Here is a 118,077-nt window from a genome sequence, read left to right on the forward strand (position 1 = left end):
CAGATCATCATTATTAATAGTAGGAGTAATAATAGTATGTTCTGCATTTTTAAGTGCAAAATCTGTTTCCACTCATGAATGTGATGGGATTCTTGCATATATTACTGATGCATTCAAATTCTACTTTAAGGAATTCCTAAGAGACCAGAATGGGTTTTGAAAGGGAAAGTAAATCTACAAAATAAAGAAGGCTAACAGAAAGTAGTCCTGCTCTATGAGCAGAAGTTTTCTGATATGGACTATTCATTTTATATAAACAATGCTAGTTTTAAGTATCCCAAAATTTTATTAGTTCATAATCATGAGCAAATGATTAAATGATTGCTAGAAATAAAAGGATTCAAATAAATTTTCTTCAAAATAAGATCCACTCACTAAAGAAACACTCAGTATTATGACCTCTCATTATTAAGTCTAGATCAAATCTTTGGGACGTCCTAGAAATCATAGCCTTAAAGCAGGGGTGTCAAACTCAATTTCATTGAGGGCCGCATCAGCATTGCGGTTGCCCTCAAGGGGCCGGGTGGGTATGGCCAGGGTGGGTGTGGCCTACTGGGTGGGCGTGGCTAGAGTGTGTATGGCCTATTGGGTGGGCGTGGCCAGCTCTACATCGTTCACATCAAGGATGCCTATGGGGGCCTGGGCAGGAGTGGGACAGATCTGAGGGTCTCTGGGCCAGGGCCAAGGCAGTGGGGGCCGTTCCCTCACTGTTTCCAGGATGACTTCGCGGGCCACATGAAACCACTTCGCGGGCCAGATCCGGCCCCCGGGCCTTGCGTTTGACATGTCTGCCTTAAAGCCACTAGAGCCAAAACTTCTTGGTAGCATTGTCTTAGCTTGTTTCTTGGGGGAAATGTCTTTGATTATTTGTGGGCATGTCTTTTTTCTCTTATGGCTATATGGCTTTGAACTTTGAGACTCACAATTCTTGAGAACATACTTCACACAGAGCTGGATGATACAAGTTACCTGTCTTTAATCAGGTGTTCTCCATAAAAGTGGGGATTGTATTTTAAGTCTGCATGTACAGAGGGGTAAGTTGGAGAAGAATGCTGTAGCATTTCCAAGCAATCTCTCTGTCTCTGTCTCCATCCACAACCCATTGCCTGTAACTAATGTCACGAGTTCCATTTCCGTTTCCACTTCTGACTGCCTCCAGCATATTACACAAGATGTTCTGCAGGGATAGAGTGAAATGAGTTAGGAGAAGCCTAATGAAATATTATTTGCACATATGGGCTTTCAGCCCAGCATCAAATAAAGGATGACTTTCTTCTCCCCAATTCAGATAAGCACAGCAAGGCTAATGGGTTTATGTACACCAATAGGATGGACAGGGGAAATTCTCCCAAACAAAATTCAAAGATGTATTCAAATGGTATTTGGGTAAGATCCAATAAAGAGGGTTCAAAAACATGGTAGTAGTAAAGATGCCAGCACAAAAGTGAAGGCTAGAGAAGTTTAAGTAAAGAATATAGGAAGCAGACACATTGAGCATGTTTTTATGTGTGAAATAATGGAAGAACAAAGTGGGAATGTTGTCAACTTGTGAGAGAGGCAGGAAACAGCCAACCAACAAAAGCTTACATGAAACAGAAATTAAAAGAGGCAGATGAGGGGGTGCAGTAGAAACCCAGGAATGCTCAGAATAAATTGCAACAGCAGCAGGGAAGCAGCACTATTCTCTATGTTTTGATTTAGGGAGTCCTCAGTGGAGTGTTTTAGGACAGTTGAAGTTAGATTAACTGACTTTGGTGTGTCCAAATTTGCTGTGTTCCCAAATTGCAGCCATCTTATAAATCAGATTTTCCAAATCTGGCTAACCAGTATTTGCCAGGTTGAGGAAGGTCAGCAGCTCACTATAAAAAGGTTTGATTATGAGGGTCAAGGGCTTTTTTTTTTGGAGGAAACCAACAGAATGGCTACACTGCTAGTTAGGGAAAGTAACTAGGCAGTTTAGCCATTTTATACTCAAGAAGACCAAATCCAGTTGTCCAATTTGGGAAATAGCTTTCCAATAGCAGAAAATGAGGACTGGTGCAAAGGGCAAAAACCCCTAGTAAACTGGAAGTGTTATCTCCAGCCTGGCCTCTTCCTCTCTTTTCCCGTAAAAAGCAAATGAGAAAGGAGTAGCCAGCCCAAACACTCATTTCCTATTTAAAATATTTCTATAGCTACACGAATGGGAATACTTTATTTTGTGGGTATTCTAAGAGAAAGTTTGCTATGTTTTTTTTTTTATTCTGAGGAGGAAAGTTAGAGGCTGGAACAAGTAAAGCCAAAGCTTTGCATAGTGATGAGGAAGAGACGTGCTCCCCCTGGTGGAGGGAAGTATGGGAGCAAGCATTCAATTCCAAAAGCAAACCACTTTTCCTCTGGTATACCTAAGTTATGGGAGACATTTAGGATGAATCATATGGGGCCCAAAATCATTGAGAATATATGGTGTTAAATCTGATTGTACAAAACTGCCTTCTATGTTGGGTATTCAACCATCATATAGCCACAGAGTCCTCTGTGTCTCCATGGGGGTTTCTCTAGAAAGGAAACCCCTTGCCCGAGTTTCTGGTTGGTGGCTAGGCTAATGATTAGAACTGAGACTTTCAACATGCAAAGCATTGGCTACATTACAAAACTGCAGCTATTCATGAATTGCACGTTGGCTTCATGATTTACCATATAGTTGGGACAGTCCACTGTGGAAGCCTGAAAGAGCCCCCATTAAATGACAGGGCTTATCTTGGCTACAGGAAATATGCCATCCCTTACCACTCATATACTTCATTACTCCCAGCCCTTCTGATCAAAATGACTGCACTCTGTGAAATTCTCTCCCCCGAGTTGTTCAGGTTGTTAAAACAACCGTCAGGTCCTCACTCCAGGAGCAGCTGCATCTTGGCAACTATTGTCACCATGTGCTTGCAGCTGAAAGGGATTTTCTCCAGCCTGGCTGACTGTGATGACTTCGTGGATGGCTTAGGATTGCAGACAACCCATTTCCTCTTGGAGTTCCCTCTTAGTGGATGAGGTCCTGGCTTAAATTCCCTGTGAGATGGTCTCACGAGGTCGATGGATCGTTAAGGTGCTTCCAAGTGAAAGGCAGGACGCAGAGATGCAATCATATGATCTTTATTTAACGATAGATTAGAGTGAAAGAATTACTTGGCATGGAGGCATCCATGCCTGCATGTGAGAGAGAACAAAAGAACAGAAGTAGACTAGAAGAGAGCAGAACTAGAAGAAGGAGCAGCCCCTTGAGCAGAGGTATTTATGGGGGGTCTCAGCCCCTCCCTAACCATAAAACTCTCTCGCCAATGGGGATGCAGGGGCCGGGGACCCCTGACTCACCAGTGGAAGCAAAGAAGCCTCTTTGCTCCCATCTGATGACCTTTTTGGGTAACTGCCATGGCTGGCACAAAACATCTAACATTCCCACTTTGAGCAGATATAGGAGTAACTCCCTGAGAAGGACTGATTGGATGGATGCAATCAGTTTTGGTTCCTCTCTGCTGCAGTGTAATCTGTGTGGCTTGCAGATCTTCCCCGTGGAATAGGCCCAGCGCAGCTATAATTCACCGGATGTGGATACCAAACCGTTACCTAGTTATGCATGCGTGCGTGTCTCTCTTCTTCTCTCCCCTGGGACTAAGCGTGATCCTCTCCATTCCTCTCTTCTCTCTCTCTCTCTCTCCATTAGAAATGGAAACATTACTGAAAATGAGCAGATGTCCACAAGATCCAGACCGATATTTCCTGAGTACAAATGAGGTAGGGGCCATGCCTAGCATTCCTTAAACCAGTTTTATTTTCAAATGTTCCCACCCACCTGAAACCAGGGCCAGTGACCTGTAAACTTGAAGTGGAAGAGATCAGTCCTCAGAGGCCAACAGAAGAGGTGTCTGTTTCAGAATGATGAACGTTGGTCCTCCTGGTAGGGAGAAATTCAGCTGTGGGGTACCAGATGGATGGAAACCCCTGGCAGGCAGGCAGTGTGTGTTGTGTGTGTGTCCTTTTCACTGGCTGCTTTGCATAGAGGTTGATGGGGCAAATAGACATTGAAGGACCAGGATGGGGGGATGAGCTCTCTTGATTACAGTGGAGAAACGATCCACAGGGAAGCCAAAGAGAGTAATGGATGTTAGTTTTCTGAAAGCCATGGGCAGTATCCCTCATAAACAGGCTGCTCAGTGTTGCATAGCAAGGTGGGAGGGAGTAAAAAAGCGGTGAGATACACCTCTAATGAGACTTTCTAGAAGCAGGGAAGGGATAGAGAACACCTGAAAACAAAATGTCTCCAGAGAACTGAGGGATTGTTGCTGGTGGAATAGGACTCCCAGGTTCTGATCTCAGTTTTGGTATTAGGTGTGCTTGTGTGAGAAAATGCAAAGCGTTTGGACCCAGTGATAGGAAAGGATTGTTCTGAGCTTGGAGGAAGATATGATAGAGGAAATTGTTTGTTCATGGGCTTCTTCCATTATTATAAGGACTGCCAAGAAAGAACAAATGCCCTTTGCTGCTGCTGCTGTATTCAGCCTTCAATCCCAATTCAACAATCTCTTGGTGAGATTAAACTAAATAAGCTTAAAGAATACAGTATGAATTAGTGTGTTACAGAAGTTATATGGATAACTCTTGATGGAAAACCTCATTTTAAATCATAATTCAGCTGCTGAATCATGTGCTGGGCCTCTGCAGATCTCTCTTTTCAGCTCCAGTTATTCTGTCTGTAAAGGGGAAACAGAAATATTCATTGCCTTATAGAATATGGAAAAATGGAGATGATGACTGCAAAAAGTGCTTAAGAACTGCTATATAAATGATAGCCAGTCACTAAGTGAGGCATTCAGCTAAAAAATGTATTCACTACTATCAGGAGCTGGAGAAAAATCTTGTTGCATGGAGTACTTCTGTGGAAGAATTCCAGATATATCTTAGAAGTAGCAGACTGGGGGATGGGTCATTTGATTGGTGCTTCAGATTTAGCAATGGACTATTTTTTTCCTGTAAAATAATGCTCAGATTAGTCCTATTCCTAATATTTGGGGGAATGTGCGACAAGTCAGAAGTGCCATCCTTTGAATCAAAGTAGGCCTATTCTTCTGTGGAGCAATTTTTATTCTCCACAGAATAAAACTGAAGTAGGCAAAACTTCAGTTCCAGGTCAGGAAAAAAGAGAAAGTTTAAGTGACAATATAAGATCAAAACCAAAATGGCTATTATTCACTCCATTCCCACCAACCTCTATGGATTTAGGTGGTGGGTTTCTATTTTTCAGCCCAAACAGTTCAATTTGGTCTGGTGATCATGGAAGCATCTTTTGAATACACTTGGAACCAGGCTAAATTATGGAAGAGAGATTAATAATATTCAAAGATCTATAAGGAAATAGATTTCAGAAGATAAATAATTCAAGAAGAGCTTCCAATATATAAATGTATCCTACATACTACAAATGTATCACCAAGGACAAAAAAACAACAAAAACTGAAGCCAATAAGGGCATGACTTCAGATAATATCCTAGTATCTTGTTGACCTTGATTAATTTTGAAAAACAAATCAAATTTAGACCTGATTTGTCCTTGAAGAGGACACCACCAGGAAGACCTAGGGCTGTTTGGTAGACTAGAAAAAAAATATCCTGGAAGAAGTCTGCCTATAGTAAACCAATACTGTTGCCATGAAAAGAGCACGAATATGTTGCCAAAATTAAATCAAACAACTCTATTTTAGAATCTACAAGAAATCTGCTCCAGCTTGTTCCATAAAGAAATGGAGATCTTACTATAAAGATATTGCCCAAATTCTCAAGTTCTTTGTGTTGTGTTGGTATATAGCATTGTATGAGTCATAACCAGAATAGCTGTTTTATAAAGAAGAAAAGGATAAGAGATGGAAGGAAGGACAAATCTGAAGCTACTCTACAATCCTAGACTTATCTAGAAGCAAATTTGATTGAACACAATATGACTTTAAATATTCAAAGGATTACACTAAGTAAAAACTGTGGCCAGCTTGAGATGTTATTGTTAACTATGCCTCAACAAGTCTAACTTTTTAATTCTCCAATTATTCTTATGCCTGGCTCATTGACTTCAGTTGCAAGAAGCAATGTATTTGGAACACACAGGCCCTGAAATGAAGTCTACCAGCAGGTTTCAGAGACACCAGGTGTCTATGTATACTATGTTTAACTAGAGTACCGTTCTGAGATAACCTTTAAAGCCAAATGAAAAGGGGACAATATTGTAAAAAAAATCCAACACTTTCTTGTTGCCAGAGTAAAATAAGTCTGCAACTTTCAGTTTTTGTAACTTTAAATTCTATGTGTTTTATGTGAGTTAACAGGGATATTTCACATTATCAAACACCTTAGCGCACTCTCCAGCTAAGCAGAAACCACATGGCTCTTTTCTGTATGCATTTTTCCAGAAAAGAGCAGAATGGGACCTTGCATGAAAAAAAAAACTCCTTTGGTTCAATCCCCAAACCTCCAAGAGGGGCAAGAAAAATTCCTGCAGGCAAGTAAACCTCAATGGGAATTATAATGCCACAAGGTAGCAGAAGGGTTGGGCCAGTGCTAAAGCAGCAATGCCTTGAAACAAAATGCAAGAATGTGATACACGACTAGTTTTGCCGTGCTACTCAATATGGGAACCTGTCTTAAAAACTGTTGAGATTCAATTCAGTCAGAAGGGTACCTGAGGTTCGTGCTCATCCCTGGAGTGGATGTAGCATTTGCTCACAACTGAATCGCTTGCTTCTCAGTTCTCTTAAATGAAAGAAGAAGAAAAAGAGAACGAGGAAATCACGTGAGGTCCATCTTGGGGCAACTGAGCGAGCCTCTCCGCGAGGGCGGCCTTTGTGTCTCCCCGAGAACCCCAGGACGCCAGGGGAAGAACAGGGGCGTCTCTGAAAACGCACCTTGAACTCGCTCTCCGTCCGCTTTCCAGGCAGGCCCGGCCCCGGGCATTTTGCAGCCCCGCTTGCCGTGCCGAGCATCCTTGCCGCTCTTGCAATGGACGCCGAAGGGCAATTCATGGCCGCACTTGCTGCCTCTGAATGTGGCGTTCCAGCTTCCCCGTCAGGCTTGCCAGGGCCCTATTGGAATCCGTCTCCCCGCATTCGTTCCCCCACCCAACCCCGCTTTCCGGGGCGACCAGTATGATCCTTCCCAGCCCCCCCTTGTCTCCCCCTAAATGGCGTCTTGCTCAGTTTTATCTCCTCCCCGCGACGCTAGTGGTTTGAACGCCCACCCGAAGACTCTTCTCTGAAGACACTCGGAGCATCTGAAGATAAGGGAAAGAAGGGCAATGGTGGGGCGGGGGGGGGGGGGGGGGAAAGACTCTTTCTCCCGAGCATTAGGCTCCCACTAACATTAATCCTCCCCTGTCGGCTTCTCCTCGTCGAAGTGGAGGGTTCTAAAGACGCGGGGAGGGGTGCGGCTACGCGACGGGTTGTATCCACCAACCAATGAGTGGGGGCCCTGGCAGTGCGGGGTTCATAAAACCTTCTGGCCCGGTAGGCGGAGTGGGGGGGCATAAAAAGGCTGAGGGGGTCGAAGAGACGAACCCAGCTGCCGCGCCCCCCATGGACTAGCGCCTTGTCTGAGCCTAAGATAGGCCTCGAGGGGGGCCTGGAAGGAAGAGCGCCCGCCCATCCCCCTCCTCCCCCCTCGTCAATATCTCCGGGTGTAAATAGTCAAGGGCGTTTAAAGGAGCATTGTGTGCTCCTTCGCGGGTCGGTCGCCTGCGTCTGTCCTTCCTCCGTTTTTTTTAACTCTTATTCCTTTTCCTTTAAATCTTTTTCCTTTAAATATCCACCCTAACCTGCTTCTTTTCTTCTCCCTCCCACCCGCGTTTTTTCTTTTTCGTTTTTGGTTTGTTTCTTTCCAGAGATTTGGCACGCTTTCCTAAATCCCAGTTTGACGCCTGCGATTTCCCCTTCGCTTAGGTTCCTTCCCTTCCTCTACCCCAAGAAGGGAATTGGTTTGGTCAAGAGCGGGTTTCTTTCCATTACCGCGCAACCATTTTTATTCTCTTTCTTCCCCTCCGCACGGGCGGACCCCCCTTTTGTATGCGCCACTGCAGTTGGGGGGGTCCAGATCGCCATCGATCGGGAAGACAGAGCGACCCCTCCCGCACGCGGGACCAATCCGTTCCGACCCGCCCCACCCGGGGAGGACGAAGAAGCCCGATTGTACGGCAGTCCGCGTCCTCCGAGGAGCCGCCGCCGCCCGGCTGGACCCCGGCGCTCCCCCAGCATGGTCACTGTAGGTATTTCGCGTTTCCGTCATTCCTGTGTATGCCTTTGGTGAGGAGTAGATGGGGATCTCACCCCACTATGGGGCTCTTTGGCCTGGAAGGGCGAGGGAAACCGAAATCTTGGGGGCGGCGGAGAGGGCGAGCAGATTCGCATCCCCCCCCTGCGTTTAGGCGAGGTGGGCTTCGAGGGGTACAGCATAAAATCCCCCCCGGGGTCCCCTACCCGCGATGAAAGGCGCAAATGTGCATGGGGAATTCACACCCACACCTGAGCCAGGCTGCGTCGTGTGGGTTGGAAAGGGCGAGCGCGGATCTTGGGAATTGTGGTCGGTGGCGAGGTGGAACTGATGGCGTGTGAACGAGAGCCAGGACCGTCGCTTCCATTCTAACGCGACGGGGTCGGCTAGTTGTAGGCTTTTCTTTCCGCGCTGGGGTGGGGAAGGGCGAATGGTTATGCGGATAAAATAATCACCCATTCACTTCTCTACCCGTCGTGGTCGAGGTCATTCCGGAAGGAAAGATAAAGGACATCTTATCACCGCCGCCCTCCCACGCCGCGAGCAGTAGGGCCCCCATTGACGCCTAATCGGGCGGCGTGAAATTCGGACTAGGGTGTGTCTCTCCTCCAGTCTCTGCGTGTTTTCAGGGGGAGGGGGAGAAAGACAGCCGAGATCTTTGGGGAGGGTCTCTTTGGGAGGGGTGCCCAAGGAGACCTTGCCCCAGCCGGCTGCGCATTTCCGCAGAGCTTCGAAGGGTCATTTTGTGCACCTCCTTCGCCTTGGGCTGTCCGCACATCCCCGGCGGGTAACCGCTTGTGCCTTGCGCACGTCGGGATCCTGCAGGTGAGGCGCTGTCTCTGCGGGGTTGGAGCGCCTCGGGTTGCCTTGACAGAGAGGCGGCCGCCCGCGGAAATGGGGGCTACAGGGGGCCTTTTCCAGTCTCACTCTCCGACACGCATCTCCAGGCGTCAAAGCCCAGTTAACGGCCGACACCTTCGGCTCATTGGAGCAGGGGTCGGACGGGAAAGAGGCTTGGAGATGAGATACAGGGAAAGGGGAAAGAAGCTGCTAGAACCGATCCCGTTGCAACGTGCCTCGGTCTAGATCCTGCATTTCTAGGGTGCCGCCGCCCTACTCTCCCGTAGAAGAGACGCGAGTGGAGAAGGGACGCGGTGCTCCCTCCCGGCCGCGTTGCATGTCGCGGCTTACTTGTAAATGCCAGCTCTTTTCCTTCGCGAAGACGCCTCTCCCCACCCCACCACCACCACACACCCCGCCACCGTTTCTGCTTAGCGTAGACGGTCCCATTTCGTCAGCCCCACCCCACAAGCTAGAGAGAGTCTGCCGAAGGCAGCATTGCAACTGAACAATAGGAGCTGGGAGCAGCCTAGGGGAGAGGTCGAAGTACCTCCTCCGCGCCCATTCGGCTTGCACTAAACTGTTGCAAATGCTCATCCCCTGGCTGTGAAGAGGAGGAATGAGGCGGGAGGAGGGGGTGGAAAGGTGAAAGAAGGAATGGGAAGGAAGAAATGTGTAGATCTGAGATGGAGGAAAACCTGGTGCATGAGATGGTGATGTTGGGAGCCATGGAGGGCAGGCAGCAAGATCCGAATGGCTTTGGAGGTGCAAGAGGGACGCCTGGCAGACAGGGTGGATGCAAAATGACCACATTTCTCCCTTTGCAAGAGGCAAGATGAACACTTTCAAGAAATCCTTGAGGCAAGAGAAACAGACCCTTTGGACACAAAGCCACATTGACCTTGTCATAATTGCTCTGGGTTCCCCCCACCCCCCTTTCCTTGCCGCAATGCATACCTCACCCTTTGGAAATATGGCTTGCTGAGAAAGGGGGGGGTGTATGGTGGGGTGGTTAACATGGATGTGGCTTCTGTATTCTGCAAGAGCCACCTGCCTTGTGCCAGAGAGGGAAGTAGTGAGAAAAGCCACAGGGTCAGCAATGCAGCAGAGAGCTGGTGAGCCAGAGATGGAGAGGAAAGTGGATTCTTCAAATTGCAAGCAGAAGGATGGGGTGTGTGCTGGAGTGAGAAGGACTGGGGGGGGGGGCTTTTGCAGCCAACGTGTGGGAGTGCCTTTTCTGTACAGTTGCTGTGATTTAGCAGAAGGGGGCAGGTAGGTTATTCCATTCATTATTTTAGGTCCCCACCTCTCTCACTGGCAGGGAAAACCCAGATTTTTTCTCTTTTACTACCCTCCCTTAAGTTGTAAAGGGGTGAGAAACAGTGACTGAGTGATGCTGCATCAACACAGGTGTAAAGAAAGAGGCTATTTTCTTCCAAAATGGGGCAGCTAGAATTACTGGTGTGGCCTGAAATTGAACTTCTTGGATTTATGTTAGATCAGGAGTCTTCAAACTTGGCCCTTTTATGACTTGTGGACTTCAACTCCCAGAATTCCTCAGTCAGCGTGCCTGGCTGAGGAATTCTGGGAGTTGAAGTCCACAAGTCATAAAAGGGCCAAGTTTGAAGACCCTGTGTTAGATGAAGTTGTGCAGGTCACAGATAACACATGAAGTAGAAAAATTACAGAATAACATTCAGTTTAGTCTGTAAGATGCTGTTTCTTTCTTTACCGTTGTAACAGCAATAAAATCACTTATCTGAAATTTAACTTAGACATCCTTACAGTAGTGGGCTGATCCTCCTAACAAGCTGTGAAAGTCACTATTTCTCTTTTGCAAAAAGGTGAATTGAGGTTGGGTTGAATTTGTGGCAATATATAGTCCATCAGAACAAAATAGTTCTGTTTGTATTCTAACAGTGGCTTTGTTACTGGGATTGAATGAAGCTGAGCTGACAGGTTTTATTCCCTGAGCTTGCTAGTACTGTGATAGGAAACATGGATGTCAGAGAGCAGGTCATCCATACTGAACAACACTAAAATGTTTTAAATGGACCCCAATACATTTTATGGGAAGAAGGCCTTGTTAATCTATGGTATCCAAAAGATAGGAGACTGGCAGCACCTATTCAGGCTAACAAATTTTATTGAAAAGCATCCATTTTTATGACTCCATTTGATCTGAAGAAGAGAGCAGCAGCTCACAAAAGCTTATGCCTCTTTAATATAATTTATAAGTTTGAAAAGGTATTACCTGTCTCCTTTTAATACATGGTTCTTCAAATGGGAATGAAGGTTAGTGTGTCTTTCTGTCAATACATGTTTTCCTTCTCACAATTATCATATTTTTTTCCAATCCATCCTTTTAATTCTAGGTTTTCCCCCCCTTCTACATCTCTCTCTTCCCATACCTCACCTAAAAACCATTTTTTGATAAATACCACTCCATTTTACAATGAAACTGTAAGACAAGTTTTGCATCATTCAGGGTGAGAAACAGGAGCATGAAAATGAGGACAAACATGTTTGTGGAAAGAAACTGAGATACAAAAGGCCGCTAGGATCTTCCAGTCAAAATACTGGGTTAAACAGTGTCCTCTTTTAGCTTCCAGGATGTGTGTGCATTAGTTACAGGAAGGATATCTTTACTGGGTTTGAGCGGGAAGTACAAGCTTAGCCCCCAGCTTTAAAATGAGCTTGGTGACAGGAAATTGGGGTTCTATCCCAATTGGGGTTTTATCCTTCAAGCTAAAAGGGTTGGGAAGCAGGACTCCTGGGTCCCATTAGTTAATATACACAGCTTGGGTGGTGGTGGGGGGGGACCAAACAGCTGTCAGTCTTTACCAATAGGTGTGGCTGCCTCCCCCCTCTTTCCTGGGGGGGGGGAAAGGATGCTATTCTTACTCTGAATTTCTAGCAGCATGCTGTTTTTCCCCCTAGAATGATCTAAAAAGAACAAAAAAAAAAGGTCAATAACTTAGTATTGCTAAAAATGCCTCTGTCAACAAGGTCTTAAAAGGGGGTGTGACTCCTATTGTTTAAAGAGTCTGATTTCTTTTTCTGGTGCAATACCTTGAATCTTTTTAAAGAGGACATTTTCAAAAGATTCTTAGTCTTGGAAATTAATGACAACCCCTAGCAAACTTTCATTTGAGCATCCAGAACTTATTTGTGTTAATTACTCTATCTCCCAATTTTTATTCCAATGGAACACTTCATTCAAAATAGTTCATTAAAAATGTTTGTGGCTTCAGTGCCAGCTGCTGAGTTCTTCTCCCCTTATTTTTCTTTCTTTCTGCACTATCTAGCTTTACAAAAAACTCTGCAGGAGCAGAAAGCTTCCACACTCTCCGCTATTTGGAAAACGTATTGCTTGGATTCTCATCATATTCTACTTCCTCCTGATGTTTCTCATATCTTTGGATAGCATGATGGGTGGTATATAAATTTAATAAATAAAGAAAATAATGCTTTCCAACTCTCCCTCCCCCCAAGCATATGTTGTATACACAACCCTGCACCCAGATCAGTGAGCAGCATTCTGTAGAAAATCTTGAGTGCAAAATAATGAATGAATGATAATCCTGCAAGTAAAATACCAAACAGTGCTGCATGGGGCAAAAAAAGACTTCGCTTATTGTGAGCAAAGTGGGACTGGACTGCAATCCTTGTAAGTCCTTAGTTGAAGGTGTAATTAAGTTAGCAGGACTAGTGAAAGTGCACAGGCATAGGATTGCATTGTGAATTCCGTGAGTACTTGGCCTCTCAGCATTCTGAAAAGTGCTGGGCAAAAATGACTGCTTTTATTTGTTCTGGTATAAATCAGTCTCCAGCTTCAGACATACTCTCTTGGGAGGTGGGGCAGCCTCTGAGGAGCAGAAAAGACCTAACAGAACCACATGGTATTTATTGAGGTCAGCTCCAGGGTTCATTTGGCTGTCTCACAGATAAAACTTAAGAATGCTCCGTGAGGCACATTATGATCAGCTCTGCTTCTAGTCCGCTTAATTTAGAATGGTAGTTGTGCATCTTTGAGTTTTCCCCATTAAAGCATATGCTATTTTCCACCATTACTTTCTTAAGGACATATATTTCTGCCTATTGATTGTACTCCTTAAGTCTTCTGAGAAGTTTCCCACCCTAAATTGATGTTTCCACATTTCAAATCATTCCTGTACTTTGTCAATCTCAGCTTTTAGCATCTATACTTTAATAAATGGAGCAATTTATTTTGAATTGATATGCTGATTTGCAACTCATAAATTATATAGTTTTGGTGGTTTTCCACATCCATTCAGAAATATCCACTCACAGCAGTGGATACATTACACTGGGAAAAAGGTAACCTTTATGCTATCTTGAATCTGATTGGAAATTTTGAAGATATCAGAAAAAACTTTCATTGAGAAGGGAGTGTTACTCCTTGAAAATAGAAACTAAATTTCCAGAAAATCAATGACCTGACTTGGAAGTTAGTTCTTTCTAGTTGTTTTTTGTTGCTCCATGGTGTGATTGTACATCTTTCACATTGTTTCCAGTTGACCTTTAGGGCAGGATGAACAGCCTGCACTTCCTTTGGAACCCTTCTGGCTGCAATTGCTGAAAACTGTGATGGCCCAGTTTCTTGCTGTTATCAGAGAAGCAGATGAAAACTGTAGTCTAGGCCTTAAAACAAATATGTCACCATTAAAAAAGAAAGAAAACCCGACTCCTACCCACAGGTATGGTATGAATCCACCCACTCAACTTTCTCCAAAATAATAAGGGCAGCAACTGGCTACAAAAATAATGTGCATCCCTTATTTAGAAGAATGAGTTTTCTAGATGATTTGGGGGTGATTGATTGCTCAGATGATGAATTTTGGCAGCAGCAGTTTTTGATGATTGCTTGTTATTCCAGAACTTAGACCATGGCTGCAAGGAAGCTAGTAGGGTCTACTATACACTGCTCTATAACAAAAGGAAAGATGCAGACATTTTTTTTAGGCTGAAAACTAATATTTATAAGTGGCATAGCTGAAACTGCATTTGAAAAAAAAGAGATTTGATCAAAACTAAATGTTCTTTCATTCATATTTTAATTTTACATTATATCTTGATCTAATTATATTCTCATAAAGTTGATATGTGATTATTTCCTATGTATGTAATAATATTTCCTTTTTGATATGTTAACATCATAGTTGGTAGTAAATTTGGGAGAGGTTTAGAAGCTGTGCCAAGGGTGGCTTAGCTGTGTATCTTGGATGAAAACAGACCCAAGAAACAGCTATCCTGACTCTCCTTTAGTCCTTCCAAAGACATCAGTCCCACAATTTCTGTAGCAATATGGGGGCCTTGGCTTATTTTACTGAAGGGTAATGCTTCATTTGTAATATCCTTTCTATGCAAAGGATCATTACCTGTAATGATTTCTGTCCTGAATCAGGCAGCCTTCTAATTGCGTGGTGTTCTAAAGTATTTTAGTAAATGCTCTGTGAAGGACTATATTTTGCTGTATTCAGTCTTTGCCAGCATATTGCTTTATAATCTCTTAAACTTGCTGAGCTCCACTTTTTTGCTTTAATGGGAGCCTATAATGCTCTTGCTTCTTCTGGCATTTAATTGCTCTCCTGGATTGGTCTGTTGTTCCTGGGACTTTGTGGTGCTCTCTTGCTTGCTGCTTAATGTGGTGTATCCAGACTTCATATTGAGTAACTGGAATGAAATGAAGGTTTAATAAGAGCAGTCTGTCTACAGAGCCTGCTCCCAAAGAAGGAGGATGTTTGGATTTTTACTCAAAGCTGCCTGGTGGTGATGGTGGGCTAGAAGTGGCTGTGGGCAAGATCACACTCAAAAATCTTCTTTCTCTTTGTGAGGGGATCTTGCTGGCATTGATGATGTTTCCTAGTTTGGGTAATGTAATCTCTGACAGGAAACCATCAGGTTCAGAGAGCACCAAGGACCCCTCATTTCTCCTTTATATCTTTCTCTTTTCCTCTGGCCAAATGTCTGAATTACTTGCTTGTGAAAGTTTTCAAAGATAGGGGAAGAGGAATGTTTAGTCCTGGGGCCACAGGTTGACCTTAATTTTCAATCATAAGTGTTTATATTGTATACATACATTCCAATTTGGGGTATGCCAAGTACAAAGGGCAGAAAGAGAGCAAGACATAGCATAATAAACAAAAGCATTTTTCAAATTGAAGATAGGAAAAGTGGGGTGAAGAATCAAGTTTACATGAACATCATTTGATGCTCTTCTCCTTTTTTATATATATTTGTAGACCATCTACTTCTTCCTGTTATGGAATATTTAAATTATGTAATATTTAAAGAAATCCAGCTTCTATGAATCCAATATATTATGTTGATCAAGTCAACCTAGCTTATTTTAAATCTGTATCTAGGGCTTTGATTTTTTTGAATGGGTGTCTTTTGATACATTTCTGGAAGACTGAAGCAATGGAACCTAGAAAATTATTGTGATGCATGTAGTCACTTCAGGCCACTGAAAGAGTTGCTCAGTCCTTTGGATTCCTGATGTTTATTTTACTTGATTCTGTCTGTGTAATTGCAAGCAACAGTGTTGAATCATAAGCTGAAAAAGACAACAAAATCTTGTGCTACCTTTAAATATGAATAGATTGAATGAGACATGTGCTTTCCTCGATCAGACAAGGATTGTATAATTCAGATGGAAAGTGTATTGTATTGTTCCATGAAAGCTAATGCCACAATAAGCTGATTAAACTTAAAAGTGTGAAAGGTGAAACTTTAAATGACACAAAACTTTATGTTTCTATTTGCAATAAAAGGAGCTAGAACACAATTTTAAGTGAAGATGGGATTTCTACTGCAAAAGACATGAAGCTACAAGCCCATGCTTAAATACCTTTTTTAAAAAATACCTTTTCTTCACTCTCTTGCTTTTAGGAAAATTACTAGAGTTGACATTCAAACCTTCTACTTTTAGGCATATGGCTTATTTTGCTGTCAGAGAGTGTTGAAGCTCTGAATTAGATTTAAGGAATCTAATTGACAGAATTAGACCTAAGAGACCATGCTATTTGCCCCTGCAATTAGTTCCAGAGATACAACCCTGACTCTGATTGCTGTTCTGTGGTTATATGTATTCACATGGCCATTGCTTTGGATTTTTGCAGCAACCCAGCCCTCAACCACTAGGCATACAGCTGATGCAAGGCATCTTTGTCTGTTTGTCTCCCATAATAGCTGTCTAGCTGATCAATCTTGTATGGTTGGCATGCTCTGGGCCCCTTTGATTAAACAGTATTATCTATCAAGACGCAGGAAGCCCGCTATCTCTGCAATAGCACTTGCCTCCTGGAATGAGGTTCCCCCCTCTGAGATATGGATGTCTCCCACTCTGCCATGCTTTAGAAAGACAGTGAGACCTTTGGTGAGGAACTTATTCATTCCATCTAGTCAGCTGCATTTGCCATCTTTTATAGATTTTATTGTAATTTCTATGTTTAATTGTAATGATCTGCCCAGAATCATTGGAAGTTGAGTGGCATAAAAGTTTAATAAATTATTGTTGCTCCTGGCACATCTCTTCCACTTTCACTTACTAAAGGTGCACTTTCTTCAAGTGCAGAAGGGTAGCTTGGACCAGAGCATGGCACAACAAGGACTATTGGTCTCCTTGGGTGCTCAATTTCATATTGTGCATGCACTATTCAGTGCTAGCTGCTGTTTTTGTAAAAGAGAAACCATTTTTATCTGCGAGGTCTCCAAACCTATACATTATTTCATTACCTTCCTCAGCTCACCAGAAGATCATCTGGAACAGGGCTTTTCAACCAGTGGTACGGGTACCACCTGTGGTACATTGGCAGGTGGTACGCGACCATCCTAGAAAAGTGGTAGCGGTGGAGGGGAATGAGCTGAACCGGTGGCAGCAGTGCACAACCCTGAGCGAGAGACGGCTGTAGCTGCAGGGTTGTCAGGGCTCAGCAGAAGCACCAGGATCAGCGCTAGGAGTTCGGCGCTAATCCCGGTGCTTCTGCTGATCCCTGAAGAAGCACTGATTGCAGCATCTCCCGGGTCTTGTGATTTACATTCAGATGCTTGGCAACTGATTCATATTTATGATGGTCACAGTGTCCCAGGGTCATGTGAAGTGACCAAAACCTGCTGCAACCACCCAGCAGAGGGGGGCGGGGAATAAAAACCTTGGACAGGAGGAAGAGCGCCACCGGGCGGACAGGCAGGTGTCTTGCTCGGCTGTGGCTTGGTGGCCCTTTTTTCAGTGCCATTGTAACTTCGAACAGTCACTAAGCGAACTGTTGTAAGTTGAGGACTACCTGTACTTCATCACTTGTTTCCTTTTTTTTTTTTGGTCATCAAGTTTTTGACACCTTGCTAGGCGACTGGTGGTACTCGAATGTTGCCATATCCTAAAAGTGGTACAGTGGGTGAAAAGGTTGAAAGGCCCTGATCTAGAAGATGAGAATGAATGTCCTTCCTCTCCTTGCTTTCCAATCTCTCGCTTTATTTTCTCTCTCCCACTAGCCATTTTATCAGTGTGACTAGGCAAAACAAACACCTTCTCTTCTATGTAGCCTCCCCTGGTAATAAAATTGCAGGATTTCCATCTTGAGATGTAAGGAAGAAAGTGAGCTCCTCCACTGGCAGAGCCAGAAGAAAAAGGGCTGGGAGCCATGACTTGAAATTCTATTTCCAGCAATAGGAGGAAGGGAATGCATGTTCTTTGTTATATAATAGCTCCAAAGCTCTTCTGGACAAATTGAAATGACTCAGCAACTTGTCTTCCCCATTCTTAAAAGGAGCTTTATAGCACCATAACCATGTCAATATTGACATACATGCATTGCAGGTGCCCAAGATGATGAAGTGCCAATTCTACACTCAACACATTTTGTATATGTATGTGTTTGGAGGGAGAGTGCCTTCATCTGGAGACATGACTGTATTTTTTTCCTGGCAGATTCTGTTTGCATTTTTATACTGCTCTTTCCCCAAAGTTCTCGGGGAATTGGCACATGCATTTATGATAAGCTTACCAAAAAAAAGTAGACAGAAGGAATATGAGCTCCAGGGTCACTCAGCAAACATTGAAACCTGTGCAAATATTTTTAAAAATGCATTGTCCAATTAGTTCTTAAAAATGCATTGGCTTTCAGTCAGTTCATTTTATTCCTTAATAGCAGGATTACTGAAAAGGTCACAAGCCTTCGGAAAAGAGGTTTTGAAATAATAATGTTTGGCTTCGTAGAAATTGCTAACTAAACCCACGATGCAGTCCCTTTAAAAAGCCCTCTGTCCAGCTGCTGAAATGCTAGCATAGCCTTCTTCCTATTGATGGTCAAACTTCAAGGTCCATTGTCACATTATAATTTCATAATGCAAGTCCCCTATAGGTATTAAGGTACCATATAATGTAATATGACAGAGAATGAGGTGGCTGGATGGAGTCACTAAAGCAGTAGGCGTGAACCTAAATTGACTCCAGAAGATGGTAGAGGACAGGAAGGCCTGGAGGAACGTTGTCCATGGGGTCACGATGGGTCGGACACAACTTTGCAAGTAACAACATAATGTAATAATGAGTGTGAGCTTTGATCATACACATTTAATGTGGTTTGATTTCAAACCAGCACATATCATTTGATACATTGCTTCTCAAGAAATTTTTAAAAAGTCTTCCTATATAAAATGGGGTTGATATGTTAAGGCTTTTTTGTTTCTTTCAAGGTTATATCTCTGTGTGTGCACATGGATGTGAGAGAGGTAGGGATATTGAAAGTATATCTCTGCTGCTACTTTCTTTTATATAAGGCTGTAATTCAGAGGTAATTTATGTAAACATACTGCTGTATATTAGTACATTAATATGAAGTTTTTATACCCAAATATAAACTGTCAAACAGGTCCTGGTTGGCTCTCTCATGTGTATTAGCATTTAGTTAGCACATACTGGGAAGCATTATAGTGCTTGTGTCTTCAGTATTGATAAATGTAGGCCTAATGCTCCTCCACTCAAAAATGCATCATTTCATTCAGTAGGGTTTGCACCCAAATAAGAGCCCTTGGGGTAGCAGTCAAAGCTGGAAATTGGCCTTAGAGATAACTGGAGAGTGTTCATTCTCTGTTTCATTTCCATTTTCACCCAATTAATAGTCTGCTGTTGTGTTTGTGGCAGAAAGTAATGTCCAAAAATTCTTCTAGATTGGTGTTTGAATATAAAAACCAATAAAAATTCCAAACTTGAAAATTGTTCCAAACTGGATCATTAAGTAACACGGATCTGTATTTCCACTTAAAAGGCATTGTGCAGCTTTTTTTTCCTTTTACCAGAGTTCGTGTGTGTGTGTGTGAAAAGAAAAATTAATGAAAGCAGCAGCATAAGTTAGAAATGGAGCATTGTCTTAACATGGGAAGAACATGATGAAGTCCTCATAGTTTGCAGTGCTCTGTGGTTGAAGAGCTAAAATACAAGCGGACAGAGTTCATGAAGTACACCAACCTAATTTATATTTGAAATTTAATTGATGAGCCATTTTTTACTGGAGTTGTGGGATCACATTAGACAAATTACTGTACATAATATGCTTTGGCTATATGTTTGAAGTTTTGGATTGAAGTTGTATGACTCTTGACAGATTTGAGAGATTACATTTCAGGGAGACAATTTACCTTTCCAAGTAGTAGCAGGCTGGACTGCTAGATCTGAGGAACATGTGAAAGCCACTGTTTTCTCTCCCTTCTTCATCATCTCAACTATCACAAGAATATTGTGCTTCAAACTCTAATAATGAAATTGCTGCATCTATCTTCTGATTTTTACAAGAACAAAAGTTAATTTCAAAAGTGCTGTTGTGTGGGAATGCAGATGAAGGAGCAACATCTATCAGCCTACAAAGGTGTGCACATATATTAATTATTCTCCAAAAACAAAAAAATACAGGATTGGATTTGGTCTGGTGGCAGAAGTTGGCAAAGGAAAGATTGAGTTTGAAGACAGTATAGCTGTAAACTGCCTATGAGATGGGCAGCTGTATAAACTGGAATAATAAAATATATGCGTAAGGAAATAGGGCTTGTAAAGAAAACAAATCCAGAAACAAACAAATCCAGAAAACAGTGGCTTTCACATGTTCCTCAGATCTAGCAGTCCAGCCTGCTACTACTTGGAAAGGTAAATTGTCTCCCTGAAATGGGAAAGGCAGCAACTCTGAAGATTACTGACTCCTTCATTCCAAGTCCCTTCTAGGTCATATGACCCAGAGCAGTACTTTATTAAGGGTTTGGGAAGATTCGTAGAAGCCACACTTTCCTTTGTTTTGAAAAGAAGGGCATTCTTTGTGGAGAAGTAGATGTTGCATAAACATTGCGTGTTATGATTACAAGGGATATATTTTTCTCTCCTTTTTAAATATTCATATGTGATAACGAGATTATAAAATCATTGTCTGTTGATTTCATCCTCTCAGAAAATAGGGATAGTGAATTGTATGCTTGCAGTTGAGGCAAGAGGATGAATGATTGTCACAGGTAAGACCCAAAAGTGATAGAAAATCTTGGAGTCCCCCAGGGAGCTTTCTTGACTGATTTGGTCTGGGACTGAAAGAATCTGGCAATCGCCCTCTCAGAATGTTGTTTGCTTGTTTGAGGAACAAAGACAGTCCAGCCAAGATTTCTCCAATATGCCTTTGAGCATTCTAAGACGCAAAACCCCTGGACACATTCTTTGTAAGTTAGGATCAAGAGTGGCTCGCTCTTACTCTTTTCTTGATTGCTATTTGATCTATCAGAAGAAATCTTGCATTGGTGTTGCTCCAGGACAAACAGGTAAATTTGGTATAAATGGTAAATTTCACCATTCAGGTTCCTCACTACTGCTTATTGATGCCCCAAAAATGTTATGTTTCTGTGCAAGTAATATACTGCAATTGAATCTGCACAAGGAAAGAGCAGGATGAGCCAGAAATAGGGTTTTCCTACCTTGCCAGAACAGCTGTTAGTCCCTGTGAGTATCAATGTTTTTGGAATGCCAACTAAAAATCTGCCACTTTGCATGGGTCAAAATGATAAAATGTTTTCCAGGTAAAAAATGATTTCCCTACTACCCAACTGATTAAACAGGAACATTTGTATCTCTTCCAGAAATATAGATCATGCCCTCGGAAATTAAGCATTCATTTGAAAGTTTTAAAATTTAAAACAAGTCTATTCTGTAGATGGGTGTTTTTTGTACAGTAACTTTAAAAGTAAATAGGATTAACCTCAGTTAATATTCTTCCTAGTTTTACAGAAAAGCTAGACAGAAGCTCTTGATTCATAGTGTGCTCCTCATTTGATTAGGTGTTGTGCATTATTATTCTGAAAATCACAATTATCTAAGCTGTTTTTTGTCCCTACAAATGCCAGGTGTGAGGGACAATTCTCAGTATGAAACTGCCATGGATCCCTATCCTGGGTTAAGATCACATTCCAAATCTTAATCCCCGCACTTATTTACTCTTCAGAATGAAAGTGACTAATTTTAAACTGTCTTGCGGGGGAAAAAGGCAGTCTGAAGAGAGAGTTCGACTTTCAGTGCTCTAAAGCAAAATGCATACATAGTTCTTTTTACTGTGGATTTATTAAATGAGAACTGGTTAGCAACACTTCTTTGTAAATTGTGGATCACAGGATCTGGATTCCCAATTGCAAAATTACAATTAGGCAGATAGAGTTAAAGAATCTTCCTAGTTAACACGAGGAAATTCATACTGAGAAGATGAAATGAAATTTACTTCTGTAAATATGGAGTTCAGCAAACTGTAAATGAAGGCAGCGATATACCGCAATTTCTTTTTATTTAAAAAGAATTCAAGAACATAAGTATTTGGAAGTTGGAGATGAATCCCTTCTGCAAAAAGTTGAAAGGTGGTAGTGGAGGGAGCAGTTTATCGTTTCCCCTCCCAGGGATACGTTTTTGATCTCATGCCGATGGTGGATGGGTATCCTGGGACCAAAAGCATTAGGCAGCTTTTACCTAGGCAAATAACTCTTGATGGAGGGAGATTTGAAAGTTGTCCTTCTAAGGGAATTTTTGAAATTTGATTAAGAGCTATATGAGAATAAGTCAAGGACTGTATGTAACTTTGATTGCCATCCTTGCATGAGAAACCTTGTACTCAGTTTGTCATTTCCAAAGCTGTGATTCAGTTTCTTTCTTGGAACCCTTCTGTTTAATTGGGTGATGAGTTTTTCCAAAATTCAACCTTATAGGTCTTTGCCCCTCCCATTGGTTTAATGATTAACTGTATCTGGACCTCTTAATGATCGGATCAGTCAGAATAGTTAGCTCCTTTTACAACTTAGGCTGGGTCAAGGGCAATTCCTGAAGCAGCTTGACGATTTTAAGGGGATACCAGTTTATTGGCAGCTGCATCCATTGAAACAGGATGATATAAGTTTGATGCTACAAGTTCAGGTAACATTTCAGTGCTTCAAAGAAATACAGGTAGTCCTCAACTTAGAACAGTTCATTTAGTGACTATGCAAAGTTACAATGGCACCGAAAACAGTAACTTATGACTGTTTTTCACACTTATGACCATTGCACATCCTCATGGTCATGTGATCAAAATTCAGATGCTTGACAACTGACTCATATTTATGATAGCTGCAGTGTCCTGGGATCATGTGATCACCTTTTGCAAACTTATGACAAGCAAAGTCACTGGGAAAACCAGATTCACTTAACAATGATGTTACTTTGGTGGAGCAGTGGGCTAATGCCTCCTTAAGTAACACCAGCTGCCTGCAATTAGTGCAGGTTCGCATCCCACCAGGCTCAAGGTTGACTCAGCCTTCCATCCTTCCGAGGTAGGTAAAATGAGGACCCAGATTGTTGGGGGCAATAAGCTGACTTTGTAATAATGCCGCTTGGGGTGTGTGTGTGAAAGCCCTAATAAGAAGGCATATACTTAGAATGAAGGATACTGCTAAGCTTGTAAGCCGCCCTGAGTCTTCGGAGAAGGGCGGGATATAAATGGAAATAAAATAAGTAAAAAATAAAATACTAAATTAACAATTGTAGCAATCCACTTAACAACTGTGGCAAGAAAGATCATAAAATGGGGCAAAATTCACTTAACAGCTGTCTTGCTTAGCAACAGAACTCTTGGGCTCAGTTGTGGTTGTAAGTCAAGGACTACCTGTATGTTGTGGAACTGAGTATGGGAAGATCATTTCTTTTTTCCATGTTTGCTGCTTTTGGTCTCTGAAATGTTTGATGTGGACTTCCAAGTGTGTGGTAAATCTCATGTATTCAGGGTGTTGTGGTCTGCAGCAGCTTTTTCTAACTCCTCCATGTTATCATCAAGTCCTGCCTTCACCTCCCGCACTGTGCTGTGGTGGGGATGGTGGGGTTGTGGGTGTGTCAGAAGAGGAGTCTCCTTTCAGATTTTCCTCTCTCTCTCAAAAACAAAGGGTGAGAAATGTAGGATGTTCTTTTAGAAATGAGGTGAGAGTTTTCACATAATCACAAGACCCCAGGAATGGAGCTGTGAAGTATGTTCATTTTAAAAGTTGCTACTTTAGGACTTGTAATAAGGCAGAGGGTATGTTGGGTGGAAACTTGATTGAACTGAAGGTAGAAATCTTTCTGCATTAAGAAGCTGGGATTTTGCCCCGGGACTAGGTAACACAAATGAAATCTGTAAAGAAAGGTGGGGTTTTTTTTGCAATGATCCTTGTGTGACACTGTTACTGTAAGTGTGTAAATGAAGGTGGTGTGACCAGGGATTTGGAACAGAGAAGTATCCAGTGCTTTATTTTTCCATGAAACATTTTCCACCCCACATCAGAAAAATTCTATTTCAAAGGTTTTTTGAATAGAACCATCAGATTTCTGCAGGTTTTCTTTTCTAAAGACTGGATTAAAATAGTTAACACCAATCAAAAGTTCCTGAAGTTTTGTTCTCTTTAGTCAGACTAGAAAAGGAAGACTGGAATTTTCTTAAAAGAAGGCTAAAAAAAATAGAACATGTTTTATTGGTTGGAAAAATAAAATAGGTGGTTCTTTATGAGACTGTATTAGAGTCCCCCTCCCCAAACACTCAAAAATGCAGAAAACTCAATAGTTAAGAGATGTCAGTGACTCCCCTATGTGTACAAATGCAGGGATAAATAGTCACAACTCTTTTACACTCATTGCCCCTCACACATATTTTATATATATAATGCATGTATGTATGTTTGTGTCTGTGTGTATCAATATATATAAATCAATTCCCTAGAAGAGTTTTGTCTTGTTTGAAAAGAGGCTTTGCACACACAAACACACACACACACATAACACACACAATGCTTTTTTCACACAAGACAAAACACTTATACAGTAGAGAATTGATTTTGGAAACCTGTGCTCATGGATACTACTGATGGAAGATTAATGCTTCATTTTTCTTATCTGACCACGGATCTACTGCAATTTCAGGGAGAGCTTGTGGCTTTTCATGATAGTCACAAGATTTCAGCAGAGGCTTTTGTCACAGCTTGGAATGTCACAGTGACAAGGGCCATGGACTGAATCACATTGTGTACTCTCTGTGTGTGTGAACCTGATAGAGCCCCATGATTTACTGGGTGGCTCAGAGAGATGAAGAAAACATAACAGTCTCTTAAAGCATCAAGTGATATAAGAGACATTTAAAGTCTTCAGTGGAACTATATCTACATGGAGGGAAGCATGCAGTGGGGTACCTTAAGGTTCTGTCCTAGACCTAGTACTCTTCAGCATCTTCATCAATGGTTTAGTTGAGGTGAAAGGAAGGGACCTCATTAAATTTTCAGACAACACCAATCTGGGAGGAATAAGTAGAACTTTGGAAGATAGGTTCAAAATTCAGAAAGATCTCGACAGACTTGAGTACTGAGCCCTATTGAACAAAATTCAATTCAGTGGTGAGAAAAGTAAGGTCTTAAACATATCTAAGAAAAACCAAATGTACAGATATAGGTAGTACCTGGCTGAGCAGCAGTAACTGTGAAAGGGATCTAGATGTCCTAGTATAAGCTAGCAGTATGTGGCAGTTGCCAAAAAAGCCAATTCAGACTTAGGCTGCATCAACAGAGGGATAGTATCAAGATCTTGAGAAGCGACAGTACCACTTTATAATGCACTAGTAGGACCACATTTGGAATACTCCATTCAGTTGGACTCTTTCAGGGCAGATGCTTTGGAAGTGACATGTCTGAGCTTTGTTGTCTAGGAGGAGCTCAAGCTAGTTGCTGTTGAGGAAGTGGACAAGGTCCTTTGGGCTGTGAGTTCAGCCTTCTCTGTTCTGGACCCATGCCCCTTCTTGGTTAAGATCTCCTGGGAGATGGCATGTGGTTGGGTCCAATAGTAATTAATGCCCTTTGTGGAAGGGGGTGTTGCTGCCTGCTCTGAAGGAGGCAGGGGTACGCCCCCTTCCGAAGAGCCATCCTTGGACCCAGCAATATTAGACATCTTTTAGGGAAGGTTATTGAGAGGGTAGTTGGTTTTACAGAAGATAGCTGAGATGGTGGTTGAAAAGAGCACAGAAGCAGATCATATTGGTCCTTTTCAGTCTGAGTTCAGACTGGGACACAATACTGAAACAGCATTATTTGCACGTTGATGATCTTTGGAGGGCTTGGGATGATTGTTAATGCAATCATTCTTGCCCTCTTGCCTCTCTCAGCAATTTTTAATACTATCATAGAATCATAGGGGTGGAAGGGAGCTTGGAGGTCTTTGAGTCCAACCTCCAGCTCAAGGCAGGAGACCTTATATTTTCCTAGACAAATGGCTGATTTTTGAAAATTTCCAGCAATGAAGCACCCACAACTCCAGGAAGCAAACTGTTTCCACTGATTAATTGTTCTCACTGTCAGGAAATTTCTTCTTATAGTAGTTCTAGGTTGGATCAATCTTTAAGAGGTTTCCATGCATTGCTTCTTGTCCAAATGTTTTGGAGAATAAGTGAACCTCCTCTTCTCTGTCGCCTGGGCATTCAATACTGGAAGACATGTTTCCCCTAATCTTTCTCTTCAATAGGCTAGACATATCTAGTTCCTTTAGACATTCATTGTATGGTTTAGCCTCCAGACCCTTTATCATCAGATCTGTGTTTCTCTTCTCTGCACCATCAAACATGTATCCGTCTGGACCAGCTTGAGCGGTTGGGAATGGGAGGCGCTGTGTTAGGGTGGTTCTCCTCTTTCCTCTGTGGCTGGGTCCAGTTGGTTTTGGAGGAAGAGGAGAGTGAGCCTGAAGCTCCTGCCATGTGAGTGCCCCAGGAGCTCAAGCCTTTCGCTTCTCCTGTTCAACATCTACATGAAACCACGGGGGGAGGTCATCTGTAGGTATGAGGTGTGGTATCACCAGTATAGGTTGACTCAGCCTTCCATCCTTCCGAGGTAGGTAAAATGAGGACCCAGATTGTTGGGGACAATTAAGCTGACTTTGTAATAATGCCGCTCGGGGGTGTGTGTGAAAGCCCTAATAAGCAGGCATATACATAGAATGAAGGCTACTGCTAAAAGTTTGTAAGCCGCCCTGAGTCTTCGGAGAAGGGCGGGATATAAATGGAATTAAAATAAAAAAAATCAGTACACTAGTGATACCCGTTAATATATCCACCCGTAGTTGGACAAGTGATGCTATGGCAGTGTTGGCTGTAAGGTGTGTATGGGGAGGAATCAACTAACATAACCCTGGCAAGATGGAATGGCTCTGCATTTTTCTCCCCACCCTTCTCATTGAGGCTAGATTAATAAATATTTCATCTCTGGATGGGGTGGCATTCTCCAGACTGAATTGGTGCACCATTTAGGAATCCTCCTAGGCTCATGGCTCCTGCTCAAGAATCAGGTATCGGCATGGTTGGGAGGGGGGCTTTGCATAGATGTATTTGGTATTCCAAATGTGCACTTTCCTGAGCCAGGAGGATTTGCTCATGGTCATTCATGCTTTGATCACCTTCCATTTGGATTGCTGCAATACGCTTTACATAGATCTCCCTTTGAAGACCACTGGGAGGTTACAAATGGTTTAGAATGTGGCAACGTGTACAGTGATTGATGCCCCTAAATTTATCCACACAGCATCTTTGTTGTGCAAGCTACATTGGCTCCAGGTTTTCTTCCAGATGCAATTCAAGCTGCTGGTCATCATCTTTAAAGTCCTCTATAACAGGTTATCTGTGGGACTGCCTCTCTCTAAGGACATTTACCCATCCTACCAGAACAGAGAAGGTGGGCATGCTCCTAGTCCCTTCCCTTAAACATTGCCATCTTAGGGAATCTTAGGGAAGTGTGCCTTTTCCGTGGCAGCCCTTGTGTCAGAACCTCAATTATTAATCATGGCTATTCCCTGGAGTTAGGTTATTCATATTCTGCCATTCTCCTATGGGGGGAGGCGGGTAGCCAGGGGCTTGTAGTGCACATAGATAGTTTTCTCTATCTGCTTTGATGCATCCTTGATGGGGTGTGAAAGTAATGCCTCTGGGCCATCTGCCTTATCTCAGCACTCAGGGAGGAACTGGAGAAGACCTAACAACCTTGAGAGAGGCATCATCATCATCATCATCATCATCATCATTATCATCATCATCATAATTCTATGACCTTTTGAGCTTGTAAGAGGGATCTTGGAGTCCTAGCGCAGGGCTCTTCAACCTTTTCACCCATTGTACCACTTTTAGGATATGGCAACATCCGAGTACCACCAGTCACCTAGGAAGGTGTCAAAAACTTGATGACCAAAAAAAAAAAAGGAAAAAAGTGATGAAGTACAGGTGGTCCTCAATTTACAACAGTTCTCTTAGTGACTATTCGAAGTTACAAAGGCACTGAAAAACGTGCCCCCAAGCCACAGCCGAGCAAGACACCTGCCTGCCCTCCCAGCAGCGCTCTTCCTCCTGTCCGAGTATTTCTGTTGAGGATTGGCAGTGGGGGAGGGGTGGGGGGTGTTTGGTTTTTATTCCCCCCGTCTGCTGGGTGGTTGCAGCAGGTTTTGGTCACTTCAAATGACCCTGGGACACTGTGACCATCATAAATATGAATCAGTTGCCAAGCATCTGAATATAATCACAAGACCCTGGACATACTGCAACTTTCCAGCTGATTGGTGCTTCTTCTGGGCTCAGAAGCGCCAGGATCAGTGCTGAGCTCCATCTGGAGCCTGGTGCTAATCCTGGTGCTTCCATTGAGCCCTGACAGCCGTGAAGAAGCGCTGATCCTGGCACTTCCGCTGAGCCCTGACAGCCCTGCAGCTCCAGCCATCTCTCGCTCAGGTTTGTGCAGTGCTGCCACCGGTTCAGCTCATTCCCCTCCCCCACTACCACTTGGCCGCATACCAACTGCCAGGTGCCAATGTACCACAGGTGGTACCCGTACCACTGGTTGAAAAGCCCTGATCTAGTCCAACCCCCGTGCTCAGGCAGGAAACCCTATACCATTTCAGACAAATGGCTGTCCAGTCTCTTCTTAAAAACTTCCAGTGTTGGAACATTCACCACTTTTGGAGGCAGGTTGTTCCACTGATTAATTATTCTAACTGTCAGGAAGCTTCTCCTTAGTTCTAGGTTGCTTCTCTCCTTGACCAGTTTCCATCCGTTGCTTCTTGTCCTGCCTTCAGGCGCTTTGGAGAATAGCTTGACTCCCTCTTCTTTGTGGCAGCCCCTAAGATATTGGAACACTGCTATCATGTCACCACTCACCCTTCTCTTCATTAAACTAGACATACCCAATTCCAGCAACCATTCCTTATATGGTTTAGCCTCCAGCCCCCTAATCATCTTTGTTGCTCTTCTCTGTACTCTAGTCTCAACATCTTTTTATATCACGGTGACCAAAACTGGATGCAATATTCCAAGTGTGGCCTTACCAAGACATTGTAAAGTGGTATTAACACTTCACATGATCTTGATTCTATCCCTCTGTTAATGCAGCCTAACACTGTGTTGGCTTTTTTGGCATCTGCAGCACACTGCTGGCTCATATTTAAGTGATTGTCCACTAGGACTACAAGATCCCTCTCACAGTTACTACTATTGAGCAAGGTACCACCTCTATAATAGCTGTGCATTTGGTTTTTCCTGCCTAAATGTAAAACCTTACTTTTTTCACTATTGAATTTCATTTTGTTAGATCAGGGGTGTCAAACTCAATTTCATGGAGGGCCGCATCAGCAATGCGGTTGCCCTCAGGGGCCGGGTGGGTATGGCCTGGGTGGGTGTGGCCTACTGGGTGGGCGTGGCTAGAGTGCATATGGCCTACTGGGTAGGCGTGGCCAGCTCTACATTGTTCGCATCAAGGGTGCCTATGGGGGCCTGGGCTGGAGTGGACAGATCTGAGGGTCTCTGGCAGAAGGAGGGTCTCTGGGCCAGGGCCAAGGCAGTGGGGGCCGTTCCCTCATTGTTTCCAGGATGGCTTCGCGGGCCACATGAAACCACTTCGTGGCCAGATCTGGCCCCCGGGCCTTGTGTTTGACACGTCTGTGTTAGATAGTGGCCAGTGTTCAGGTCTTTCCAGAACTTCCTGTATCTTAAGCCTATCTTCTGGAGTATTGGCTATTCCTGCTGGTGTCGTCAGCAAATTTGATGAGTTCCCCATCTATATCCTCATCCAAATCATTGATGAAGATGTTGAAGAGCACTAGGCCCAGAACAGAGCCCTGGGGCACCCCACTGCACACTTCCCTCCATGTAGATGCAATTCCATTGAGGACCACACACTGAGTATGGCCAGTCAGCCAGCTACGAATCCATCTGGTAGTGATGCTGTCTAACCCACATTTTTCTATCTTATCAAGTAGTAGGTTGTGATCTACTTTATCAAATGCCTTACTGAAGCCCAAGTAAATTGTATACACAGCATTCCTCTGGTCCACTAATTTTGTCACTTGGTCAAAGAATGCAATGAGATTTGTCTGGCATGATCTGTTTTTGACAAACCCATGTTGGCTTTTAGTAATGACTTTGTTTGCATCTAGGTGTTCACTGATTTGTTGTTTGATTATCTTTTCCAGAATCTTCCCAGGTATTGAGGTCAGGCTGATAGGTCTGTAGTTTTCTGGATCTATTTTTTTTTTCCTTTTTTGAAGATGGGAACTATATCAGCTCATTTCCGTCCTCTGGTAGTTCCCCAGTGGTAGTTCCCCAGTGCTCTAGGATCTTTGAAAAATATAGTTTAGTGGTTCTGAGATCACATCTGCCAGGTTCCTTGAGAACCTTGGGGTGTAATCCATTTGGTCGTGGTGATTTGAACTCATCTAGGCTGGACAGGTGCTCACTTTTCTTGCTTATCTTAATTTGTGTTTCTATTCTGTTTTTTATGGCACTGTTTTTGATAGGTTGGACTGTTTTTTTCCCTTTGTGTAAAGACAGATGCAAAAAACGAGTTAAATAGTTCTGCTTTCTCCCTGTTGCTTGTCACCTTCTTGCCACTTTTCCCCACTAATGGACCAATAATTTCCTTAACTTTTTTTGTTTTTTACATGTTGAATGTAGCTTTTTTGTTATTTTTGACTTTGGTTGCAAGCCTTGGTTCATTTTGAGACTTAGCTTTCCTCACTTCATCTTTGCAGGCATGGGCTGTTTGCTGATATTCTGCCTTATCGGTTGTTTTCCCACAGCTTGATGTCACCTGTGGATTTGCCTCTTTGAACTGACTGGATGGACAGTTGGGGTGGGATTATTGTTTTGCGGGTTTAACCTATTGATTTGGGTGGGAAGTCCTCAGATCCTGCCTAGCTTTCCTACTTTCTGTACCTGCCAATAAAAGTTCCTTTTGAAATGATGCCAGTTTCAAGAGTTCTGCTTTCTTGGTAGAGAAACATAGGCAGGTCCTTATATTAGGCAGGATCTGCAAAGTGGTCAACCTGGAGGACTAACCCTACCATGGGGACCATGCAAAATAATGTCTAATCACAGAGGTGAGAAGAGAGAATCCGAGCACTCAGAGGGGGCCTCGCTGAAGGCTTGCCCAAATAGCAGTGGCTTGGACTCTGCCAGCTCGTCTGATGAGGTGGACACTTGCAAGAAACCAAGGTGGTCAATCAGAGTGGGGAAGAAGGATGACTGGGACACAAAAGCCAGGGAAGTCACCCTCAAACATGGCAGCCATCACCCCAGTTGGAAGCACAAGATGGAGAGATCGCTAAATGTCAGCAAAGATCAGGGTGAGACACCAGCGAGCTCTGACCACTTTGTCAAGCATGCCATCGGCATTCAAAAACCTCCAGGAAGAAGAAGCTGATCCCTGCCTGGGTTTGATAGCCATGGGTCGGGATGAAGAAGAAGAAGTCCGGGATAAGGATAAGGGAAGAGGATGAGTGGAAAAGGATGTTTAATTGCCCCTTGGGGTGCTTCCAGTTCTGAGTTCTGCCTTTTGGATTGCAAGGGGTGTCTGCAGTATTCATGCAGCTGATAAATGAGGTTCTCCAGTAGCACTTGTACAAGGGGGTTCTGGTGTGTTTGGATGACATCCCAATATTCACTGAGATGAAGGAAGAGCATATCAAATTGGTCAGAACAGTTTTAAACAAGCTACATGCAGCATGCCTCTATGCCAAGCTATCAAAGTGCAAATTCCTCAAGGAAAAAATTGATTACATGAGTTACTGGATTTCCCACCAGGAGATAGAAATGGACCCAGAGAAGGTACGGGCAGTGTTGGAGTGGGCGCTGCCTCACACGTGGAAGCAATTGCAAAGCTTCCTTGGGTTTGTGAATTTCTACAGACAGTTTATTCCCTCTTTTGCCCAAATTGCCCTCTCCATCACAAACTACTAAAAAAAGGGGGGGGGGAGATTGAAATCCAGTCAGCTGTTGAAATGGACTACGGAGTGCCAAGCAACTTTTGAGAAGTTAAAAAGACATTTTTTTGGCTGAGTCGATACTAAAACACCCAGACCCAGAGGGGAAATTGCAACCTTGCGCATGCACATCCAAAAAGCTCACTGAAATGAAACAGAGGTGGGCAGTGTGGGAAAAGGAGGCATATGCAGTACAATGTGCTCTGCTCATATGGAGACATTTTCTGGAGGGGAGTAAAATCCCCTTTCAGGTGTGGACCGATCACAAGAACCTTGAAGCACTAAAAAAAACTGCAAGGAAATTGTCCCTAAAATAAGCTCGGTGGTCCCAACATTTCCATTGGTTTGATTTCTCAATTAAGTACATCCTGGGGGGGGGGGGAGAACTTTTTAGTTAATGCCTTGTTGCAGATGCCATAATAAAATAGGATAAAGTCTGATATAATCAAATCCCTGATGACATAGAGGCTCTGACCACCACAAATGAAAACCTTAGGAAAAACCCACCTTTGAACAGCGAATCAGGGGTTGAGTTTAGTTGAGCATTAGAAACCGATGAATGGTTCCTTAACCATAAGAACCTTTGCTTGGTGAGGGACAAACTGCCCTGGGTAGCAGAAAAGTTGTATGTGCCAAAAACCCAGAGAGTAAAAATCATGCAACTCTGCCACGACTCAAAAATGGCGGGGCATTTTGGGTTTGTGAAAACTCTCCATTTGACCAAAGGCAGTTCTGGTGGCCATCTATAAAAAAGGACATTGAAAGCTATATGGCAAGCTGTCCCATCTGCATAGCGGCAAAATGGAGACAGTAAAATGCCAGGATTATTACAAGCGGTGGCCAGCCCTTCAGCACTCTGGAGAGAGATCTCTATGGATTTTATAGTAGAATTGCCAGAAAGCACAGGGAACACTGTCATTTGGGTTGTGACAGACCTATTCTCCAAACAAGTCCACTTCATATCCTGCCAGAAGATTCTCACTGCTAAAGCCTTGGCCAGATTATTTGTACTACATATATATCGGCTGCTTGGGCCCCCACAATGCATTATATCAGATGGGGGTCCAGTTCACCTCAGAGTTCTGGAGAGCTTTTCTGGACCTACTTGGTACCAGTCAAGGACTGTCATCTAGTCATCATCCACAAACAAATGGTGGGACAGAACATTCAAACTCAATATTAGAACAATATGATGCTTCATGAATTACCAACAAGACAACTGGACTAAGCTGTTCCCTTTTGCAGAAGTTGCTTACAACAATGCAGTGCATTCTAGTACCAGCTACACAGCTTTTCAAGTGGCAACAGGACAAAAAGTTTCAACCTGATGCCTGAATTACCTGTTAACAAGCCCACCATCCCATCTTTGAAAGAGTGGATTAAACAGCTACAAAATATCTGGTCTGTGGTTAGAAAAACTTTATATGAAGTGAGGGAAGTTTATAAAATTCAGGCAGATAAGAAATGAATGGAACCTAAACCATTCAAAATAGGGGGAAAAGTATATCAACCAAAATCCTAAAATCCTTGCAACCATCGAAAAAGCTAGGACCAAAATTTGTAGGACCCTTTCCCATAAAATGCATAATTAACCCAGTAACTGTGGAATTGGAACTCCCAAAACCATTGAGACAGGTCCATCCTGTATTTCACTGCAGCCTGCTTAAACGGGAACTAACCTCCCCTTTAAGGCCAGTAGAAGCTCCCCACACACAACCTATTAATGTGGAAGGGGAGCAACATTTTGAAATTAAAGAGATATTAGACTCCAGGAAGCATCATGGGTCGACCCAATACTTGGTGTCATGGAAAGACTTCCAACCGTCACAAAATGAGTGGGTGCATAAAGAGCATGTCAGGGCTCCCCAACTGCTAAAAAAGTTCCATGCCTGTTACCCAGATAAGCCTGACTAATGTTGTTTCAACTCTCTCCCTCTTTGTTATTTTCTCTATCTCCAGGTGGATCTCTCATTTTTCTAGGGGGGTGACATGTTAGAACCCTCAATTATTAATCATAAATATTCTCTAGGGTTAGGTTATTTGGGTTCTGCCATTCTCCTATGGGGGAGGGGGGTAGCTGGGGGCTTGTAGTACACGTAGATTGTTTCCTCTGTCTGCTTTGATGTATCCTTTATGGGGTGTGAAAGGAATGCCTCGAGTCCATCTGCCTTATCTCAGTGCACAGGGAGGAACTGGAAAAGACCTAACAACCTTGAGAGAGGGACCTTATCGTTTGCTTTCCCACAGCTCGATGTCACCTGTGGATTGGCCTCTCTGAACCAACTGGATGCACAGTTGGGATGGGGTTGCTGTTTCGCAGATTTAACCTATTGATTTGGGCAGGAAGTCCTCAGATCCTGCCTAGCTTTCCTACTTTCTGTACCTGCCAATAAAAGTTCCTTTTGAAATGATGCCAGTTTCAAGAACACTCTTCCCTTTATAAAGTTCTGCAGGCATCCAACTTGCTAGTCTTGCAAAAAGCACTGAAGACATGGCTTCTCCTCCAAGCAGTGGGACAGGTGATGAGAAAATTTAATGAGGATGTTGGAAATTTAATTTTGGCACCAAGTTTTTAATGTTTATGGTTTTAACAGATGAACATATTATTTGTTTTATGTATGTTTTATTGTATTAATAAAGTATGTTTTATTATTGATGTTGTTTTAATTGTTGGTTTGGAGCTGCCTGGAGTTTAAATGCTTTAAATAAAATAAAATAAAATTTAAAGCTATAAATGCTTTAAATAAAATAAAAATAAATAAATGATGGAGACCCATGTAAGGGATAATATGACCTACCAAAGTTAATCAAAAGTTGTGGGTGATACTGAGAATTATATAGAGATAGATAGATGCAAGGGATAGATGCAAGGATTTAGTACATTGAATCTTGTCTTGCATTGTAAGTGTAATTATTTGCAATCATTATGTTTTGATTATGAAGAAACATTCCATTTCAATTTCTTTAGCAAGTTTGATGCTCTGCAAAAGATATTGTTTAGCTGGGAGTAAGAGATGAATGAAATAGGAAATGTGGTATAGGGCATAATGGGAACATCAAAACATTTAAGTCACTCTCAAGATTGTACCATCTGGATATCCAGAATTTGGCTGTCCTTAGGAGTCTTGGATATTATACTGTATTATTTATTGTAGCTATATCATGCATGAGGAATAACAGATTTTTATGAATGTGCTTTATGCTACATTATAAAACGTTTAATTTTACAAAGCAGCACAGCTGCACATGCCTGTGCATCGGTATACCCAAATAACACCTCTACCCTGGCAGCAGCACTACTGACCATTGTGCTTTTAAGTGTAATTCAGGGGGATGATTTTTACCCATAAATGGTGCAAAGGTAAGTTACTTGTGAGATTGTCTGTCTTCTATCCCATTTGCCCGACCAGCAAGATCTGACATCATTGGCATTTGGGTCCTGATGCTTAGTCTCAGGTAGGCAGGATTCGGGAGGACTGTTGTTTGACCCCTTTGTGACAGCATCCACCTGAGATTTGATTAGCCTAATTCTTGCCGGTCTTTTAGAAGGCATTAAAGACTCATCCCCCACCCTCCACTTAGGCATTGGGTCTGGGAGTGATATGACCTATTGGATGAATTTTCTTCCAGCACTTGTTTATTATGCTTTTCTATTTCCTGTTTATTATGTTTTCCCTGGTGGCACAGTGGTTAAAGTACAGTATTGTAGGCAAACTCTGACCGCAGCCTGGAGTTTGATCCTGATGGATCAAACTTGACTCAGCCTTCCATCCTTCCGAGATTGGCAAAGTGAGGACCCAGATTGTTGGGGGCAATCTTCTGACATTGTAAATAGCCCAGAGAGTGCTGTAAAGCACTATGTGAGCCTAAGTGCTATTGCTATTTCTATTTTTTTATTATGTGGTTTTTATTGATTCATTGTTATTGATCATGTACACAGTAGGGTGTGATCAGTAGGGTGGCTATAGAAATAGACTCAATAAATATATAATACATAAATGCAATAAGAAAGAAAACCTTGCATTCCTTCCCAGTCTAGCCTAATGGCACAGTCCTCCAGGATCTGAAATAGTGCACATTTCCTCCTGCTCCTCCTCCTTCCCTCTGCCTCCTCTGCAGTTGCCCCTTCTGAAGAGGAAGAAACTGTGTGTGTCATTGTTGGCGTGGGCGTGTCGGATACATGTAAGAATAGCAACTTTCGGTGGCTGGCAGTCCTTGGGCCTCCTGTCGCCTGGGCACTCAATGCTTCATTGTCCTGAAGGGTTGGCTAGGCAGGCATTGTTTAGCGTGCCGTGCTTGTCTCCATTTGGGGAGAGGGAAGGAAATGAAGGTGACATTAGGAATGATGGTTGCCGCTTTGTAGCTTTGTGCATGTTGTTAAAACCTTTATATTTTAAATCTCACAAAATATTATATTTGTTATTTATTATATTCTCATTTCTGCTCCAGAGGTGAAATCACACTCAAGATTTCAGGAGTTTTACAACAGGATAGGCAAGGCAGGGAATACTGATGCTTGGGCTCTAGGGCACCTTTCTGCTTTCCTGGAAGGAGAATGCTATCCAGTCCTTGATTGTATGGAGTGGGGGAGGGATATGCAGGTGACTGCTTGGAACTGGATTTCTCCTCTTTCTAAAATTGCATAAGATGGGTTCTGCTGCCATAACTAATAGAGAATGTTATCAATAACCTCAAATTCAGGGACTGATAAAGATGAGATATGATAAATCCATTCTTTTCTTTTCCTTTTTCGGTGACTGAACAAGTAGGGCACATGCCAGAGTCACATTTAGCAAGTGGCTGTGTACATCTGTCTGTGCATGACACAGCAGGAGGAGGGGAGAATGCAGCGCCTAAGCCTCGGCGCTCTCTCTGCCTTGCAGGCATGTGACCTTGGCTTTGCAGAGCCTTCTGAGGATGGCAGAGCTGTTATGCACAGCGAATAAGCTGGATGAACCTGTAGAAGCACAAGTTCTTGTGATCCAGAATGAGGGTGGATAAAGTGACTTTTTGCCATAGTCATGGCTCTTCCTCAACACTTGCTTAGTATAAGGACCCTCACCTTGCCATTGTGATCTCATTTTGTGGAAATCCCATCTCATCCCTTTTTTCTTTTATTATCATTTTATTATTTATTATTCATTTAGTTCCTCACACAGTCATCCTGATGTTCAGACTGGATTTGGCATTTTTGTCTACCTAAGGACCTGGGATAGGCAGATGTGGATATTTGATGGTATTAGAGGTATCGTCTCAGGATTTAAGCTGTTCTGAGTAAAGCCACCTTTTGCAATTGGCTGGCGGTGAATTTGTCAGTGCCAATGGTGTTCAAGGGGTGCTCCATTTATTTTATAATTTCTTCTTCTTCTTCTTCTTCTTCTTCTTCTTCTTCTTCTTCTTCTTATTATTATTATTATTATTATTATTATTATTATTATTATTATTATTATTATTATTTTAACACTTACTATTTATTGTTGGAACCAAATGTTTGGAGATTTGCACTTCCAAGGGTGTCCTTCCAGTAACCCAACTCCTGTCTCATAGATAAAAGGATTTTCATACGCAGTTGGAAAGATCTTGTGGGCCTTTTGTCTTTCAGGAATTGGCAGTGCATGGGATTTCCAGTACTACAGCTCCAATTTCAGATTCTGATGATGATAATGTCATGTTGTGGCTAAATTAGTGAACTAGAAAGTCCTCAATTTAGATCTCACTTCCGCCAAAAACTCAATGAGAATCAAGAGACCCTATGTGCATATTTATATCCCTTCACATCACAGACCCTCACTCGACACACCCACACCTGAAGCCCTTATAAACAGAAGAGCACTGATGCAGACACCCCCTAAACTCCACTGAAGATGTTACCTAGCCTGGTAACAAAATGTTCGGAAACCAGCCCACAAGCTCATAGAATGAACCTTCATCCTCACACCCTTTCTGTTTAACAATATAACCTTTTGGGGTCCATTCATTGATCATGCTAGAATATGATGAGAATTTAAATTAGTGAAGGCATCAAAATGCCTAAAGGGCCTCTTAGTAATACACCTGCTGACCATGTTCCCCAGCTAAAGTGTTATTGATTTGAAGGTGTATGTGTGTGGTATTGGATTTGTGTACATAATTGACTATATATTATCAACACTCTGCTATCAGACATGATGGCTAAGTGCTGTGGGCTCTATAACCTCAGCATTCCTAGAAGGTGCCAGACTGGGGAAGCTGGTATAAAATTACCAATTTTGGGACTAGATTGACAACAAAATCTTGCAGCTATTTTTTTCTGAGCTCCAGCTATCCTAGAATAGGAATCTTGCAGAAATTGCAGGTTTGGAAGATATTTGAGCACATAATAGAAACCTCCAAATGTGGCGTTGGAAAACAGTTTTTAACCCACAGTTTTTAACCCACCAACCCTCATTTCTAATCTCACTACTCAAGTATTTGGAATAGTGCAATCCTATACTTTAACCCACAGCCTGTACTTGATCCCTGATGTTATGCGTGACACATTCAATTAACCTTAAGAGTTCATAGGTCTTGGAAGCCACTGAATATTAGATGTCTTTTTTTAAGAACAACTCTTCTTTTTATTTTTATGAAAGATACCTTTTAATATAATTCAGACACCAACAAAATAAGGACCAAATAAACTGAACACAAACAAGTGGATACTCTTTTTCTTTTAGTTTACAAACTAAACAGTTTTGAATTTCTGATGATTTTGCTAAATAACTATGCTTTTATAAACTACTTTAAACACAGCTTTTTCTGGAACTTTGTACATTAGTAATAATAATAGGAGATTGCAACATTTTAGATATATTTTCCCCAAATGTATATTTCTATCATGTTTATGGATGCCAAAGCAATATATTCTCTTAAAAGCAGAGACAAAATCAATGTTGAGAAAAGTATATTTAAAAATTGGTACATAGAGGTAACATGCTTGCTTACTCTAGCACAGTGATGGTGAACCTTTTAGAGACCGAGTGCCCCAAAACTGCCCCACCCCCCTGCCCCACCTACCCGCAGGGCCACCCACTGCCTCCACGGGCCATGCAGCAGATTGTCCAGCAGCAGGTGGCCCAGCAGCGCCATTGTTGGTGACGCCCTCCCCCCGCACCCCACAGCATCATCTGCATGTGATGGGATGTGAGGGTGGAGTCTTGTCCCCACTGCCCAGCTGCCATGTCCTTGGCTGTGCTGCTCTGCGCGGGCCACGCCCAAGGGCAAGTCTCCTCCAGGAGGGCTGCTGGTGAGGAGAGGGCTGCAGAGGGAGGCAGGACTGGGGCAACAGCATGCATGCCCACAGATAGGGCTCTGAGTGCCTCTCTGGCACACGTGCCATAGGTTCACCACCACTGATAACCCTTTTAATCTGTTCAACAGCTGCAGTGTGTGCTTTCTGTAGATAAAATGAAGGATGATCCAACTGGACACATTGTAGAGCCTCTTTTAAAGTCTATCCCATGGCAATAAAAGCAGCAAATGACACGCACTATTTCTCTGCTCTTATTGCATCCATAGAGTGTCCCCTATTGACCCTATTCCCAATCCCCCAATCCCTTCTAGTCCCTTTCCAGCCATTTTTAGAGAATGAATTGTCTGTTTTAATAGACATTACAGAAGTAATGTATCAGCAGTAAAACATCTTATGACTGTTAGAAAAAACAGTACAACATTTGGCATGACTTGTAATCCATTTAAATTCCCATTATTGCATATACAGTATTTTATCTGAATTCTTTGTTTAATCATAATAGACTTTAATTTGTTCCATTTCTAAATCATATTTCATCAATGCTTTATAAATAATGACTAGCAAAACCTCCAAATTTTGTGTGTAAAGATTTCCAAATTCAGTCATTTCTCCAAGTATTTCTTTTGTTTTCGATACAATACTTTCAATACCTTTCGATTTGAAGATACTGAAACTGATCGGGTAGTTCTGGGTATTCCAAAGAAAAAGTTTCAAAAGATTGTATCTTGTCTTGATAATAATAAATCTCTCAACCAATGCAATTGATTGTCTTTAACTGAGTACATTTCTTTGTGCTTTCCTCTTCATAAAAATAATTGTTTAATAATGAGATGAGGCATGATAAATATGGACTGATTATTTCCTTGTGTTTATTCCACACTTCTAATATGATGTTTATTACTGCATAAGATGATTCTGCTTACTGTACATCATACAAAGATATTTGTGCAGTCCATCTGTGAGTGCAGCTCCTCAGTGAAAAAGACCAAATCATACAGTGATATATTCCAACTTGGATGACTAGTTTACTAGTACAATTTATAATTTGGGCTCTAGTCCACTTCATTTTTCAAATCTTGCAGTATCTTAAATTTAATTTTTTTATTGCATCATATAAAATTGGTGTGGTTATTTTCCTGTACCAATCATTTAATTTCTTATTTTCAGTTTTTATTGGAATCATTTGGACAGAAAATTAACTCTTCATAGAATCTTTATTTTAATAGTGGCAATTGTGAAGAAGATTCCCAAATAGCTAACATATCTAGTATTAGACCCTGTTATTTGATATAAATATTTCTCATCTTCCTCAGTTGAGTTCCATATGAACATTTAAGTTTTGTCCTTGTTGATTTGATATCCAGACACTAAACCATACTGTTGTATATATTCTCTTAGCAGTTTTAAAGAGTCCTTTGGTTGGGTAACTGTAAGTATAACATCATTATTGTATATTTTTAGTTTATGTTCTTGGGTTGCTAATTTAATTCCCAAAATTTTCTGGCATATCTTCTTTACAAAAAACTTTAATATCAATAAAAATAAAAAGGAGATAGCTTCAAAAATCCATTTATTGGCTTTGGCTTCTTATTCTTTGCAATTATTCTGTATCCATGTAAAAAAGTGAGACATATTTCATTTTTCTGAAAGTTATAAGTATAAAACAGGGCTTTTCAACCTTTCCCCCCATTGTACCACTTTTAGGATATGGCAATATCCAAGTACCACCAGTCTCCCAGCAAGGTGTCAAAAACTTGATGACCAAAAAAAAGAGAGGACTGTTCGAAGTTACAATGGCACTGAAAAAAGTGGCCCCCAAGCCACAGCAGAGCAAGACAGCTGCCTGCCCACCCGGCAGTGCTCTTCTTCCTGTCCGAGGTTTTCATTGTTGTGAGCATTTCTGTTGAGGATTGGCAGTGGGGGTGGAGTGGGGTGTTTAGTTTTTATTCCCCGGCCCCCTCTGCTGGTTGGTTGCAGCAGGTTTTGGTCACTTCACATGACCCTGGGACACTGTGACCATCATAAATATGAATCAGTTGCCAAACATCTGAATGTAAATCACAAGACCCTGGAGATGCTGCAACATTCCAGCTGATTGGCGCTTCTTCTGGGCTCAGCAGACGTGCCGGGATCAGCGCTGAGCTCCAGCTGGAGCCTGGCGCTGATCCTGGCGTTTCCACTGAGCCTTGACAGCCTCGAAGAAGTGCTGATGCTGGCGCTTCCGCTGAGCCCTGACAGCCCTGAAGCTCCAGCCATCTCTCGCTCAGGCTTGTGCCGTGCTGTCACCGGGTCAGCTCATTCCCCTCCCCCACTACCATTTTTTTAGGATGGTCACGTACCACCTGCCAGGTGCCAATGTACCACATGTGGTACCTGTACTACTGGTTGAAAAGCCCTGGAATAAAAGACCAATCTGTCGTTTGTTCACATATTTTCTCCTAGTTTCTCCTATTTAAGTTTTCTTGGTATATTCCGCCTTTGAAAGTATTTTGTTCTTTCCATTTCCATCTTTTGAAATCCAGAATCTTGTTTTTGCCTCATTAGTCTCTGCTTTCACTTATCTTTTGAATCTGCTGTCAACTATTTCCCCCATTGAATAATTCTATTCCATTCAATCAAGCATTATATTATTTACTATATAGTATGAACATTCTTTTCTTATTTTTTCCCTTCCCTTCTCTCCTCCCCCCCCCCCGGTTTATATTTTGGCCTTATCCAGCTTTATTTTTTCAATTATGTGGGGTGTTTTCCTGTCATTATAGCCTTTTAAACAGCAATTTGATTTTTATGCTTGCTGCATACCGGTATTTATATTATATATTAATACAAACATACATGAATGTGAACTGCCATTCTCTTTTATGCAACTATGGTTATATTAAGCACAGAAAAGAAGTAAGAAATATTAATCCAAAAAAGTAAAGCCCTGAGAAAATAAATATAACTAACTCTAATTTATACCAATACGATTCACTCTACTTATTCATACATTTTTATGTTTGCAAATGATCCTTTCTTCCACCATGTCCATAAACTGCTTCATGATTTGCCTTTTATTCCTTAAGCATATTTTCTTTTCAAGTATAAACTCCATGCTTTCTCAGCCTTCCCCTTTCTCTCAACCCATTTTGTCTTCCTCATATATTTGGGGTTCAGTTCAGTCCTTAATCATTCTTTCTATGTATTCAATATAATTCATTATCGTTGGTCTTTGTTTCAAAGACCACATTCAAGCTCATTCAATCAACATCCCTTCAGCACTTTATGCTTTCCTCCTCTTTTCTTCTTATTTGACCACACAGATTTTGTAAGTACCCCATTATCACTATAAACAACTTAATATATTTCTTAGTTGGAAGTTGCGTAGACAGAATCTATTTTTATAAAGGGATATATACCATCTATGTCCCTAACCTTACAATTTTTCAATAGGATTTTAATTTTTTTCTTGGGCACTAATAGTATTTAAATGCTACTCTCCATTATCATTCCCATACAAATCTCTAAAATATTTCTTCCAGGTTCCCTTCATCTCAGTTTCACTCCACATAATTTCACCTCTTTTCTTTTTAATTTGATTTAGTCTGCTGGAGGTTCCTTGTTTAACTCTCACTTTTTCTAAAACAAATCATGCTTCATAAAAATCTTTCCGCATTTTCTGTTTTTTGTAAATCTTGCTTTCATTAATAACAGTTTTAAAAACTATATTATAGAGTATCTTCCTTTTAACCCCTCTTTTTTGCAATAAGCATTTTCTTATATAGAGGCTATGAATGTTCCATCACTGGAAGCTTTCAAAAAGAGTCTCGACAACCATTTGTCTGGAATGGTATAGGGCAGCGATGGCAAACCTTTTAGAGACCGAGTGCTCAAACTGCAACCCAAAACCCACTTATGTACTGTCAGGTGCTGGGTGGGCGTGGCCCATTGGGTGGGCGTGGCCCATTGGGTGGATGTGGCTGCGGTGGTAACGGCAAACTGGGTGGGACTAAAAAGTTCAATCAATTCCAACTTTGCGAGATCTTTTTTTTTCCCTTGAGAAGTTGAAATTGATTAATTGAACCTTTTTTTCCCACACAGCAGCAGAGGCCTAAAGTGAAAATGTTTTATAAAACCCAGCTGAAGGCCTAGGACTGGGGCGAGGGCGCACATGCTCACAGAGAGGGCTCTGCATGCCACCTGTGGCATGCGTGCCATAGGTTCACCACCACGGAACTATGCAAAAGAAACACTCAACCAGCCAAAAAGGAACAAAAGGACCCAAGTACCTCCCCACCAGCAGTCAGTCCCCAGATCAGCATAGATTAACTCCAAGGTCAACTTTGACAATCAAGTAAACAATACCACAACCAAGAAACTGCCAAAGAAGCCATTAGTAAACAGCCCAACCAAAGAATCCCTAAGACTGCCCCCCCCCAGACAAGCAAGACACCAAAAAATAACCTGACAGCAAACAGCACTCCTTACTAGCACTGATGATCTTACCTAGTCAGGGTAATGAAACATTTGCAAAAAACAAAAAACAAAAAAAAAACCAAGCAAGCTCAGAGAGCACCAAGGACCCCTCATGTCAACCCTGTTGTATAAATATATTCTCCTTTATTGAAAGCATAAGTTTTAACATTTTTTCCCATGGGGGCCCTATGAGAAAGGGAAAGTTTAACTCTCCGTTTCTAATCACTGCTTCAGTTGCACCTGTGGTCCTTATAGTCCCTTCCCTCTTTTACCAGATTAGGGGTAGCAGCTTAAGCTGCCTAAGCATCATCCTGTGAATGGCTGCCATAGCAACCAAGCCTGCAGACTCCTGGGCCCTACAACCTAGGACAGATGGTCCCCATGGATGAGGGTAGAGCATAAATCCTAGGAGTGTGCATATCACAATCCAATTCTCAGCCCCATGTTTTCCCCATCAACATATGTTTGTTGGCAAGAATGGGGAAGGAGGAAAGGCAAATCTCATTCAGTTGCTCTAAAGAGGATAGAAAGTGAGGATCAACCCAATTAAGGGCTTAGCAAAGCTAAGCTGAGCCAGAGCTTGAAACTGATATCAGATTAGGCTGTGTGATACCAGCCTGTGGGTAGCTAAGGAGAATAATAAGCTGTTTAGAGGAACAATGGGTGGTAGCTATTCCTAAGTTGAGAAGTAACAAAAAAAGAAGATGTGAAACTATATTCAGACTCTTCTACAAAGTGTTCTCCTTTCTCCCTAACATTTTAGTTTAGTTTTCTTTCAGTATATACACGGTTTAATTTCTGTTTTTTTAATTATATACAGATATTATTTTGCTGTGTGCCTACCCATTTTGGCGAAAGAAGAAAAAAAAAACTCTACTTACATGATCTATGCTGTACATGCTTTACATATTTTTATCTTATCTCCCTTTAACCTCTGTTCGAAGCTAAAGAATCCCAATTGCTTCTTAAGCATGTACTTCATTCCCTTAATAATTGTGTTATTCTTTCCTGCACTTACTAGCTCTATATGCTTTTTCAGGTGTTGTGATCAGAATTATACACAATAATCTCAAAATATGATTTCACTCTAGGCTTGCTTAAGGGCATTATTGTGTCAGGAGTTCTGTTTTCAGCTTCTTTCCAAGTGATTCCAAGCATACAATGTGCCTGGTTTTTTTTTTACAGTAGCTGCATTCTGGGCTGAATTTTTTACAGTGCTATCCCCTGTGATCCCAGGACTTTTTTGTGGCCAGTCACTACTGGCTTAAATCCCATTCATGAAGAGGGGACATTTAATTTTTTGTGCCAACATGCATAGCTTTACACTTGTTTATTTTGAATTCTGCTTCCCATTTTGAATGATATTCACCTAGCTTGAATCTCCTTTTGCAGATCTTCACAATAAGTTTCATTTCATTACTGTGAATAGTTTGGGATAATCAATAAAAAGCCACTTGAGTCGGACTTCCGGGTGGCAAGGCTCCGTCAATGGCGGTCATCTTGACTGTCAGCCCCGTTGACTCCATTTAAATTGTGGAAACAGCGACAAACAGCTGCTTTGCAGTTTGGGAACCCTCCCCCCGGGAGAAGAGGGGAGGGTGAGTATTCAGGTAGAGGTAGAGCTCCCCTAGACCCCCAGAATGATCAATCTGGGGAGCGAAGGGCGAGAGCTCCCTCGGAGCCTGAATTAAACTCCAGACTTGGGGACTCCTCTGTTTTAAGGCTTTAGAACAGAGCAGGACGCTGCAACCATCCCTGCATTCAATGTTGAACTTTGGACTACTTGGACACAGGCAGAGCTGAGCAGGAGAATTTTGAAATTGCAAGTACATGATCTTTAACTCTGGAGTGCTATTTTTTTTTCCTTCTCCAAAGCTTAATCTAAAAGAAAGGGGAGGAAGATGGCGCCGGAATGAACTTTTAGGGAAAATGGGGGGAAAAAAATCAAGGAGGAAGAGAGAAAGTGGGTCTTTAAAAGCTGTAAAAGATTCTTTTAAAAACATTTGAAGCTGGTATAAAAGAGATCTAAAAGATCTGGAGATTTAAAAGGAAAGTAACAAAGTTGTAACCTGGGTCTCTAAGTTAAATTATGACTTTTATATAAGGATTGGGTGACACGTTGCATCCTCACAACCACACCTCCAACATTTAGGCTGATAATTTGGATACATACATGCTAATTTTTTAGGATCTAAATGCCATCTATAAAACATTTTATAAAAATTCTCTCTTAAATTTTGTGCCTGAGTAAATTTTACATTCCTGACCCAAATTTTTTCCCAGGTATCCATCGTTATTGGCTCCTGAATATTCTGGGCCCATTTTATCATACAATCTTTAACAAGTTCCGTTTCTGAATCTATTTCTACAGTATAAATGCATTATATATCCTTCTTATATGTGCTTGACTTTGATCTCATTTTTTTTACCAGATTTTCATCTGTTGTCGATATACCAATTTTCTGATCTTCTTTCCATCTAGCTTGTATCTGGCCATACTGAAACCAAGTTTGTACTATTTTCCCTTCTTTTAAAATATTAAATGGCTTTAATTGCCATACATTCCTTTCCAATCTAAGAATATCTTTATATGTAGTCACATCATGTTTAAATCCCAAACTTATATTTTCTATCACATGTTTAGGTATTGCCCAAAGTGGTATTTTATAATTTAACTTATATCGATATTTTTTCCAAACTTGCAACAGGGCGTACCTTAATATATGTGTCTTAAAAACATTGTCCACCTTTTTATCATACAATAAATATGCATGCCAGCCATATAATAAGTCACATCCCTCAATATTCAATAATCTTCCTTCTGTTAAATTAAACCAGTTGCTAATTGGCGATAAAGCCGCAGCCTCATAATATAATTTAAAATTGGGCCTTTTAAGACCACCTCTTTCACGTATACCTTGCATTATCTTACGTTTTACTCTTGGTCTTTCTATAGTAACTGCCTACTATAGAAGAGTGGACTTTAAAAGTTTCAAACTTGGCAGAAATGGCAAAAATTTCAACATATTTGAAAGAACAATCGCAACAGAGATATATTTTGGAATGGAGAAGATGGATCGATTATATTCAGAATAAATATGGGACTAAAAATTTCATTTAGCATATGAATGAGTATTAGAATTATAAGATGTATTATTATTTAGTTATGTTTAAGTGGAGTTAAAGTGTAATAGGATTTAAAGTGTAAGATAGATGGTTAGCATATTTTAGCTCAAGCTTGTTAGAGGCAATACCCTGTATTCAGCTCTGGGAAGTCGGGGGGAGGGGGAGGGGAAGTTTGGGGGGAGGGGAAGGGAGGGGAAGCTGGGGGAGAGGGGGAGGGAAGGAGTTTATGCTTAAAATGTATTGTAAAACTTTTCAATTAAAAAAAAGGATTGGGTGGAAAAGTGAAAGTGAGAAATGAAAGTTAATGGGTGTTAAAATGGCTTCTAATGCCTAGAGCTCCCATCTCTAGAAGTGAGGGGGCATCACCAGTTCAACAACAATTTGCACTTCAGAACTTGATGCCATCCCCCGCAGTATCCTCATCAACATTGACATTGAAAGATTTACAAGAGGCCTTAAAACTTCAATCTGAGCAAATGGCGGAGCTTATTAATGAGAAAAATAAGGAAATAAGAAAGGATATTTTACTGGCATTTCAGGGGCTGGCACTTCATATTGAGCGTTTGGATGAACGGAAGAAGTTAACCAAAGTAATTTGATACTGGAAGCTAAAATGTGTGAAGCTGAGAATAAAATGGATAAGATCGATGATGAGGTGGTAATGATACAATATAGAGACATGGAGTTTGCTTTGAGGGTAAGAGGTCTGAAAGAAAATCCACAAGAAAATTTGGAAGAGATATTTGCAAATGCTGTAGCACCTATACTGGGATGGCGAGCTGAAGACTTTATAATGGAAATAGATAAAATATTTCGTGTCAACTCCTGGACTGCTAGGCAAAGAAAACTACCAAGAGATGTGGTTGTTTATTTTACAAAGAGAATGATTAGAAACGTAACTATTCAAGCTTTTTATAATAATAGATTTAAAGTGGCGGATCAAGAGGTCCTGATTCCACCAAGAAATTCCACCAAGAATTCTAAGAAAAAGGAAAGAGTTTGTCTTCTTGGCAGATGAATTAAAAAAACGACAGCTCCAGTTCAGATGGGAGATACCAACTGGGATGGTGGTGAATTATGCAGGTACAAGATATCGTCTTAATACAGTTTTGGATGCAAGAGATTTTTACTGTAATGTACTGAAAGCAGGTTCACCGCCATCCCCAGAATTCAAAAGAGGAAAGGAAGGAAGAGCGCGACAGGCACAAATGGAAGGAATACAGCAAGATGAAGAGGTGACCCCGCTGACTGTAAAAGAAGTACAGCAAATTCTGGAAACTGTGCAGCCCCTGGTATCATTAGAAGAACCAAAGGTTCAAAGAATGACACGGGCTGCAACCAGACGAAAGGAACAACAACAAGAACAACAGAAACAGTACCCTAAAATCACTGCTCAAGAATCTATTAATACTGAAGCAGTGGGAGGAGTGAGACCAAAGAGACAGGTGCTTATGGATCTGCAAGATACGCTCCAAAAGCTTCAAGTCGCAATACATGGCGACAAAGTTTCTAACATGGAATGTTAATGGTCTAAAATCTCCGCAAAAGAGAAAGAAAATATTTCAGTATTTGAAACAATTTAAAAATGATGTTATATGTTTGCAGGAAACACACATTCGTGTATCAGATCAAAAATATTTGATAAACTTTAGATTGGGTAAACAATTTATTGCATCAGCCCCGAACAAGAAAAACAGAGTAGTTATTTGCAGTATGTGAAGAAGGACCTAACAGTTAACTTAATTGAAGTAGATAAACAAGGAAGATATATTATAATTGAACTTTTAATAGAAGAGAAGAAAATACTTTTAATGGGAATATATGTGCCCAATCAACATTGATAGAATAGACTCAGAAACGGAACTTGTTAAAGACTGTATGATAAAATGGGCCCAGAATATTCAGGAGCCAATAATGATAGATACCTGGGAAAAAATCTGGGTCAGAAATGTAAAATTTACACAGGCACAAAATTTAAGAGAGAACTTTTACAAAATGTTTTATAGATGGCATTTAGATCTTTAAAAATTAGCATGTATGTACTCAAATTATCAACCTAAATGTTGGAGGTCCGGTTGTGACGATGCAACGTACTATCATATATGGTGGACTTGTAAAAAAGTTAAAGCTTTTTGGATTAAAATTTGGTGGAATATCCAGAGGATATTTAAGAAAAAGATAAGGTTTTCTCCGCAGTTATTTCTGTTGGGTATTATTACAGATTGTACTGTTATAGAAATTAAATTGATGTTGAATTTAATAATGGCAGCAAGACTTTTGGTATCGCAATATTGGAAGAAGGAGGATCTGCCTACTATAGAAGAGTGGACTCTAAAAGTTTCGAACCTAGCAGAAATGGCAAAAATCTCAGCATATTTGAAAGATCAATCGCAACAAGGATACATTTCAGAATGGAGAAGATGGATTGATTACATTCAGAATAAATATGGGACTAAAAAGTTTCATTTAGCTTATGAATGAGTATTAGAATTTAATAACATGTATTATTTAGTTATGTTTAATGGGAGTTAAAGTGTGATAGGATTTAAAATGTATTCATAGTTAGTTAGCGTATTCTAGCTTAAGCTTGTTAGATGCAATACCCTGTATTCAGCTCTGGGAAGTCAGGGGGGAGGGAGGGGACGGGTGGGCTTTATGGGGAGGTCGGGTCAATTTATGTTTAAAATGTACTGTAAAACTTTTCAATAAATAAAAATAAAAATAAAAAGCCACTTGAGTGCTTTGGTCTAATTTCAGATAGTTCATTTACAAGTTTTAAAATACCAATTGCAATACTAATCCCTGGGGGACTCCAGTCTGTACAACCATGCAGTTTTTTTGACCAGTTGCTTGTCCATGAGAGCACCTTTCTTCTTATTCCATGGCAGCTGAGTTTGCACAACTCATGGAACATAGAATAATAGAATTGGAAGGGACCTCAGAAGTCTACTAGTCCAATCCCCTGCTCAAGCAAGAGACCTTATACCCGTGGTGGCAAACCTATGGCACACAGAGCCCTCTCTGTGGGCACGTGCGCCCTCGCCCCAGTCCTAGGCCTTCAGCTGGGTTTTATAAACCCTTTTCGCTTTAGGCCTCTGCTGCCATGTGCAAAAAAAGAAAAAAAGGTTCAATCAATCAATCAATCACTTCTCGTGAAAAAAAAAGAGTTCACAAAGTTGGAATTGATTGATTGAACTTTTTAGTCCCACCCAAGTCTGCCATTACCACCGCAGCCACACCCACCCAATTGGCCATACCCACTCAATGGGCCACACCCACCCGGCACCCAACAATACATAAGTGGGTTTTGGGCTGCAGTTTGGGCACTCGGTTTCTAAAAGGTTTGCCATCACTGCCCTATACCATTCCAGACAAATGGTTGTCCAGACTCTTTTTGAAAGCTTCCAGTGATGGAACATTCATAACCTCTGAAGGCAAGCTATTCCATTGGTTGATTGCTCTAACTGTTACAAATTTTCTAGGTTGCTTCTCTCCTTAATTAGGTTTCATCCATTATTTCCTGTCTTGCCTTTTGATGCTTTGGAAAATAATTTGCCCTCCTCATCTTTGTAGGAGCCCCTAAAATATTGGAATACTGCTATCATGTCTCTCTTAGTCCTTCTTTTCATTAGAGTAGACCACGGGTCGGCAACCCAGGGCTCAGGAGCCGTATGCAGCTCTTTCAGCCTTCTCCTGTGGCTCCCAGTCATCCTCCACCATTTGCACAGAGAGAGAGAGAGAGAGGGGGGGGGGCACTTGCATTTCCCTTCTCTCTCTCTCTCTCTCTCTCTCTCTCTCTCTGTGTGTGTGTGTGTGTGTGTGTGTAAAAATGAGTGGCCTCACACTGTTCTCTGACAAGATGACAAGCTTATTGGGCGAGGCTCCTGCCTTTGCTGCATCTCCACAGAAAGTAGGAAGCAGCAGAAAGCAGCAGCTCTCTCTCTCTCGCTCTTGCTCTCTTTCTCTGTCTCTCTCTCTTTCACACACACACACACAAACACACACACACAAACAAACACACAAACCCAGCCCAATAAGAATGTGTGTCAGCTTGTCGGAGAACAGCGTGAAGCCAGCTTGCCAGGTGAGCAGAAGATCGGAGAGAGGGAGAGAAGGGGTGTGGGGAGAGAGGGAGAGGGAGGGAGAGAGAGAGGGAGAGGGAGGGAGAGAGAGAAAGAGAGAGAGAGAGAGAGAGAACTCATGCACAGCAGCCTCTATTTCTTTTTAATTAAACTCTTTGATCAAGCTCCCCGCTCGTTTACCCGCTCACGCGCGGGTTTTGCAGCTCCCAGTGTTTTTTTTCCTCTGGGAAATGGGTCCAAGTGGCTCTTTGAGTGTTTAAGGTTGCCAGCCCCTGGACTAGACATATCCAGTTCCTGTAACTGTTCTTCATATGTTTTTTTCTTCAGCCTCCTAATCATTCTTGTTACTCTTCTTTGCACCCTTTCCAGAGTCTCAACATCTTTTTTATATTGTGGTGACCAGAACTGAATGCAGTATTCAAAATTTGGTCTTACTAAAGCAGTACTAGGACTTCATGTGATCTTGATTCTATCCCTTTATTAATGCAGTCTAGGATTGCATTGGCTTTTTTGACTGCTGCTGCATACCGTTGGCTCATATTTAAGTGACTGTCCACTAGGACAGGGCTTTTCAACCAGTGGTACACGTACCACTGATGGTACGTTGGCATCTGGCAGGTGGTATGGATACAACAGGTTGAAAAGCACTGTAAAAAAAAGTGTAAAAATGGATGAGGTGAAGTGGCGGCAGCACCGTGCAGGCCTGTGGGAGAGTCAGCTGGAGCTGCATGAAGTATTGCCTGGATTCTGCTGAGAGCTCAGGATCGGCACGCACAGCTCTAGCTGATTGGCGGTGGCCTTGGGGGTGGCAGGCAGCCACATGCAGTCTTAGGGCGGAGATTCAGCTGGAGCTATGTGATGTTTGCCTGGGTTCTGCTGAGAACCGAGGATCGGCGCATGCAACTCCAGCTGATCGGCAATGGGTCTAGGATCTTTTGCCTCCCACCCTTGGCCATGTCTCCTTCTCCTTGGGCCTCCCACCTCCACCCATTTGGCTCCAGCCTTCCTCCTTGCACCAGCATGCAATAACTGATAGGTAATTGCAGGGGCTTTGGGGAGGTGCGGCTTCTGCAGTTGAAGTAGGGGCATGGGGGGAGTGTAGGGGTGCTAGTTGGCTATTCCCCCAAAGATTCCCTAACCTTAAAACAGCTCTTGGGTGGCAACAGTTACCCAGCACGAGGGGCTCAGGAGAGAGAGATGCTGGCAATGCTAACTCCCAAGAATGAGGGGCCCAGAGGCAGCTACAAGCAGGGGAGGGAGGGAGAGGGAGGGAGGGGCAAAGAAAGGAAATCAAACCTGATTGACAGGGAACATAATAACCCTGTCCCTACTCCACAGAGGGCAGATTCCCATCATCCCCAGCCTAGCAGGTCTCTCCCTGCCACACCATTGCAGACAAAGTGGGGCTCCGGTGAGGAGGAAGAGTTGGAGGAAGAGGGTTTAAGCAAGCTTAGCAACTGGAGTTGAGATACCCCCCAAAACAAACGTGATTTGTGGGTAACCTCCCAGCACAACAGAAGTGACCAAAACCTGCTACATCCACCCAGCAGCCCCCCCTGCCAATTCTCAACAGAAATGCTCACAACAATGAAAACCTTGGACAGGAGGAAGAGCCTGGCCGGGCAGACAGGTGTCTTTCTCAGCTGTGGCTTGGGGAGGGAAAGGGGGCAGCTTCACACACACACCCAAACAATGCGGTCTCTCGAAAGCAGGATGAAAACTCTGAAAAATGACAAAGAAAAAAAGTTAAAACAGAAGAGTGTCTTGCGATAATTTGCTTCCCCAGTTCCTTCTAGCAGTTTAAATGTGTAAAGATCACAAAAGAAAAAACTTGGCTTTCTTTTGTTGTAATTCAGAAGGGAGGATTGGGGGGGTTTGTTTGTTTCAAAGGAAGGGAAAGAGAGGCTTTGGATCACGCGGCTTCTGGTATTGGAGGGTCACGGTCTTTTTAAAAGAGCAAAACGAGGCAAAAAATAAAAATCCCGCACTCCACCACCATGAGTTGGATGTGGATGTGATTTTTTTTTCTTGTTCAGAAGAGACACTCTTCTGTTTTAACCTTTTTTTCCTTGTTGTTTTTTGGAGTTTTCATCCTGCTTTCATGAGAGGGCAGCATTTGGGGGGGTGTGAAGCTGCCCCCTTCCCCCCCCAAGCCACAGCCGAGCAAGACACCCGCCTGCCCACCTGGCTGCATCCAGCTGCAGTGAGAGACATCTGGAGCTGCAGGGCTGTCAGGGCTGAGCAGAAGTGCCAGAATCAACTGGAACCTGGCACTGATCCTGGCGCTTCTGAGCCCCACAGAATCGCCAATCAGCTGGAGCCCGGCACTTCTGCTGAGCCCTGACACCCCTGCAGAAGCACCCATCAGCTGTCAAGGCTCAACAGAAGTGCCAGGATCAGCACCAGAAGGAAGGAAGCTAGGAAGGAAGCTAGGAAGGAAGCAAGCAAGCTAGGAAGGAAGAAGGAAGGAAGGAGATGAGAATGAAGGGGATGGGAATGAAAAGAAGGGAGGCAAGGAGGAAGGGGAAAAAAAGGAAGGAACCCCCTCCCCCTGACGGTAACCACAATACTAATGCAGCCCTCAATGAAATTAAGTTCAACACCCCTGATATAAAAGGTTGTTAAGTGAATCTGGTTTCCCCATTAACTTTGCTTGTCAAAAGATTGCAAAAGGGGATCACATAACCTTGAGACACTGCAGCCATCATAAATATTAATCAGTTGCCAAGCATTTGTATTTAAATATGACTCTGGGAATGCTGAAATGGTCATATGTGTGAAAAATGGTCATACGTCACTTTTTCCAGTGCCGTTGTAACTTTGAACAGTCACTAAACGAACTGTTGTAAGTTGAGGACTACCTGTACTTTATCACTTTTTCCCTTTTTTTGCAATCAAGTTTTTGACACCTTGCTACGTGACTGGTGGTACTCGGATATTGCCATATCCTAAAAGTGGTACAATGGGTGAAAAGGTTGAAAAGCCCTGCGCTAGGACTCCAAGATCCCTCTTAAAGCTCAAAAGGTCATAGACTTGGTCAATGTCTATTTCAAAATCCAAGTAGACAGTATTTGTTGGGCCATGCATATCTACTTGATTACGAACAACCTAAAAAAAATATAGAAGATAATTAAGGCAAGATTTACTTTGCAGAAACCATGTAGTAGTATTTAATTTTTAAAAAAATGTTTTTAATTCCACCTTTATTATTTTTATAAATAACTCAAGGCAGTGAACATATCTAATAATCATTTCTCCTCCTATTTTCCCCATAATAACATCATTTTGAGGTGGATTGGACTAAGACTAGTCCAAAGTCACCTAGTCACTGGCTTTCATGCCTCAAAGGTGGGACTAGAACTCATAGTCTCCTGGTTTCTAGCCTGGAATCTTATCTATAAGACCAAACTGGCTCTTTTCTCTATAATGATAATTTCAGTTATTTTATTTGAAGCAGATGTTAAGCTCATTGACCCATAATTTCCTTTGCCACTGCTCAGTCTCCAGTCTTTTGAAAGAGATGCTGATATTAATGTTGCATATTTGCATGAAAAGACCAGAAATTTCATATTTAATTTATTTAAAATCTGTGGATTGGATACTGTTCTGGATGCAAGCATTTATTTAGTTTTAATCTGTTGAATTTGACTTTATCTCTCATATCCATTTGTTTTAATTTGCCCAGTTTTCCTTTGCAAAAGCTAGCTTAGATATGGCTATCTCAGAAGTTTCCTGTCCGAAGTACAGATAGTCCTCGACTTACTACTGCAGTGGGAATCGAATCTCCGGTCGTAAGTCTTTACGATTGTAATTCAACTCACATGACTGGACTTGATTTTAGGATTGTTTTTTTGTGGCAATCAAGTAAATTTGCAGACATTAAGTGAATGCTGTGGTCACAAGTATGAGTCCATTCTTTCAAATGGGTGGGTTTTTTGCTGCCCCCTGCAGTCATGTGACCATGGAAATCAGCAAAAACAAATCATGGTCAAATGACTGCAGGGGCTGCAAACAGTTGTAAAGGAGAGCTGATTGCTAAGCATCCAAAATACAGTCACGCGATAACAGGATGGGGGTGGTACAATACTTTATGATGGCTAGAAGTGCTTTTCAGGCCATAAAGCATCCATTTTAGTCCTGTCATAATTTCAAAAGGCCATTAAGCAACTGTTCATGAGTCAAGGGCTATCTGTATATTTGAAATTGTTGTCGTTTTTCTTAATATTTATTTTGAATAAATGAATGTTCAAATATTGTGGAGAGAATTGACCCTCTTTTCAACAATCCATTATTTCTGGAAGTTTGCTTTTGTGAAGGCAAAAATGGCCTTCTTGAACTTTCTTTGGAAGCATCCACTTACAGTACATTCATACTAAAAATTATAGCATTAGGAAATCATCTATGAATTCTGCTTCATGAATTTCCATTCCTTTTTTGGTAAGAGCCCTGGTGGTACAGTGGTTAGAATGCAGTATTGCAGGCTGACTCTGCCCACAGCCAAGAGTTTGATCCTGATGAGGCTCAAGGTTGACTCAGCCTTCCATCCTTCCAAGGTTGGTAAAATGAGGACCCAGGTTATTGGGGACAATCTGCTGATTCTAAATGTCAGACAGTGCTGTAAAGCACTGTGCAGTGGTATATACAAGCTTAAGTGCTTTTGCTATAAGAAACAACTCTACTCCCAATATACTCTTATTATTTGTTGTACATCTATCCAGAAATAACTATAACCAGTTGTGTTGTAGGGTTCTCAGAACCTAAGAAAGTGGGTAACAATTTGCAAAAACATTACTAATCTAGAACCTCTGCCCTTTCCTCAGTTGTCAGGAAATAAATTCTCACCCTTATCCATCAAATGGTTATTAATAAAAAACAGCTCACTGCTCTAGTGAACTAAGAGATAACTTGGGTGCTAAAGTGAAAGTACAGACTTGTTAACACTTTTTAGTAATCAAAAGAGATAAAAGATAGATAAAAGAAAAAATGTAATAATCTTGTTTTCTATTGTCCAGAATTCAACAACTCCCATTGTAAGGGAGGCTACCTAGTTTCCTGTTCTTAGGCCAAGATCATGGTAACTGACTCCCTGGATATACGCATTGTCAATGGCTTAATAGATCATAGGAATACAGTAGTTAGATATTCAGATCAATCAATTGAGGAATGTCTTTATTCAAATGATCTAATGCAAGGGTCTCCAACCTTGGGAACTTTAAGACCTGTGGACTTCACCTCCTAGAATTCCCTAGTCAGGGGAATTTGGCCAAGAACAGCAATCACAAGTGGTTTCAGAGTTGTACCTCCTGCCATTTGTGCCTCAGTAACCTTGTTATTTCACTTTCCAAGCTGGTTTGATGGCTCCTTTCCAACTTATCCTTTGATTTGAGTTATATGTTGCCTTGATACCAGTTGAGTTTCTTGTGATTGCTACTTGAATAGGTTTGGTTTTCTCTTGGTCTGTACAGATGGAATTGCTAAGTGGGTAAATTTCTCTCATGCATAATGTTCCCATGATGGATAAATATACTAATTTTATGCAGAAACTGTGCTGGCTTTGATGACTCTGCTACTGCTAATCAGGAGATTAACAGATTGCACCACATTTTAGGAGAATAGGGGTGTGTGTGTGTGTGTGTGTGTGTGTGTGTGTGTTTATGTGTCTGTGTGTGATGCATGCACGCTTGCATGCACACACATATGTGTATCAAAATTTCAAGTGTATGTCCAGAAATATTGGCTAGAGTGAATAAACTTTTAGTTGATCAATTTGGGAAAGGTTTGTCCATTGAATTGCAGGATGAACTAGTGCACATCAGTCAGTTTTAAAGGAGCTGTTTCAATGCTGCATGACTTCAGATGGAAAGGTAGAAGAGAGAGAGAGATGGGGGTGGGAAGGAGAACAAATATTACATTTTCTCTCTACTCATTTCCTCCTGCTACAACCTTCCTGGGGTTGAACCTATGTAGCTTGGAGCTAATAACGCTTCCTTGTCAATTATGGAAAACAACATTGACCTGCCTTAGCTTTGCCTCTTTACTGTGATAATTCTGGAACTGTACATTTGTTTGTCCTGTTTAACTTCCTCACCCTGAAATCATGAATAATTTTAACAAGAATGTTGTTGTAAATACCCCAATTGTTCCAAGCCTAAGAATTGGGAAACAAAAGAAGACAATCCTTTTAAGAACTTGGGAAAAGACATCTGGCAACTAAATATTGTTCATTACACATGACATCAAAAAGTAACACTTATCTGGCTGCAGTCTCAAAATAACTGAATTCATATTTTGCATTATTAGAAACAATGACAAATTTCATTGATAATGCTGTGGTATAGCAGTTTGCTTTATCCATTCACATACACCAATTGTGATACATGTTGAAAATATGGATAAAAGACTTAAACATTCTAGTCATCTCTACTTCACTATTTATGACCTTGTAGAAAACCAGCAATTGTGTTTACAACTGTATCTTCCCATTTACACATTGCCTATCACCACTGTCTCTGTAAACATAATACCACCTTGATATGGTGACTTATTTGGTGATACACTGATTTTTTCCAAAATCACACCTGCCCATATTGAGCATGTCAAGGCCATTCTGTAATATGCTTTTCAAACTTAAACTGTTTGCCAAGCTAAAAAATGTGTCTGTGATCATCAGTCATTGGCTGATTGTAGGTTATAACTTTAGAAGGCATTCAGATGCATGTGGGCTCTTTCCTATCCTCGCATGTTCTAAAACAGGGCTTTTCAACCTTTTCACCCATTGTACCACTTTTAGGATATGGCAACATTCAAGTACCACCAGTCGCCTAGCAAGGTGTCAAAAACTTGATGACCAAAAAAAAAAAAAAAAAGGAAAAAAGCGATGAAGTACAGGTAGTCCTCGACTTACAACAGTTCTCTTAGTGACTGTTCGAAGTTACAATGGCACTGAAAAAAGTGCCCCCAAGCCACAGCCGAGCAAGACACATGCCTGGCCACCCGGTGGCGCTCTTCCTCCTGTCCGAGGTTTTCATTGTTGTGAGCATTTCTGTTGAGGATTGGCAATGGGGGTGTGGTGTGTGGGGGTGTTTGGTTTTTATTCCCCCCCGTCTGCTGGGTGGTTGCAGAAGGTTTTGGTCACTTCACATGACCCTGGGACACTGTGACCATCATAAATATGAAGCAGTTGCCAAGCATCTGAATGTAAATCACAATGCTGCAACATTCCAGCTGATTGGCGCTTTTTCTGGGCTCAGCAGAAGCACCAGAATCAGCCCCGAGCCCTGACAGTCCTGAAGCTCCAGCCATCTCTCACTCAGGCTTGTGTGGTGCTGCCACTGGTTCAGCTCCTTCCCCTCCCCCGCTACCACTTTTCTAGGATGGCCGCGTACCACCTGCCAGGTGCCAATGTACCACAGGTGGTACCTGTACCACTGGTTGAAAAGCCCTGGCCTAAATACCTGTAAGAACTGGAAGCAGGGCAACTACTTTTAAAAGAACAGGATATTGAATATTCGATTCCATTCAATAAGTAACTTTAACAAATGCTGGGAAGCTACTTCTGGTGTTCACGCACCCTGGGTTCTCCATCAAGTTCATTTACAATACAAATAGCCCTTATTTAACAAGGATAATTGCAACAGCAGCCTAGTCATTTAGCAAAGCAGTCATTAAGTGAAACCATGACTATACTTATACTTTAGCTTTCCTTTATGAAGATTGTATATTAAGGATTGGTCATAAAGTTGCTTTCTCATCACTGTAATAATTGCAAACAGATTCTAAATAAGTGCTATCTGCATTTTCCTCAATCTAAATCCCTCCTAATTATTGGGCTTCTTTATAGCTTCATCTGTTACCAATCCCTTTTCTGTTTCAACAAATCAGATTAAAGAAAAATCTGTGATCACCTTGTTTTCTGTTGTCCAAGGATTGCCATTTCATTATTTCCATTCCACTTGCTGTGCTTATATTTTCTTCTAACATTAAGCATGCATCTCATTCTGGTTTAGAGATTTCCAGTGTTTTCATACAGGCATCAGTATAGAGTCTTGCATTTGGGTCTTCTGTGGAATGCATTGTTCCCCTTGTGGTTTCTTAATATACTCATTCTCCAGATATATACTGGAGAAACAATTGCAAAGGTTTTCACCCTGATCTTCTCTGGACTCAGTTTAAATAAGAATCCCCACTGTTAGGTCTCCCCCACCCCTGCCCACGGGGAGAAACTTATAGTACATGACAATATTTGTTTGCCCTCCAAGAACTCTTGTGTTTTACAGATTTTCTCCATCTTCCTTGGAGGGGTTTCTTCATTCTCTGTGATTGCTGCAATCAAGTGGGATGCTGGGATCTTAACCCGCAGGTGGCGGTGGTGGCTGCCGCTGCCGATTTTCCAATTCTCTCTGCTTCTTCAGTCAAGCTATTGAGGGAAGTCAGCTCCCCAGAAAAGGAAATATTAAAAGGGCAGGAAAATATATTTCCTGAAAAGATATTGTAGAACCAGGAAAGCATGCCCAGGTTTCTTAATAGTCTCAGGTCTCCTTCTCCCAAGCAGAAAACCAGTTCTATAGACATGCAAATGTAAGCCATCAGGAAGGCTGGAGCTAGAAGCTTAGGAAGACAAAGCCCTAACATCCACATACCCCAGCCCCAGGAAAGCAGAATATGACCTTTGGACATAATAGGATTGACCCACAACCATCTAGAATACCAGGAAGGCACACCAGACTCAGTTCAGAATACGTGACACAGGAAATACAAAGCCTGAAACATGAAATAATTCCAAACAAAAGAGTCCAGGGGGTATAAAACCCACTCCCCACATGTGCTCAGTCCTTTTTCTGCTCGATCCATCTTTCTGTCTGGTTTTCCTCTGCAATAAACTGTAACCTTTTTCCTAAAGCAGTCACCATGTTGTTTATCCCTGGCTTGGATGGAACCATGATGGAGACTTTTCTTCCAACAATTTTGGCACCCCAGAATGGGACCCCAAGCTAACTTCTCCAATGGACTGGGACTGGTAAGCCCCATCTTGCCAACAGCAGACCCCTTTGTGTCTGTGGATGGGTTTCCCGGGCCCTGCCCATGTGGAGCCAAGGTAGTAAAGGGAGTTTTGGGTTTGAGCTCAAGGGCTGCTTTGGAAAGAAGGTGAAGGCGAGTACCTCTGAATTTTAACTTTAAAGCCCAGGGGAGTGAAAGAAATGTGTGTATGTCTCTCTTTTTTTTAATTGAAAAGTTTTACAATACATTTTTAAAAAGACAAAACCCCTCCCAACCCCCTCCCCTCTCCCCAACCCTCCCCAACACCTCCCTCCCTTCCCCCTCCCCCCTCCCCGACTTCCCAGAGCTCAATACAGGGTATAAAAATACAATCATAATCTACCTTATGCAAACAACAATAAGCTATTAAATCTATCGCACTTTAACTCTTATAAAATAACTACAAGCAATATAAATATCACATCAGTACTTATTCAAATGCTAGATGAAACTTTTAGTCCCATATTTATTCTGAATATAATCAATCCATCTTCTCCACTCCACAATGTATCTATGTTGCGTTTGATCTTTCAAGTACGCTGAAATCTTTGCCATTTCCGCCAGATTGGAGACTTTTAAAGTCCATTCTTCTATAGTCGGCAGTTCTTCCTTCTTCCAATATTGTGCTATTAAAAGTCTCGCTGCCGTAATTAAGTTCAACATCAGCTTAGTGTCCACAACAGTAGTATCAGTACTAATGCCCAGTAAAAACAGTTGCGGACAAAACTTTATCCTTTTCTTGAATATCTTTTGCATGTTCTACCAAATTTTAATCCAAAAAGCTTTAACCTTTTTACAGGTCCACCATATATGAAAATACGTTGCATCTTCACCGCCACACCTCCAACATTTGGGCTGGCAGTTCGGATACATACTTGCTAATTTTTTAGGATCTAAGTGCCACCTATAAAACATTTTATAAAAGTTCTCTCTTAAGTTTTGAGCCTGCGTAAACTTTACATTTCTCACCCAAATCTTTTCCCAAGTATCCATTGTAATGACTTCTTAAAAATTCTGAGCCCACTTTATCATACAGTCTTTAACAAGTTCTGTCTCTGAATCAATTTCTATCAATGCAAGATATATCCTTTTAATATGTGCTTGACCTTGATCTCTAATTTGCTTTACCAAATTTTCATCAATCGTTGAAAAACCAGTTTTCTGGTCTTCCTTCCAACTGGCCTGTAATTGCCCATACTGAAGCCAAGTTTGTACAATCTTTTCTTCTCTTAAAATATTATATGGCTTTAATTGCCATACATTCCTTTCCAAACTTAAAATTTCCTTATATGTAGTCACATCATGTTTAAACCCAACACTTATATTTTCTATTGCGTGTTTTGGTATTGCCCATATAGGTATCTTATAATTTAACTTGTCTCTATACTTTTTCCAAACTCGCAACAGAGCATGCCTTAAAATATGTACCTTGAACACATTATCCACCTTCTTATCATACAATAAATATGCATGCCAACCAAATAACAAATCATGGCCTTCAAGATTTAGTAATCTCACTTGTGTTAAATTAAACCAATCACTTATCACTGACAAAGCAGCAGCTTCATAATATAATTTAAAATTAGGCATTTTAAGACCACCTCTCTCACGCGTATCCTGCATAATCTTAAATTTAACTCGTGGCCTTTTCCCTGCCCAAACAAATTTATTAATACCTTTTTGCCATTCCTCCAAGTTTGAATCCTTTTTAAGTATAGGTATCATTTGAAATAAGAATAAAAAATTAAAAATCAACAAAATCAAGGTGCTGGTGATGACCTATAAAGCCCTAAATGGCTTGGGTCCGGGATATCTGAGGGAACACCTGCTGCTGGCATCAAGTTCCCTTCGTCCAGTGCGCTCCCACAGGGAGGGTCTTCTCAGTGTGCCACCAGTAAGAGATTGCCGGCGGACGACACCCAGGGATAGGGCCTTCTCAGTGGGTGCGCCTGCCCTTTGGAACCAGCTGCCAGTGGAGCTGAGGACTGCCCCCAACCTCCGTTCATTCCGCCGGGACCTGAAGACCTGGCTCTTCGAGCTCTCTGGCCCAGGCTGAGAATTAATCTTAATTTTAACTGGGGTTTTATTTATGCAGGGACAAATATAATTTTTTTAAAATTTGTTTTTAACTTTTGTATCTTGGTTTTTTAATCACCCTGTAAACTGCCCTGAGTCCTTCGGGAAAGGGCGGTATATAAATGTAATAAAATAAATAAAAATAAAATAAATAACTTTATCAAATGCCTTACTGAAGTCCAAGTAAATTGTATCCACAGCATTCCTCTGGTCCACTAATTTTGACACTTGGTCAAAGAATGCAATAAGATTTGTTTAGCATGACTTTGTTTGCCTCTAGGTGTTTGTTGATTTGTTGTCTGATTATCTTTTCAAGAATGTTCCCAGGTATTGAGGACAGGCTGATAGGTCTGTAGTTTCCTGGACCTATTTTTTCCCCCTTTCTTCCCTTTTTTTTAAGATGGGAACTACTGTATATCAGCTCTTTTCCAGTCGTCTGGTAGTACCCCTAGTGCTCCAGGATCTTTGAAAAATATAGTTCAGTGATTCTGAGATCATATCTGCCAGTTCCTTGAGAACCTTAGGGTGTAATCAATCTGGTCCTGGTAATTTGAACTCGTCTAGGCTGGATAGGTGCTCACTTGCCATTTTCTTGCCTATCTTAATTTGTGTTCCTAATCTTTTTTTTATTGTATTGTTTTTGATAGGTTGGAATTTTTTTTCTTTTGTGTAAAGACAGATGCAAAAAAAGAATTATATAGTTCTGCTTTCTCCCTGTTGCTTGTCACCTTCTTGTAACAATCACTTCTTTAACTTTTTTCTTGCTTTTTATATGTTGAAAGAAGGTTTTTTTGTATGTTATTTTTGACTTTGGTCACAAGCCTTAGTTCATTTTGAGCCTTAGCTTTCCTCACTTCATCTTTGCAAGCTTGGACTATTTGCTGATATTCTGCTTTAGTTATGTGCCATTTTCCACTTTTTATGCTTGTCTTTTTATCTTTCAATTTATCAGAGAGCTCTTTGTGCAGCCATGCTGGTTTCTTTTGAGAGCTGTTATTTTTCTTCTTTGTTGGTATTGTGCTAGACTGTTTTTTTTAATTTCCCAAGCTTTTTGAGTTATTTTCCCCTTTAGGATTCTCATCCATTGAATCCTTCCCAAGCCTTCTCTAAATTTATTGAAATTAGCTCTCTTAAAGTCCAAGGCTCTAGTTTGACTGTATAGCTTGTGCTTCCATAATGTTGAATTCCAATATTGCATGATCACCCCCCTCAAAGTTCCTGTGGCTTCAACACCTTCTTTCATTTCATCTCTGTTAGTGAGGATTAGATCCAGTATGGCTATCCCCTAGTTCCCTTCTCTACTTTTGGGAGACAAAGTTGTCTGCTAGGTTTGTCAGGAATCCATCTCCTCTTTTATTTGGTCTGTTTCTTTTAAATAATTTAAATCCCTCTAGCTGGGTGTTCCATTTGTGGGTTTCATCCCACCAGCTATCCATAATGGCAACATTATCATATCTGCCCTCATTTACCTGAATTTCTAGTTCACCCTGTTTACTATTCATACTCTGCAATGGTGTACAGACATGTGAGTCCTTTATAACTGACCCTGTGTTTACTTTCTACATAACCTGTGTGTGGTGCCTGAGTTGCCCTATTTTCTTACCACCTGTTTGGTTAGTGCACTTTGTGTGGCATTCACTATTAAAAGCTCAATTTTGCTTGATAGCAAGGTTGATATTCTTGTCCACACACACATCTATGTTACATGCATTGCTAACCCTGTAGTTTTTGATTGCCGGGGACAGGGATGTTCTGTATCAATTAACTCACTGTCCCCATTGTTTAGCTTAAATATTCCTCCAGAAAATCTGTGAGTTTATTGCCAAGTAACTCAGTCCCTGTCTTTGATGGATGCAAACCAATTTTTTTTACATTGTTTCATTGAACCAGCTACAGACATTATGACTAATATAACCTTAAGTCCTAACATGTTACAAATGTTCAGTTCAGAAATGAGACCTTTCATGTACGTTCTCTTACCAGAATCCAGCCTTTCTTTTGTCCTCACCTGGGATGTCCTCATTTTGTCTTCCTATCTGTTTCTTTACAAGCTACCCCACCTCCTAATTCTACTTCTCCTTTTCTTATCCTTTGTCCTCCATGCCTTTGTCTGCCTTTCCTGGGAGAGTCCACCCAGAAAGGTGGGTCTTTCAGCCCTGCACAAATGACCCACACCCCAACCTTTGGATGCAGAGCACACTGACCTAGATGCTGCCTCCATCCATTTGAGCCATGGAATTGAGTTTTGAATCCAGCCATCCACAAAAAGCCACCATGCAACCTGAGGATTTCTCAAGTCTTACCAATCCCCCAGATGCCTGGGAAAAACTGAAGAAAGAAGGAATCATAGAGCCATGGGTCCCCACATGAAGCCTTAGAAGAAAATTAAGACTATGGGGGAGGGTGGAAACTCATTAAAGTTTTCTTTCTTGCTCCATTTGTATTGTAATAAGCCAGTTGAATGTATTTATGGAGAGATGGCATTTGTGAATAGTTGGCACAGCAAGTCCTGAACACCTTGGGACTTCTGTCTGGTGGGAGGGAAAATTTATCCAGAATGTTTGTATTGCCTGTTTGTATTAGCAGCTGCATACACACACCATTTAGAATCACATTGAGTCTATCCCCTCCACTTACCTTCAGTAAAGCTCCAGCCTGATTCTTGCCCTGTGTCATTAAAACTTTGTAGGAACAACCTTCAGCAAAATTTCAAGGGGGAGGGAACCAGCCCTGCTCAGGTGATTTGCAATTCATATGCCCTGACTGAGGAAGTAGCAGGAAAGAAATCTCCTAAGCCCTGAATGTCTTACACTGGTGGACTCAGATTGGGCTCACTATGTGCAATTTAAGGAAAATTTAATAGCCTGCCTTGCCAACCTCAATTGGACATTACAAACCTGGATGCACTGAACTAGGAGCTAAGGCAGGAAACAACTCTTGAAAATGGACAGCCAGTGGTTATGTACTGAGGCAAACCATGGCTGTGAAGAATTTTGGGAGGAATGTGCAAACCTGGCTAGAAGCTAAAGGTGACATCCAACATTTGAAAATAATTGTCACAGAATATTGGTAACTATAAATTTCTTTTTCACCTAACAAATTTTTTGCCCTGACTTTTAGAACTTTAGGGGTTGGAAGTTCTCTTTTTGGGAACTACTGCAGGGATCTTTTTCTGCTGCCTCCATTAGTGTTTTCCTTCTTTTTGCATTAACAGTTTAAAGCTTGTTTACCAAGTATCCCTGATCAGACCAATTTTAATCTTATGCCAGTAAGTGTGTCACCCACACTGTATGACACAAAGGGGGGATTGAGGGAAGTCAGCTCCCCAGAAAAGGAAATATTAAAAGGGCAGGAAAATATATTTCCTGAAAAGATATTGTAGAACCAGGAAAGCATGCCCAGGTTTCTTAATAGTCTCAGGTCTCCTTCTCCCAAGCAGAAAACCAGTTCTATAGACATGCAAATGTAAGCCATCAAGAAGGCTGGAGCTAGAAGCTTAGGAAGACAAAGCCCTAACATCCACATACCCCAGCCCCAAGAAAGCAGGATATGACCTTTGGACATAATAGGATTGACCCACAACCATCTAGAATACTAGGAAGGCACACCAGACTCAGGTCAGAATACCTGACACAGGAAATACAAAGCCTGAAATAGGAAATAACTCCAAACAAAAGAGTCCAGGTAGTATAAAACCACTGGCCACATGTTTTCAGTCCTTTTTCTGCTCGATCCATCTTTCTGTCTGGCTTTCCTCTGCAATAAACTGTAACCTTCTTCCTAAAGCAGTTGCCATGTTGTTTATCCCTGGCTTGGATGGAACCATGATGAAGACTTTTCTTCCAACACTATCTTAACTCATTATATCAATTACATTACCATGATATCTTCCCCAAAAGGAATACATATTACACAGTGCAATGCATTGGACTGTTCTTATACTCTTCCTGGCTGTCTAATTGCTTGTCTTTAGTTATTGGGTAGAATTTATTTAGATGGACAATGAAAGTCCTTAAAGTATTAGAGAAGAGGAGTGGATGCCTTGGTCTCTTCACCCTGCTGTAATGTATGCTTAGTTTGCAAATCTCTTTCCTATGTAATGTATAAATAGCATTTTGTCACTGTGATGCTTTGTCAGCAAGGGCTCACCGAGGTTTGGAGAGGTTTTGTTGCGTTGTTACATTTTTATTCTACCATTCATTTCAAGTCGCTCACAACATGGTTCAGCCTTGCAACTTACCTGTCCTGATTGACATTTTGATAATTTAATTTGAAAATTCCCTTTTTCTTGGAATTCAAAAAGGATCCTAAATTCTAGTGGTTTGTTAACAATTGCCTAGGGGCCTTCACAAATGAATAGGAATTTGGTTTCTAATTAAAATATATTATACTGCATCACATTGATTTTCTATTCCAATTGAAAGAACTGTACCTATGTATCTGTTCTGCCAGTTTTGCTTTCTGGTGAGATACATAGATGCAATGAAGAACAAGATTTCCTAATCTTGTATTAATTATATAAAAGACAGGAATTCACATTTTCTAATTTTTGCCTTACCACATCTATCAAAGACCCATCGTTATCTGTAAAACCTGTCCTTCTCTTGACAGCTTCTAAAGAAGGAACTACCTTTAATAGTGATATTGGTCTATAATTTTTTATCTGTGTTAAATCTGAGTCCTCTTTTGGTATTAAAATAATATTTGTTTCTGTCCATGTGTTTGGTAATTTGGCCTATGAAACGTGGATTACCAAACCTTTGTTTTAATAATAGCAGAGAGACTGAAAAGATTTTTGACTGAATTTATTCATCCAAATCAAAATGGATTTTTACCAAAAAGACAAATAAAAATAATTTAAGGATTATTCTAGATACATTGGAATACTATGAAATGCACCCAGGAAAACAAATGGCACTAATTTTCTTATATGCTCAAAAAGCTTTTGACAATGTAAGTTGGTAATGTATGATACAACAATTAAACTGTATGGACTTTGGATAAAAGTTTATAAAGACCATTAAGACAATATGGTTTTAGGTTTTAGGTTTTATTTGATTTGTATACCGCCCTTCTCCCTAGGGACTCAGGGCGGTTCACAGGGCATATATAAATAACAATACAAAAGTTAAAAGGAGATTAAACCAGTGCCCAGTTAAAAAACAATAATACAATACTAAAAACAACAATTTAAAAACCCATAATCCCCCATCAGGCCAGACCAGCTAATTCAAATAAGTGGGTCTTCAGCCCGCGGCGGAAGGATCGGAGGTCTGATGCCATCCGGAGCTCAACCGGCAGTTGGTTCCATAATGCCGGAGCGCCCACAGAGAAGGCCCTCCCCCTGGGGGCCACCAGTCGACATTCCCTGACCGGAGGCACCCTGAGGAGGCCCTCTCTGTGGGCACGTACTGGGCGGAGGGAAGTTGACGCCGGCAGCAGGTGGTCCCTGAGGTAACCCGGACCCATGCCATGTAAGGACTTAAAGATCATGACCAAGACCTTGAACCTCACCCGGAAGACAACTGGTAGCCAATGCAGCTCGCGGAGCAAAGGTGTAACATGGGAATACCGGGAAACTCCCAAGACAACTCTCGCGGCCGCATTCTGTACCAGATGGAGCCTTTGAGTGGTCTTCAAGGGAAGCCCCATGTAGAGAGCATTACAGTAGTCAAGGCGAGAGGTCACGAGCGCATGAGTGACCGTACACAGGGCATCCCGGTCCAGATAGGGCCGCAACTGGCGCACCAGGCGAACCTGGGCGAAAGCCCCCCTAGTCACGGCCACTATATGATCTTCCAGGGTAAGTCGTGAATCTAGGAGGACTCCCAAGTTGCGAGCCCTATCCACGGGGGGTAAGAACTCACCCCCCATAGAAAGAGATGGAACATTTTGAATGTCCCGGGATGCTGGAATGTACAGCCACTCAGTCTTATCAGGGTTGAGTTGAAGTCTGTTCCTCCCCATCCAGACCCGAACCGCCTCCAGGCAACGGGACATCACAGCGAGGGCATCACTGGGGTGGTTTGGGGTCGAAAAGAAAAGTTGGGTATCATCGGCATATTGATGATACCCAACTCCAAAACCACGAATGATCTCACCCAGCGGTTTCATATAGATGTTGAACAGGAGAGGCGAGAGAACTGACCCCTGAGGAACTCCACAAACGAGAGACCTAGGGGCCGATCTCTGCCCCCCTGCCAACACCGACTGCGAGCGTCCCAGGAGATAGGAGGAGAACCACTGAAGAACTGTGCCTCCCACTCCCAATCCCCTGAGACGCCGCAGCAAGATACCATGGTCGATGGTATCGAAAGCCGCCGAGAGGTCTAATAGGACTAGGACAGAGGAATATCCCCTGTCCCGAGCCCTCCAGAGATCATTCACCAGAGCTACCAATGCCGTCTCCGTGCTGTACCCGGGCCTGAAACCCGATTGGTAGGGGTCCAAATAATCCGCTTCATCCAGGACCAGAGGGAGCTGATGCACCACCACACTCTCGACAACCTTCGCAAGAAAGCGAAGGTTGGAGACTGGACGAAAGTTGTTCAATACAGCTGGGTCCAAGGCAGGCTTCTTGAGGAGAGGTCTCACCACTGCCTCCTTCAAGACAGTGGGGAAATAACCCTCACTCAAGGAAGCAGATATAACCGCCTGGAGCCAGCCTCGTGTCCTCTCCCTAGCTGCATAAACCAGCCAGGAAGGGCACGGGTCCAACAAACATGTGGAGGAGCTCAGCCTCCCCATAATCCTGTCCACTTCATCAGGGGTCACAGAATCAAACTCTTCCCAGGTAACATTGACAAGACCGCCCGTGTCCTGATCGCCTGACTCTGCCCAGTTGGAGTCCAAACCGGTCCGAATCCGAGCGATTTTATCCGACAGATGTTGACTAAATTCCTCGGCACGACCCTGCAAGGGATCCTCCCTCACCTCCTGAATAAGAAGTGAGCGAGTCACCCTAAACAGGGCGGCCGGGCGATTATCTTTGTGATAAACAGCAAAGGTAATTGTCAATGGGGACTATACAGAGAACTTTAATATAAAGAAAGGCACAAGACAAGGATGTCCACTATCCCCACTGCTATTTATACTAATTTAGAAGTTCTTAACAGAAATATCAGACAAGATCCGGAAATTAAAAGAATGGAGATAAAAGATGAAAGCTATAAACTACAAGCATTTGCAGTTGACCTGGTATTCATTTTAGAAGAACCACTGGAGACAACTTTTAAATTACTGAAAAGGATAGAAGAATTTGGAGAAATAGCAGGATTGAAAATAAACAGAGAAAAAAAAACAAAGTTATAGTTAAAAACCTTACAGATAAGCAAAAAAAAACCCCTGACACAAAAAATAGATTTAAAAATAGTTAAGAAAGTTAAATATTTGGGAATATACTTAACAGCAAGATGCACAACAATAAAAGAAGATAATTATATAAACTTACTAAATCAAATAAAATTAGATTTGGAAAAATGGAAAAACTTACAACTATCAGTGTTAGGAAGAATAGCTACCGTGAAAATGAATATTTTACCAAAACTCCTTTTTTTATTTCAAACAGTACCTATAAAAATAGAGAAAAAGTTTTTTTATGATTTGAATACACTGATCTCAAAATTTATTTGGCAAGGAAAGAAGCCAGAATCAAACTGAAAATGCTACAAGAAGCTACGTAAAACAGAGGATTTGGACTAGCAGCTTGGGTCCTATACTACCAAGCATGTGCTGTAACATGGTTAAAAGAATAGATAACTCTCAGGAAAAAAAAGGTTGTTATATTTAGAAGGACATGACTTACAACTTGGATGGCACACATGGTATGAAAAGAATAAAACCCATAAATACTTTCAAAATAACTACATAAGAAATGCATTATCATTTGCATGGGAAAAGATAAAATCAAAACTCTATTTGAAAATCCCAGGATAGCTATCAACAATGGAAGCATTCGTTCATCCAAACTTAGTTAAATTTGAGAAAATTCTAACATACAAGGATATTCTGAATACAGATGGGAAATTAAAATCTAAACAAGAGTTAGAAGATCAGGGTATTGACTTAACATGGTGGTCTTGACTGTAAATGCAATCAAGGTATGATAAAGAAGTTAAAATATACGGTTTTTATAAAGACCAGACAATGTTTTTTATTTATTTATTTATTTATTTATTTATTTATTTATTTATTTATTTATTTTAATTCCACTTATATCCCGCCCTTCTCCGAAGACTCAGGGCGGCTTACAAGCTTAGCAGTAGCCTTCATTCTATGTATATGCCTGCTTATTAGGGCTTTCACACACACCCCAGCGGCATTATTACAAAGTCAGCTTAATTGCCCCCAACAATCTGGGTCTTCATTTTACCTACCTCGGAAGGATGGAAGGCTGAGTCAACCTTGATCAGATGTTGTTGACTTCTTATGAAAAACTGATTAAGAAATTGTATAACTTTTTAATTGAATTTGAAAATGGAAGATGAACAAGTGAAAGAAACTGATAATATGGGCAAATATTTTTGGATATAATATAGAATTAGAGAAATGGCAAAATCTTTGGGAAAGAAACTATAAATTGACAATGGGAACTTCGTAAAAAGAAAACTTATATAAAATGTTCTATAGATGGCATCTTCCACTTGTTAGATTAGCAAAAATGTTTAGAAATATGTCTACTAAATGCTGGAAATATAATAAAAATGCTGATACATATTATCGTGGACATGTGTTAAAGGAAAAAAATTTGGACAAAAATACATACATGGTTAGAAAAGATGTTAGGGAAACACGTAGATTTTAAACCTGATTTTTTTATTAGGTATAATTCCAGAGAAATTTGGTAAACAAAATCCATATTTAACATTACATGTATTAACAGCAGCAAGGATTGTATTTGCTCAGCTCTGGAAAAATGAGATAATACTATTGGATGAAGCGATAATTGAGAAAATACTGGACAGTGCTGAAATGGATATATATATAAAAAGAAGGAACTACCATCGCTGAGGCAACAAGAGATAACAAAGACGGATAGTACTATTGGTATATAGTACTTTCACCCCTATGTTTGTTGGTTCAAATAGGTTGCAACTGAATTTGCAAAGTTTTCAAGGAAGTTGCGATGCTCAACTTCATTCTCTTTCCATTTTACCTTTTATCTTCCTGTCACTCTCACATATTAAGGGCGGCTTACTGCTAAAGCTTGTAAGCCGCCCTGAGTCTTCGGAGAAGGGCGGGATATAAATGGAATTAAAATAAAAAATAAATAAAAAATAAATACAGATACAGACTTTACAATCTTTGCCATTGTCTGACTATGAAATTTATTATATTAAATTATTTTATTTTATTGATTGATTTAAAACATTTATATATCTGTCCATTTTTCAATCAGCTCTGAGCACCTCCCAAGCAAAAATGAAAAGGCATATTAAAGCATTTTAAAAACTAAAACTCAACCAGTTGAAATATAAAACATTAAAAAAATCCGGCACCAATCTGTGTTAACATGCTATTAAATAATTATCTCCCAGAGCCTGGGGGGTGGCCCAGATATTTAAGACCTTATGGAAGGCTCACAGGGTAGAGGCCTGCTGAACTTCTGGGGGGCAAAGTATTTTATAAGGCAGGGGCAGAAGACAGAAAAGGCACAGAGTAATTGTCTCTGTTGAGGAGCAGTTGGCATTCTGTTGTGTTCAATGAGACCTGGAAAAGTTTAGATTCTGATATAAGTTAGTCAGTGCAGCATAGACTGGCAGAAATTATAGAACTTGAAAATAAGTCTTATTTAAGTAGATGTGCAATGTGATCTTGACTAAGATAATCTACCATTTAATTACTCATTATAACTAACCCTGTATTCTAAAACACTTAGGAGAAAGACTCCAAGTCAGTCTTGAGTCATACTGACTACTCGGGCACGTTCACATGTAATTTTAGGGGCAGTAATATGAAACAGTTTGCATTGCTTGCAGGATGTTTTTTTTTCAAATTTGCCAGTCTAGTCTATCATCTGGGGGTGACTTAGTGCCCTCCATTTAAGCAATAATTAGGTTTTTGCCTTGCTTAGCATTTTCCAAGTTTAGCCAAGGTTGTCAAGATGCCGTGGCCATGAAGTTAATCATGCTGAACCTATTCATATGGAACAGCATGAGACAGGATTCTGAGCATTTGGGCTTTCTGTACTGTGTCCCAGCGCATGCACTCTGTTCATAGTTTCTTTCTACCATCTGAAGTGGATAAATAAGCCAGAAATCGCTTACTTAACAATTTCATCTAAAACGGTGGTCTTTATTTGGAGTGCTCTTTAAAAGCTGGCATTGTAAACCCAATTGTTCTTACTCTGCCACTTTTAACTTACTTAATAACAAGAAACCAAGTTTCTTCCTTGGCATGTTGTATCTAGAAAAACCAATAAAGATCGAGCTAATTTTGGTTCTACACAGCTCCTGGACTTAACTGGCTAAGATCTGGCTAAAAGACTGCTGACATGAGAATGTGATTCAGTTAGCAGCTTTTAAGGAGACTGAGAAGATAGGCACTTTCTTGAATGCCAACTTGAAAATAATTATTTTAAAAATAAAAAGGGCATTTCAGAATGGATGTAGCTTTTCTTTCAAGGGCTCCAGTCTGTAACTGAGGAGCCTTTTCAAGAGACTAGGAAGGAAGGAGACTTAGCATTGATTCTCTAAGGAATTTGCCACAAGAACAACTGAGTCTTGACTTGCTTTGGGTTTCAGAGCTGCCCTTCATTTTCTGTCACCAGTATGGTTGCAGAAAATTCAGAAGCAAGGGCTCCCAGTGTTTAAACTACTGCTTATTTAGCAAGCTATTTCTAATGTTAATTGTAGCTAGCATTCTTCATCTCAGCCTCTGTTCATCTTTTGCATAAAAAGGTCCTTGTAAGAGGAAGGGGTCTAATTAGGGAAACCCAAGTTCTCTGAGGTTCATTCTGGTCATTTTCAACCATGGTTAGTGGGAAGTTTGATGTTTGAACCAGGATGGTCTCTAGCCTGGGAATTTAAATTCCTTTAGTCATCAATCCAGCAAGAAATCACCAATGCAGAAGGCTTTTTATCACCAGAAGGGTGGCTAGGTAACATAATAGAACCATTGTCTGGTAGACCTTTTGGGCTGCAGGATGAACTGAATTTGTCTTACAAGTACTTTAAACAAAATAATCAGAGAACCATTACAAAATAGCAGGCAGTGGGGTGATGCTGTTCAGCCCAATCTTGCTTTTCTTCAGAGACAGTGGCTGAGCATTTGCTTCTTGTTTTTTGGTAAGCTTCCCATGTGTGCTTGAAGATCTAAAGCTTTTGTGCTTAATTAACTATTGTTTTACTGATTGTTGCCTATAAAATAGAATTTGGCTAATATAATAAACTTATTAAATATAAGAAAACAAATGTGCCAGTCTATAAAGGCATTCTAGATTTATTAACAAAGTTAATAAAAGAAGTTAACAAAACATCAGTAAATCAAGGTGTGTTTTTTTTAAAAAAGCACCACAGTTGGTGTACTTACTGATGTTTATGCCAACTTCAAGAGAATGGCAGTCTGGGAGTAGGAAACCAACTTGAAATATAAGTCACACAACAGTCCTGAAAAACTGAAACATCTTAAATTGTATTTTTTTTACATAGATTAAAAAGGGGCATGGCAATAAATTGACAGGATATATTGTAATGCTTCTGATAACATAGTTTTGTATCTTGGTTGGGGACGCTTGCCTGGAGACTGGTATATAACCAAAGTTCACATGGACTTGGTACAGCAATTGCAACTATCATGTACAAATTGTGTATATAAATTAGAGGGTGTATATGAAACTGCTCCTGTCAGTAGGCTTAACATATGTCCATGAAATTTGTTAACAATTTTTGTAACATAATAGGTGTTCAGCATAAAATTAGACATTTCATAAATTATCTTCAGAGCCTCTGAATAAATGTGAACAGAATTGCAGACTTAATATTGATCTATATCTGCTCCCCTGTTCCCTGCTTTGTTCTGAAATTGCCTATCTTGATTATGGCCAAACTGGTCATCTTTTTTTAGTTATTTCATAGCTACCTTTTGTATTTAGATCACTTTACAGATTATATTTTTACCTGAATTCCTAAGGTTTTCTACATGTGACCCAAACATGCCGCTGTTTGCAAATTAAGTATTGGCAAGTTGCAACAACTTGGTCTGGTTGCAGCACTCTGATATTTTTGGGTGACATAATCTTGGTTAGTCTTTATGTTAGAATGTAATATGGCTCTTGAATGATGGTTTTTAGAAACATTATTTATTTATTTCTGTGAAGTAGAGAATAAATATGGAACGTCACTCAACCAAATAAACATTATCTATATGTACAAATTTAAATTTCCAAAGCCTAGTAAATTCCATATAGTGAAAAAAGAATGCCCTGTCCTCAACCATATTTATAAGGAGATTATTGGCAGGACCAGCAAATTAGTGATGCATTTTTCTCTGATGATATTCACTCCTGGCCTGAGGCTGGAGTGTAATGGCAGAATCAATGTACCTGATCAATAGTTTAAGAGGGAATCAGCATTCTGCTTACTGAAGAGCAGCCTGCAGGAAAGCATAGTGAAGTGGAGGGTTGGCACAGATGCTTTTTAGCAATCAGAGTAAATGTCCAGGGAATGAAATGGATTAGAACCATTGAAAGTGGTGTGTGTGTGTGTGTTTGTGTTGCCTAGAGATGCACTGATCAGTAATTGCAAATGATACTAAGCTGGCAGGAATAGCCAGCACCCCAGAAGACAAGCTCAGGATCCAAAAAGATCTTGACAGACTTGAACAATGGGCCATATCCAACAAAATGAAATATGGAGAAAAGCAAGGTTTTACACCTGGGCAGGAAAAAGGTGCAAGTACAGATTAGGTGGAATTCTGGTCCTCACATTACAAAAAAGATGTTAAGACTTTGGAAAAAATACAAAGGAAAGCAACAAAGATGATTAAAGGCCTGGAGACTAAAACATGAAGAACGATTGCAGGATTTGGGTTTGATTAGTCTAGAGAAAAGAAGGACTAGACTAGCTCTATTCTGAGTCTGATTCTAATTTATTGGGAGGTCCTGAATTTCCCGCACACTCCCACCACATGTACTATAAATAAATGGTAAACAGGCATTTGAAGTAATATATGCTTAAGGAATTTGTTTATGCATGGAAAAGTATGGTGACAAAATAAATGAAAGTAGTTTAAAATCTTCAGATCAAATTCAAGTCCTGGTGATTTCATGCATATATTCACATACCGCTTTTTGGCAACAGTGCAAAGGTGGTTTGGGAATGTTTTTCCAACTTTTCTTCATCTATCCTACTGATTTTCTTTGTCAGTTCACCATCCAAACATTAGCAATGCTCTTTCTTAGACTCTGAGTTCAGGCAAGGTTGTTCAGTGGAGGGCAATATTTATTCTGCTTGAGCACAGTATTCTTGTAGGAGTAATTTTTTGGGAGCGCCATCACATAGAAATAGTAGAGTAGTGTGAACAAAGTGGGACCATCATGTGCTTTCTGGCATTTCCTTTTTCTCTCTCTTCTCCATTTGTTTCTGTATCATCATTGCATAAAATCTGCATGAGAGGTCTGTATCATGGTCACTCACAGAAGAAATCTTTTTATATACTACATTGATGTAACCTCTGTGAAACCATAACTCTCAAACAAATATAAGCCTGACCCAACGGCTCTTAGGTTGCAAATAAGCAATGTCATACAAGCTGCTGGGTTTGTCTCCCATCCTTCATAACCGTAACACCTTTCCCTCCTCCCTCTTGTTTTCAGCAGATAATCAGCACAATGGAGACCCAGGTGTCCAACGGCCCCACAAGCAACAGTTCCCTCCCCAATGGGCCACTGATCAGTGCCAATGGGGCCACTGATGATTCCAAAACTAACCTCATAGTCAACTACTTGCCCCAGAACATGACACAAGAGGAATTCAAGAGTCTCTTTGGAAGCATTGGAGAGATTGAATCATGCAAACTGGTTCGAGATAAAATCACAGGTAAGACTGTACACGTCTGTCTGTATGGATGAAAAAGAAAGAAAAATTGAGATAGAAAGATAATCTGGCTAACAGACCATAGTAAAATTAAAATACATATGATGTTGGAAAATTTCAAAGAGCTGTGAGGTTCTGAAGAAGTGTTGCGTGTTGCAGTACACTCACAGTGCAACAGCTATGGAAAACAAGCTCCATGCTATTGATTATTTGGAAAAGCCATGAAAACTTCCAGTATTGTTTTATGTTGGACTATATCTTGGGTACAGCTTAATTGTCAACTATAAACATGCTGCTGCTATCGCTCTACCTCCAAAATGACTCATAAAGTTGGAAAGAGATAAGAAAAGGCTAATTTAAGGAGCACTTTCCCCAAAGGAAAATAAAGAACCAACAAATAAAGGAAAATAAGTAATGTATTAAAAAGTAAATTCATAATAGATTTATGGAATTCGCTGCTATTTAAAATATAATAATTAGTGGGTTTAAACTGATAAAAATATGCAAGGAGGATTATTAATGGCTGTTGATGAAGGCACCTATAGGAAACCTCCAGATTAAAATACTTCAAATGCTAATTCTGTAGTAGAAAAAGCTGCTTGCTTTTGAAAGTGTGAGGATGGGTTAGATGGGTTAGAAGAAGGAGTGTTCATTGAGCAGACCAGCACATAAACTATGTTTGTTTCACTATAATTTAGTGTGATATTAGCATTGAGCAACTCTAGGAATTGTCTCAGAGTTACAGAGGACACAAATGGCCCTCAGGTGGTAAATATTCTTAGGATGGGGGGGGGGAGGTTGGCTAATTTTAGAGTCACTTTTGAAAATGGATGGCATATAAATTTAATTCATAAATTTACCATTAACAGTGGCAGAGAAAATACAGTTGCCTTTTGATGAAAAGGGAAGCACATCTGTATTAGAAAATATGTTAAATAGATATTTTAGAAATTGTAAAATAGAATATATCCATGAAACCATGGAATATAGAAGATATCAAGGTGTTTGCATCCAGACTGCATTTTATATTATTGTTAGAGCTCCTTAAGAAAGAAATATAAATTAGTGAACCATTAAATTTACATAGCAAAACAGCATATTAATGATCTGCATATTTGTAGAACAAATAAAGAAATATCTTTAAATATTTTGTCACAGCAGGTGGCAGCACCTGGTTGAGCTACTTTGGGTTTGAAAGCTAAGCTTGGTTAGTATTTGAGTTGGAAACACCCAAGGAATCTTGAAATTGTAGGCTAGACTAAGAAGTCCATAACAGCCTGAAAAAAGGCATTTGCAAGCCAGTTATGGTAACTGTCCAAAACCCCATGTAGATATATCTGTGAGGTCAGCGGGAGACAAAGACAGAGGAAACATTATCTTTTGAAGCATTTTATAGCATTGATTTGTGACATTAAAAATAATTGTTTGGGGATATGATGTATTTTTATATATTATCTTATTACGTGGAAATGTAATAATAGTACTATTTCAGGGCATCTATTGCCAATATTAGTTACATTTGTTTAAGTACTTGAAAAGGCAGAACCGGCATTTTTGGATACTACTTGAGAACAAATGACATTCTATCTACTTTTTCTTTCTACCTTGCTTTTATAAATTCAGTTTCACAGCAAAGTCTGCTATGGAGGTTGATTAGTCTACTCACAAATGTTGCAGCTGAGTGAGAATTTGAACATGTGCTCAGTTGCCAAACACTACATTTGTCTTATAGCCGGTTGCATCATACAGAGGCTGCGCCCACCCCAGCTCTGGCAATGCAAAGTCGCAATATGTCACGATACATCACATGACACAGCGAGTTTGACACCCGTGTCTTATAGTGATTGCAATAAATTGTTCTTTCTGACAAGACAATTTTCCTAATATTCAGCTGAACATCATTTCATAGAATATAGAATAACAAGGCTGCAAGGGACTTTGGAGGACTTCTAGTCTAACCCTCTGGTCAAGCAGGAGACCCTATACCTTTTCAGACAAATGACTGTCCAATCTCTTCTTAAAGACTTCCCGTGTTGAAGCATCCACAATTTCTTTGAGGCAAGCCATTTCACTGATTAATTGTTCTCATTGTCAGGAAATTTCTTAGTTCTAGGTTGGATCTCTCTTTGTTAAGCTTCCATGCGTTGTTGCTTGTCCTGCCCTCAGGTGCCTTCAAGAATAGGTTGATCCCTCCCCACTCTTCTCTGTGACAGCTACTCAGATATTTTATTCTGTTGCCTGCCTTCTGGGAAGATAGAAAATGGCCAAGGCATGTTCTTTGTGTAATACCCTCTCTGGTATTTGAAGAGCATGATCATGTTTATCTTCCTTAAGGCTGAACTCTCACTGTAGCTTAACTGTTGATTCCAGGATTTAGTTCCTAACCCCTGATCACCCTTTTTGCCCTTCTCTGAATCTTTCCTGGGTTGCTTTGGTCATGGAATGCATAGGCCAGAACAGATATGGATGATGCATGTGACCAAAATGTTCCCCATTCAGCTCCATGGACTCAGGGCAATCCCAGACTGAGTTAATTATTCTGGATTTGTTTATTGCTTGTCAATATAAATCAGAGACCCAAATAACCCATCATTTCAAAATTGTCTTAAACATTACAGAAAACCTTAGCAGGCATAAGCAGCTTTATGTTAAGACTGGAAAATTTCATTGCAAAGCATAAAACATATATTTATAACTTACAGAGGAAGGGATGTTAGGTTTAGTCCAAGCAATCATTTAATCAAAAGATTTTGAGAAATGGATTTATATATTACTGATGTGATACCTATTTGGTCTTGATGCATATCAGATAAAATATAATTTCTATTTTAATTAGAATTTATTCATACAGTATAGCAAAAACTGGACATCTAAATCTATAATATGAAAGGAAGAAATTGTGTTTCTGTTAGCAACATCTAATGTGTTGAGATTGTTAAATTATTTCTCATGATAATTAATGATTTGTGTCACAAATATGTTTGCAATATAATCCTAAACTCCATCAGATGGTGAGTGCATGAATATATCCATGTTATTTTCTCAGCAATAATAGGGGAAATGGTTGCCATTGCCTTCTGGGAGTTTTTTTTGGTTCCTGACGATTTTCTGTCTAGATAGACATCAGATCCAATACAGCACCATCTTTCAGAATCAGACAGAGTCAGCTACAAGACTGGAATTTTTGTGCTTAATAGAATGTATGAGCCTTTTTTTGGAAGATACAGAGCATGAAAAGAAAACATGTGGGTACTTTTAAATGCCTCTTAAAGCAGCCATCTCATTTCCCAAATCAGTATAAGCCAGAAAAAAGATGTGTGCATCTTGATGAATAGCCCAAAAGTGCCAGATCTCAAGGATTTCTGAATCATTGTTGTGGGGCACTCAGCTATGTTTCAGACCCTCTGATTCTGATTTGTGTATTTGCTACAGATCTCTATATTTACTTTATCTGCAATAAAGAGTATTGCAGATTAGTGCAGGTTCACATCCCACCAGGCTCAAGGTTGACTCAGCCTTCCATCCTTCCGAGGTAGGTAAAATGAGGACCCAGATTGTTGGGGGCAATTAAGCTGACTTTGTAATAATGCCGCTTGGGGGTGTGTGAAAGCCCTAATAAGCAGGCATATACATAGAATGAAGGCTACTGCTAAGCTTGTAAGCCGCCCTGAGTCTTTGGAGAAGGGCAGGATATAAATGGAATTAAAATAAAATAAAATAAAAATAAAGTAATACAGAAAAGCTACTAAATTAAAGCTTGTGTCCTACATTGGTCCACTGTGTGGCTATATGGACTAAGAAAACTTTATGTGAATTTCCTCTTCAGCAGAGAGTGCAAAGTTCAGATGATTCTTTACTAGATCATTACCATAATTTAACACACCACTATAATTTAATACCTTGATGTAATATATCATTTAGTAAAGATTATATTGTATGAATAAATTTGACAGTGTGAAAAGGCTGATCATCAAATACAGTAGCACCTGGCTCAATGAGTGGACAAGGGAAAAAAATCCCCCCTCTTTAGTTAAGTTTGCATAAATGCAAAGCTAGTGCCAGAAGGGGTGGAAGGTTACTGCTGCCTATCTGAGGAACCATCTTAGCCCAATGGCATTGCGCCATCCCACCAGTGCTGGCATAAGGGGCATGCTACGGATCCTTTCAGTCAAGGAAATTAAGCTGGCAGGGTTCAGGAGAAGAGCCTTTTCTGCTGTGGTTCCTGCCCTTTGGAATGAATTGTGCCCCCCCCCGGAGAGATCTGCACCCACCCTTCTGATATTTTGTAAGGGCCCAAAGATTTGGCTCTGCCACATGGCCTGGGGTCCCATTGGGGGTGCATTGTGCTGGAGGTAGCTGACAGATTAAACCAGACCCCACTCTCCCTACGTGCATCCTGCTCCCTTCCTCCCCATCTTTTTAAATTATATATTATTACTGAGTATTTATTGCCTCAATTTTTTATTAACAATGTTTGTAAGCCGCCCAGAGTCGCCTCTAGGTGACATGGTGTCAAACAAGTCTAATTGTCAGAAGCGATTTCTTTGAGGGGTGTGTGTGTCTAATTCATTTCTTTACATTTCTTTCTGTGGGTTTTGCCATTCTCCTGAGGGGGAGAAGGAAAGCCTTTGTGGGATGCCCTTTCACTTTGCTACAATGTATCCTCTCTGCTGCTTCTACATGCTCACACTTTGAACTGTTTCTCCCTTGATGGCAACCTGGGGTGAGAAAGGAATGTGCCTCTGGCCATCTGGCTTATCTCTTGCTGTGGGAAGAAAAAGGTGTGAAGACCCAACAACATCTTCACAGGCATGGAAATGGACTCCGTTATCAGCTCCATTCCCACAGCGGACTTAACACCTAGGGATTGGCTCATTTAAACTGACCGGATGAACTATTGGGGTAGGGTTTGCTCTCAGATCCTGCCTTCTATGCCTGCTATCAGCCTCTCCTAATAAAAGTTCCTTTTGGAATGAAACTGTTCCAAGATTCCTGCTTTCTTGGGATGAGGTTTTGAAGTGGGTCCTTACATTAGGCAGGATCTACAGTAACAGTCAACCTGGAAGGAAGACCCTTGCTGGGGGGCTAAGCAAACAATGTCCAATATTGGAATGGAAAGGGAAGAACCTGCCATGCCCCCTCCCCCTCCAGCAGTGGGGGAAAAGGAGTTGCAGGGTATACCAGACGAATACCGGGACCTAGCTGAACTGTTCAGTGAGGAGAAATCTGACAAACTGCCCCCCCACAACAGACCCATGGACTGCACTATTGAAATACTCCCAGGGGTGAAATTACCTAAGCCAAAACTGTATTCCATGAGCGCATGGGAGCTGGAGGAAATGCAAAAGTTCATAGAAAAAAATCTGGAGAGGAGATTTATCCAACCGGCAAAGCCCAAAACCGCAGCCCCTGTTTTATTTTGTGAAAAGAAAGACAGGACTCTTCACCTCTGCATGGATTACAGGTCTCTCAGTGCAGTGAGTGAGAGTAACCTTTACCCTCTCCCTCTGATGAAAGACATGCTAGCTCAACTGTTGAAGGGGAAAATATTTTCGAAACTGGACTTAAGGGAGGCGTATTACAGAATCAGAATCAAAGAGGGTGACAAATGGAAAACAGCCTTCAATTGTCCCTTAGGATGCTTTCAATTCAGGGTTCTGCCTTTCGGGCTTCAAGGGGCACCCGCAGTATTCATTCAATTAATAAATGTCGTGCTCCGGGAGCACCTATATAAAGTGGTGCTTGTTTACCTGGATGATATCTTGATATTTACTAAAACAAAAGAGGAGCATGTAAAATTAGTCAGAACAGTAGTGAAAAACTCCAAGTAGCCCACTTGTATGCCAAGCTATCTAAGCGTGAGTTTCATAAGGAAAAAATTGACTACCTGGGGTATCGTATCTCACCAAATGACATAGAGATGGATCCTGAAAAGGTCCGAGCTGTATTAGAGTGGGCTCCGCCCTGCACCAGGAAGCAATTTCAAAGCTTCCTTGGATTTGCTAATTTTTACTGGAAATTCATTCCCTCCTTTGCACAGATCGCATTGTCAATTACTAACTTACTAAAAAACAAAGGGGAACAGAAGCCAAAGCCAAGCCAGCCTTTGAAATGGATGGTAGAATGTCAAACCACATTTGAGAGACTGAAAAGACTATTTTCTGCAGAACCAGTTCTAAGACACTCTGATACTGATAAACTTTTCGTGATTCAAGCTAATGCCAGTGATGTAGCCATTGGGGCAGTACTAATTCAGGAGAATGATGAAAGGAAATTAAAGCCTTGCACATACACATGATACAGAGGAAAGGTGAGCAGTCTGGGAGAAGGAGGTTTATGCTGTCCAGTGGGCCCTCCAAACCTGGCAGCGTTTCCTGGAAGGGAACAAAATCCCAGGTATGGACCAACCACAAGAACCTAGGAGCCCTAAAGATGCCCAGAAAATTAACCCCTAAACAATCAAGGTGGTTGCAGCATTTCCACTGATTTAATTTCACCCTAAAGCACTTATTGGGAGGAAAGAATTTCCTAGCTGTTGCATTGTCCAGGGTGCCACAATACAACAGCAATAGGACAGAGATAACAGACCCACGCATGCCATCAAAATAGTTGGCAATGCAAGTCACCACCCAAGTGCAAGCCAAAATCCAGAAGCCTCTAGCAAGCCAAGCAGGGATTGAATTCAAAAAATCACTAGAGACCAATGAATGGTTCCTAAGCCACAAGAACCTATGCACCATGACTGATGGATTGCCATGGATGGGAGGGAAACTGTACATTCCACAAAGCCAGAGACTGATTTTTATGCAGCTATGCCATGTCTCAAAATCAGCTGGTCGTTTTGGGTTTGTAAAAACTCTACACCTAGTGAAATGGCAGTTTTGGTGGCCATCGATAAAAAAGGACATTGAAAGCTATGAGGCTAGTTGCCTGATATGTACTGCAGCTAAGAGGAGACAGGGGAAGACCCCAGACTTGTTGCAAACAGCAGTGACGCCATCAGTGCCTTGGAAAAAAATGTCTCTGGACTTTATTGTGGAGTTACCAGACAGTGGGGGGAAACACAGTCATTTGGGTCATGACGGATTTGTTCTCTAAACAAATATATTTTATCCTTCGGGAGAAGGGCGGTATATAAATAAAATTATTATTATTATTATTATTATTATTATTATTATTATTATTATTATTATTATTATTATTATTATTATTATTATTATTATTATCCCATGCCAAAAAATCCCCAATGCAAAGACACTTGCAAAGTTATTCATTCAACATATTTATCGACTTCATGGGGCTCCACAACAAATCATATCAGACAGGGGAGTACAATTCACATCAGTGTTTTGGAAAGCATTCCTGGGACTTTTGGGGACCACTCAGGGGTCATCTTGTCATCATCCACAAATGAATGGTGGGACTGAACAGTCAAATTCAGTACTGGAGCAGTAGCTAAGAAGTTTCATTAATTACCAGCAAGATAATGGTGGGGCATTTCAAGGATGGCCTGAACGATGACCTGTATTATGCCTGCATCCCTCGAGGGAACCTGGACCAGCTCCAAGACTGGTACATCCTAGCCAAGGAACCAGAGATTGATCAAGCCAGAAGACAACAATGCAGAGGGAGATCTTGGAGGAAATCGCCAGTGGAGCCACCCCCAGAACCAACGAAGCAAGCACCCACCACCCCAAGGGCAACAGGATGTTTCAAATGTGGAAAAGAAGGGCACTGTGCTGCTGAGTGCCACTCACGGACCCCATCTGGAAGGCTGACCATGTCCTGGCTCGGAAGCCTGGGAAGACCCCAATGAAACCAAAGGAGATGACCATGAAAGCGTGGAGGTCAAGTTCCCAACTCCATCAAAACAGGGGAAGGGAACAACATCATCGGGAGAGCCACCTAACTCATCAGACAACAACTTGGAGGACGATCCCCTGGTAAGTGGACCCATAGCACCCTTCACCAGAACTGTAGAACTCTTTAGCCCCAGAATGCCTGAAAGAGTTGCACTCAGAGCACTAATAGACTCCAGCTGCATCTGTTGCCTCATAAGCCCAACTTTTGTGGGGAATTTAGGAATTCCAGTGAGGAAGCTGAAGAAACTGATCTCATTTGGTCAATTAGATGGTTCCATTGCAGGGGGGGGACACTGGCTACTCTTGCCACATTAGCCATCCAACTCATCATAGGGGATCACATAGAGACTATAACATTTGTAGTGACCCCTGGCATGGAATGCCCCCTTATCCTGGGCATGGCAAGTGGAACCCGCAGATGGACTGGAGGATGAGAGAGCTCAGATTCCCAGATGCAGAGGCAGTAAGAACTCCAATTCAGCCGCAAAATGGGGGAAGTCCCTCCGAGAGTGCAGCGGCGGTGGGGGAAAGAGTTACAAGACATACCAGAGGAATACTGCGACCTAGCTGAACTATTCAGTGAGGAGAAATCTGATGAACTGCCCCCCCACTGACCCATGGACTGTTTCATTGAGATCCTCCCATGGGTAAAATTACCCAAGCCAAAACTGTATTCCATGAGCCCACAGGAGCTAGAGGAGATGCAAAAGTTCATATTCATTTTTATTTTTCCATTTCTTCCACAAACAAATCAACAAATATACCGCAATACATAGATACATACACGTAAGTTTGGGTGCTGCTCGTCCATTTCCCCTTTCACTGTATCCACCCTCCTCCTCTCTCTTTCCTCTTCTCTACTTTCTTTCTCCCTTTCTCCTTTCCTACTTCCCTCTTCTTCCTCTCCTCTCCTCTTTTCCTCACCACTCCCCTCCCCTTTCTCCCCACTTCTCCTCCTCTTTCCCTCCAACCTTCCTACTTCCTTCCCCCTCCTCTACTCTCTTCCCTCTCTCATCTTCTTTCTTCCCTCCCATTCCTCTTCCAATACAATTCAGGGGTGATGTCCGAGCAGCTCCTCTCCTTAGATTTTTAATATCTATATTAGGTATGATAACATTAATTTATATTTCTATAAATCTGACTTTCTCGGTATATACTTCTATAAATTTTTATACTACCTCTGGTTATGCAATACTGTGTCGCCTGGGTCTCCCTCCTTATCTCCTCGTTTTTCTTCCATCTAAATTAGTGTTAGCCATCTTTTAAGCATATTCTCTTTTTCACCCATTTGTAAAATTTTCCCCAAATTTCATAATACTTTGACTGTCTTAACTTTAATTATCATTGTTAATCTATTCATTTCCGCACATTCCATTATTTTCCCGATCACCTCTTCTTCTGGGGGAGCTTTCAGTGCCTTCCAGTTTTGTGCAAACACAATCCTAGCTGCAGTGGTTATATGAATAATCAAATGTGTGTTCTCTTTGCTATATTTCTCTGGTAAAATACCCAAACAGGAATATTTATGGGCTTAGTTCTATACGTTGTTGTATCATCTTTTCTATCCATGATCTGATTATATTCCAATAGGTTTTAGCTTCTGCACATGTCCACCACATATGATAGAAAGAGCCTGGTATTTGATGACATTTCCAACATTTCATAGATCTGTCCTTGAACATTTTAGCTAGTCTTTCTGGAGACATATGCCATCTGTAGAACATCTTGTACATATTTTCTTTATACGCTGTCGCCATTGTCAGTTTGTAGTTTCTTTCCCATAATTGCTACCATCTATTGACCATTTTATCACTGACTCTTTAAGTTGCTCCTCCTCTAATTCCCTATATAGTAAGTAGCTATACATTTTTAACCCATTTTTCTTCAGTTCCCGTATTTCATCTCTGTTCTCCCCAAATTAAAACAAATCTATTTTAGCATATTTTTCATATCTAGATTGTATTTGGTTCTCATGTACCAATCCATCTTTATTCCTTCTTCCTCTAATTGTTGTTTGGTTTTCAGCTTCCCCGTGTCTGTTAATAGGTCTTTATATCTTATAATGTTTCCCATGTTAAACATATTGGGGTATATTAACCAGTGGTTTTTTTTTCTAAAGAAAAAAAGGGTGCCGGAACTCTCATCTTGTTAATCTTTTATTTATATATTTATTTATTTATTAATTGGCTTATACTCTTTGGTTGCGCTGTGCCCTGTTTACAGCTCCACTACTTACTGAGAGAAAATTGGTGAAATCACTTCCCGGGGGCACAAAAGGAGGAAAGATTGCCGAGAAGTGCTCTTACCTGTATACTGGCATTGTGAAGATTCTGGATTTCCCTCTCAGCCTTCCTATCCTGGTGGAGCAGTGGGCTAATGCCTCCTTAAGTAACACTAGCTGCCTGCAATTAGTGCAGGTTCGCATCCCACCAGGCTCAAGGTTGACTCAGCCTTCCATCCTTCCGAGGTAGGTAAAATGAGGACCCAGATTGTTGGGGGCAATTAAGCTGACTTTGTAATAATGCTGCTTGGGGTGTGTGTGTGTGAAAGCCGTAATAAGCAGGCATATACATAGAATGAAGGCTACTGCTAAGCTTGTAAGCTGCCCTGAGTCTTCGGAGAAGGGCGGGATATAAATGGAATTAAAATAAAAATAAATAAATAAATAAATAAGATCCAGCAGAGATTGACCAAAAAGTTCATCTTGGGTCTGAATTCCCATGCAGTGAAAAGGAGAGGGCTTGCAACTTCTGGTTGTAGTTATCCACGTTTCTGCACACTGAAATAGTTGGCCACTTGTACAAATACAGAGCCTATCATGCTTATATATTTATATGGAATAGATACATTACCTGAAAATTTAGGGGAGAAAAAATTGTGTGTATATGTATTTTGGTTCTCACTTTAGAAGCATTTGGCATGTCTGCGCTGCCAATTGTACTGTCAATTATACATCTATAAATACATCACTCATGACATAATTTTTGGAATGTGTAAAAAATTTGAACCAGCCCAGAAACTCATTTCCCATTGTTTGTGTATATATAGAAAGTAAACCCTGAAATAGATTTGGAAAGAGCAAGGACTTGGATTAAAGGGAAATGTTGCTAAGCATAGAACTGTTGAGTTAATTTGCAGCTGTTTCTTCTGTTTTCTTTTTATGTGCTTATGTATTTACATTGCATTTTAAAATCAGCTAAATTGAATAGGAATAAGATTGTGACTGTAAGAATACTAATTCTGATATATAGTAAAGATCTTTAACAAGTAATGTTAAATTTAGCTTTAGTGTAATTTGCTTGCTTACTGTAGCTAAAACTGGAAATTATATTTCTAAAGCATTAGTATGGATCATTGAAAAGAACAAAGATTTAATATTTATGATTCAAAAATATAAATGTGTAAGAAACATGTTTTTAAAGATCTTTGCAGCTTGTTCTCATATATACCCTGCCAAAGGAATAACTAAAATTATGAAATTTAGAATCTACCAAGCTTCCCTCCCATGGACAGAAGACAATCCATGGGAAATGTGAATCAGTAATCCATAAGCATGATAGGCTCTGTATTTGTACAAGTGGCCGACTATTTCAGTATGCAGAAACATGGATAACTACAACCAGAAGTTGCAAGCCCTCTCCTTTTCACTGCATGAGAATTCAGACCCCAGATGAACTTTTTGGTCAATCTCTGCTGGATCTTCCTAAGATAGGAAGGCTGAGAGGGAAATCCAGAATCTTCACAATGCCAGTATACAGGTAAGAGCACTTCTTGGCAATCTTTCCTCCTTTTGTGCCCCCGGAAAGCGATTTCACCAACATTCTCTCAGTAAGTAACAGAGTTGCAAACAGGGCACAGCGCAACCAAAGAGTATAAGCCAATTAAGAAAAAGGTATTCAAATATTTCCCTCTCTTCTCCTTTTTTGCTTCGAGTAGTACGCCTGCTTTCGGGGGGAAAACAGAGGCATCTATTTCTCGCTTCTCCTATTTCCTGACGCGAGAGCGGGGCTGCCTTTCCAAGTCGAGGTCCCTCACAGGAGAGGGCGCAGAAAAGGCAAATGATTCGATTTGTCTTTTCAGTTTATAATAGTTATCTTCTTTAATTGTTATACATCTTGCTGTCAGGTGAATCCCCAGATATTTTACCTTCTTTACAATCTGCATCTCTAACTTTCCCATCAATTCTTTTTTTTTCAGTAATATTTTTCACTAACATTTTTGTTTTATCTTTATTAATCTTCAAACCTGCTACCTCACCATATTTTTCTATTTGTTCTATTAATACAGGTCCTGTCTCTAATGGCTTCTCCAAGATAAATACTAGATCATCTGCGAAAGCTTGTAGCTTATATTTTTCTCTCTTAACTTTCATACCTTTTATATCCTTATTCTGTCTTATTGTTCTATTTAGTATCTCTAGTGTCAATATAAACAATAATTGGGATAAAGGGCATCCCTGCCTTGTTCCCTTCATAATATTAATCTTTTCAGTCATATCTCCATTAATCATTATTTTGGCTATTTGCTTATTGTAGATTGCTTTAATTACATTTATAAATGTAAAATGCAAAAGTTCATAGACAAAAACATGGAAACGGGTTTCTTCCAGCCAGCAAAACCCAAGACCTCAGCCTTGTTATTTCGAGAAAAGAAAGATGGGATTCTTAGCCTCTGCATGTTCTATAGATCTCTGAATGCAGTGAGCGAGAGTAACCTATACTCCCTCCCTCTCATGAAGGACATGCTAGCACACCTATCAAAAGGAAAAATCTTTTTGAAACTGGACTTGAGGGAGGCGCATTACAGGATTAGAATTAAAGAATGAGATGAGTGGAAAACTGCTTTCAATTTCCCCTTAGGGTGTTACCAATTCAGGGTTCTACCCTTCAGCCTCCAAGGGGCACCCACAGTATTCATGCAATTAATAAATGATGTGCTCTGAGAGCACCTGTATAAAGGGGGGCTTGTTTTCCTGGATGATATCTTGATATTCATTGAAACAAAAGAAGAACATGTGAAATTAATCAGAACCGTGCTGAAAAAACTCCAGGCAGGTCACCTCTATGCTAAACTGTCTAAGTGTGAATTTCATAAGGAAAAAATCGACTACCTGGGGTATCACATCTCGCTGAATGGCATAGAGATGGACCCCAGGAAAGTCTGAGTTGTACTAGAATGGGCTCTGCCCTGCACCAGGAAGCAATTTTGCAAAGTTTCCTTGGATTTGCTAACTTTTACTGGCTATTCATCCCCTCCTTTGCACACATCCCACTACAAATTACCATAGTAACTTGTTAAAGACAAAAGGGGAAGGGAAACCAAAGGTGAGTCAACTATTGAAATGGACAGTAGAATGTCAAACCACATTTCAAAGGTTAAAAAGACTATTTTTTGCTGAACCAGTTCTAAGGTACCCTGATACCAAAAAACCTTTCGTGATTCAGGCTGATGCTAGTGATGTGGCTGTGGGGCAGTACTATTACAAGAGAATGATGAAGGGAAATTTCAGCCTTGAGCATACACATCAAGGAAACTCACAGAAACAGAGCAAAGGTGGGCAGTTTGGGAGAAGGAGGCTTACACAGTCTGATGGGCCCTTCTAACCTGGTGGCACTTCCTGGAGGGGAACAAAATTCCTTTCCAAGTGTGGACTGACCACAAGAACCTGGAAGCACTAAAAGCACTCAGGAAACTGACCCCTAAGCAAGCAAGATGGTCACAGTATTTGCACCGGTTTAATTTTACTCTAAAGCACTTACCGGGGGGAAAGAATTTCTTAGTGGATGCATTGTCCAGACTGCCCCAGTACAATAGCAACCAAACAGAAATAAGAGATCCACTTATGCCATCAAAGCAATTACCAGCACAAGTAACCACCCGAGCACAAGCCAAACTTCAAAAGCCCCTAGCGAGCCAAGCAGGGATTAAATTCAAAAAAGCACTAGAAACCGAAAAATCATTCCTAAGCCACAAGAACCTATGCACCATGACCAATGGTTTACCATGGGTTTGAGAAAAGCTGTACATTCCAAAGAGCCAGAGACTGACATTCATGCAGTTATGCCACAATTCAAAATCAGCTGGTCATTTCAGGTTCATAAAAACTTTGCACCTGGTGAAATGGCAGTTTTGGTGGCCATCAATAAAAAAGGCCATTGAAAGTTACATGGCCAGTTGGCCAATTTGTGCTGCGGTAAAGAGAAGGCAAGGAAAGACCCCAGGCTTGTTGCAACCAATAGCGACTCCATCAGTGCCTTGGAGAGAAATCTGTATGGACTTTATTGTGGAGTTACCAGATAGTGGAGGGTACACAGTCATTTGGGTCATGACAGATTTGTTCTCTAAACAAGTACATTTTATCCCATGCCAAAAAATCCCCAATGCAAAGACACTTGCAAAGCTGTTTGTCCAACATATTTATCGACTTCATGGAGCCCCACAATGAATCATATCAGATAGAGGGGTACAGTTCACATCAGAGTTTTGGAAAACATTCCTGGGACTGTTGGGGACCAAACAGGTAATATAGGTCATATAGTCATCATCCATAGACAAATGGTGTGACTGAACAGTCAAACTCAGTACTGGAGCAGTACCTAAGATGTTTCATTAATTACCAGCAGGACAATTAGACCAACCTACTCCTGTGCACAGAAGTCGCTTATAACAACGCAGTACATTCCAGCATTGGTTACACTTCTTTCCAGGTGGCAACAGGACAAAGTTTTAACCTGATGCCTGAACTCCCATCAAGTGACCCAACCATCTCTTCCCTGAAGGAGTGGATTGCACAATTACAAAAGTATCTGGCCAGTCATGAGAAAGGCATTAGACAAAGCTAGGGAAGCATATAAATTCCAAGCAGATAAGAAACAAAGTGAATCCAAACCATTTCAAGTAGGAGAGAAAGTTTACCTATCAACAAAATACCTAAAATCACTGCAGCCCTCAAAAAAGTTAGGAACAAAATTTGTGGGACGATTTCCCATTAAAAGAATAATCCTGTCACTGTAGAATTGGAGCTCCCAAAGACACTCAGACAAGTTCACCCAATTTTCCACTGCAGCCTTTTAAAAAGTGAATTGCAATCACTTCCCCTCCTCCAATCATGGTGGAAAGTGAACAGCATTTTGAAATAAAAGAAATCCTAGATTCCAGGAAGCATCATGGTTCCACCTAATATCTAGTAGTATGGAAATATCTGCTGCCTTCCCAAAATGAGTGGGTTCAGAAACGTCATGTTAGGGCCACCCGACTACTTAGTAAGTTTCATGCTGCATACCCAGATAAACCAGATTAATCCTTGTCTCCCTTTTTTTCCTATTTTCTACAGGTGGATTTGTCTTTTCTCTAAGGGGGGGCAAGATGTCAGAACCCATTCTTTCCCCAGGGGGGTATATCTCATTTCTTTCTGAGGGTTCTGCCATTCTCCTGAGGGGGAGGGGAGAAGGCTCTGTGATATGTTATTCTGCTTTGCTACAATGTATCCTTTCCGCTGTTCCTACATACTTACTCTTTGAACTGTCTCTACCTTGATGTTACCTTAGGGTGAGAAAGGAATGTGTCTCCAGCCATCTAGCTTACCTCTCATTGCGGAAGGGAAGGTGTGAAGACCCAACAACATCTTTGCAAGCATGGGAAAGGACCCAATTATCAGCTCCTTTCCCACAGTGGACTTAACATCTGGGGATTGGCCCATTCAAACTGATCAGATGAACTATTGGAGTGGGGTTATGCTTGGGACTCTTTTAACCTATTGATCTGAGCAGGAAACCCTCAGATCCTGCCTATCATGTCTGCTATCAGCTTCTCCTAATAAAAGTTCTTTTTGGAAAGAAACGTTCCAAGAGTTCTGCTTTCTTGGAATGAGGTTTTGAAGTGGGCCCTGACAGGGACAAAGTTTTAACCCAATGCCTGAATTACCATCGAGCGAATCAACTATCTCTTCCCTGAAGGAATGGATTGCACAATTGCAAAATACCTGGCCAGTTGCAAGAAAGGCATTAGATGAGGCTAGGGAAGCATATAAATTCCAGGCAGATAAGAAACAAAGTGAACCCAAACAGTTTCAAGTGGGAGAGAGAGTTTATCTGTCAACAAAATACCTAAAATCCCTGCAGCCCTCAAAGAAACTAAGCCCAAAATTTGTGGGCCATTTCCCATTAGAAGAATAATCAATCCTGTCACAGTAGAATTGGAGCTCGCTAGGATGCTCAGACAGGTTTCATTGCAGCCTTCTGAAATGCAAACTGCAGTCACCCTTAAGGCCAGCTGTAGCTCCTTTCCCTCCTCCAATCATGGTAGAAGATGAACAGCATTTTGAAATCAAGGAGATTCTAGACTCCAGGAAACATCATGGTTCCACCCAATACCTCATAGCGTAGAAACATCTGCCTCCTTCACAAAATGAATGGGTTCAGACTTGTCATGTTAGACCTCCCAAATTGCTTAGTAAATTTCATGCTGCATATCCAAATAAACCAGACTAATATTTGTCTTTATCTCTCTTTATTTTATCTTTCTACAGGTAGATCTTTCTTTTTTTAAAGGGGGCTGGCATGTCAGAACCCATTTCCTTCCTGGGGGGGTCTAATTCATTTCTTTACATTTCTTTCTGTGGGTTCTGCCATTCTCCTGAGGGGGAGGGGGAAAGAATCTGTGGGATGCCCTTTTGCTTTGCTACAATGTATCCTCTCTGCTGCTTCTACATGTTCGCTCTTTGAACTGTTTCTGCCTTGATGGCAACCTGGGGTGAGAAAGGAATGTGCCTCCGGCCATCTGGCTTATCTTTCGCTGTGGAAGAGACATGTGCGAAGACCCAATGTCTTCACAGGCATGGGAATGGACTCCTTTATCAGCTTCATTCCCACAACAGATTTAACACCTGAGGATTGGCTAATTTAAACTGACCAGATGAACTATTGGGGTGGTGTTTGCTTAGAACTCTTAACCTATTGATCTGAGTGGGAAACCCTCAGATCCTGTCTTCTATGCCTGCTATCAGCTTCTCCTAATAAAAGTTCCTTTTGGAATGAAACTGTTCCAAGAGTCCTGCTTTCTTGGGATGAAGTTTTGAAGTAGGTTCTTACAATAATAAATGTAAATAAATAAACCCCTGGCTATTAGCTTAAGGCAGGGGTGTCAAACTGCTGGCCCGTGGGCCAGTCACTTCATGAAGAAACCATGCCCACCCCATTGCCGGCAATGGCGAAAAAGCTCTGATACATTGCGCGACGTCACGTGACATCGCGAGTTTGATATGTCTGGCTTAAGGGATAACGCTACTAAGAGTTTGCATAAGATTGTGGTGGGATATAAATATGATAAACAGTATCTTAAATTATTTTAAAGTACTGCTATAGGTTTCCTTTGTTTTGTTATTTTTACTTTAGTATTTTTAATGTTGTGAATCTTAGGAATACATAAAGGATAAGTGTCATATAAATGCTTTAAATTACTGAATAATAACTTGCTATATTGCAGGTAAACTTCTCAGTTTTCGTTAAACAAATTAAAAATTTGTATACAAAATTAAAGATGCTTTTGAGTTGCACTTGATACCTGACAACGGCATTCCTTCAGGTTAAGAACAATTAAGCTACAATAGTTTAATTGTGGAAATGAGATGGGCCCTTTTAGCTAAGCTTATGAGTGGTGAAATAAACTCAAGTAAACTCTAGCAGAAGCTTTGAGAATATTGTACAATTTGTCTATTGTGGATCAAATATAAGAAATGTGTGCATTTTTAAAAACATATATTTAAAACCAGCACACAAAAGTAATTCTAGATCAATATGTTGCTGCTTTAAGATACATCATTATGTGTTGAAATAATTTAGTATCAGATGGTAGAGAAGATGCTGTATTGCTTTTATGTCTTTCAAGGAAAATATCTTGCTCTAGATCAGACATGTCAAACACAAGCCCCGGAGGCCAGATCCGGCCCGCGAAGTGGTTTCATGCGGCCCGCGAAGCCATCCTGGAAACAGTGAGGGAACGGCCCCCACTGCCTTGGCCCTGGCCCAGAGACCCTTCTCCTGCCAGAGACCCTCAGATCTGTCCCACTCCTGCCCAGGCCCCCATAGGCACCCTTGATGCGAACGATGTAGAGCTGGCCATGCCCACCCAGTAGGCCATAGGCACTTTAGCCATGCCCACCCAGTAGGCCACGCCCACCCAGGCCATACCCACCCAGCCCCCTGAGGGCAACCGCAATGCTGATGTGGCCCTCAATGAAATTGAGTTTGACACCCCTGCTCTAGATCCTGATAGATCAGTATTGAATTCCTAGATGGTTTTTGAATCAGAAATACTGGGAACTAGTGTTATATTATGTGACCTATTAGCAAAATCAGCATTCCTGCCATCCTCATGTGATAAGAGAGGAAAAGTGTTTGAAATGAATAATATAAGCCCTTCCTAGTTTAGTAAAGATTTATGTGTGATGGATTACCATTTTGTCCAGCTTCCTCAAGACCACAGGAGAACAAGGAATATCAAGTCTTCACTTATGCCACAATAGTTGCAGAAAACCTAGTTGAAAACATTAATAGCATCAATGTTGGTGGTTTATTTTATTCTTTTATTATATGAGTATTGCATTCCTAAAGTACTGCATGTAAATAGACAATAGGCAGTGTGACAGTAGCAGAGGGGCAGAGTTGTGACATCTGTGTCCTGACGTCACAGCTCAAAAATCCTTCTTGCAGGAAAAAAATAGCACAGTATTACTGGCCATTCTGTTCCCAATGAAGGGAAACTTCACTGAGCAACTTACACTGCTGTGAGCAGTTAGTATATTCAGCTGTATGTTGTGTATATTTGTATGCTCCACAATAAGAGCATTGTGTCTCACATTTGGAGATGCCTATTTGTGTCTCTGTTAGATTCATCAAAACACAATCATTATTGCTGTCTGCTGTTACAAAACCTGCATAACCTGTCCCTTTCCTTGAACCACTAGATTGGTTCCTTCCACAGTATTTCCTATGCGGCTGGCAATTGCCATGATTTTCTGTCAGTTAATGAAATTGCCAGCTTGTGCCATGAAGAATTTTCCCTAAACAAAGTATTTTCATCAACCCCAAAAGTACCATTGCATTTGAGAGCAACCAAGTTTTGTATGGTATTGAAAGCACCCATTCTGAGTGAAGATTTTTGTTGGAAATATTCTTTCCTTGTACTAGTAATCTTGTTTCATTAACTGATTTTTTTCTCTCTTTCTCTTCATCATCTCCAGAAAAAATCCCCCCTCCTTCCTTTTTTTATGGTGCCACCAGCATTGGCTATTAATGCAGTTTTTTAGCAAGAATTTTCAGAAGTGGTTTGCCATTGTCTCCTTCCCAGCTGGCTTTGTGCATAGGGCAGAAATAGAATTCACAGTCTCCAGGTTTCTAGTCCTTTCCCTTAAAACAATCTGCTGTAGCTTTGAATGCCTAGATAGTTCTGAAGGACAGACTGTAGTAGAACATGGCAGATATCTTGTACTGGAGATACAAGAAATTGATTTGACTCTTTCCTAACAGGTGTTCAGATAAAGGCAGCTTTAGGTATTTCACAGGATTGAAATCTGATCCAGATAACATTAGAGTAGTTACAGAAAGACTCACATATCAATAGTATGTATTATTTTAACTCTCATGACTTAATATGCCGAATTCATCTAGATTATATTTCATCACTTATCTACAAATGGGGCATGGACACCAGCTGCAGAAAATTGGTTTTGAGATAAATGTTTAATTTTGTGATTTTTATGCAATCAGCATTAGTTATAATTGTAGTTATTCTCCTTCAACACAGTGTGATCACCCAGCCTGCAGGTGTGAATTAGGTTCATCTGTTTTCTTTCTTTTTTTTAATTGAAAAGTTTTACAATACATTTTTAAGATAGAAAAAAGAAACAAAGAAAAAAACCCTCCTCTCCCTCCCCTCTCCCCAACCCACCCCTACCCACCCCTCCCCCCTCCCTGACTTCCCAGAGCTGAATACAGGGTATAGTATTACAAACATAAGCTAAAATATGCTAACAACCCAAAAGTAAAACATTAAATTCTGTCGCACTTTAACTCTCCATAGTCATCATATTGCTAACAAATAACTAATAACTAATAATACATCATATAAAACCACTACTTATTCAAATGCTAAATGAAACTTTTTAGTCCCATATTTATTCTGAATATATTCAATCCATCTTCTCCATTCCACAATATATCTCTGTTGCGATTGTTCTTTCAAATATGCTGAAATCTTTGTCATTTCCGCCAAGTTAGAAACTTTCAAAGTCCACTCTTCTATAGTCGGCAGTTCCTCCTTCTTCCAATATTGCGCTACTAAAAGTCTTGCTGCCGTAATTAGATTCAACATCAATTTAGTGTCTATGACAGTAAAATCTGTAATAATACCCAACAAAAACAACTGCGGAGAAAACTTTATCCTTTTCTTAAATATCTTTTGCATATTCCACCAAATTTTAATCCAAAAAGCTTTAACTTTTTTACAAGTCCACCATATATAAAAATACGTTGCATCCTCACAACCACACCTCCAGCATCTGGGCTGGCAGTTCGGATACATACTTGCTAATTTTATAAAACATTTTATAAAAACATTTTATAAAAATTCTCTCTTAAATTTTGGGCCTGTGTAAATTTTACGTTTCTAACCCAAATCTTTTCCCAAGTATCCATTGTTATAACCTCCTGAAAGTTCTGGGCCCACTTTATCATACAATCTTTAACAAGTTCCGTTTCTGAATCAATTTCTATCAATGCATTATATATTCTTCTTATATGTGCTTGACCTTGATCTCTAATTTGTTTTACCAAATTTTCATCCATTATCGAGAAACCAACTTTCTGATCCTCTTTCCATCTTGCCTGTAACTGCCCATACTGGAACCAAGTTTGTACAATCTTTTCTTCTTTTAAAATATTATATGGCTTCAATTGCCATACATTCCTTTCTAGCCTTAAAATTTCCTTATATGTAGTCGCATCATGTTTAAATCCAACATTTATATTTTCTATTGCATGTTTAGGTATTGTCCAAATTGGTATCTTATAATTTAACTTATGTCTATATTTTTTCCAGACTCGCAACAGAGCATACCTTAATATATGTATCTTAAACACATTATCCACCTTCTTATCATACAATAAGTATGCATGCCAGCCAAATAACAAGTCATAACCCTCAAGATTTAATAATCTCCCTTGTGTTAAATTAAACCAGTCACTTATCGATGATAAAGCAGCAGCCTCATAATATAATTTAAAATTACGCATTTTAAGACCACCTCTTTCACGCGTGTCTTGCATTATCTTAAATTTAACTCGTGGCTTTTTCCCTGCTTAAACAAATTTATTAATACCTTTTTGCCATTCCTCCAGATTTAAATCCTTTTTAAGTATAGGTATCATTTGAAATAAAAATAAAAATTTTGGCAAAACATTCATTTTCACTGCTGCAATTCTTCCCAATAAAGATAATTGTAGTTTTTTCCAACTATCTAATTCTTTTTGTGTTTTTACCCATAAGAATTCATAATTGTTCTTATATAACTTCACATTTGAGGCTGACAGATAGACCCCCCAAATATTTAATCTTTTTAAATATTTCAAATCCCGTTAACTCTTCTAGAGCAACCTTTTGTTCTATGGTCATATTCTTTGACAGTATTTTGGTTTTTTGTGTGTTTATCTTAAATCCAGAAACTTTCCCATATAACATTATTATTTCCATCAACTCTACAACTGAGTAAATTGGTTGAGTTACTGTAATAACCAGGTCGTCCGCAAACACTCTCAGTCTATAATCCTGATCTCTTATTTTAATTCCCTTGATTTTATTTGAATCTTGTATTTTAATCAATAATATTTCCAATGTTAAGACAAACAGTAAGGGTGACAACAGACATCCCTGTCTTGTACCCTTTTCAATATTACATGTTTCTGTCAGACTACTGTTGACTATTATACGAGTTGTTTGCTTCTGATATATTGCCCTAATAGGTTGTAAAAATTTTTCCCCAAACTCCATTTTCTCCAGTACTTTCACCAAAAATTGCCAATCCAATTGATCAAAGGCTTTTTCAGCATCCAAAAAGATCAGCGCTGCAGAGACCTGGTTATTTCTTTCCAAGAATTCCAATAAATCTACAATATGTCTCACATTATTCTTCATTTGTCTACCACTTATAAATCCAGTTTGATCACTATGAATCATTTGCTGCATTACCTTCATTAATCTATTAGCTAAGATTTTTGCAAATATCTTATAATCAGTATTTAAAAGCAATATTGGTCTATAGTTTTTGGCTTGGGTTCTTCTTTCAAACCTCTGATTCTCACAGCGAACTCCATCTCTCGGTACTGCCGCCATGCAGGATTTGGTTAATAATGGCAAAGGAGACCACTGGTGTTGTCATAAATGGACATGATCATGTACATCATGCCTTAGACTATGTTCCTTAGTGATGGAGTTTCTGGTCCCAATGACTGTCCATAAGTTGGGGGGGGGGAACTACCTGTATAGTGTGTACGGAAGTGTGTCGTTGACATCTATTTGCTGCATTGGTGGGATGAAATTGATTCCATGCAGAGTGGACAACCCTAGATTAATAAATATGGTAGCATTCTTAGCTCCTGACAATATTCTTACAGGACAAACAAAATGGAATGTAATATAATATAATATAATATAAATAAATATTTTACCTGAGTGGTAGAGAAGAGGAAGCAAAGTATAATACAATCTCTTATATACTAGTACAATAATTTTGAATCAGCTGAAACAATCTAATCTGTTCACTGCCATCACTCAAATACTACACCAAACCTGTTAGCTCATCTGTAATAATCAAATTGGCTGGGAATTAAATTTTAGACCATAGACACCTGGACTTGATTAAGGCCCAGTGTGGCATTATTATAGTAGATGCTGAATGTATCAACTTATAGTACTCTTTTTGTCCCCTTTCAGTTATTTCTTGGAGAATAAAGTAGATTTCTCATAAGATAAAAGCTTTACCAGAATTTTATTTCAGTGTATTTTTGTATTTGAGAGTTGTCTAGCGTTACTGTTTGCTCTTGTCATCCAGACATTGAACGTTGTGTTCAATGCACAAACTTTGTATATTCCTGAAGTGAGAAATAGTTTAAGTTTATTCTGTCACCGTGTCTTTTTTGAAATATTGTTATCTGATTACTTTTGTTCAGGGCAGGTTTGTCTGAGAAAATCTTTACTCCCTTTTCTTGCTTAGCATCATCTTTACTGTAATTTTTTTTTTTCTTCCTCTGCACTCCCAGGGCAGAGTTTAGGTTACGGCTTTGTCAACTATGTTGATTCCAATGATGCTGACAAAGCAATCAACACCTTGAATGGACTCAAACTGCAGACAAAAACAATCAAGGTGAGGAGCATGGGGTGTGAGGGAAAACTCCTCTTAAAGGCAAAGCAGAGCTCGGGAGGGACAGGAATGCTCTATTTTTGTGCCCAATTATGTCTAACCCACTATGAACCTGACATCATGGATTGAGCCAATCACCCAATTGTTAGGACTAGAACTCAGAGTTTCCTAGCTTTTAGGCCAACACTTTCACTACTGCACCAAATTGGGTCTCCCACTATACCTTTAAAGATTTAAAGACCTACATCTATAATCTTCTGAGTTTGTGGCTCATTTGGAGTTTTGAGAATACAGCATAGACATAACATTTATTACATAACATTGATTGATGTAACACTTTGCTTTTTGGGATTTTTTTTACTACCCCTACTCACTGTGGGCACACTTTCCCACCAAACATTGGGTTGCAGCCTTTCTTCACTTTTATTTTCTAAGAAAGTTTCCTGAGTCCACCTTGCTCCATGGAAAGAGGGATGGTGCTAGCTTCTAACTTTGTAATTAGAAGATCTTAAGGTAAGAAATGGGGGGAGGGAGGAAGGTAAATATACACAGGCATATTGGTATTTCCTTTCCAAATAATCATGGGAAAGAGGATTTCTGCCCCACAGAGCCTGCAGTTAAGAGTTTGAAAAAAAAAGCTATACAAGAAGAAAGTAGAGGTAAAGAAAAGGTGCCAATAAGTAGGAATCTTGCCTCCCCTTCAATGAAAGTATTGTTAGTTTGTTTTATGATAGAAGGTTGCTTCTTTTGATGTGAGAATAGAATTCAGAAGATTGTTCTTTGGTTCTTTCTAGATGGCCCTTGTAACTATGTCCTCCTTCCCACCAGGTGTCCTACGCACGGCCGAGCTCCGCTTCTATCCGTGATGCCAATCTCTATGTCAGTGGCCTGCCCAAAACCATGAGCCAAAAAGAGATGGAGCAGCTTTTCTCACAGTATGGACGCATCATCACCTCCCGTATCCTTGTGGATCAGGTCACAGGTAACATAAGAGCAGGGAGTCGACCCCACACTGGTGCCAGCGTTGAGAGATGAGTACCAAGGGGACTAAAGCAGGGAATGGGGGAGTGTAAGAAAGCAGGTTATGTTACACATTGAGGGTTGTGCATGTATTTGTAACTATTGTTACTTGTGTAAAATAAATAATTACTTTGTATGATGCTGTTTGTATGAAGTCATGTGCTCAAATGTATATTTTACTGCTGATGCATAACTCTGTTATATATGGGTCACTCTTACTCTGCAGTGACAAGCAAAGAACTCTGCCAGATAGTTCTCATTTTAGAAATAAATGAGAACTCTCATTCATAATATCACAGAGAAAATTCTAAATTCTATATATGTCCAAAAACATTTAAAGATGTTCCTGGACTGAGCCTTGACTCTGCTGAGTCAACTTGCTTTGGAACCACTGGGCAATATAGGTTGTGGTTCCAACTCAAGCTAGGAAAAAAAAAGAAAAAAAGGAGATGCCTAAGAGTAGCAATTGATCTATAAAGATTGCCAAAAGCATTGCAAACAATTGTCTTCCTCTGGAAAATAAAAACCAGTAACTATACCAATTTCAGGTACTAAAAGTTGAAATCTCTGCTTTAGCTAGGAGACATTGTTGCCAAAACAATCAGAATATGCAGTAATCAGCATTAATCCTCCATTTCACTGTTTGTAGGTGTGTCTAGAGGCGTGGGATTCATCCGCTTTGACAAGAGGATAGAAGCTGAGGAAGCCATCAAGGGGCTGAATGGGCAGAAACCACTGGGTGCTAGTGAGCCCATCACTGTCAAGTTTGCCAATAACCCCAGCCAGAAGACAGGGCAAGCATTACTCACACACCTGTATCAGACTACAGCCCGGCGGTACACAGGGCCTTTGCACCACCAGACTCAGCGATTCAGGTGAGACATGTTGCCCTCTCCTTTGCTGGAAAGCTGAGTAGTCAGGTCACCCAGTGCCTTGTAGGTGTTGACTTTTTGCTTAAGGGAGATGTAGTTTTCAGATCCCATACTTGGAGATATTGATCTGTAGTCTATCTTAGGTCCGTCACATCTGGGTACCATTAATCCACAAACAAATATAATATGAAAAGCTTTTGTTTCCTTCTACAGCCCAATGGCACAATCATACCAGCTGCTGCTTAAGAAACTGTTTCTTGCAAAAAATGATCCATGTGACTTGGGTCAAATAAACAGCTCTCATGCTGTGAGACTGTTTCTTAAGACACATTGGATCTCTTCCTTTTCTTGATAAAGCCTTGTATTTACAGCTGATGGCCACAAAATAGTGCAAAAGGAGATAAATTGTTCTTCCCTGTAAAAGAGAAGGATGAAACTCTTTCTATGCTTTACTTAATCTGCAAAGATTTGTTTTTCTGAGGAGTCCTCTGGCTGGCTAGACTGTTGCAGGGAGGCATCTGCTGGAACAAACACTCCAAAGGTAGAACAAACATCTGAAAGTGGCTCTTGATAAAGGAGAGAATAGGACAGCTAGAGTGAAGCAGCTTTTTAATACTTTTAATATCTTTCTGCTAGTAATTTTTGTAGCAGTGACTCTATTGTCCCACACAAGAATTTCTGGCATTCTAACTCTGCTAATGTAACTGGAGATTGAGTTTTAATGTTGAATCAGAGTGTTGCCAGATTTCTCTTCCATAATTAGAGAGCCATAAAAAAAGAACAATCTGGGAAATGCTATCTGTCAAGGACAAAGAACCAAGGCCCCTGAAAACATTTACCTATGAATTCTTAGACTCCTTTTCACTCTACAGGTAAACAGAAATCAATTTTGCACTGAAGAATCCTTTAGCTTATGTTCTGATCAGTTTGAAAAATACTGGAATAACCAGAACAAAACTGGTATAAAACTCTCACTCATTTTGTTTTGGAATGTCTGCTTGCAGCTTGAAATCCGTGTATATAGCACATATTCAGTATTCAATCTGTTTTCTTCTATGTTTCTCACATATTTTGAGTGCTAGGGCTCTTTCAGACATAACATGTTTTCTTTACACAGCAATATAGAAAATCTGCCCACTATATGTAAAGATAATGCAGATACTTTCTTTTCCATTTGTAATCATGGCTTAAACATTCAAATACAACTGGAGAAATAGATATATTAAATTTTTACTTCTGGTAGCATAAAGTACATGGATTTACATATCCTTTCCCCATGCTCTTGTGGAAAAATAATCATATGAGATTATCAATTTTAATGTAACATTGTGTGGCACATATAGTAATTCTATTCATTACCCATGGTATCTGCAAGGCTCAGCAGTTGTTCATCTTTCTAATTTATGGTAGCTAATGGTCCCATGACTCAGCTGAACAACTAAGATGGTGAAACACCTCAAACTCTGATCACAGCTTTAGCTTTTTAGGTATGAGTCTATCATATTTCCTACCAACCAGTATAGGCCTGAAGTACTAAATGCCAAGACTAGAGGCCTCCTCAGGAATGACTGCAAAACAGGGAGCTATTATGTTAGGGTTGATTCTTTATGAATTTGTCCATAGCCAGCTGATATGAGGTGACATCAGGACAGCACAGATGATGGATTTTATTAGGCAGTTCCATAGTAGGCAGTACTGCCAAGAATAAGGGATTTTGGTAGAAAAGACTGTTCTACTGGCTTGTGGAAGAGGACAGAACCAAAAGAGTGAGCATTTCTATCATCTGAAACTTTAAAAGAAATGCTTTAGGTTACTTGTTCTTTAGGCCTCTTGTTCTTACTGAGCAAAGGAGCCATTATAGCCATTATAATAATCTCTTCTGGAGATTATTACTGCATTGTGAGGGGAATTCTTAGGATGTTTATTTCTAAGAGGCTGACCTGGACTCTGCTCTCAATCTATTGGGGGCTGTAAATGATTTTGTATGGTGTTTTGTTGGTGTTTGGACTTAGAAACCACAAGAAAGCGAGAAAGAAAAAAACATCTTAACCCATTTTTGTTGTAGGTCATTTCTTCATTTTTTCCATAAAGCATAGGTAATCTATTTCTTTGGTATGCTAGTTGAGAGTTGGTTATCAGTTGTGGTTTAGTTGAAGAGCAAAACCATAGAATGTCTCATGCATTGATCATAACAATCATCTTTACATCAGAGGCAAAGTTGAAATTTCTAAAATCTTGCTGGTTGTTGTGAACATACTTCTTAGGGCTTGCTGCCTGCCTGATTACTCTCACTTGACTTGTTCTGCAAACTCAATAGCTATATAGTTTATAGTTACATAGCAATTTCTTGAGCCAAATCCTGGAGTAGGAATTCATCTCAGACAACTGACTTCCCACACTGTGAATGTGATCAGACACTGCAAAATAGCAAACTTACCCCTGATGCTATGCTAGGATTTTGGATTAATATTTTGTGGGAATGCAGCCAATGTCTAGTTATCTAGGAGTTGGGAGAGTGAATTCCTGAGGAAAACAGTTGGCAAAATTTAAATTTCAGGGAATTCCTTGTAGGCCAAATGAAGGCAAAGCAATTGTAACAGTCCTGTCCCCTCTGACTGAAATTGTAAAGCATTTAAAGTAGTGGTCAAATAGTCATGTTGGATACTCAGTAAGTGTTCTTTGAATTGTATCTTTTGTCTTCTAGTTGTCTACCAAATAGTTTTGTTTAATAACACAACTAATTTAAAATTCTTCATTGAAGGACTGAAAAAAGCAGCTTTTAAAATATGCTAGTCCACTTTCTCCTATTTCAATGGGGTACTTTTAAACCTGTGTGTAATGGATTTGGGGATTATGTCTAAGGAAAAATGGTCCATGTTTGATATTATCAGTGAAATAACCATTATGTCTGTCTGGGAATCAGATAGCTTGCAATTCATGTTCAAATTATTTTGAAAATGCATGTAATGCTTCATTGCATTATATTTGGTTTGATCTATAGAGACAGAAGACAAAAATAGCAAGTATTTCCTGTTTCTTTACATAGATGATACTCTAACCATCAAATAATCTACAATAGTCTCAAGTTATAGTTATGGATAGATAGAATCCTGGAATCCTGTATATAAACCTGCTTCCAAAAACAGAATACTTGATCCAGTAATTATGTTCTACCAGACCTGCTAAAACAGTCTATATTCAGTAGATGTAAATCCACGAAAAAAGAAATTTGCTAGGAATTTATTTTTCCAATCTGTTTGATGAAGAGCTGTGTATGCCTTGTGTATGTGCATTAAAACTGGACTGAATGATAGTTCAGGATCACTTGATTTGAACTTGCTGCTCATGCATTTCTACCCATACATAAATGTCACATATAAAAGCATGGCATCTGCATGGCATATAGTGTAAAATCCATACAAACCCATGGAACATGTGAACATAAGGTTTTTTTCCCCCTTTCCCTGTGCATTGGCTAATTTTACAGTTTATGGATAGAGCCATAATATACAGACAAAATTCTTGGGCCTAGAAAATGTAATTCTGCCATCACACAATTAACTGCTGCACATGGAAAACAGCAACATGCCCTAGTTAAAAGGACTGCAATTCTAGGATGATACTTGTAAATCTGTAGTAGAAAAAATGCAACATGGTACAAAGCGAGCAGATATTTCTATTTTTGTAAAATGCACAATTTGTGAAAGGAAGCTTTTAAAATATTTTCCTTTTTTCACAAGGTTCCTTGAAGAACTGGGATTCTGGAAAAGCATATAAGTACAGGTGATGAACACTTGAGTTAACATAGGAACAGGACAATTAGAAATTCAGGAAAGTTAACTGAAAATAATTAAGTTCTTTGATTTTGACAGTTAAAAGTTCTAACAAGCAGGGCACTTGGAGGTTTTGTCTAGCAACCATGGTGGTTATAAATTGCCAAAGAAAGAAAAACCTTTTGATCTTAACAGGATAATGGGAATCTTGTACTATAAAGCCAGCATGTAGATCCCATGTCAAGAGTTTCTATATAAAATCTGGGCCACCATTTGGAAAGGAAAGTCCATTCTGAAAATGAGGCTGGGATGCCAAAATGAAACTATAAACATGTTTGCCATGTGCATTTCTATTCTTTATGTGTCTTGTTTTTAAAAGGAATGAGTGTCAGAAACATCCTCATCCTCATTGTGATGTTTGAAATACAACTTTCACCATCCTTTAGTACTTGATGCCTCCTATTTCCCATACTTTCTTGCATCATGAAAAAATAGATGTGTAAAAATATGTAGAGCACCTGATCCTTGTTATTATTTTTGAACTTCCCTCCCCCAACCAAAGAAGAAACCTATAAGACACCAGGGCCTCAGGATGCAGTTGTGCACACATTAAATGGCAACTTCTGCTAGTGACAGAATCCATGTGCTGCCTTTCTGCTGCACTGACAATCAGGGCAGTTGACCTCACAGGACCCTTTTGTTATGAGATTGTCTACTAACAATGGCCTCTCCTCATCTTCCTCTTCCTCCCACAGGCTCGACAATTTGCTAAACATGGCATACGGCGTCAAGAGGTAAATAGCCTTCCAAAGCCTACGCTCCTCGCCCCCTCCTCTTCCCCACCTTGGCCTACAGCACAAGGCTGGATTTTTAAAAGGTGATCGGTCAGGGCAAACCCTCTCCGCAGCCAAGAACTTCCTTTTCTGCCTTGCCAAGTCCTCCCTGCAACACAGCCATGCTTCCATTTTGTAGAATCCCGAAAGGAGCTGAGGGCTGATTGATCAGGCCCAGCACTGAGACTTGGAGGGGGCAGAGTCTCCTATACTGGAGGACCATTTTCTTTTCTAGTTTGAGCCATGTATAAACCATCACATAGACAACATTTGGTCGCTTGATTTTTCCCTGTATATTGACCTTTTCTTTTTAATCACCAAAAAAAACCCCATAACCCTTCCACACTTCCTTCAGTGAAGATGGGAATTGAAAAGGAAAAGTTAAAATCCCTCCAATTTCTGGCTTAGGCTGTGGAATTCAAATGTGTGTGTCTTGAGGACACACCACAGTCTTTCATGTGTTCTTTTGGTTCTGTTTTGGGTTTGGTTTGAGAGAAGGGCTTGCTGTTTGCTCAGATGACTGGCTGTTCATGATTTTTGGTCTTGTGTTTCTTAGATTTCATTGTGTGGGGTGCTTCTTGGTTTCATTTAACTCCATTGCTTGTGGGGCAGAAGTTAGTGATTGTTCTGAAAGTATATCAGAAAAGTATATCAGAAAGTATATCAGAAAAGCAATAACTTATTTTGTTTTTTAATTCGTGGACACCTTTTGAGAGCCAAAAGGTTATTTATTTGTTTGAACAATGACATTTACCCAGATATCCGACTCTTCCATAGAAAATTTGGCATGGCTTCTGAAACCATCAGGGATCTCCTGTCCAGGCACTTATCTAGTTCATATGTTATTATGTTCAACAATGCTGAAGAGTGTGGTCTGATATGATGAATAATTTTAGTTTAAACCAACAATGCTGTAGCATTGTGGGTTTAAACTAAAATTATTCATCATATCAGACCACACTCTTCATTTTAAGTTGATATTTAAAATGTTTGCTGCCTTAGCTTCCTTTGCGGGAGCTCTAGTTGGCCATGGAGATCCCTGCAACATTCAGCTGCCTCCTCAGATTTGGCAAAGAGAAACTGCCCATTCTGTAACTCTGCCCTGATTCAGTCCATATCGACTCCCAATGTTACCATACGGGAGAATTTTTATCAAGGGTATGAAAGCATGCATCCATGTTCAAATTTTGCACCCAAAGATATAAAAGCAGTATCTGATGCCCAGAAATAAGTCCTTCTGAGGTCCATGGGGCTTCCTTCAGTAAGTGTGCATGGGCACTTAGCAACAATCAGCTAAATCTGAACACTGATGCTGACTCAGGCAACTACTCGGCTAGTTTGATTGAGGAAATAGCTTGACTGAGCCATTATTGTTGTCAGTCACTTTCTGTTTAAAATGTTTGGCTTAGCAGCACACACATGGAATACATTCTGCATTTAGAACAAAGTTGATCCAGCTGGGTATAGAAAGAGGTTTGCACACTGTATAAAACTATGGTTTATTAAATAAACCACAGTGGCTATGTTTGCCCTGCCTCACAAGCCACGTTCTGGACCTAGAACAAAGTTGATCCAGCTGGGTATATAAATGGTTTCCACATTGTCCAAAACTATAGTTTATTGAATAAACCACTTTATGTTATGTTTGCCAGCTCTACAAGTCACAGGAAACTATATTGCGACTTGGCACAGTGTGTAAATCCCTGTAGAGATGGTTTGTGTGAATCAATCCATTCAAGTTATTCAAGAACTATTTAGTGAAAACTATGTTGGAGTAGACAAGGTGGTGGTGGTGGTGGTGGTGGGTTATTATGGTGGATGGAAGACAGGACAGGAATGTGTGGTAGACTATCCCCTGCCACTGTCATAAGGTTTGTTCAATCTCCATTTGGTTTTGGAATTTACATTGCAATTATACTTTGTTACCTTGAAATTATCTCAAATAAGTTATGGAAACTAAGATCTTCATTTTGCAAACAATACACCAGATTCTAGTTTCCATGCTTGCAAAAATGATGGTTATAGTCCATTTTATTACAAACCCTTTCATAATATGCTGGTATGTTTATTTATCGCTCAGGAAGCCCAAAAGATAAGTCAAAGACTTCTTCCATCTTGCAAGCAGAACTAACCCTTAAGAAGAACCCAAGATAGGGAGAAATATATTTGGAGAATGTGAATTCAAATGTTAGCTTCTAGATTTGCCTTGGTGAATAAAAGAATTATGGAAATAGGATCCTACACATTATGCCAGCTTCCTGGCATAGATAAAATCTTAAGAGAAACTGCCTCTCTGATAAGTTCCCTTTTGAATTAAGAATACTAAATGAACAGTGAGTGATGCTCCCTTTTGCTGGGGGTTGTCACCACTGTCCCTAACCTCTCTGTAATGTAATGAACTTATGCTGGCAGAATGCCAGCCTTACACCCAAAGTAGTCCTCTCTCCTTGATCTCCAGGTTCTCTCCTATCACGATCGACAGCATGACCAGTCTGGCGGGTGTCAATTTGACCGGGGCCTCCAGTGCCGGCTGGTGCATCTTTGTGTACAACCTCTCTCCAGAGGCAGATGAGAGCGTCCTCTGGCAGCTCTTTGGGCCCTTTGGAGCCGTCACCAACGTCAAAGTAATCCGCGACTTCACCACCAACAAGTGCAAAGGCTTTGGCTTTGTCACCATGACCAACTATGATGAAGCTGCCATGGCCATCGCCAGCCTCAATGGCTACCGACTGGGTGACCGAATCCTCCAGGTTTCCTTCAAGACCAGTAAGCAACACAAGGCATGAGTGAGCAAATCCACCAGAGAGATGGGGGGAGGGGGGAGCAACAGTGTGCTGGAAACAGCTCTCTTCCCCAACTTGCCACAAGAACGGAAATGTTCATTGACTCAATGTTGCAGAATATTCAACCGCCAGACACCGTGATCTTTGGGAAGCAGGAGGCTCCTCCCCCTCCTTCTCCCCATGCCCGACAGCCCAGCGGGAAGCACGGATGCAGCAACTTGTCAGCCACTTCTTGAAAATTAAACCCTGCTCTGACAGCATGCAGGGGTGACATCTGCTCAGAATAGGACACCTCTCTTGTTTCTATGCTTGGTGACCCCTCCCTCTTTCAAGGCTTTCTTAACATACATCCCCAGGTCTGAAGCTATCTCCAGTTGTCCGTATACTGGTATCTTCCCCTCTATGAATTCCACACCTGTTTGGTTCCTTTGGTGGACAGTTTTTCTGACCCTGGAGGATGAAAAACAACAACAACACCCCGGTAAGGTGTGATAGAAATGCCCCCTTCACGTTAAAACATTGTGAACCAACAAATCCAAGAAGGTCATGACTGTTACTCTGAGCTAGCTGAGGGGGAGGAATTAAAAAGATTCAGCTTACCACCTTTGTTCTCTTATGATGCAAAAAGAAAGAAAGAAAGAAAGAAAAAGAACAAAAGTGGTTGAAGAAGATTGCACTCATCTCATCTGTTGGTCTAACATGTTAGTGATACAGGTTCGTAATCCCACGATTTTCCTAGGCCCCTAATTAGAATGATGCCATATTTGGGAAAATAAATCTAACTCTTTATGTCTGAAAAGAGGATACTTCCTATTTGATTCCAGAGAAAACTCATTCCCTGGGAAAAGAGGATCCATTTTACACTCGTATGTTGTAAAATTTGCTGAGCAGGTTTTGAATATTTGCTTATTTATTTAACTACTTTACATTGAAATGAAAGTTTGGGTCAGAGTGATGTAAGAAAGGGCAGCCAAGAATTTGGCACAAAGTCCAAGATTTCTAGAGTCTTTATGGCTTCTAATCAGGTTGTAAGGACTAGATAAGTTTCTTACGGGTCAGAAATAGGGACTTGCTATTTGAGAGGTTAAGTGGCAGTAAATTAAGCATTTTATTTTTCTTCTTCCCCAAGATGAAATGTTTTTCTTTTCTTGTAAACTGATATTTCATGAAGAATTTATAGAACCAAGCACAGGGGAAGGAAACCAGCCCCAAAGTTGTGAACATTAACAACTGAATAGATAGAAAGGTGTTTTACGCAAAGGGAAGATGGTTAGTAGGGCTGAGCTGATGGGTGGGGTCTTCCTTTCTCTTTTAAAACAAACAAATGACCAAGCAAAGGGAAAATAATAAATTTTAAAAGGTAAAACTGAAACAAAGAAGAAAACCCAACAAAAATTTTAAAAAGATTTTAAAAATCTATTTTTATAAAAAAGGAAAAGAGACCTTGCTGGAAATTTTTACTGGGATTCTTGAACTTCATACACAGTCACAAAAACAAATTCCAAAGGGGGAAATGAACAAGCCACTAAGTGCGATTGCTGTGCATGGTCCAACCATTCCTTCCAGTGGGCCTTTCCAGACAATTAACAAAGATACCACACACCTATAGAAATTGCTAGCAAATCTTAGGCATCATCTGATGTGTGACACACACTCCCCATGCACTGAATTAGGATAGGAGTGTTATTATTGCTGTAAACTGTGTTGTTGGGCGGATGGGGACAAGATAGCCAAGGACTCTGGCTTTTCTGGTTCAAGTTTTAAAGGATCCATTCCAAAACCAGCATCTTCCTCTTGGTCCATTTCACCCAGTGAAAAGTAGGGCAGCTCAGAGACAGGGTTGAGTTGTCCTTTATATGTAGGACATCTGAGACCAACATGGAGTGGGTCGTGTCCCATGATTCGTAGGGGAGCATACAACACAGGAGACACTTTAAAAAGTTACAAAACCCTACCAATTAAAAAGAAAATAATTAGCAGCAGAGGGTGGACACCAGAGGAAAATTAGGTTCTTCAAACCAGGTGTCATGGGCACAAGCTCAGAAAAAGTAGTTGTCTTATCTATTCACAAGCTTCCTCAAAGGTAACGAGAAGATGCTGAGACAAGGAATTTTCCCCATATAGGAGCATTGCAAAAAAAAATCTACACCATTTAAAACAACTTAGCATCAAGTGCATGTTTTAAATTGTGTATTTTTCTAGGAGGATGTGGGTGGGGGGGTGGGACGTTGCCTGGAAAGGCCTTCAGATTCTTATGCAGAAGCAACATTTTCTGTCTTGGGTCCCAAAGATTTTAGGTGATTCTGTGCCAACCTATCAAAGTCAGAGAATGGAGACAATTCCTTTTATTCTCATTTTCTGTTTCCTTTTTCCCTTTGCATTTGTTTCTTTTGTGGGAGGCGAGGAGGGGATAGAGGGCTATAATAACTTGATTGTATTAGTAGATTTTCAACACCACCATTCTCTCACGATCCCAAAACCCAGAAGGACAGAAAACTGATAAAAGTTTTGAAAATGAAAGCTGCGTGCTTCATCATATAATCACTGGTTTTACTCACATCAACTTCCATAGCCTTCTTTTTAAAAAATATTTTCTATTACAAAATTATTGAGTAAATTTGAGAACTGTCCCAAACCAGGAAATGCTGCTTATGTACAGACCCTGCTTCCTGCTTCCGCACCCATCTCTTTAGAAGGCATTGCTCTTTTTCTGACTAGGGCACAGAAGTTGGCTGCTGCTTCTGTTGCAGCTAAACACAGGAATCCAGAACTGATCTGGAAGTCCCCATCAACAGTGATGGGAAGAAATGGGTTGTTCAACACTGTTAACAATACCTGATAAAGGAGAAAACAAGCAAAACTTGTTATGAGTGAGGATGCCATGCAAGGATTGTGCTTAATATACAACTGCAAGACAGCCATACTTTAGGACATTTCTGTGCAATTAATTAAGCTTACTAAGGTTGGATTTCCTACCATTTTAAGCATAAAGAGGGTCCTGCTTCTAAATGTGGGGCATGGCTGCCCTAAAACGCAACCAAGGATAATTCTGGACAATAGGATGGCAGTGAGGTAAGAAAAAAATAGTCTATAGAAAGTATTGAAAGTAGACATTGGTATCTGACTCTATCATCCTAAGGGCTGGTATGCTCCTTCAGAAAAGCATAGCTACAGCAGGTCAGATTGATTCTGGGACATTGTGGGATTCTTTCCCAAATTACCTTGTCTTGAAAGGAAGGCCCATGTGCTGGAAGGCACTGCTTTCTTTCTAACCCACCTGTCTCTTTCCATACAGTTTGTATAGGTCTCAGTGGAATGTTTGCCACTTGCCCTTTCCAGACACTCTATTGCAACCCCAGACTAACTCTTGGCCTTTTCCCACCGTTAACATGGATTTGGGTGTCTCTTTTAACACCTACATTTATTTTGCTTGTGTACTTTTTGGAAGACCTGAATGTAAACCACCTTCCCACAATAGAACCCTTTCTTGCTTGTCTGGGGTAGGTGGGGACGGGGGCTCAAATAATTCCCAGGTCTACTGCCATTTGTACAGGAAAGGAAGAAAATGCTGGTGTGAGAAAACATGGTGGTGCAGCATGTTCAGTAAAAGGCACAGTTCAGTTCCCAACTGACTTATTAGCAGGTTGTGGTGCAGACAGTGGTTAGATCTAAGGGTCTTAACTAGCTACTAAGATATTCCCATTTTAGTTAGGATTTTATAACCAAGATGCAGCCTTTTTAGGCTTCCATCCTCCTTAAGTTAGTATTTCCTTTCTCCAAATTAACGAAACACAATCCCCAGCTCTGAAGCGTTGTACATTTACAACTTCAACTAGATTTAGAGCCACTATGTAGTGGCTGATTGTCCCCAAGGAAGAATATATTTCTCAATGCGAATCATCCCTGCAAGCAACACTGCACTTTAGCATCATGGACTACCACAACTGAGACTTTGCTCTGATGCCCACCCAATGCTAGCTGGTGTGCAGGACTCTTAGATGAAGGGATTCAATTTCTCTTCTATGCTGTTAAGTAATTGTGGAGCAATCAGACCATAAGAAGGCCTTGTGATTCCCATGCTTTAAGATTTCTCTCAGGGGACTTCTCTTTTCCTCATGGCAGCAATAAATCTTCTAGTCCTTTGAGATGAACACTCCTGCTTGGGCTCTTGGCCTTTTCTGCAGTCTGAGGCAGCATGGGCTGCTGGTTATAGTACAGGCCAGCATGATTACCTTGTGCTCATCTCACAGTAAGGTGGGCTACTTAAGACTACCTTTCTGGTCCTTGCCAAAGACACGCTTTATGTCTTCTTGTTGGACATCTAGCTTTCAGCCTGATATTATTTCTATTATTTTAACCTGATGGCATGTGCACTCCTCTGTACTTTGATACAGGACCACATTAAAACCCTTCTGGGTCTGTATGTGTATGTATGGGCAGATGTGGGGAAGAGATGCAGCAATCCCATATCCATGTTGCAAACATTAGCCAAGATTCTGGGGCAACCAATGATGTAGCTGTGAGTTCCCGCTATGTGGATCCTTTTCTTGAAAACACCAGAGTAACACCTCAGAATCTGCCTGTCAGAACACATGCACCTTCAATAGCAAAGCTGGATCCTTGGCATTCATCTCTACCTGCAAAAACAACACAGAGCAAGAGATTCAGGTGCTTTGACATGGCTGGGGTGGTAGTGTTCCCACACATCTATCCAATGGGATTTTAAAACAGATTCGTATTACAGAAGCCTAAATCTTCCAGGTAGCCTCCTGTTTTAGTCTTGCTTTCAGTTATTTGAAGATGAATCACTGTCACGAATGATGGACTTTTTCCCAATCTCATATCCTGGCAAGGGATGATGCCCTGAAATTAATGAAGGGATTGTCTCCAATGGCACTCTTTTCTTTTCTTTTCTTTTTTTAGCAGACTCAGCTAACCCTCTAGAGCCTTGAACAGAGACTACTGTCCAGAAGGCCATTCTTGTCTCTATCTCATTAACATAAAATTGTTTTGTCAGGGTGAAGCTAAAACACACTCACCCACCCTTAACCTTTTAACCGTCCTGTGTGGAGTGATGCTTTTTAACAGAAAGCCAGAAAGATGCAAAGGTTTTTTTTAAAAAAAAGAAAAAAAATGTCATGTATGGCCTCAATATTTACCACCTGGCCTTTTGTCCTATCATCCTTGGGTTGGAGGATGCTTTCCTGGTAGGTCCTCGTGCTGAATGTATTCTCAGTGACACTATAATAAATTGAGACAAATGCTGGAGGGTGTCATCCTATAATATGCAAGTTTCCCTGCGATAATGAAGTGCTGTGGCAGGCTAGATGTCAAAGGGCAGAGGTGAGACTTTTCTTCCTTGCTGTCAACAAACCATTTTTCAACCTTGGCTGTAGGTAGGTGGGGAAGAAAGGTAGAGGGTAAGAATACAGGCCAAGGCTTTTTCTTAGAACAGTGCTCTGTAATGTTAGCCGGCTTCTGTTGATTTGTTTGTTTAAAAGCAGGAAGCAGAAAATTTTGAGTTTTTAGCCTACCTGGCTGCCATAAATGCTGAATAAATACTTTTGTTGGAGTTTTAACTTTTTCTTCAGGAGGATCAGCCTGTTTCTCAAATTAAGCCAAAAGAATCCAGAAAGAGTTTTTAAATGTCAGCTCTGTAGGGGGCTGCTGCTTTAAAACCTGTTTATGTTTATGGCCATTTCCCTTCAGATTGGAGCCTTGAAGTGGGGTAGGATCTATTGTACAGGTTTGTACCCCAGTGACACCCAGGTCTGCCTTCCTTTCCCCTCCTTCCTTCCACCCTTCCTTCGTTCCCTTCCCTTCCCTTCCTTCCTTCCTTCCCACATGCTGAAGGGAATGAGAATTTCTCTTAAAAATCTAATTGTAAAAGGGGATGAAATTGTGATTGCCTTTCCCAAGGCATCTCTTTGGATCTCTGTTAACAAACACACCCTGAAAATGCACATAACCTAATTTCCATTTTATTTATTTATTTATTTATTTTGGTTGGCTAAAAACAACGAGTCATTGATAGCACTTGAGCAAGGGACTTTATTTTCTTTTGCTCTCAAAGGAAAAATGGAAAAAAATGGAACAACATTTAAAAGACGAACTTAATGATAATTAACATTTTAGCATTAGTTCGAGTTTTAATTGTTTAATGATTTAGAAATTAGTTTAGGATTTCTTGATTTTTTGACAATAAATGTGTTCACTTGTGTTTTGTAAGAGTCTGTGGCAGCTTCTGTTTGCGATAAAATGAGAAAAAGAACAAAAAAAACTGGCACCATTAACTCTTGTATCTTTTTGCAAATTTTAGCTTCTTGTAGTTTTAACTTATTGTTAACTTAAATATTTATTACTGCCTTGTAAGAATACATTTGTGTATATTTATGTTCTCATCAGAGTTGCAAGTTAAAAGGGAAATATTTTTAATTTGCTGAAAATGATTATTCCTTATTTATTAAATAACAAACAAAATTGAAACAATACTAAAAAAAGCTTAAATGACAGGCTCTCTCCAACAGGGCAAAGTGCAGAGGTAAACATTTTAAAAACAATCTACAAATGTGGCATAAAGCAAAATCTAAAGACAAGTTTGTTTTGTTGTCTTGTTGGAAAAAAACACATTTTGAGTTCATTCTATTAGAAGGTTATGGGGTGGGTGGGAAGGGAATGTGTAGCTTGTCATTTTCTCTATTCTTGTATTCTGTACCCTCTGGCCTTCACATGCTGCCACTCAGCATCCCTCCCACATGTTAACAAAAATTATTTCAGTGACAATTTGCTTTTTTATTTTAAATATTTTAAGCAAGCATCACAGGCAACTGATATTTTTTAATGTAAAGGACATTCCTAATCTTTTCTGGCTCTGATTCACTGAGATCCTTAAGCACAAAGGGAAATTTGTTTTGGTTAGACAACATGAATAGCACCTTGTGCTGAATTCTGTGGATATTTTCCTGGGAAAAAGTCCTATTGAATTCACAACACTTTTGCATATGAAGAGTAGAATTGGAACAATTTTAAAATGCATTTCCTCTTTGTGGATAATGCAGTAAATGATTTTTCAAAATACTAAGCCACTCATTAAGGGTACTTGAAGTTTGCAAGCAGTTCTTGGCTGTCATGTATGGCCCTTGTTATTGGAATCAATGCAACTGTTTTCCTAAAGTCCCAGGTAACAATTTGAGAGAAGAGTTACATTAAATTGTTCTGAACAAGGAGAAATACAGTAAAAATCAATCTTTCCAGCTTATTTTGATTTCTTCCCTGCCACATGGATGATTTAGAATCATGCAGTAATTGGGTGGGTGGGTGGAGGGAACCCCAGGCATAGAAAGGACCCCTTTGGACATCTGCTTTATGTGCAGAAAATGGGGCCTGTGGCCAAAGTAGCCAAGGTCTGATATGTTTCCAAAGCAAAGAGAATCACTATCAGTCCAGGTTTTGAAGAAAAGTGCAAAAGACCTTGGAAACCATGTTATATTTTTCTAAACAGAAGATGTCCATGATTTAAAGATAATCCTCTAACAAAAAATTAGACCAAAAATAGGTTCTAACTTTGTACTATATTCTTATCAACACTGAGATTTACTGAGAAACTATTCCATTCTAAAGGGTTGTGTCTTGAGAAAAAACCTTTCTTTCCTGTAAACAGTGTTCAAATAGTTAAAAGTAATTTCCTAATTGCTGAAATTTAAAAAAAAAGTTGGATGTTTACCCCCATTAAAACAGATTTGAATGTTTGCATAATAAAGCCCTCAAAAAACCCCAACCATATCACAGGGGTCCCCAACATCTGGGGTGTGGCCCACTAGTGGGCCGTGAGATGTTTGTAACTGGGCCATGCGAATATTGGGCGAGCATGCACGTGCATCCCCAACTGTGCAAGTAGCGGGCAAGCCCATGCATACACACCTCATTTGCATGAGCAGCAGGTGCGCATCCACGCCGCTTGTGTAAATGGAGCTGCGTGTGCATGCAGGTGCTTGCCAGCCACACATGTGGAACCATACCCTCTTCCCCCCACCACCACCCGCTGATCTGCCGGAAAGGTTGGGGAACTCTGCCACATCATATTCCTTGTTTTTAACTAGAAAGTGTGCCATAAGAATGCACTTTTCTCCTCCATTTAGTCAGTTTCATGGCAGATTAAAAACAACTTTAGCAATAGTTAATTCTTACAATTAAACCACTTCAGTCTTCTGGAGAACTCAGCTCAAAAATCAGCTAAAGACCACTTAGTATGTTTAAATCAGATAGGTTACTGTGAAAAATATTATTTGACAAAGCCTTTTACAAATGCTAGCTTCTGCAAATCCTAAACCGTGGCTGCTTTGCATTCAGATAGGACAGAAAAGCTAATGTTTGGTTAAAGAAATAACTTTACTGTGAACTTACTTTGCCCCCAAACATAAGCCTTCACCTCTTGAAGCAGTTGCTCCACAAAAGGCAAAGATGTGCAGAACAGCCCTTCCTGTAAATGTTGGACAGCTCCCACTATCCATGATACAGTAGAGTTGGTCAGGCTGACAGGAGTCTGACAGTAGAGTTGGTCAGGCTGTCATGAGTCATCTGGAAGCTCAATTCTTGCCCAGGCTTTGCAGCCATACAATGGGATTAACAGGCGCAGCCATACTCTGCACGAGAAATGGCCATAGCTGATTCATGGCACATGTTCAAATTAGCGCATGTGCAGAAATGCTAAAGTCATTGTTTAGCATGAAACCTGCTGTGCCATATAGATAGCAAACACAGATTTGCTTTATGTATCATAATGCCAATTTTTAATGTGGAACCATGGAGGCCTTTTTGCTTTTCATCTGGACAACAGGCTACTGAAGAATGGCACGTAAAACAGATGTTTTTAATACTGCATAGCAGGGAGTACTTTACAAAAGAATTTCTATTACAAAAATGTGCATTAAAACCATAACTGCATTCTAGAAGACATGGTGTTTCTTAGTGTACTTCAAGCAATAGCTTGAGCCATTTATGGGATTAACCAGACCCAGAAGGGAATGGCTAAGACTAACCCTCTGTGTCTGGTGCCCTAGAGATGATCAGAATAGGAAAAGTTGCCTCTTTTAAGACTTGGCACAGAGATGTAATATTTTCAGTTTGTTCTCAAAAATAACATCACAGAAGTAGAGCACTTGCCTTGTCCCCATTTTTCAAGATGCCACAATACCCAAGGTTAAACCTTGAAAACAAGGAAGATGTGAAATGGATATCTGCACATAAACAAAACACTGCCTTTCTAAGGCTTCTTTGCCATCCCTTGAAGTTACTTCTGTGCTTAAAGAGCTGTTATGAACTGGAGCCATCAAGTCAAGCTGCCTAACTGGCATACACAACTACTAATAGCAGGAGCTTTGCCACCAGTTTCAGTTGCGTGAACCGCCTGCTTTGCCTTTGGTCAGATCCTACTAAATGTCTAATACTGCAACCTTATCCTGCATAGCAACAAGGGCATTTAGTGGCAAACAAAATTATCTTTTAAGATTTGTTGATTACC

General features: G+C 40.6%; 1 protein-coding gene across 1 annotated transcript; it reads left to right on the forward strand.

Annotated features, from left to right (window-relative positions):
• Positions 1-3,606: 3,606 nt before the first annotated feature.
• On the forward strand, positions 3,607-108,946 carry ELAVL3 (ELAV like RNA binding protein 3; the record flags this gene model as incomplete). The annotated part of the gene is made up of 7 exons (XM_083351594.1): positions 3,607-3,768; positions 75,783-76,005; positions 99,176-99,279; positions 100,105-100,258; positions 100,946-101,171; positions 105,697-105,735; positions 108,212-108,946. The coding sequence occupies 7 exons, from the start codon at positions 3,607-3,609 to the stop codon at positions 108,558-108,560; spliced, it is 1,257 nt and encodes a 418-aa protein (XP_083207720.1). The 3' UTR covers positions 108,561-108,946.
• Positions 108,947-118,077: the final 9,131 nt, after the last annotated feature.

This window comes from Vipera ursinii (genome assembly GCF_947247035.1).
Source record: "Vipera ursinii genome assembly, chromosome: 2".
Lineage (NCBI taxonomy): Eukaryota > Metazoa > Chordata > Lepidosauria > Squamata > Viperidae > Vipera > Vipera ursinii.